This window comes from Perna viridis, chromosome 7 (genome assembly GCF_037379345.1).
Source record: "Perna viridis isolate PV_CMFRI_1.1 ecotype Kerala chromosome 7, ASM3737934v1, whole genome shotgun sequence".
Lineage (NCBI taxonomy): Eukaryota > Metazoa > Mollusca > Bivalvia > Mytilida > Mytilidae > Perna > Perna viridis.
The window spans coordinates 40471095-40615273 of NC_142451.1; the positions used below are offsets into that span (position 1 = coordinate 40471095).

The window sequence follows — 144179 nt, forward strand, 5'->3', positions numbered from 1 at the left end:
ACCGTATAAACATCGGGTTTTTGTATGCATGTTACAGCTAAACCTCCATCCTCCAAATCTGGGTTTTGAGTCCACCATCGCTCCCTCAAACCCTTGACATCACTCATTCATATTCAGCGGGCATTGTCCACCCAATTCCGATTGGTTGCTTCTCCGATTGCGAAGCACCAATGAAAATCGATTTAACATAAAATGTCTGTGGAAAGGTAAACAATAATACGAGGTAATGGACGATCCGATATAGTAACTGAAAGTTATGTGATGTCACAAATGACGCAATATGAGCAAAATGATAACTGTAGATTCTGTTTAGAGTCTTTACTGAAAAAAATGTGTAGCCATTTCGTAAGTTATATCGAAGAGTTTCTATTACGAGTGATTTGATTGGATTTCATTGATTAAATTTAAGTAACTCACTAGATGGCGCTGAACGATACCCGCTATATATGAATGAGTGATGTCAGGGGTTTGAGGGATCGAGTGTGGACTCAAAACCCTGACTTGGGAGGACGCAAAACCTCGCGCACAGATAATAGCCTTTGTTGATTTACGCATCACAATTGACATGTATAAACAGTAAAAAATAATTCGTTTGTTTTTTTTTCTACTTCTCTCTCCCTGCAGACACGACGAACACACAATTAAACCAAATTGGCTTGATTTAATGTAAACAGAAACGAAGTACATGTGAAATATTTATTTCATCATACAACAAGTCACACTATGTGACAATAAATACAATAGAGTAATGCTGACATTAACACGAAATATTCAAAACTATATGATAGTCAGAGACACAGATTCTGTCCAACATTAATAAAGATAGGAAAAAGACAATAATAAAATTGTGAAAAATCTTGCAAAATTGTAAACATTACAAAAGTCTGAATAAAAATTTAAACAATATTACAAAGAAGTAGCAGTACAGGCCACCCTCGTTAAAATTCGGCCTGTCTTGACAAGTCTCGCTTCGCCTCAATCTGGGATGGTCTATTGTAAAAAAGAAAAAACCGACCCAATAGTTGTTTTAGATCTAACGGATTGGCTATTACTTTTTAGTACAAGTTAACCTCGTAAACGTACGTGATACGTCGTTTAGAACTTTTTGACAACCTTTCAAAACATCACCATTTATGACACATGCATGCTTTCCAACACCTCCTTCGTACCTGGAGTAGTCCTTAAACCACCTTTGGGACTAGATAACAAAATGAGGACTTATACCCCGCATTACTCTGAAGTAAAGTAAGAATAGCTAAATTTAGTGGTTTTACATGTTGTATGGTGGACTCAACCCCCAAAACCCCTCTTGTTGGAAAATTTTGATAATCAATTTGTGCAAAATTTGGCAAATCGTAGCCCGGACCTCCTTTTTTCTGGATTGAATTTTTAGATCCGCCCATGAGTTTTAGCACTGTCTTCCTCCCACCACCCCGATTTAGGTTCACTGAGCATCATTACCCTGGATGCACCGGTATTGATCGATTTACGATAAAAAAAATCTGCCTTTTCTCACAAATAAAACACTAAATAACAATTAAAAATAGCAATCGGAACTACTCAGCCTTTCTAGTTACACAAAAAGGGAGTTCCGATGGTTAAATGTAGTAAACTATTAATAAAATTTACATGGGAGATAATTTGCGACGAACGAATAGTGGAAAACAACCTAATCTGATTATAATTGTATTAAAAATGATCTGAAACCATACTTTAAAATTTAGCTTTATCTTATAATTAGAGACGCCCCTCTATGGCCGATGGTTCTTAGATCAAATTGCAGCTTTACAAAAAAAAAGCATCGCATGTTTAACGCATTCTGCGAAGTATGAAGAGCAGATATAGGTTACCTGAATTTTGCCAAAAATGCATACAATCTAGTAACTCCAATACACACTTTAAAGTGACATGCACAATATGAGAACTCATGTGTGTATAAGAGGTCAGACATATCTATACCAAATATTAAATTAAATTTTCTGAACCTTGCATATATTTACTCGAGATAACCTCGTTTATAACTGGGAATGAGTTTATAAAGGAACTCTCGTTCTTGAAGTTGATAAGACTATCTAATGTCCTTTCAAGCTGAATTGTCCGTAGAGCGGCTAATTGTCCCATTAGAGTGCTGAACCTCCCTTTAGAATGGCGAGTTAGGTGCTGAAGATATTGCACAAGTTTGAGTTGAATTTCCTCTATTTTACTAGTATCCTCAAGATGACATCTATCTATAAAAGAAGTTTTAATATATTTTTAAAAATACACATAAGCAACTGAGTGAATGAATATAGGAAAAGATCGACGGATTCGGAAGAAGAAATAAAATTCACTTATCAACCTAATATGCAGAGAGTTTTAGCTACTAACGATTTTGCATCAAAGTTTGAACAAAGTTTCTTTATCTGTGGCAACATCCCTTCAGCACCTACGTATGGAGTTTTCATATCACAACCCGTACGTTATGTCAGAGCTTCCCGTAACGCACACTTTTTGTATCGCGCCACCCTTTTTTACAATAAGGCTTCTGGAACAGGGTTATGTTGCTACAAGATTGAAGTCATCACTACAGAAGTTTTATGGTCGTCATCATGAACTCGTGGATCGTTGCGGTGTATTCGTCTGCACCACGAAAACTGATTTGTTCAACGTGTCATAGTTTTTCTTTCTTTTTTCGTCTACCCAGGACTTGACTTTTTATGAGCATTTCGACGGATGTTTCTAAAGAAAAGCAGAAGACGCTTAACCTACCGGTGCACCTGGTCCATTCTCCCAGTTTTTAGTGGAGTCCGAGTTGCTCATTTACTTTTGTTACTTTGTATGCATTATTTTAGTTAATTTTTGTTGTGTTTGTCTGTTTTCCATATCTGATGTTTGTCCCTGCATTACATTCTTTTGATTTCCGCTTGAATCTTGGTTCCCTTGATTACTCTTTCTAGCTAATTGTCCAGTTAACTACCCAGGACATTTCGCCAGGTAATGGTCATTCAATCAAGTGAAAACCAACTCTGTTACCTGAAGTTAACTATATTACTTGCTGTAAAACTAGGGTCAATTATGTATAGATGGCACGATTTTTAAACTTGTAAAGTCACCAATTTCAACAAAATTTTAAGCCTTTACCTCTATAATTATGAAAGATACAGAAAAATGTTGCCCTTCTTCCTCTGCATGTTGAGCTCTCCTAATAGGTGTAATTGTTCTGGAAAAGCAAATTAAGGAAACCATCCCTATTTCATAACCCTTAAAATCTAAATTTGGTTGAACTTCTATAAGGACTCATTTTAAGCCAGGCAAATATTCCACATATGGAGTATTTGAATGTTTTGTCAAATATGTAAAAGTTGCCAAGCGGCTAAGTTATAACATGGTCTTATTTAGAGATTTGTTGCTTTTGACTTGCACAGTATATCACATTTCTCCCTTTCATTGTTTATTATTCTGTAATATTTTGTCATTTATTTTTAAACCTCCTTGATTAAGAAATTCAGTTTCCCTGGTTGATAGCTAAAGCCTAAAATGTCTTATAAACTGTTCATTTTGGTTTTTTTCCTTTTTTTCCTTTTTATGAATGTTAAACTCTTCTACCATAACAACAAAGAACATGAAATAGAACTTCTTGACTTCTTGAATTTGTACTTTTAAAGGCGTTTCATTTTTACCTGATATAGAACACTGATAATATTCTGTACTTAGTATTAAGAGGTATATAATATATATAACTATAGCATTTCCGTCTTTAAGTCAGACAATAGACCCTTTTGTGCTAATTGTGGGATAGTCGATAAGAATGCGAAGTGCATGCTCAATATTCATTTCCGCGAGGAAACTCTTTTGTTCTCCCAAAGCGAAAAAAAGTGTGGGGGGGGGCTATTCCATTGGTTAAAAATAGTTTACCTGTAAACAACACCTGAATGGCTCTGAGCAAAGAAATCTCTTCTGCAGTGACGTGAATTTCCTGCATTTTCTTGACGAACCTCATGACATTTTCTCCAACTTCATGGTCGATAAGTTTATGAGTAAACAGTTTATCTATTGGTAAATTGAACATTCCAAGCATGACTTTCATTTCCAGATTGAATAAACAAACATCGCCAATAAATCCGAACTCAATGAAACTAGCTGAAACAATAAGTAAAAATAACAATAAAAACTTTCTCAAATCCCAGAAAAAAAGAAAATGGAAAGCTAGGGAAACACACTTTATATGCAAACATAGCTGAAACATACAGAGCAACAAATTGAAACTGAATGGCGAAACCAACAAGAAGAGAGAAAACAAAAATTAAAGGAACAAAAATACAAAACCAAATCAGTAAAAAAACAAATACTAAATTATGGAACGCCTAAACTGTCTGATGAGATACACATTTGTTTACGTGTTGTCAACTTTATATTACTTGCTGTCGTTTTATAATTACAAAACGACAAAATGTAAAGATGTTCCTACATAACGTAAATACAAAATGACCACATGTAATTATAAAACCACAGCAAGTAATAAAAAATTGACAACACGTAAACAAATGTGTATCTCATCAGACAGTTTAGACGTTCCATAGATGAGATGCACATTTGTTTACGAGTTGTCAATTTTTTATTACTTGCTGTGGTTTTATAATTACATGTGGTCATTTTGTATTTACGTTATGTAGGAACATCTTTACCTTATGTCGTTTTGTCTTTACGTTCTGCCATTTCGTCTTTACGTTCTGTAATTTTGTCTTTACGTTCTGTCGTTTTGTGATTACGTTATGTCAACATATATTTACATTATGTGGATTTATCTTTACGTGCAGTGGTTTCCTTATAACGTGAGGTCGTTTCATCTTTACGTTGTGTCGATCTCTAAATACTTTATGTGCAGTGATTTCTTCTTCACGTGATGTGGTTTCTTCTTTACGTGATATGGACAAAAAATTCATGATGACGAGTGACCCCGGAACTTTTCGATCCAGTGTAAACTTCAAATCAGTCCGTAAAAGGCAAAATAGACGTCACAACGCCGATTAGAAAATGATGAACGAAATACACTTGGGTAGTCTATCCAGTCACCCTAGAGTGTTTATTCTATTGTAAAAAAATAGCTTATTTGTTATTTTCGTTCAATATTATCAAAATTGATACACCTGGGACTCTGTTGATGACTTGTGGCAATTTTCGTGGTCAGAATATATTTTTTTTAATTCCAAAAACATGGGAATTTCGAGTGCCGCGAAAATTTACATAAATTCGACTCTACAAGTTATTGCGTGACTATATTTAATTTTCTACATTAATAAACCACCAAAACTAATTTTCAAGAAAGAATTTAAAAAAAAATGTTAAAAATATTACCCCTACCCCTAGAAAACTGGTCTTAGTATCAAACGTAATTTTCATTCACAGCATACCGACACTGTTAAACTCATATTATAGGCATTCATAATTAAGATAATGATTTACTCGACATATCTGATCAATTCAAAACAGTACTTTTTTGTATTTTTGGCTACTTTTTATACCTCGTTTAGGCAAAAATTATTTTTAGCTCACCTGTCCCAAGACCATGTGAACTATTGCCATCACTTGGCGTCCGTCGCCGTTAACAATTATACAAAACTCGTCTCCTCTGAAACGACTTAACCAATTAGAACCAAACTAGGTATGAATGTTTCTTGTGGTATCCTCCATAGAACTGAAATGGGGATTTTTGTTTCGTCGAAAAACATGGCCGCCGTTACTAATAATAGTACATAGGGGTCAGACAATAGTTTTTTGCATATATCTCCAAAACCGTTAAGTTTTTCCAAATTCTTTTTATTGCTAAAATGATCCTTATCATAAGACTTCTAAAGTATCCAGGGAGAAAAAGTTGTCAGACGTTTCCTTGTTAGAGTTATTGCACTTGAAAGGTGAAAAATGATTATTTTTTTTTACAGATTTTAGGCAATATCTTGAAAACTATGATAGATAGAACAAACTTTAAATTGTTGAAATGATCCTTATGACACGACCTACAAAAATGGTGGGGATCAAATTTGTTGGATGACTTCTTGTTAAATTGCCCATGAAAGACAAAAAATATGTTTTTAGCAGTTTTCAGCCATTATTTTGAAAACTACAATAGATGGAATGAAACTTTCAATTGATAAAAGGATCCTTCTGATAAGTCCTACCAAAGTGTTCACTGAGTCAAAATTGTTGGACAGCTCCTTGTTAGAGTTGTTGTCCTTGAAAAAAAATTAAAATAAATATCTAGGTGAGCTATTTAGGGTCCTTGGAGCATCTTGTTTACGCTTTTTTTATACTTCTAACTTCTTTTTTTCTGCCAAACGAAATAATTCACATACGTATGTATCAATATGCTGCCAAATGTCTCAGCTTTACAATGATACCAAGAAAGTTGCGGTAACACTTGGATTTTGTATCAAAATGAATACAATGGAACTCTGTCTCATAGAAATCGCTTAAATTGACATATTTTTCAATGTCAAAACCCCTAGAGTATTTATTCTTCAGTAAAAAATGGCTTACTAGTATTTGTTATTTATGTTCGGGATATTCACAACTGATACTTCTTGGATTCTGTTGGTGACTTGTGGCGATTTTCGTAGTCAGAATTTATAAAACCAAAACACAAAATAATAATAATAATAAAAAATGCAAAAATAGGAATTTCAATATTCCCGTAAAAAATCGCATAACTTCGACTCTACAAGATATTACTCGACTAAAACGTCTCAAATTTTGAATCATTCGATAGAAATTAAATTTTCTGAATTAATAAACCACCATTAGGTGATTTTCAAGAAAGATTTTTTTAAAATGTTTTAAATTTAACCCCTTCCCCGAAAAAACTGGTCTCAGTATCAAGCATAATTCTCATCCACAGCATACCGACACTGTGAAACTCATATTTTAGGCATTCATAATTTAAAAGATAATTATTTGCCAAAAATATCTTAACAATTCAGGCGTGTGATTTTTATAGGGTTACAATTACTATAAAATCGTAAAAAGTAGAATTTACAGAATTTCAGAATTTCTTCTATACCACCCTTTATTATCTTTTTATAGAATACCGTAGTTTAAACAAGCTTTTGTGTGAAACAGTAGATTTGTATAGTGTCTAAGCTTTCAAATCGGCCAGGTAATTAATATTTGAAATTTTCCAAGTAAAGTTGGTGCAAAAATTACCACCCCTACCCATGAAAAAAAAAACCTCAACATGAACAAAAATGTTGATTTTTAACATATAAACGGCGTACACTGGGCATGTTGCGGGCGATTGCTTTCATTATCGATGCATCCAACACATTTGCTAATTTCAAGCGCGTAGGCGACAATAATGTGTTTTTTTCATAAAAAGGAAAAATTCATAAATTCAAACGCCTGAATTGATATGTTGAGTAAATCATTATCTTAATTATGAATGCCTAAAATATGAGTTTCACAGTGTCGGTATGCTGTGAATGAAAATTATGTTTGATACTGGGACCAATTTTCTAGGGGTAGGGGTAATATTTTTAATTTTTTTTTTGAAAATTCTTTCTTGAAATTTAGTTTTGGTGGTTATTAATGTAGAAAATTAATTTTAGTCAGGCAATAACTTGTAGAGTCGAATTTATGTAAATTTTCGCGGGAGTCGAAATTCCCATGTTTTTGAAATTAAAAAAATATATTCTGACTACGAAAATCGCCACAAGTCATCAACAGAGTCCCAGGTGTATCAATTGTGATAATACTGAACGAAAATAACAAATAAGCTATTTTTTTAAAACAGAATAAACACTCTAGGGTGACTGGATAGACTACCCAAGTGTATTTCGTTCATCATTTTTCTAATCGGCGTTGTGACGTCTATTTTGCCTTTTACGGACTGATTTGAAGTTTACACCGGATCGAAAAGTTCCGGGGTCACTCGTCATCATGAAATTTTTGTCCACATCACGTAAAGAAGAAATCACTGCATGTAAAGAAAAGAAAATGCACATAAAGTATTTAGAGATCGACATAACGTAAAGATGAAACGCCTCACGTTATAAGGAAACCACTGCACGTAAAGATAAATCCACATAATGTAAATATATGTTGACATAACGTAATCACAAAACGACAGAACGTAAAGACGAAATGGCAGAACGTAAAGACAAAACGACATAATGAAAAGATGTTCCTACAAAACATAAATACAAAATGACCACATGTAATTATAAAACCACAGCAAGTAATAAAAAATTGACAACTCGTAAACAAATGTGTATCTCATCTATGGAACGCCTAAACTGTCTGATGAGATACACATTTGTTTACGTGTTGTCAATTTTTGATTACATGCTGTGGTTTTATAATTACATGTGGTCATTTTGTATTTAAAACGACAGCAAGCAGTATAAAGTTGACAACACGTAAACAAATGTGTATCTCATCAGACAGTTTATGCGTTCCATACTCTTCAGACAGTTTATGCGTTCCATACTCATCAGACAGTTTAGGCGTTCCATACTAAATGATATAGTTAATATTTATAAAACCGTTGCTTATGTAGAGTGCATTATCATGACAAAATTTACTGTTCAAGGAAGAGTGTTTATATTAACTGAAACGCAGATAATGTCGAGGCGAATGGGTTGTTATTTTGGAGGCAATACCACTTCCAACGGGCAGGCATTATTATCGATAATGCACTCTACACATTCATTATTAATATGCTTTGGATATAGAACTACATTCCCGGACTTTCCGTTTTGGCTAAAGCAAATGCAATTGGTGTAGAATCAGTTTCAATAAACAGTGGCATATCCAGAGGGGGTTCGCACCCTCCTTTCATTGAAAAAATTGTCAATTTTATGTGTAAAATTGACAAAAATTAGCAATTTCCTAGAAACCCCATTATTCTGAGGAACCTTGGCTGTCATCCCTCCTTTTCAAAGTATCTGGATCAAGCCCTGATAAATATCTTTCTTTCTAATTCACCATAAGAAGTCAATCCTATCATCTTTTCAACAAATTAGTGGTGAATGAGAGACCGATAAGCGGCTATGATAAACCGTTCCTGGGCAGATTGTTCTTTTTTAAATTTTTTAAAGGCCATATACTTCCACTTTTGAAAAGATAACTTGAAACAATTGCAGGGGTTCAAATTAATGGTAGTCCCAGGTTCGTGACCCTCAATTTCCTTAAGTAAACCATCAAAATGTTATTCGGAAACGTCCTGGACCTTCAACTCTTGAAAGTAAAATTATACGCCTGAATTGTTGAATTGCAGTATTCTTAAGCAATCTTAACATTATATATAAATATATGTAATCTCTCGACACATGTGAGATGTTTAAATACGGAGGGACGGAAAGGTGACCCCCCCCCCTTTTTAAGGTTGTAAAACTCTTTATAGATGTACAAGAACATTATCTACCTTTCAAAAGCTCGGACTGATCCGACAGAAGTAAATCCTTAAATCCTGGAATACATTTCACAAATTCCACTAGAAATCGTATAATTTTGTCCATTCCAATAGTAAATATTTCCAGAAGGGCTCTTTTCTCTTCTTCTGGTGTGGTTGCCATAACGACCTCAGAGGATACACATTTTGGTAGATGACCCGGAGATTTTTCGTCAGGCACGAGTATACATTGGTAGTTCTAAAACACAGATATGGATTTTATTGGGGACAAAAAAAAGTTTATATAGATAAAACCTAGGGTTATGATCTTATCCTGATATTTCACATTTATCTCATTACCTTTATAATAATGACCCATTGCTAATAGCCTAGATTTTTGCACGTGCCTTTTATATCCTAAATACAATAAAACAGGACAGTTGCACTCTGTGAAAAAAAATCCCCAAACACAAAAGAAAAAAAATCGAACAATCTCTTATTATCAGTCATTAGGTACCTAAAATTCGTTTGAAACATAAATAAAAAATGTTCCCATAAATCTTTGATTCGTGTGTCGCATACTTTAGACATTTAGATATTTATGTAATTTTGTCAAGTGTTCAACACTCTAAGGGATCTATAATGTTATTATTTATATTTTTTATTCACTTTTACCTCATTTATGCAAACGAAAACGAAGTACGGCTCTAATGTAAGGTTCATGTGTGTTTCGCGAGAGACGCTTGTGAAGGCTGACTGGTGGGTTTCAGGTGCAAGCTTCATATTGCACAATCGATGTTGCGTGTTCGACTTCCATTTATATGAAAGAAGTCAGTTCCAAACGATCATTGGAGCATTTAAAATACATCTCTATGGCTCTATTTTTTTTTCAATTTAAAACAAGTATTTTCTGACGGAGGCCATTTAATGGATGATCGTCATTTTTGGATTTTAATATGACATATACAACGGAAGCGGTTTTAAATCAAGCATCAAGTCCTAGCTTGTTATACGCCTCCTATAATATTTTCTGTTTTCTTGATTTTACTGTAATATATCTAATTCAACACTATTGCTGAATTTTTAGAAAGTTGCATAAAATTGTTAGGACAGCTCATTAGGATATGTCAGAAAATTAAACTGCATGACTCGCGTGGACTGATCACATCTACTTACATAAATTTCTTTTTGCGTTTCGTGGAATATTTCATAATTGAGAAATCTTTCCCGAAAACCTGGCATGTGTTTTTCTTGTACTTCGATCAATCTTCCAATCAAAGCATTCGTTTCGTAGTCGTCAATGTTTAGTTGGTCAGGTGGCTCCATCTTACAGTACATTTCAGGTAGTCCCTTTATCTCCTTTGTGTATTCAGCTTTTCGAGCGTGGGTGTAACGTCCTTGCTTTATTGCTGTAACGAAGAAAATATGGTTTCTCTCTTAATTTTCTAACCACAAGTATGACAAAAAAGTATGGTCTCACTTTTGATTTTCTGACTACAAGTATGACAAAAATGTATGGTCTCACTCTTAGCTTTTTAATCACAAGGATGACGACAAATTGTATTCTTATTTTTGGTATTCTAAGTTTGACAATCAAAGCTATACGATTGTATTTTGTGTATACATGTGGTCCTAAGAAAGCCGTACTGATTTTAAATGACCACGATTAGAGTATACTACCTTGTTTAGACATCCCAACATCTATACATCTCTGAAATCTACAGAACGAACACATGTTTCTCTCCTTTTCTATAGGACATTTCTCATCTTTTTCGCACTTGAACGGAAGTTCCATTCCTTTGCTAAGTTTCTGCATTGTTCTCCTATAAAACCCCTGCAATATGAAATATTTTATGATATGATTTAATTGGAAAATGAAATTTTACATAATTTAAGTGTCATGTCAGTCTCTGTGAGAAACAGGCAGTGGGTGAAACATGGTATGAAAAAACCCATTATTTTGAAAGTGTAATTTTTACTATTTACACCATCAGAATTAAGGGAAATAGACAAAATTTTCCATATCATGCTGGACCATTGAGTTGCAATTTCATTGAAATGTACTGAAAATAAACATTTCAAGGGCAGATAACTCTGTCAAAAACCTCATTTTCTAACGTTCAATTGAAATATTTCTGAGCAAAGCCACTGATACAGAGATCAATGAGAATAATGGTCTTTTCAAATAGATAAATCATTCTTGAATGATATAACATTGTCAAATCGGTGGGTTTTTGACATGCATGTTTCTAATTTTTCCCATTTTTTCTGATTCTTACAAATACTAACATTTAAATTTGACTTTTCAATAGCCTATAATTGGTTGGCTCTCTTTGGACAAACAAAGGTTATTTTGTATAAACTAATTTGGTTAACTAATTAACTAAAGCGACGATAATACAGTACTTTAAGATTCAGTTGGGGAATATTCAAAAGAGACTTAAATTGACTTATATGGTGCTATACACGTTTTTAAGTAAGACTGCATGCAGTTTCTATTAATAATAATATAGAACAGTTTTGCTTTTGAAAATACGTTTTCATGCTATTACAATGCAAGAAAGCACACTAATGACTTGTACAAGAGTAATCAAGGGAACCAAGGTTATAGCGGTAATCAAGAGAATGTAATCCAGGGACAAAGACCAGACATGGAAAACAGACATACACAACAAAGAACATAAAGTAACTAAAATCATACATACAAAGTAACAAAAGTAAATGAGCAACTCGGACTCCACTAAAAACTGGGAGCATGGACCAGGTGCACCGGTAGGGTAAGCGTCCTCTGCTTTTCTAGAAACACCCGTCGAGTTGCTCATACAAGAACGTTATGAAAAATGTTTGAAGTCACACCACATATGCCATATTCTTTGTGCATAATGAAATGTGGAGAGTTAAACATTGTTTCTCTAGGTATACATATATTAATATCTGTTTTAAAATAGTACACAAAGGAAGAGAGTCCAGAAAAAGGGGCATCATGTCTGTTACTGATAAAATTTACCACCAAAATGCATGAAATCAAGTTTCCAACAAAAAGGGGGTGGTTAAATCCCTGGCATCTTCTGGATATCTCGACACAATCAGCTAAACCATTCTGATATTTTTGGGTTGCCTTGAATCTTGTGAACGGTATTAGCGAAAATTGCTGAGTATTTCCAGCTGCAAGGGAAGTTGCACCCTTAGACAAAGGCGTGCACATTTTTAACATCATTTTACAAGAACCTTGAATTTTAAAAGGCTAACATAAGCAATTTGCGAAATTATTTAGGCTTCATTTTCGGTTTTTAGTTAAACCGTTACAGTTGAACTATATGATGAATGAGCTGTATTGTGTGATCCCACACATTTGTACAAATGTACTTGAGTAAATATTTAAGAGAGATGTTTCAAAAAATAAAATATGACGGACGGACGAAAGTACGCACGAACGGACATATGTCGTCGGACTTTTGTGTTATTTAGTATCAACTAGTCTAAAATTGGTAACAGCTGCTGAAGTGTTTGTGGAAAAGGCGTTAATATCACACTTTAATCTCACGTTGAGCTATGGTAGCTTAAACAGCTGTTCTAAATCATTTTATTGACAAAAACAAAAACAAAAAAGCACACACACACAAACAAATAACCACAAAGACAGGTACAGGATTTCAGTTTCACCCCGACGGTGCAACAGATATCTTTTATTTCAATGTACAAAAGACTTTAATTCCACAGTATTTTTGGATAAGTTTGTGTTATTTGTTGGTTCCGTTGGAACATCTGATAACACATTCACAAATTATTAGGTATGGATTTAATCCGTCTATTTTTAGAGTAATAATAGCCCCCCAAAAAGCAACACAGACCTTTTGGGCTAATGAAAATCTGGAAAAAAAACCAAGTCTGCAATACTTTCCTGACTCAGTTTTAAAAAAATCTTGTTCTATGGCAGTATCTGAAGATGTACACGTTCCCCATTTTACAGCACTGATAAATTTTTGGCACGCATTCCAAGTAATAATTACTAGTATGACCACTCTACAATGTCTGTTCGTAGGCAGCTAGTGAAATAGAAAACTCCAGGAGATAGTGTTGATCCATCTAGTCGTGATTGACATTATATTCCAATATTTGAATGTATAATTCCAGGTAGAAAATAGAAAATTTTAGTGATGGTCATTCAATAAAGGAAAGACCAATCTAGCCCCTGAAAACTTCTATTTTACTCACTATAAAATAGTTAATAAATATCTACTATCATATTATCTCAGTTTTCTTTGTGTATCAATTTTACCTAAATTTACTTTTTTAAAAGCTAACCTTGCAAGCTTCACAAGTATTGACACCATAGTGGAAACCAGATGCTTTCTTCTTGCAGATCCTACATGGAGGCAGGTAGGTTGAAGTTCTGCTCCTCGGCTTTTGTTCTGTGTATACGTCGTCTGGATAACAGAGGGTGGTTGAGTCCACCTCTAGTGACATCGCCGAGTCCATAGATATTGGATCAATAGAATCAATCATAGCGAAATCATGTGAGCGTTTCAACCTAAAAAAAAATAAAGTTCAGAACCATCCTCTAAATTGTCTTATCTTTCATAGGAAATGACATACATTTTATAGCTCTTGAAGCTCACTTTTTTAATGAGATGCCTTTTAATTTTGATAAGTCGAAAGCGAACTCTGGAAAAAAAACCAAGAAAACCTATGCAAACCAGCCATCATCTGAGGTCGCAGCAATTTGACGCTTCTGTAAACTGTTAACAAAAATAAAGCAAACAAACAACAGGGCTCCAGTCCAGAAGATTCGTCTTTGTTGTAATGACTGCATATGCAGTATTTAGTGCCTGCTAACTGTCATGATTTAAGTACTATATACACTGTTTGTACCCTGTATGTACCCAGTACATGTGTACACCGTTTTTGTATGCACCCTCGATGTACCCAGTATATACCTGGTTGTAACCCTGTATGAACCAAAGGTGTATCCTTTATGTATACCCAGTGTGTATCATATATGTACTCAGTGTGTACCCTGTATGTACCAAGTGTGTATCACGTATGTATCCGGTCTGTATCTTTATGTCTTCAGTGTGTACCATGAATGTACCTTGTGTCTACTCAGTGTTTTTAAAACCGCACAAATAAATCAAAAACGAATTTCAAAATTGTCGAACTAAGTTAAACCCGAACAAAATAATTTTAAATTTGAAATGAAAGTCTAGCAAAGTGATTTCAAAGAGTAATCAAGGGAACCAAGATTTTAGCGGAAATCGAATGTAATCCAGGGATAAAGACCAGACATGGAAAACAGAAACACACAACAAAGAACATAAAGTAACTAAAATGATACATACAAATTAACAAAAGTAAATGAGCAACTCGGACTGAACTAAAAACTTGGGAGTATGGACCAGGTGCACTGGAAGGGTAAGCGTCCTCTGTTTTTCTAGAAATACCCGCCGAGTTGCTCATAAAAGGTTAAGTTAAGAATAGACGAAAAGAAGAAAGAAAAATTATACCACGTTGAACAAATCAGTTTTCATGGTGCAGATGGATACACCCTAACGATCCACGAGTTCATGATGACGACCATAAAACTTCTGTAGTAATGACTTCAATCTTGTAGCAACTTAACTCTTTTCCAGAAACCTAATTGTAAGAAGTCTAGCGCAATACAAAAAGTCTACGTAGTTACAGCAAGCTCTGGCATAATGTGTGAGTTGTGATATGAAAATTCTATACGCAGGTGCTGAAGGGATGTTGCCGCAGATGAAAGGAAAGTTGACAATTCAGAATGAGAAGTCATCACGTTTGTCGTTACGTTTGGTCAATAGTTTTCCTTTACCATCGACCTCTAAGTGTAGGTCAAGATATGAGGCTGACTTCACAGTGTCTGTAGTATCCTTTATATCAAGTTTTTTTGGGGTAAATGCGATGTATCGAATCCCCGAAACTAGGATTGCTTCACGATAATACGTCATCTATATAGCAGAAACTGAGATTAAAGGATCTAGTTAAACGATTTTCTTTCCTTCGGATCTGATCAGCTATGAAGTCAGTATCATAAGAGTGAAGGAATAGGTTAACAAGTAGAGGAGCACAATTCGTTTCCATTGGTATGTCGACCGCTTGTTGAAAAACGCGTCCACCACGCTGGACGAACATGTTATCGATTAAAAAATTCAGCATTTTGAAGACATTTTCTTCTTTATATTTGGAAGGTTTTAACTTTGTGTTACATATCAATTGATGAAATACAATGGAAACTGACTATAATGCGACAATCAGACACGAATTTATAACACAGAACACTATCTAATAATACTTATTAATCTACTATCTTGTGAATATCTTCTGTACTGTTTTGACAACTGATTTAACCAGTTTTGCCCCGTAGAAATTTCATGCTGCCTGTTTGCAATTTAATTACCCGAAATAATTAATCGTAATGGAAGAAGGAGGTTTGCCCGCTATAAAACTTGGTTTAACCCACCATTTCAGTTGGAAATGCTTGTACTAAATTAGGACCATTGCTGTAGTTTCCAACTTCCTGGTTTCCCTAGATATTACAATATCACTGCTATACGGACTTTCTTTTCTGACTATTCCCCTTGACTATCGCCCAGAGTTTATCAGTTCACTAGTTTTGTCAATACCCTTCATTTAAAGAAAGTGATATATGATTTTGCCACTGACTTAGTCTGTGATAAATGAACGGAATCGAACAGATATAAACGGAGGCAAATATGGAAATGTTGAAGACTTGTAATCCAATCTGCTCTTTCTTGGCACTGTTGTAAGGGATTATCAGCATTTTAATTATCCCCTGCTTCAGCTCAAGATGATCAATATATATCGGAAGATGGTATGAGAATAGTCAAAACATGAGTCTAAAATAGACTAATATCATATCTGCACAATAGTACATAACAGTACTAAGTAGATGATCGAAACTGAAACCTATGGTAGTTAAAAAATTAGGACTCCCTTATCGCCTTTCAACCAGTATTCCCATGGCTTTACTTCCGGGTCATGAGAAGATGTTCTTATTCCTCATACAGCTGAGGTTGATTTCAGTTTACATTTCAAAGTTAAACCTTTAAAATTGCAGCGTCATTTTAAGCAAAAAAAAAAAAACTATTACTCAGCAAAAAACATGATTGCAACGTTGATTCAACAGTATGTGCCTACTGGGTTTCTCCCACAACACGTTCCGTTTAAAGAAAGTGCGTACTAATTATCTGATCAAGACAAATCAGTTATGGGTATCACTAGAATGCTTTTGTACAATACCAATTTAAAAACGCCAACGATTTCATTGAGAACAGAGTAAACCAGTAACCTAAAACCTAGACTATGACACAATCGCTTGGTTTTTAATCCAAATATTTACCCAGATTTAAAGTTTCGTGAGATAGTAGGTATAAAAATAACTCGCGTTCTAAATTTTGACATACATGTATATTGTGAAATGTTTAGAGTTAAAACAAAGATCAATAATGTCATTTTTATAATTATCATATATCTGAAATCTATTTAGTGTCAAATTTAAGAATGATACACATACAGTTTAATTGGGAAACAGACGGGTCGAAAGAGAACTGTGTGTGTTTAACACAAAAAAGGTGCCAAGTCGAACCAACCAGCGTTTTTGTAAAATAAATCTAGTAATGGCTATCTGTTTACAAATACAACCCATTATGAAAAATTCGTTTCTTTCTGTGTTATATCTCAGTGTAGACCAATAATTTGTTTTCAGTTTGAAAAGAATAGTGATTTTTTTGTTCAATTCTAAAACACAATAATAACAATTTTGAACATTAAGTCTGATCATACACAAATCCCTTCGGCTAATTATTGGAAGTACAGGGACGGACCCAGACACTGGGATTCACCAGAAAAGGCAGATGCTAGGACACTATGCACCATATTTTGTCAATTTTACACATGAAAATGACATTTTTTTCAATGAAAAGGGTGCGTGCCAACCGCCCGCACCCTTCACCTTGATCACCCATTGAGGTACATCTCACCCCTTTGATAAATTCATTCGTTACTGAACTATTGCAGTATCGAAACAAATACAACTGTTTTAAATTTGAACTTGAAAACTGTAAAGGTTTTATGTTATTTGTCCGATTTTCGAGTTTTGGGTTGTCGTGTATTCGCTATTTTCGGTCTAGTAATCAATTTAATTTTTCTCCTTGTATTCAATCTTCGTTGTCTTTTTAAATAAACAAAATTGCATGGTTGAAGTAAAGCCGGTCTATCTTGCAATGAAATCTTTATGAAAGCCGATTGTATTTAACAGCATGGTTTAGTGCTTTTTTAAAAGAGTATGTCTGGTGTCATACTTGATTTCCACATGGCGTTTGATATATCGGTCTGGCAAAAAGCATGCTGATATGTTCTATTAAAAATGCATGCTTTACAAATACAAAACATGTAAAAATAAAAAAAAACATTCCGCGCAAACTGTTTTTCCCATGTTATCAAATGAGCATGTAACTACAGTATATTCTAAAAGGCGCTTACCTGTAAAAACGCTATGTTCGTTATAATCAATGGACTATATGATTTTATCCATATGTAGGTCAAATTGTCGTAATGCAAGTTTCTACGTACGAACTGTTTGTTTAAATTATTATCACCGAGTTGAGTATGGTAATAGATCCTTGAAAACGCTGGTTTATTCGGCTTTCTCTGCGCTACTGTGGTGTAGACTTGTTTTGGCTTCACTGACCAATAAAACTCTAGACTGAACATTTCTTATCGAAAAGTAACATATTCGCACATTTCAAGAGATTCGTATTTTGTCGATTATTACATTTCGTTCAGTGAAAATAATTCGTACTTAACTCACTTTTCCATTTAAACAAGACCGTACAGAACAAAACATTTAGGACATCGAATATTTGAAATCCTGATTAATAATCGATAAAAAGCTATGGTCAAGTTTTAGTTGAAAAAGGTATTTACATAATTTTAATAGTACATTAATTCTTACTAATGTAAAGGTCAACATATATCACACACGTGGACGACATGTTTGTATAACAGCCCAATTTACACGAAGTAGCTAAACACAACAATCTTCATAAACATATTCTTAATTTTTGCTATCAATTTGAGGAAACGCAGAAAGTCGACGAAACAAACCAAATTATTAGGAAAAAAAATAAAAATTAAACATTATAAGCTTGTCTGAATTTCTCGACTCATATTTGCAAAATAAGAAAGTTTACCATCCAAAAAGATAATATAAAGTTTTGTGGACTGCGTTAATTAGGGTCGTTAGCAACATAATACAAAACACCTATTGCTTTACACGAATAACTCGACATGCGTTAAAAAGAAACACTGTCGGCACGGTTTCATAAATAACTTCAACCTGTCAAATCACCTAAAATTGAAAAACTCTATACGAGCAGCATCTCAATTTGAGATTTTTTTATGAAACCAAAGCTAATGCCCAGTGTTATGTATATAAAAAAATTACTCAAATCCTTCCTCAACTAATATTTAGACCAATCAAATCACTTGAAAATGAACATTTGAGGAAAAACCATAGACCTGTAATTAGTTTAATTATTGGTCTCTGGAAAAACTCAAGGATTTGAGGCAGATCTCAATTTTAGATTTTTTATGAAACCCCGGCTAGATCTGTTAGGAGGGACTCCTTCCCTATACTTTTGTTTAGATGGTCTAAGTTCGAATTGGTTTTAGTCGCAATCGCGACGTCATTCATCTCGGTATTTTCTATCTTTGGCTACTGGTGTAATACTAAACACATCAAAATGATGACAGTTTTGAGTCTCAGCAGACCATAACATCCCCCCTGCAGGGCTCGCTGTGATTTGTTCAGTCTCGATTTAAACTGTTAACCGAGGTATTTTCGCAACAGTTTTTGCTTTTTCAATTTTGAAGTAAGAACTAAAACAAAAATAAGTAATTATTTTCTCCGAAAAAGATTATAAAATGACTTAAGAAACGATTGCAAAATTAAAATTGTTCGAAAACCGATTGATCGCAGAAACTGCAAAAATTTCTGGTTATATATCTGTACCTATTATTTATTTTTTTCCAGACCACGTGGTGTAACAATAAAAGACTCATAATAACCCAAAAGCCTGTAACACACATTCAGACAACATGGATTTTTCTACTAAACACATGATGAAAGAAAATCCACTATGCTTAATCTGCTGACAAAACTGATATAAAAAGTGTTTTTTAGCACACAAATCCTTGGTTTTTCACACTTAGGCTGTGACAGCGCTGGTCCAGTTCACGTCCCAGGGTATACCATTATGTGTAAGTTTTTGTAAAAAAAATCAGGCTAAATGAAAAAAAAATGAAACAACACAGAAACATGCATGTCAAAAACCCATCGATCAGACAGTATATTTTACTCAATGGCGCTTTCTTTATTTGAAAAGACCATTATTTGATCTCTGCATCACCGGATTTGCTCAGAAATTTTCCAATGGAATTTTAGAAAAATGAGGTTTTTGATAGAGTTATCTACCTTTGAAATATTTATTTTCATTGCATTTCAATGAATGAAAAATCATATATTTTTTCATTGATCCTATGAATGATACTAATACTAAAATTAAACCTTAAAAAACTGAGTTTTTTTCACACCATGTTTTATTCACAGCCTGATACAGTGTGTATGGTTTTAGTTACTTTGTGTTCTTCGTTGTGTATATCTGTTTTCCATGTCTGGTCTTTTTCCCTGGATTGCATTCTTTTGCAGTCTATAAAGAATACTACAGACCTACACTTAGAAATCGATGGTAAAGGAAAACCATTGACCAAACTTTACGACAAACGTGATGACTTTTCATTCAAAATTGTGAACTTTCCTTTCATCTGTGGCAACATCCCTTCAGCACCTGCGTATAGAGTGTTCATACAACTCATACGTTATGTCAGAGCTTGCCAAAATTGTTTGTTTGTTTGTTGGGGTTTAACGTCCGAGCAGCAATATTGCAGCTATAATCAGACGATGAATATGAAATGGGTGATAAAATGAACATGGAATGATGATGAAATGAAAAAAGGATGGGACACAAGGATAACAGGGTCGACAAATCTTGATTGCCACTAGAAAAACGGGGGATGGGTAAGGTCGGGCAATTTAGCCTCCTGTGGCGGAGCGCAAAGGTTCCTACTCCTATCGAATACCACAGCAGGGTTCTTTAACGTGCGAGGAACGTGGCATCTTTCCCAACACGGTGCACCACTACGGTTTGCGGTCAGGTTTTCCGTATTATAGCCTGACAACCCAGCATGTAACACGCCAGGGGTACCCCATTCCACCACCTGGGGCACAACACATCCCAGTTGCTCTGTGGGCAGAGCGCCTAGCCCCCCTCTAGGTTCCTGAGCACTATTTAGTCGCCTTTTACGACAAGCTTAGCGCTGCTGCAAACTTATTCTTTAGACACCCGGACCTGCACGGGGCTTTGCCAAAATTACGCAGACTTTTTGTATCGCTCAAGAACTCTAACAAATAGGCTTTTGGAACAGGAATATGTTGCTACAAGATTGAAGTCATACACTACAAAAGTTTATGGTCGTAATCATGAACTCGTGGATCGTTATGGTATATCCATCTGCACCATCAAAACTGATTTATTCAACGGGTCATAGTTTTTCTTCCTTTTTTCGTCTATTCCGGACTTGACTTTTTATGAGCAACTCGGCGGGTATTTATAGAAAAGCAGAGGACGCTTACCCTACTAGTGCTCCTGGTCCATGCTCTAAGTTTTTAGTGGAGCCCGAGTTGCTCAGTTGCTTTTTTTGCTTTGTATGTATGATTTTAGTTACTTTGTATTCTTTGTTGTGTGTGTCTGTTTTCCATGTCTGGTCTTTGTCCTTGGATTACATTCTTTTGATTACCACTATAACCTTGGTTCCCATAATTACTCTTTGATTATCGTTATAACGTTGGTTCCCTTGACTACTCTTCCACACCACTGGGTCGATACCTCTGCCGGTGGATTTTGTCCCCGAGTGTATCATCAACCCAGTAATACAATTTTAGAATTTATGGTTTTAACAAGATGAATGAAAGAAAAACTGGCTCGGACGTCGCCAAGACGGAAAAGGAGTCATGGCCATCGCCACTATACGTCACCTAAGTTACATGATGTCTCAATAGATGGCCTCCTTCCTTTCATACAAAAACCTCTTGGACTTCATCACATTAGAACCAAACTCTATTCTATACCTCTCACTCTATTACACTCCCTTTACAAAATAAGTCTTGATACTCCTGTTTCTGACCCTACCTCGTCATTATCCCGACTTGCTGCCATCAGTTTGGATATTGGTTTCCACATACTCTTTAAACCAGTTTGTGTGAAAAGTCAAGATGAAGAAAAACGATCATTTCTTCCACTATCGTTTGTCAATAAAGGTATAGATGTAATTAATTTGGTTAACATCCACAAAAACGTTACCAACAGAATCCCCCATATTTCAAAGACAAATCCATACCAATTATTTCAAATTCCTATACTTCGCCCATTGCATCCAAAATTTCCAGTAATAAAAGGCTATTGCAGAACCTCGAGATTGAGGACTTCAAGGCTAAACCACCTGACTGTCCTTGCAAAAACTCTCCATTCAAATATGGTCCTCCCGGTCACGTCGTTACGGGAGATTTATCCATCATCGAAAACAAATCTCTGCGTAATATCCTTTCTAAAGGTCCCACATACCGTGAACCACGCTCCATAAATTGGAATTATAACTTTAAAGTTCCTATGGATGCCGTGGAGGACTACGCAAGAAAATGGATAAAACGAGATTAAGAAGACATTAATTCTCTGTCAGAGTGGTTAAATGCCATGAGGTCTTTAATTTTGAAACGAATAGAATTTTAAGTAGGTCAATGAGTGCCAATGCTACATCAGTTTTCAAAGACCCCGATGTAGCAAAAACATTGTCTACTATACATGACAAACATGTTGTCGTACCAGCAGACAAAGCAACATTGTTTATTTCTGCAAAACGTTTTACATCCAATGTTTATTATCAAAGGTTGACGTAGAAAATGAAAGCAGTGATAAGACCTATAATGTTACCACACTCTCCGAAGAGGTTATGGAAAACCATAAATCTGTGCTATCCTCGTTTGGTCTCTCTACCAAGGACGATGATTGTGATTTACCGTCTATATACTGGATTCCTAAACTCCACAAGAATCCATACAAACAACATTCTCACAGCTGTCAAAGAGGGTCTGCAGTCCTACCACAACACTTGTTACCCCAGTAATGGTATTATTTCATTGTGGATCCTGAAAAATTCGGAAGATCTTTTGGAGACTATCAGTTCAAGACTATTATCAGAATACAATACATTAAACGTATGATTATTCAGCACTGTATACTTTTATTCCCCATACTCAGCCAAAATTCCGACTTAAGAACATTACACATCGTTGTTTTCCAAAAAAGATGGTACACCTAAATACAAATATATAGTTCTTGGTAGAGATTCCTCAAGAAATAATTCCAAACCATCTTCCAAATATACAGAAGATGTTTACAAAATTCTGGAATTTTTAATCGATAACATATTTGTCCAGTGTGGTGGACGCGTTTGTCAACAAACGGTCGGAATTCCAATGGGAACAACTCGTGCTCCTCTACTTGCTGACCTATTCCTTCACTCTTATGAGGCTGACATTATAGCTGATCTGATCCGAAAGAAAGAATACCGTTTAGCTAGATCCTTTAATCTCAGTTTCCGCTATATAGATGACGTATCATCTTTAAACAATCCTAATTTTGGGGATTTGATACATCGCATTTACCCCAAAGAACTTGAGATAAAGGATACTACAGACACTATGAAGTCACCCTGATATCTTGACCAACACTTAGAAATTGATGGTAAAGGAAAACTATTGACCAAACTTTACGACAAACGTCATGATTTTTCATTCAGAATTGTCAACTTTCCTTTCATCTGTGGCAACATCCCTTCAGCATCTGCGTTGGAGTGTTCATATCACAACTCATACATTATGCCAGAGCTTGCCGAAACTACGCAGACTTTTTGTATTGCGCTAGAATTCTAACAAATATGCATCTGGAACAGGGTTATATTGCTACAAGATTGAAGTCATCACTGCAGAAGTTTTATGGTCGTCATCATTAACTCATGGATCGTTACGGTGTATCCATCTGCGTCATGAAAACTGAATTGTTCAACGTGTCCTTTCCTCTTTCGTCTACCCCAGACTTGACTTTTTATGAGCAACTCGGCGGGTGTTTCTAGAAAAGCAGAGGACCAGTGCACCTGGTCCATGCTCCCAGTTTTTTTAGTGGAGTCCGAGTTACTCATTTGCTTTTGTTGCTTTTTGTGGATGATTTTAGTTACTTTATGTTCTTTGTTGTGTGTTTCTGTTTTCCATGTCTGGTCTTTGTCCCTTGATTACATTCTTTTGATTGCCGCTATAACCTTGGTTCCTTGATTACTCTTCCAGAGACTGTTAATTATGTCTTAAAAACACCAAATGAATGATTTTTTTCTTCTTATTACAGTAATACACAGGTCAAAATTAACAATTTACAATAGAGTACATGATGTTTATTTAACAGACAATTTCAGTGATAATTAACAAAGATGATAATTAAATACACAATGTAATACTGATTAGAAGTCACATCTCCTCTATATATAATGTTTACATGTCAAATGGCATATCATGGTCATTTCACAGATGAGTCTCAGTGGCAGAATCATAGAAAGGAGGGGGGAGTGGTTATTTCCAGCTATTTTGGGTCAATGTTTACCTCCAAAAAAATGCATGAAATTAACAAAAAAGGAGGGGGTCTCCAATTCTCTGAATCTATCACTCACTAAGTGAACAAAATTAAAATCTTTCAAAGTTAAATTTTTCCAAAAAAGACTGTTTTTCATCCAGATCTATCATCTTTATAAAAGTTTGCCTAGAACTACACGCAGTTGTTCAATAAAATAATAAAATACTGATAAAACAATGTCCTTTGTATCTCTCTATTTCCTTTTCAGCAATTATTTACACATCATTATAAAGATATATAACTATAAACTGAGAAACCTTTTTAATCCAAACTGCTTTGGGACTAATGGAAGGGGTCCAGTTAGATGCTGGGTTCACACAAGTTCATACTGTAAAGATATTTCCTTGAAAAAAACTGGTTTAGACAGCTTTTCAGTTTATTCAGGGCCAATTTCAGTGTATTATATCTGGATACAGGCAGGAGAGAATCCTTGATTTCATGTTTTGTGTGTCAACATAACAAACTGCAGAGCAAAGCATGGCATTATTTTGGCTTAAAATTTGTAAAAAATAAAAAAAGAAGAGATTTCATACAAAATTTTCTTCCAATTTTTTTGTGTAAGGTCTGAACCTGCCACTGGAAGGTATATTTGATCAACACTGGATTTAATTGATACATGTATTATACATATATTACCATTTTGTTGGACAATTTATAGTTTAACCATGTTCAAACTAACAACAGTGAAATATAGCTGAAAACCATAACAAATGACCAAAATATGGCTATTAGGAAAGTACCTTTATAAATGGGTATTGGTTTTGTGGTTCTGTGAAATTTTGAAGTTTTTGTATCAGTGAACAGAAAAGCCTCACTTCCTCGAGAGTTTAACTACATGCTTCATGTGAACAATATAAACCACACAAACCCCATCAGTAAACGAACTTCACTGTATCCATAAATAAGATCATTGTCAGAAATATATATGGCTATGTTATCATACTGAAGTTCAAAGGTCAATGTTAGATAACATTTAATGCCTTGTATATATTTATTATATAGATAGCAGTGTTTTATTGGATGTTCTCAGTGTAATACATTTTGATAATTCACACTGAAATAAATTTGGTAATTTCACTAGTAGACTTTCTCCCGCTAAAATGTCACAAAATGAATATCACTCAACCATTCACAAAATTTAAAATTTGTGTTGAAAAAAGCAATGAATAATGCAGGAAATCTATTTAATAAATAGGATAATCCATTGGTTATTGTGAATAACCAAAATAGGATCACTCTACCAAGAGCACATAAAGACTTAACTCATGTGCGGACAAGTTCCACACACTTGTTAAATCTAGGCATTCTTCAGCACTCATGATCATATTTTGGTTATTCACTCTTTCCAAATAATTGTCCTGTTAATATATATGTGTGTGTGTGTGTGTGTATCAACAGCAATTTCTCCAATTCAGAAAAAAAATAATAAAAAAACAAAAAAATATTTTGTTAAAAAATGAGAATAACATAAAAGAATTTTACAAAAAGTATAAAAATCTATGTCCCTACAGTTATCACAGTGATGTATTGGATAGTTAGGCCAGACTAAAAAAAAAATATAAACTTCCAATCATGACCATACCATTACTAAGAAGATCACCAGATCTGTTCATTTTTTTTTTCAATCTTGGAGTGTAAAAAATCTTATAGGCTTAATTAACATTACATAAAAATAAGAAATAAGAACTAAAAAAATGGGTTCTGTGATTTCGGGTGATTCAACTGGGTATGGGAAACAAGCAATTTTTATCTTGGTCTTGTATGATGTATTTAATGGCAGTTTTAATGTAATGCTTTGGTTGTTTAATAAGAACCATAAATAAATGGCTTAACTGAACCCTTCACAATTAATGCAAAAACAAAATCAGTATTCTGTACTCCTACATTTAACTCCCATGGATGAGTCCTAGACATCTTAAACAAAAAAAAATTAGTCAGGTACTACAATCTCAAACATTTGCAGTTCTGTAAATTGGTAATATCAAAATTGTGACATAAAGTAAAATTTTGTAGTGAATTGAATAGGGAAAACAATGTTTACTTCATATGCAAAACTATGTAATGTAAAAAATATCAATTTAATTGAAAACAACCCAGATATATACCCTGATCATTGAAGACCCCCCCACTAAATAATATGTAAATGATCCACAAACAATTTCTTCCCTATTTGTCATTATTCTAAACATACTACACATAAACATGAAGATACAATGTAATCTTTTACTGACTGTAATGTCACTGCATTTAAGGAATAATATCACTTCTATTAGTTTAGAAAGAAAGTATGGTGAACCCTGCCTAAACCAAACCCTGTATAATCTGAAAACCTGTCTAACCCAATCACTTTCTAAAGTCCAAAAGGGTTCTGTTAAGTCAAGATTTCCCTGTACTGGTATTACAGGCATTACAAAGTAGCAGACAGATAGAGAGGCTGTTGACAAGTTCATTCATCACCTTCAAAACTGATATTCTTTAACTTAAAACTCTACTTCTGCACATTCAGTTATTCATAAGCAGAATTAATTACAAAGAAAAAATGCAATATACGTTTCATGTGTTTAAAACATGTGGATTCATATGTTCAGGACCAATATGGACGTACAAGTTTTTTTGCATATACATATATAAATACACATAACAAACATGTTCTCAAAAATCATAAAGAATATGTAATCTTTTTAAACATAAAATCCTATGGAAAACATAGAACCACTATAGAACTTTTATTTGCAAGTTTTTCCAAAAAAAAAAAAAATCGCCTTAGACCAAAGCATATGCTGTTTACCCTTTTTTTCATATTGTGTTAAACATATTAAAAGTTTTCCCAGTGTTTTCCAAACCATACAGAAAAACTTCAACTTGAAACAGTGAGTACGCCCTTTCAGACTTCAAATGTTCTTGGCTTACTAAGATTCAAAATACATTTCAGCTGAAATAAAGGGACTTTAAAAAGTGTCTAATTTAGACAGATTTTGGGATTATTCAGAGTTTGGTTTAGACAGGTTTCAATGTATTTAAAAAAAAATCTTTAATGTCTCCTACCTGGCTACTTTAAGGAGGTAGACCTAGGGTAAGCGATACTACTCTTACAAATCATTGAAACGTTTGTATTCAATATTTTACATCAAACTTATTGAAGCATCAAAGTGATTTGCACTGATTTCAATCTGTTTCAAATGAAAGCTTGATAGGTTTTGGTGAAATTGAATATGACACAAACATAATGATTTCAAGAGTTATGTCCTTTACCCTAGGTCTACCTCCTTAAGCAACTGTTCTACAGTTTTAGAGTTAATTGGTTAAAGAATTAAAATTAATACATGTAATTAAAATGTAAGAAAATACTAAAGCTTAAATTAGTTTAGAAAATAACATGAGGAATACAACATCAAATAAATTCATATTTCATCTCTGGCAAGCAAATATATTTTACACATATTTTCATATTAGTTTGGATATAACTAAGAAATATAGAGATTATAAATTTGTCTGATTGAAAACAAATGAAACTGTCTAAAAAACAGGTTCCCTTTCATCAGAAATATACAGTTAATGTATTTTTACTTGAAATTAACTTAAAACATAAACGTCATGTAAAAAGTATTATGAGAGTCATATGACCACTTAATTCACATTCATTTCACATGAACTCTCTCACAAATTTATTTTCTCAACTCAGGTGTAATCATCTATATAGTTTTTTTATTATTTGCAAGTACTGGGAAAATATTATTCATAGGTTACAATCGTTAATGGTTTTCATCAAAATATCAATCAATGGATACAGATTCTCAAGCTCCTAACAGCATTCGACATTCAAATTCACTCTAGATGGTGCAGCCAGCCCTCTCAGAAAATGCAAGAATCTTGCAGTCCAAAAGAAGAGTATGTTTTATGCGATGTTATCTGATTGTCAAATGACATTTGATTTGAATAATGTCCAAGAATTTTGAAAGGCTTTTATGCAGTGGTTAGCAAGAGAGAAAACAAAAGTCTGCCGCTGTGTGGAACTTGAAAGATTCTAGAAAAATGTTAAGTTACATACTGAAAAAAAAAGGTTGTAATTCAAAATTTCATTAAAACCAGAAAATTTTAGAAAACCATGAAACTAAGTACTTTCACAATACTTTAAGTTTGGTGTCATCAAATGCTGAATGTTTGTACAAAAAATTATCGCCCGACCTCTAAACAAATATTGAAAAATGACTGAGGAAGCTAAATACATGAGTGTTGATTGCTTCAATGGTCAATGAACTTTAAAATGATTAATTTATAATCATGCAGACTGATACACAACATTTCAGCAGGTATTTACTGGCACATATACGTTCATTGTCATCAGGCCAAAATATATATATATCTGTTTAAGGACACATTGGATGAAAAAAATAGGTAGGTAGGTAAAATCATTTTAATTTTTAAAATATAAACACTCATGGGAGGATTTTATGATTTTAACAGAGCTCAACTAAAAAACATGATAGTTCAGCAGCACTTCCACAAAAATTAGATAAGATGTCCAAGGATAGGCAGGGTAACCTTAAACAGACATATTTCTTTCTTGGCCTTATTATATATATATATTAATGGCTAATAAACACTTTCATAGAGATTGGTGTACCTCCATTGTAAAATAAGGGGAAAAAATATGACAACTGACAATGATCTCTTACTTGGGCATTAAGGAACTATTCGGCAAGAACACCATGAATTGTACTGAATCATACAGGGAAGTATTACAATTCACAATTGTTGTACGCAGTGATTAAAATCAGGACTAATATAGAAGTCACTTCAATTAATGGCAGTGATAGTAAATAACAGATAAAAAAAAAAAAAAAAATATATAAACTTGGACAACGAGATGGGGTGAACAAGATAAATGGCAATCCTTATTTGGGAATGTGATAATTTTTTTAAATGCAAAATAAGTATATCATTATTTTAATCTAAAAAATGCCTCTTCTATCTATTAAAAAAAAAGATAACTTTACACTAATATCCTTTTAGAAAGCTTCCTGACACAATCTTGGCTGTGCATATACTATATCAGAATATATGGGATAAGTGATTGATACTGCAAGCAATATCTGCCTTTTTGTTGCATATGAACAAAACTTCATCAAAATATTATTTTAAAAAGATTTCAAAATAAGAAAATGTCTTAGAATTGGAATAAAAATCTAATCCTCCCAACACATAATGGTAAGAGTTTTAAAATGCTCAGTTCTGGCTACTCAAAGAATGGCATCTTCTCTTAATGTAAAAATCTGACCTTGAACCTGTTATAAAAACTAAACTATGACCTTGCCATTTGACCTAGAACATCAAAAGAGTTTAAGATTTACCTAAGGACAAAGTATGTACAAGGACTGTAAAATATTCTTAGAGAGATCCCAGGGAATTAGACAAGAGCTATACAATATTCCCCGTATACTTCATCAAATACCATCATTTTACAAAAGACATACACCCATCACACAGAAGGTTATACTAAGCCCTATATCAGCACTTTTACTTCGTACATCACAAAGAGGTTTGTCTCAAGCTTAGAGCTTGTCTCTATAATCACAGATATTAGCATGAATTATCTCCCCATTACATGGGGTGCTAGCTCTGTCTCTTAGTCATAATTGACTTGGAATGACCTTGGCAGAGTTCTAGTTTTAATCATCATCATCTTCACGTACATATGCTAAGGGGAAGTAACCAACCTGAAAAAATTTTAGAAGTTGATAAATAATAACCACAGATAAGGTGAAAAAAATATTGTAGAACGTAAATAATTACTTAACTACTTTTGTAAAAATAACAGTTATGTTTTCTAACTGTAATTAAAATTAAAGAAAAAAAAATCATTCAGAACAGAGTAAGGACAATATAAGATAACTCTTACCTTTCCAGTAGCACAGTGCTCTCCCTTCCACCAACCTTTATCACTTCCAGTTTTACTGAGTATTGCAACACGGTCCCCTCGACATAATGAAAGTTGTGACGTAGCATTAGCGGCATAGTCATATACAGCTACAGCATAGCCTAATATTCTAGATGCTGTAATTAAACACAGTAAAAAATCACCACTGTCATTAAAGTCATATAATCATAGTTTCTGAGACAAAGGTAAGGCCATGTTAAAATATTGTCTGTTCAAATTTACCCTACCTATCCTAGCACATTTTATTGATACTTTTTTATGAAATGTTGCTAAATCATCATTTTTTAGGTGAGCACTACGAAGACCAAGAAATCCTCGCATTAGTGTCTATATGATAGTTTAAAAAAGAAGAAAGTGATTCTACCTACCTAATTTTTTTATTCCATGTAACCTTAAACAGATATTTTTTTTCTTGGTCTAACTTGGATGTGCAGTCTGATTCTAGCTTAATGTCTTATATCAATAATTTTATGCAATCCAGGACACGACCAATCAAGGAAAGTACTTTCAAGTCTAATAAAGTAAGAAGCTGAAATGTAGGCACTGTTAATATTGTGGCTATCTTGAAATGTGGCCTGTTGTTCTTTTTTTAGCCGCATGACCAACATGAATTTCCACAATTTTTCTTAGTATATTATGTAGAACTACAGTCAGAAAGTTTTTAAACAGTACAAGGTGTATCTATCATATCTGCCAGCTGATAGCATACTATGAACACCATCTTCACATAACATGAGGCAATACTGTGAAAGTACTTTAATTTGTGGATACCAATAATTATTATTATTATTAGGAAACATATATTGGTGGATTCTTGAATTTGTGGTTTTGAGGGTTTCAGTCTACACATCAATGAAAATCTCCTTTTTGTTGGGAACCAAATCTTGTGGTTTGGCCTACCAACGAAAACCACGAAAATCGGTACCCCACGAACAATAGTACTTTCACAGTATTTAATTTTATTCATATTATTAGTATAAACATACCAGCACCAAATCCTGCCTGACTTTTAAACGGAAATAACAATGTTGTTTTGACACCTGGGAAGCACTCTTTTAAAGAATTCTGTTGATAAAACTCGACTAATTCCTGAAATGAACAAATATAGCATACCGAATATGAAATTTGTTTACTTCTTAAAAATACGTACCATGTAATGGTGAAAAAAGGTGGATGATTTTATGTTTTAAATGACTACATTTTGGACTTTGCTGAAAACTGAACTACTGTGTGAACCTGCATTTCATGGTTCTAAACAAATGTGCTACTTCTTGAAAGGTATCACATAACATCGTCACTTCATGTAAAGGAGTATTCAAAATTGTACTTTCAAAAATAATTCATAGTTTGTTAACTCCTTAATAATAAAGGCAGATAACTTATCTGATCAATAAACTTCTATTCCAATGCAATTAAAATGAACTCTTCCATAAAAATACACTACCATGGTCCAGGGGTGATAATTGAGAATGAAAAATGCTTCACAGGATAATATGATATGGGCATTTTTATTCAAATATGCCAGTACTATCAAGTTTCTAAATATTTATTTCAGTTTCTGATACCAATTAATTTGAAACATGTTAGAAAACACTAGTATTCAAACAAAATTTTAATTTCTCATTGTTGCATTTAAATGTGCATATAAAAACTGGTAACCTACAAATTTTCAGAAACTGTATAGCAAATGCATTTGAATATTACCGGTACTGGTAAATTTTTGTTAAACATTTTGAAAGTCAGAACAGAACAATAGAGTTAAAAATAGGACATTAATGGATACCCAGCCACATAATGGTGAAAAAAGGGGGATGGCAAAATGTTCAAAATGGCCTAACTGGAAAATTACACTTTGGATTTGGCTGAAAATTAAACATTTACCAGTATTTCATTGTATTTAACAACTGTACAAAGTTTAAAAAAAAAATCATTGATCCATTTTCAAGTTATCATCTAGAAATTGTTAGGAATGGACAGACAGACCGACATTTTGTTGGAAGGTAACACATAATACCACACCACTTCATGTGGCAGGATGTAAAAAAAAATGTAACACATAATACCACACCACTTCATGTGGCAGGATGTAAAAAAAAATTGATTCAAATTAATGGTATGGGTACATCTGGCATCATTGTGATAATCTTTGACTTACTGGAACAGACTGAAAGAATTTGGTATCTCCCAGGTAGTAATAGTTTTCATTATTTTTCTCTACTCTAATGTGTCGTACTTGACTGTCATATCTACAAACAATTATATAATATTGAAATCAATTTAACCATAAAACAATTATCTGTGATTGTCATTTTTTATAGTGTAAATGGACTATGAAATTTTACAGAAAGCTGCCATCATTGGGTCAAACACAGAAAACAATGCAATTTTGCAGTAAGACCTGTAAGGTGAAACTTAAACAGTCGTGGATTTTTCTTCAAAGAACATTATAATTTGATTAGTGTTGTGTATTCAAAACTTCGCAATGTAGATTGTTTGACAAAACCCCCAAAAAATCCCCCAAAAAAAACAAATCTCGCCAAATAAGTACAACTATTTTTATAATGTCAAACAATATTATAGGCAACATAGTTAATCCAATCAAATAACTTCTAATATTTTAACATTCAAAAATAAAATGGAAAAATGTGTTAGTGCATCATGAATGCCTTGCAACTGATATAGAAATACCAATGAACTATGACTTATTATCTGTACATACAATGCTTTTATTTATAGCATGACATACCTAGAAGTGATGTATCAACTTACTTTAAGCTAAGTGAGAGCTCACCACGTCTTCCAGGATTTTCACTAACACGGATTAAAAATGTACCATTAACTAAGGGAGACAATCTTCTTACTGCTGTATCCCTGTCCATTGGGCCAACAAACCTAAAACCAATCAAAACAGTTCACTTAATAACAGGTTCAAAATCAGAGGTGTGTATCAAATCACATTTCATCCTGTGCAATTAGTGAAAAAAAATTTTTCATACTGATATAAATATTAAATATATTTATAAATCATATTTAAACAGATAGACCTAGGGTAAAGGACACAACTCTTACAAATCATTGGAACATTTGTATACATTTGACATCAATCATATGTGAGCATCAAAGTAATTTGGACTGATTTCATTCTGTTTCAAATGAAAGCTTGATAGGCTTTGGTGAAATTGATTATGATACAAACATATAATGATTTCAAGAGTTATGTCGCTTACCTTAGAATCTCCTTATAAAGGCATCTTCTTTGTCAGTAGGAAGTAAATAAATAATAACAGTCACAGAAGAAATAATTGAACATCATAACCATTTATCAATGGATATTAATTTTTCAACTGCCAAATTTTAATTGGCAAAATTAATTACATTGTATTTGCATTCTTTTATTTATTTAACCCACTATGGATGTTGCAAAGTTTTACAAAGAATGCTTTTTCTTTTGTTTTTCTGTTTATTACATCATTCTATTTCGATGCTTTCATTCCGAAATGTTCAAAAACCTTTTTTTACTGTGACTTTAAGAGTTAAAACGAATTGGCTTGAAAACCAAATAATATACCCCACAAGGCGTAAGACAAAACTGAAAAGAACCATTGAAAATTTTATTTAAATGTGAGTGCATTTTTATATGATTATTTAAACCAGGGATAGGAAAACACTGACCAAAAAAAAATGAACAGCTTTTTCTTAACACATATTTGGCTATTTCTTAAAAAAAAAACCAAAAAAACATATAAATGCATATAATTTGACACGTCCTTCCTGCAGCATGCTGAAAATAAATATGAACAGTGCATGTCTTTCATGGGGCTTGTTTAAAATGGACATTATGTCTTTCATGTAGCTTGCAAAGAATAGACACATGTCCATCCTCTGGCCCGCTAAGAATGGAGAAATATGTCATTCTTGTGGTCTGCGAAGAATAGACACACATGTCGTTCCCAAGGATTGTCAAGAATGCCCACATATTCCCTCGTGGCATGCTGGGAATGGCCACATGTCCCTCTCAATCATGGCCTGCTGAAAATGGCCCATATGTCCATCCTGTGGCCTGTTGAGAATGGCCACTTGTCCTTCCTGTTGCCTGCCAAGAATGGACACATGTCCCTCCTGTTGCCTGCCAAGAATGGATACATATGTCCATCATGTGACCAAAGGGTTAACAAACCAAAAAAGAAATAAAACAATACAAAACTCAAACCAGATGTTATTATTAAGTTGTTACACCACAACAAAATACATACCATTTATATACATTTAAATGACTGGACATTACATTATCAGTGGGAACATTGACATAGCCCTGTCCAACAGCCGGTGAATGTGGTCGAGGGACAGGCATCACTCCATTGGCTTTATCAGGGAATCTTATTTTCACATCAACATAGGACTCTTTGCGTACAATCTAAAGCAAGAACACAAATTCAAAATCATGCAAATACAATATCAACGTAATTCAACAATGCAACTTTCATCGAACACTTCTTGCACAAATGCAGTTCAAACAATTAGTTACTGAAGTTAGGAGCAGATTAATTATTCTTCTTCATTTATACCCCTTATCCATTCTTTAAGTTTTTGCAGTTGGCAGTAAATTCATTTTACATGTGGATATCAATTTTTGTAGTTTGAAGAAATTTTATATCATTTAAAATATCCAACCCATCAAAGAAATTGTTCAATTTCAAATTACTATAAATTCTGAAATTTTTTGCATCTTTTATTTTCTGGATTCCAGTAACACAAGAATAGGGTAAGTAATACAATTTGCCACAAAAAAAAAGTCATAAACAATCTGCTTTCCAAGTTAACATTTATTTAGCCATTCATTTTTAATTCAAAAGGCAAAGGGTAATGACCATGCACAATACAAACTCTCACAAATAAAACACGTTTTAACATCATGCAAACCTACCAAATACATTTACAGAATCTATGACAATTCTCTATAGCTTTTAATCTGTCTTTAGATAATATACTAAGCCTAAACTGTAGAATGGAGAAAAAAATAAGTATTTGAACAGCTATTCATACTATCCAACTCAGCAGAAAAGCATAGGACGCTTACCATAATGGTGCACCTGGTCCATGCTCCCTGCATTCAGAGGAGTTTGGGTTACTCATTTACTTTTTTCTTTGTACGTTTTGTTTTTTGTTTTTTTTTCACGTTCTTAGTTGTGTGCATCTATTTTCCCTGTCTAGTCTTTATCCTTATAATACATTCTTTTGGTTTCAACTCAAATCTTGGTTTTCTTGATTACTTTACCCATCAATATAATGCAACCTCCCATCTAAATCACTTAACAAAATGGCTTTTATTTTCAGAACAGTAGGAATTTCATAAATTTCTCATTTCAATTAAAAAAATATCCATGTATGATTTCTAAAACCCTTCTTGTGTTGGATCAGGATTGGGAGGTTGTATTATAATGATACAATTAGTACTTTGAAGATGGGAATATCCGGTTTCTTTATAGGTGTAGAACTTATGAAAAAAGTTGAGCAATAAACTTTCATATTTCAAGGGAATTGATTGTGTAAGAACTCTTCTTTTATGTACAAACTAGAAAAATTGTGAGTAAGCTAAAATAAAAAAGAGAATACCCCCCCAACACTTCAAATGGACTTAGTATAGCCCTTAAGTTCAATTATCATCCTTTTGTGTCCTCAACCAGTAATTATATTCATGCATATTTACATACTATGCATAACCTTCCAATAAAATTTTATAAAAATCTCTTGAACAGTTTGGTAAAAATTGGGCTTTAAAGGCTTTAACTTGTACAACCCATATGCTAGATTATCTCTCTTTTGGCTTCCTCTGACAGTTGTTATATTCCTTTATGCACATAAAGATGTGATGCCTAACTTTCCTGCAAATTTTCATTACAATCCCTTGATCAGTATAGGAGGAGTTGAGCTTACAAGGTTTTTACATGTACAACCCTTACAAGAAATGTGGACAGACAAATGGACAGATAGGCACATAGAAGAGGCGATTTCTATATACCCTCTCCCCATTCCACAATAATAAAAAAAATAAAACAACTTTGTTTGCAGGGGGTATATTCATAAATGCAAAAAAGAGCAACAATCTGGTATTGTTTACTTTACTACCCAAATTAAGTGGTACAGCTGGAAATATACCAACTGTTCATTAGCTTAAGCAATATAAACCACCATATGTTATATGACAATCATTAAAACATCAGCAACATTCTATTGATGAAACCAAGTTGTACAATAATAAATCATATTTTATGTAAAGAAGAGCCAGGAAAAAGACCTGCCATGACTTCGACAGGAATTATCTGAGCTATTACATACTGTAAACATGAAAATATTCAGTGTTATTTTTGCAGTTTTGGGTCAAACATTTTCTGTGTGGGTAAATTTAGCAGTCTTAATTTCTTAAATAAAACAAGAAATTTTCGTGAGTGGGGTTATTTTCAGGGATATTGCAGGACAACAAATGAAGCAAAAATAACCTACAGGACTGATCTTCTTCATGAGTGACATGCTGCATACATTACCTTGTGTTCTTCTTTGACTAAATGTTGTGGAAACCATCCTTCGTCATTCCCCATACATCCCTGTAATAATAAAAAAAAAACAATCACTGAAAGTTTGTGGTAAAGGAGTATGGTAGTCAATCAGAAAAGAGTAGACAAGTTAAAACAACAGATCTCACCTGGAATGAAGTGGGGAGACATAATTCTGGACAGGATAAACAATAGATCTCACCTGGAATGGAATGGGAAGACATAATTCTGGACAGGATAAAACCACAGATTTCACCTGGAATGGAACGGGAAGACATAATTCTGGACAGATTAAAACAACAGATATCACCTGGAATGGAGTGGGGGACCATAATTCTGGACAGGATAAAACAACAGAACTCACCTGGAATGGAGTGGGGAGAAATAATAATTCTGGACAGGATAAACAACAGATCTCCCATGGAATGGAGTGGGGAGACATAATTATGGACTTGTTGAAACAACAGATTTCCTTTGGGATGGAGTGGGGAGACATAATTCTGAATAGTATAAGAACAATAGGTCGCCCCTAACTGGAGTGGGGAGACATAATTCTGATCAGTATAAGAATAATAAGTCTCCCCTAACTGGAGTGGGGAGACATTATTCTGAACAGTATAAGAACAATAGGTCTCCCTTACCTGAAGTGGGGAGACGTAATTCTGGTGAGGATAAAAACAACAGTTCTCCAGAGAAAGGAGTGGGAAGACATAATTCTGAACAGGATAAAAACAATACGTCTCCCCTGAAAAAGAAGGGGAAACAAAATTCTGTACAAACTTCTAGACAAAATAGTGTTTACCTTCCACCACTGAGGATCTGAATTATTTAATATTTTAATGACTTGATCTTTTTTAAACAGCAATGATCGCTTTCCAGCAGGAGGTTCTGGACTGCCAATATAATCTACTATTGCTCTGACATGACCTGAAATACAAAGATACTGTATGACAAACTGCCTCAAAATACACTGAAATTGTGTCGCCAGTTACTATGATAGATATTCAACCATAAAAAAAATTAATTAAAAAAAATTATTATATATTATGATAATTAATCCAACTGAATCTATTATTATTCTGCATTATGAATATATGTGTTAAAAATAATGTAAATACATATATACTTTAATAAAACAACTTTAAAATAAAGAAATTGAATTGTATTGAAACAATACAAAATGAAAGTTATAAGTGCTTTTAATCTAGAATTGTGCAGTGCATGCAATACACAAGATTAGGAATACAAGGCCACATCAAATTAATTGTTTGCCCTGACCCACCCTTTTTTTAAAATGCATCACTGGGAGCAGCTTGACACAACCTCAGAGGTTAAACCTTAAGTACTTTGGGAATATCAAGCTCTGTATTTTGACTATGAAAATATGTTCAACAGAGAGGGATAAGTTTCTAAATAGAATGAAGTATCTTAAAATATGTAATTTGTCTGAAAAAAAGCGAGCATTTTTTGAAAAGGTTGAGAAATCGCTTAATTTGGCCCAAAATCCTATAAATCATGCAATCCTATAAATGAATTAAAACCTTTCTTTTGTGGTTTGAATACTTTGAGATCCATTCATGTTTACTAACATATTTTTTTAGGAAACAAGGCAAATATCAGTTCCAGGCCTTTATAGGCCCCTTATTCTTTCATATGACCCCTAATCAATCCAAACCTGACCTTTGGGTAATCATAGACCCCTTATTCTTTCATATGACCCATAATCCATCCAAACCTGACCTTTGGGTAATCATAGACCCCTTCTTCTTTCATATGACCCATAATCAATCAAAACCTGACCTTTGGGTAATCATAGACCCCTTCTTCTTTCATATGACCCCTAATCAATCCAAACCTGACCTTAGGGTAATCATAGACCCCTTCTTCTTTCATATGACCCCTAATCAATCAAAACCTGACCTTTGGGTAATCATAGACCCCTTATTCTTTCATGTAACCCCTAATCAATCCAAACCTGACCTTTGGGTAATTAAACTTGTCAAAGTTTTTTGATATCCATAGAATAATAAAATGCAAATGTGAAGTCCTTAATTCCTAAACAGTTAGGACTACTACCCTAAAAGTCAACACCGATCTTTTTTTTTTTACAGAACCTTGACATAAAGTATCATCAAGATCAATGAAGTCATATTTTAGTTACTGCAAAAAATTGAAGCATCTATTGACAACAATGGCAACAAAACCATCATGCCATTATATCACTAATCATATTCCTGACCTTCAAAGTGAGGTAAGGTAAACACTCAATTAATTTCATATGACCTAACCAAAAATTATAGATTCAAACTTCAATGCTGTGCTATTTCACAGCTTAAACTTATTTCCTAACATGTAAACCCTGAAATCACCCTAGCACTACTGCATACAAACACCGAATTATGATTATAAGTCACAGACAAAGGAAAAGGATTCCAAAACCTCAATTACAAACATATGGCTATTGTCAATGGAACTGACAAGGGATTTTGGTTGGGAAAGCTTTGGACAGGGGAGTGTAACTTGCTTTTCTTCCTACAACAGCTGGAACAACTGTGTTTCCCTGAAAAGGTGTTTTTATATAAGTAGACAAAATGCTACTACTGTTCATTCTTCAATTCAATACCATCTACATGTAGTGAAACAATCACCAGTGGCATGGTGATATAAATGCTTTATAATTGATACCACAGGTAGTCACTTTTGGTTTGGTATAAGGCAACAGCCAGTGGAAAATAGACAAAAATGCTTGATGTATAAGCCATAGTACCAGTAAATACCATTTCATGAATTTGAAATACTAGTAGAACAAATTTCTACCATCAGTAATTAAAAAGACTTTAAAATTTGTGTGCAAATCAAAATGGTAAACACTAAGTAATGCCAAGCATTTTCTATGGCATATTTTATACATGTAAAAATTTTAGACAAAATTTTATTTTTTTCAAATGAGTGAGACAAAGTACCTGAAACTTCAATAAATGTTTTATAATGTTTTGTAAAAACAAGGAAAATAGGCAAGCAAGATATTCTAAGTAGGTACTCTATTTCTTATATGTTGAGTGCTATGGAGGAGAAACCATGGCAACCAATTTTAAAGTCTTAAGTTGATTGAACTAGGATCAAACTATAGATCTCCTACAATCAGGGTAAAGCATGCTACCACATGACTTTCCCTAATTAAACAATACAATAACAATACATTGAGCTGCAAAGATCATCCATTACACCACAAACAGAATGATGCTCAATTAGGGAATATAGCCTCAATAATAGACCTGATTGTACAAGCCCAATAAATAAGTGGAAATAGACATTAGAAGTAAAAATTCATGATAATTTCTGCTTTTAAAGTAAAATAAAATCTAGTCTGTATCAATCTATAAGTGTTATTCCATCACAGATAATTAATCACATAGTAAGTAGTTGTGGACCCATAGTTCCTTTTGGTCATTTTTTTAGTTGTTGCCTTTTTAATAATATGCCAATCATATGACCAACTATGGTTCCACTGTTATATATATGTAGTAAGCTATGCTAGAAGATAATGCCAAAAAAAAAATTTTCAATTCCTGCTATCAGCAAGATAAAAATAGGGTAGGTAGGTAAGTAGGTAGGTAGGGAAATCATTTTATTTTTCATGGGGAAACAATCTAGACTTAGTCAGTGCTTGAGCCAAAATGGCCATAAAATGTTTAAGGTAGGCAAAAAAAACAAGGGTAGGTAGGGTAGCAGGAAACAGACATATTATTTTTTTGGCCTTAGCAAAAACCAAGCCTATAAAAAAACCTACAGGAAATTAAAAAATCGTTTCACTGCAATTACTTATATGCTACTTTTCACTGATGCTAATATTTTCACTTTCAGGTAACTATATGTACATGTATAACAGGAAAAAATAAACGTCTAAACTAAGTTTAAATTATGTCATGAATAAATACCTATGAAAAAGACTAAAATCAATGACTATTGGATCTTTCCTTGGAAAATGTATTTGTTAAACTTCACTGATTTTTTTTTAAATTCTGAATTGCAAGTTCCAAATTGAAAAAAAGCAGGAGTGTTGGCAGTTAAACAAAGTGTATGTATATAGAGTAAGAAGTAGTGAAAATGTTTTATTTGCTAAATTTTAGTAAAGGTTTCACAAAAGTAATTGACAGATTTGAATAATCTAAAATATTCAAAGCTTGAAGCAGCAAAATAGTGGTATAAGAGCAGCTTTGCAATTTAAACTGAAAGCACGGCACCATAACTTACTAATTTTAGCAGAACCTTCTGATTTAGGTCCTAAAAATCATAAATTTACAATATTTTACCAATCTCCAGCAAGGCCTATCAGCAGTGGTATAGTATTTCAAAAAATGTTCAATGTGTACATTAATCACAAGTATTTAAACCCAATCATTTTTTTTTACAATGACTGGATTACCTTAATTAATGTTACACAGGGACTTTTTGTGAAATTGACCACTAAGACAACTAGCAATGTGACAATACCAAAAATTACAACAGTATACAGACATATATAGCAAGCCAAAGTGGACAAAAAATGAGTATTTTCTAAAATTAAAAAATTATTTTTCTAATATTACAAATTCATTTTCTAATACACATGTATTACAAATTCATTTTCTAATATTACAAATTATAATTCTTATATCACAAAACACTTTTCTAATATTAAAAAAATCATTTTTAATATTAGAAATTGATTTTCTAATATTAGAATATGCATTTGTTGTGTTCAATTACGATTTTTTAATATTAGAAAATCATTTTTTAATATTAAAAAATGTGACTGATTTTGCAATATTGCAAAGTGATTTTGTAATATTACAAATTCAATATTCTAATATCAAAAAATCTTTTCTATTAAAAAAAATGATTTTGTAATATTAAAAATTCATTTTCTAATATTACAAAATATTGATTTTTGTCCACTTTGGCTTGCCATAGACATGTAGCTAAAAAAAAATCAACTCTGAAACTGCAAAAAAGCAAACAACATATACACTGACGGTGTACTACATGTACATGTATATGAACAGTCAAAATACATGTACATTGACTGTATGTTTCTAAGTGGTGTAGAGTCACTGTGCAAACAAAACTGACAGTGACTTTGTATTTAGTTTCATTATTCTTAGTCTTTATGTCCTTAAGAAATTCACTGTTGCAAATTGTTTATTTGTTTTTTCAGCTATAAAAATAAGTTCTTTGATAAAAAAAAATTGTGTTGAGTTTTAAGAGCATAATAGTGAACTGACCAATAATTGTAATACAGCAGAGTTCATTTATAACGCATCTCAGGGGACTGTCTTAGTTACTTCGTTATATGTATTGTTCGTTATAGCAGAAACTTTAGGATTATCTCCCCTTTTGCTTTTTTTAAAAGTCCTATTATTGCTTAAGACATAGCAACACTGATGCGTTTTTTTTCTAGCAGTAAATTAAATAATTGTTTTGTAATATGTATTTGTTATAAATGATGAATAAAAAAGAAAACAATTGTTTTTGTTGCTGTTGTAGCTCGTATATTTTCTTTTTTATCATGGGGCGCCCGTGCAACACTGCCAAACAAAGATAAGCATTACATGATTAAACCATTACATAGTATCAATCTCAGTTGCCTTTCTCTTTGTAATTTTGTGAAGAGTTTTAAACATCAAACCTAATTGAGTTTGCAGTATTTTACACAGCATATTTGGCCGCTTGAAGCATGAAAAACTATTGTTTGATGGAACTACTAACAAACGTAATCATAAAATCAAAAATGATAAAAGTTCACAATCTAGGATGTTCTTACGCTAAATTTTTCAATGGCTTGTGTGTCATTATTTGATTGATATTTTAATGAGTAATAAAACAAAAATACAGGTAAGATTAGCCAATCTTCTAACTGTGTGTTTATCAACCGTGAAATTATTGATTAATCAATTACCGCGAGTATCAGAAAACTGGTGTCCGATATTTGCATAACAATTATCTTGACCCTTCGTTTTATCCAGGCAAACTACAGAAATAAATCTGTCGCCAGGCCGTAAGAAATACTTCGTTATATCCCTGATTTCGCTTTTATGAATTCCGTTATATCAATGACGAAATGCATTCGTTTTAAAACGCTGGGACTGGGAAATATGTTCAAATTATTTATAAACCTGAATTTGTTATAAGCCTGTACGTTATAAGCGAACACTACTGTATAACAGACTGCAATGAGTGAAAATGCTCACATGATTCTTGCTTTTTACAATGTTCTGCTAATAAACCTTGTTTGTACAGTTATTTTTATGTTAAACCAATTTGCAACAGTTCTTTTACATTTCCATGACGTTCTACCAGTAAGCCTTGTCTATACATTGGTTTCATGTAATATCAGTTCAACATTGTTGCACCAGATTTCAACCATGTTTCGTCATTCTTTTCTTAAACGTTGCAAATATTTCTGTTAAAATCAGCTGAATAAAAATGTATAGTTGCATCTATTGTCCTGCTATATATACCCCCACTAGTACAACAATTCAAAGAAACAGGAAGTTAATAGCAGACATGAACCAAAATTGCTTACAACATACATGTATGCCCCATCTATATAGAATAAGTATTACATTTACAACCAATGCATTCATTGGGAGTAAGGATACTTGTGACAAAATTTGGACGGGCATGGGACAAGGTGATTCCAATATACCATCCACTGGTTAAGCGGGGATATAATTTTTATACCATCTTAACTTCTCTAGCAAAATGTGGATCAGTTGTAAAAAAAAAAAAACGTGTTTTGTGCACCATTAAACAATTTGCCTTTGACGTTACGTATATTAAGCTTAACTAATAGCCCCATGTCAAGCCAAGTGGTAACCTATTAAAGTATCACTTGGTTTTCTCATCACATTGCTATTGTTTTAAAATGAATTCATAAATATTTATTGTAACAAAATATAAACTACTTCAAGCTACATTTTTAGGTCTTCCAAAACATTAAACAACTGTAACTCCAGAATCTTTTCTATTATTTTGAGTTATAATTACATTTTGGATTTATAACTAGCAATATTCACATTTTCCAGGTGCATAAAAAGTAAAGGAATATAGTTTTCAATAAACCAAATAAATTATCTTCATCTTAACATCATCAAAATGTCTATATTTAAAGGCAATCTTAAAAGCTATCCATTAAACAACAATGAATGAAGCTTCCGTTTAAAAAACATTTAATTACACTTCCATTTAAACAACACTAAATAAAGCTTCTGTTTAAACAACATAAAACTTAAATAAAATTATGCAAAAAAAAACCAAAAAAAAAAAAACTAACTTACCAACTCGAGGGGGAACTGGAGGCACTGAAATATAAAACACACTATGTTTAGTGACTAATATACATCTTTATTATATAAATAGCAGTGTGTTATTGAATATTCCATGTGTAATAAATTTTGATAATTCATACTGTGGTATAAATTCAGTAATTTCACTCTCGGACTTTCTCCCACCAAAACCTAACAACTTTGATATCAATCCGCCAATCAAAGAATTTAAAATTCATGTTGAAAATATCGATAAATTATGAAGAAAATCTATATAATAAATAAGATAATCAACTGGTTATCGTGAACAACCAAAAAATGAGAATATTCTTAACTTCAAAGGTAACACCAATCAAAAACATTGGAATAAGATGTCAGAAAAAGTTGAGCAAATTCTCAAATTCTCAGACTTAAGTAAATTCTTATTGCACAAGGGCCAGAATGCCCTATCCCTATGCATAACTGAATGATGTCAAAATATTATGGTTTAATGTCCTATGGCAGATATTTCATGTGTTTTTGGACGAGAACTACTGATCAATCAAAAAAAATTTAATGTGACACTGTATAAATATTCAGTTACTATCATTACGATAAATGTGATGGAATTGAAATCTCAATTGTACCAACCTCAGTGTATAAATATGCATTTCAGAAATTTTAACAAAACTAATACTCAGTAAAGCAAACATCTTCAATCTAATTGGGGTTTGAAACGACAAAACAAATACACATAATAAATTACTGAACTTACAGTTTACACTACTCTATTTATTAATATAACCACCATAATCCTTATTTGTGAAAAAAAAAAGTGAAGATCCAACAGGGCCTAATCTAGGAGAAATATGCAAAAATTTATCCTTGTTTGTGCTCATTTCTTCAATTTGTCTTTAAAAGGGAGAGGTTTTGTAATAGACTACATGGACAAAGATGACAATATTCTTCCTTTTCAAAGAGAGATTACTTAAATTTCGCATAGTCATCAATGACTAAATTAGGCCCTGATCTGAACATTTCCAGTGTAGCAACTACAATAAGTTAGAGAGAGGGAGTACATAAAATATAAAGTATGTAAAAAATTGAAAAAAATTGAAAGCAGGAACATGCTTAAGTCTGTCACCTGATTGTGTAGAAGAACTTACACTATTCATGCAATGGTCTTGTTAATAAAATGTTCTACATGATGTAGCTTGATACAACTGCCATGGACTAACCCACAACAGTTGGGGCACATATGGATAAAAATTTAAGATTTTTACAGCTTTGCAATATATGTTTGACAAGGCATTGGTTTCAGATACACTGTGAAAGTGGTCAAACACCTTACAAATTTGGATTGGAAATTTACTTATATATGTGACCAAAATATCAAAAATCTTAATACAGTTAGATCCCAAGAAATTTCAATTTATATGTGAAATTTTGCATTATTCAGGAATATAGTGAATAAATTACACTAGCTAGTTTCAATTCGACTGAGTAAAATGATTTCATAATTTCCTCTGGTTGATTGAACCCCTATTTGAATACCAACAATACATTTAACTTTGATAAAAATAGACAGTTAAACTTTAAGAATTAATTTGATTTTGCCACACAAAATTATTTCTAAAGAACAACACAATACAAGAGACCCCCTTCCCAAGAATAATGAAACCAAACTACATATGATGCCAAATAAAAATTAAATATACTTTTATAAAGCAAATCAAGCATCAAGCAAAGTGAAGGATTAAAGGGAAGTAAGTATTAAAGGGAGGTAAATGAAGACTTACTATGTCCACCTGAAAAAAAAATGGGAAAATGTATATAGACACAATTCATGCAATGACTGCAGACACCATGGATAGAATTTTTGCAGGGTATGTTAATTAATTGTCTAAGATTTTGCAAGGAATTAAAACTTTGAACAAGTAAAAGTTCAGACAATCTGATGTGTGTCATGCACTTCGAAAATGATAAAGGCAAGATGCTATGTCAATTATTAGTTTTTTAAGTAAAAAAAAGCATGAGTAAACTGTAAAATAGTTGATTTTATGGATATTTGAAATGCTCTTAAGCATGGGCATTCAATAAATGCTAAATAAACCTTAAATTATTCAAAGTTTTTATCTTCTATCTCCAATACATAACATATAGAATGTGAAAATAATAAAATCATAGAATGTAGCAATACTTTTTTTTCCCCGACACTTTTCATTTCCAAACATTACCAACATTATTTTACAGTTCTTGTTAGAAACTTTGAATGATTTATCACTGCAAATATTAACCAATCATTACCACATACGAAGAAGTTGCAGGGGATGCTGGCATAATTAAACAATGTCTGCACTCAATTAACAACTAAATTTTAGCAAACACGAAACATTCAAAACAAATCCTCATTCCTAAGTACATGCATTTTTTACCTAGATTTGCCTTTTTATATTTTGGTTGTAAAAATCATTTCAAATGCTTACCTCCTTTGTTTAGTGTTGGGGATTTCCCTATACATTCTTTGTGCACAGCCTGTTTAGACTCTGTAAAAAGAAATAAGCATACATTACACTATAATGAACATTTGTTTAATAAAATGAAACCTAAATAACATTAAATTGATATAAAGGAATTTTAAAAAATGGCAGGTTAGGCAGGTTTATGGATTTTTCAGGGTTCAGTGAATATGGAATAATTTAAAACAATTTATTTTTTATATGGACTTAATCACAGTCCACCTAAGCCCATTAAGGATATTAATACATTTGTATTGGACAGTTAACGCCCAATCTATATAAAGCCATTGCCAAATTTGAAATCAATCCACTCATAGAGAACCGAGATAAAAGTGATGAATTTCCGAAGCCCCAAAATGACAAATAAGGCAATACCAATTATACTCCACTCGTTGAATGATGGTAAAAAATGAAACCCCTCTTCCTCTGTATGTAGTATATACATACAGTCAAACCTCGGTAGCTCGAACTCCAAGGGACCATTGAAATGTGTTCGAGTTATCAGGAGTTCGAGAAATTGAAGTTCGAGTTCGACTTTATCGTTAGAAATTGCTTACTTCTTCCAAAGTTGTGTTATTTCGTGAATCTTTTCCATTCACTTTCGGAAGATATGTTGATTTGTGGACATTAAATATGCTGTATTTTCTTTCAAAAACGTCCAGAGTGCGAGTTCATTGGTCAATAATTTGTTTTCATTCAATTTTCTTTCATGGTTTCATATACTGACTTCAGAACATTCTCGAACTTCAATCAGTTTTATCAAAACTACCTAATTAGTGATGACTTTAATATTACCTGTAATTAACTAAAATGACACTGATTAATGATAGGGTTTCAGTTTTTCACCTTTTATTACCCAAGCTGACAAAATGGCTTACGAGTTCGAGCTAGTGAGGTTTATTCTCTGAGATTTATTACCGAACGGACTGACCAGTCGGAGTTTTCGAGAAATCGAGGTTCGAGAAATCCAAGGTTATTTATATTGATTATATAGGAGAAAATTTTGGTACTTTGAATTGTGTTCAAGAAATCCAAGTTCGACTGTATATATATATATACATATGAGAGAAGAAACATGGCCATTTCCAAAGTACAACCTATCGCTATTACTATACCTAAGTTAGAGCTTGGAATTCTATAAATTGCTTACCTTCACATAAATAACCCTGGAAGAATACACCTCTGAAATAAATATGTAGAAAAAATATTGCTCTTAATTTTATCAGTAAGTCAACATGTATACAGATTACCAACAATCTATTTGCTGTGCATAGAAAAAAGTTAACATCTTCTGGTGTATCAAATACCAATACATCATACCTTGAAAAATTAAGAGTCCAACACCACTGAAAATACAAGACAGAGAAATCTCAGACACCCAAGGGTCCACTGAGTTATGGAACATTGAAATCTTACTTGAAGATGTCTGAGATTTTCTAGTCTTGAGTAGTCAGTGTTTCATTATTGTTCTCATTTTGAAATTAGCTTTATGATTAATACACTCTTTAAAAATGCCAAAATTCCATTCTTCGTGCATTTAAAGGACATCATAAAATGTTTAATTGTGACAAAAAAACATGGCATTTTTTATTTAATCTCAACCATGAAGGGAGAGATGACGAATTCTCACATGGTTCAAAATAGAAATATCCTAGACTCAAAAGAAAGAAAGAAATTTATCAAAGACATGTCATATTGTTTGATTATCAAAATTGGCATTGATGGAAAACTAAGAAATACTCTGCCATGTAATGGTGGAAGAAGATGGCAAATTGTTCAAAATAGCCTGACTCAAAAACTACATTTTGGAACTTGTTGAAAACTAATCTTAACCAGTGTTTTATCATACTAAACAACATTGCAAGGTTTTGAAAAAAAAAAAATACTGACCTGTTCTCAAGATATCATCTGGATACTGTTGGAGAACAGATATACAGATAGACAGATGGATGGACACACAACTTTTCAGAGGCTATCATATAACATCTCGCAACTTGTGACGAGGTATAGATATTACTATATTTTACCTTAATAGTTTCCCACAGACATGGCACTCTGTAGGTGTATCAAACGTGAACATCTTAAAATTAGCACCACTAGGAGCAGGAGGCTGAGTATTGTCTCTGTAGAAAAAATTACAAATCGTTATATATCAATGTGTGTACTCATAATGTCATTACTGTGAAAGTCGTCTAAACCAAACACTGAAGAAACCTGTCTCCTGTCTATACCAGACACTTTTTTAAGTCCCTTTACATCAATTTAAATGTACTTTGAACCTTGGTAATCCAAACACCTGTCTAAACTGAACCAATTTCAAAGTCCACAACAGGTTTGGTTTAAACACATTTCACATTTAAAATAATAACAGTTATTGATGGTTATAAATACCCAAATGCCAATGAAAATGAAGGATATCAAAAAATAGAAATCCATGAGCAAAAACACATATAAGATCATATAAACAAACAAGGAGAGATAACAAGAAAAACAAAAAATATGGAAAAAACAGACAAGAAGCTGAAACCCCACCACAAAAAACAGGGGTGAACTCCTGTACTCCAGAAAGGGTATAATCCTGCTAAAGACTTAACCCAGGACCTCAAGTATGTATGGTGAGCATGCTGCCAAAAGACCACCAAGTCAGCAACAAAAGGGGAATATCTGGCTTAGTTCTAATAAGAGACTTACAAAGCTAGTTTGATTGCCTCTATCCATTTGATTCTCATATCATCTGTTTTGGCATAAAATGTGTAGGCGATCATCTCATCTTTTTTACCAAGGATAAAACCACTGTTCCACTGAAATATATACCATTAATACCATAAAATATATGTATTAACACTAGAAAAATTATTTCACACAATATTCACATTAATTTTCCTTAAGTTAATACTAAGTGAATTTGACATGAAAATCACATTAATTTCAGGTGAAATTCATGTGAATTTTATTTTAAAAATATCAGCCTGTGTAAGAAATCTAATTATCACAATTCTACAAGTATTTTTTTTTTTCATATGCTAGTTTAGACAAAAAGTGTTAAATAACTTAGGTATCAATCTATGTAAAATTCAGGAACTGCCAATGGTAGAGGTGATAGAAGGTCCAGAAAAAAACTATTCAAACAAACCATTATTTTTTGGTCTGCTGTGATAGTACTATTGTTCGTTGGATACCAATTTTTGTGGTTTTCGTGGATAGGCCAAATCACGAAATTTCGTTCTCAACAAAAAGGAGATTTCCATTGATGTGTATACTGAGAACCTCAAAACCACAAATTCAGAAATCACGAACTTATGTTTCCCCCAAAATCCATGAAATTTGGTATCCACAAATAACGATTGATTGATTGCTGGGGTTTAACGCCTGGGCAGCAATATTTCAGCAATATTCAGGCAATGAACATGAAATGGATGATAAAATGAACATGAAATGATGATAAATGAAAAATGGAATGGGACACAATGGTAATGTGGTCGGCAAATTTTGATTGCCACTGGTAATAAGGAGAGGTGGTTTGGGTCGGGCAATTTAGCCTCCTGTGGCGTAGTCCAATGGTTCCTACTTTGATAGAATACCACAGCAAGGTTCTTAGACATGCGAGGAACATGGCATCTTTCCTGACACGATGCACTACTGTGGCTTGCATTCTGGTTTTCCATATGGCTTGACGACCCCAGCATGTAACATGCCAGGGATACCCCATTCAGCCACCTGGGACACACAATGCTGATGCAGGCCTATTCTTCTGACAGCTAGATCCACAAGGTGCTCCATGAATAAATGTACTTTCACAGTATATATACCACATTTTTACATAACTTAAGTCCTCATCTGTACTTTGCAGAAAACCCTACTTTCATTTTCCATTTAATCAAACAAATCAAGAACAATAACTCTTACATAGTGTAAAATTCATATACAATCTATACAACTACATAACAAACTTGGTTATGAGGTCTGCTACAGTTTCAAAATAAAAAATGAAAGTGAAATTTGATGGTTTTTGGCATGGATATATCATCTCCTGCCTGATATTTACACAGACTGCTATGTACTTAATAGTGTGAAGTAACCTTCATAACAACACCCATTTTAATATCTGCAATCATCCCTGAACTTCTTTTGCTAACAGTTGTGCACTCTTATCTTAAAACGACTTCCACTGAAGTTAAACATACATTTCCTTTTTTCTGTGCCTCTTTTGCCTGGGGGAAATCTTCAACTTTAAATGCAGCTAAGATTATGGCCTCTTTAAAATTGTAGGTTTCACCCTGAAAATGAAGAAGAAAACAAACTCCTTATCTTAAGTAGAATGTACTTCCTTCTAAATAAACCCTTTCATATATTTCAATGTCAAAATTTTGACAATGAAGAAGACCCTACATATTATTATTTATAAAAGCATTAACTTTTCTTAGCACCATTTATTCCAGAAAGGGTTAGATCTAATTTTTCTAATCTATGTTTAAATTTTCAATTAGCTAAGGTAAAATTTGTCCCACTTTAAAAAAATATATGATTTTGAACAATATTAATTTTTCTGTAATAGAAAACATAAAAACCTGAAAGCAATAAACATTTTCTGTTACATAAGTATAAATACACTACATCTCATACAACTTTTGCCTTTTCCACTCGTCCTCAGTGGATGCATTTCCATCTATTTTTAGAAATTACACTGTTTCATAAGGCTAGATAAGTGTTCTAAATGTTAAAATAATTAACAAAACAAAAATTTTGTGAATTGAAAAGTTGTTTCATATGTCATCTTCCACAGTTTAAAGAGAAAATTGCAAATTTCGTGTGAGCTATAGTGTAATATAACAGGGGAAACAACACTTATTCTACATTTCAGGTCTCGCCAAATTCAAAATTAACCATGACTCAGGACCAATCTTAAATATGGATATTAAAATGAAGAAAATATATATTTTCAGTAGTTATAATATCTGAAATAGACTATAATAATAAGCTTATACTTGGTTTGAAAATGAAGTGCTCGCAATAAAAAAGTGAGTTAAAAGTTCCAATAGAAGTTAAAAAATAGCTTTTTTCACAACTTTCAGCAAATAAAACAACAGGGCTTTCAGGGTAGTGGAAATAGTAAACAGTAATTATATTGGTTGCTTGATCCTGAGTAAATGACATGGTATAACTTACAGGAGTCAGATTTTTTTATGTGAACAATAAAAGCAAAATAAGATCTAGCAGCTATGCAACAGCAAAGGACAGGAGGAAAACAGAATTTTCATGAGTATAACCCCTTCAATACCAAATAATATGCGAAAGGCAAGGCTTACCACCAGTCACCAGTGGTTAGAGCCTTAATTAAGTAATATAATTAACTTCAGGTAATCCAGTTGGTCTTCTCTTCATTGAATGACCATTACCTGATGAGTGGTCCTCTCTTGATTGAAGACCAATACCCGTCCTCTCTTGATTCAAGACCAATACCCGATGAGTTGTCTTAGGTAATTAAATTGACAATAAAAAAAAAAAAACAAATTAGGACTCCTATCATTTCATAGGTGTTTTAATCTAAGTTTGACAGAAAGTTTAGCTCTCTTTGTCATTTGTCCAGTCAACTACCTCAGGAAGTTCATCAGGTCATTTTCATTAAGTGAAGGGAAAACCAACTCTATTTCCGTAAGTTAACTGTATAAGATGCTGCAATTTCATTTAGAAATAAAAGAACTACTATGCAGTATATTTTAAAGTTAAAAACCCTTAGTGAGCGAGGTCACATACCCAACATATTCAAATGAATGAAAAAATAACAATTTACAGATTTAAAATTAGCAGGAACCATCCAAACAAACTTAAAACTCTTAAATTGTTTTACCTAAATGTACTGAAAGGGTAATACTCCATGTGACAGACCCGCTAGTGCTACAATGTGCAACAAAATCTATAAACAGAGAGAGTAAGGATAGACAACAATACATGACCCTTGACCTTCTTGTAGCTATATTTAGATCACATTCGCTACATCATTCACCCTATATTTTACACTGACCATGATAATGATGTCTTTTATGAAAGATGATGTGAGGAAATTTCATCGGAATATGTGCATTCCATGGGTACTTATGTGAGTTTTAATTATGAAAGTTGTAATTCTATATTGATGTAATATCATAATATTGTGAATGTGATTATATCATTTCATATATTATAGTAAGCAGAAATGCAAATAGAAATATTTTCTTCTAACTCTGACTATTAATTTAAAAGCATGTATGGATCGCTAATGGAACAATTAAATTGCCAGTTATTAAAAATTTGAAAGGGAAAAACATATATTGGTAATAAAATCTTTTAAAATAAATTTACCAGTTAAGAAGTACCCTTGATATCTAAAAGGGAAGTAATAAAAATTTCAAAAGGGTTATAATTCATCCCAAATTAACCACAAAAGAAATTTTTATAGCCTAAAACTATATGCATGTAAGAGAGAAAATAAAAAACAAAAACAAACAAAAAAAACCCAAATATCTCTCCCCCCAAATATTCCTCATATCTAAAAGCATAATATAATTCATGGCTTCCCTTGTTGTCTGTATTGTATAAACTTAAAGAAGAAGAAAAAAACATAAAATGATGGGCTGTCACATAAAATGCATGATGTGATATATTAAAGCTTGTACAATGCATTGAGTCCACCATTCCATAGGGTGTGTCTTACCGAGAAAAATTTATCCACAGTCTATAGTGCAAAAAAATATACATAAGTTAATGATATGATATAATGATTGAACTCTGACCCAATAAAACTGACAATAATTCTCAAATCTGGAAAACCAAGAAAATATCGGCAAGGTCTAGAACTTTTTTTTTTAATTTTAAAATCACACATTGGTGTGAAAATTAAGATAAAATATTACAGAATTACCATTTTTTGAAGATCAAAAGCACTAATAAGTAATAATATCTCTGACCACCACTTAGACCCACTTCTCCATTCAAATTAGATTACTAAGATTCATGTAAACTTAAAGATTAGAATTTTACATGCAGCTTGATTTGCAATGATTCCAGATTGCCCCATCAAATTACATTGAAGGAAATCCAAAATTGAGAATTCTGAAATTTTATGTGTCCGAGTGTGATATGTATGAAAGTGGTCTAGGTACTAAGACCTTCTACAGATGAGTATTGTTTTGGATGATGTGTAAGTCTACCCAAAATAAACATCTAACACAATGACCACTCTGTAATACAACGAGGATGCTACAACTGAAACACCATATTTAAAGTATACAAAAGTACAAAAATATGGCATTGTTGAACGGTTGACAAGAATTAAATAAGAAAAAAGTTCAACACTACAAATCACGAATATATACAGATCTGTCACAGTTCACACACCACACAATACAGAAACATTGTGAAGAGTATATATGTCTTCAATCAAACTGAGACCTGATCTCTATTAAGTCGACTTTTCTACATGTTGTGAGAGAATTCCAATAAAATAAATTCACTTTGGGGTCATCTGCAACTTGTCCTTAATCCTGATTATACAAATTACTGTAAAACTACTGTTTTTCTTGTGTACCAATATTCGAAATTTCTTATACAATGTTTTAAATTTTCCCTATTTTGTGAGGTTCTTTGTCAGTGAATTTCAGCACAACCTTTTAACCTTTCAACATACATTTTACAGTTTTAATGGTTTCACCATTGCATAAATACCCTGAAACATTAGTATACCAAGAATTTCCCCTAGTTATTCAACATTATTTGATACAAAGATACCAATCACATATACAGTAAATTTTGATATGCTGTATGAGTGTTTCAAGGAGTAACCTCTCATCATTAGCATTAGAATCAAATATGAAGGAAGATCTAACTTCAAAAATTTTAAATTGTATACAAGAAGTACCTGAAACCAAAATTATTGAAATAAGAAGCCAAGTCCATCACCAAGAGGTTTTACTATGTGCAACACAAGGAAAGGAGCATAAAACGAGATTAATTCTTATTCAGATGGAATGCAGCTGAATATTAACAGGTAATTTGTTCTATTCTTATTCATACCTTATTAACAATTAAATTATCTTAAGACCTTTCACATGGAAACATTCAAGGCAGTCATATCTTAATCCCTAGTGAGTTTTGTTAGATTACTCATCAAACATATTAGAAAAGCAGACACAATACAAGATCAGTCTATCAACCGACTGAAAAATTGTCTTCAGTAGAAGAGGCAAAGCAAGATTAAATGTGAGACTTATACAAAGTATATACTGGATTAATATTACAACTCCAGGTCTCCATAATTTTGTTGGTTATTCAGTCAAAGAGTGAATGCACGGCAGTTTCTATTGTGCAGTTAGAAAAATAATTCTTTGTTATACCAAGACTACCATTGATCTGAGATATTCTTTGGTTCTGCAGAAAATTTGATATGGAATACAATTTGATTACAATGTAAACTTTCTACTGTAAAAGTGTCAAAGAACAATAAAGAAAACAGTGCTATACAATTACATTACCACAGAATTTTTTACGGTCATAAAATGACTAAACTGTTAACAAAATTCTGCACAGCAAAAATGCCACATATGATCATCATATGAAGAGTAACAATTAACATATGATTTTCATATGAATCAAGTGTGATAAGAATAACATATATTTCAGCTTACACACGTTAATCATGTTTTTCCCCCTAATTCATATGAAAATAATGTTAGCAAGCCAATATTTTCACATGATAATCATATAAATATCATACAAAATGAGCAACATACAATTATCATAAGTGAAACTTTTGGCTACAGAGCCAAAGAATATCACTTCCTGGACTTAGTGACAGGACTTCTACCTAAATAGTATGACAAACCTGGTGATGCTGTAGCTATATATAGATACAGAAAATAGCGGCAATATAGCATCATACAAATTATACTGACAACTTATATAAATAGATAATGAATAAATGTCAGGAAGAAAACAATCCACAACATCCTTGCTGTTGTAGATCACCTGATTGTATTATATGATATTCATGTTTATAAGCTCAGTCTATTGATTACATTTGTTTGGTTTTCATTTTCAGCACAATTGAAATAAGCAACAGTATGATCAAATTTTGGGAATGATAAAATGGTATCTAATAATATGTACCCTTCAAAAATTGTATGACATACAGAGCTAAACTGGCACCTTATTTTCATCTTAAACAATTACCACATTGATTAAGACTATCATACAATAATTACACACAAAAGATTAAGCATTATCATACTAGATCAAAGCATGCTGAAAAAAAGACACACAACAGATTCACTGTAGTGTAAATCATACATTTAAAAAAATTAAGTCACAAAAGTGAAAGTAGCCTTTATCTCTACAACTTACAATAGATTCAAAGGTGAAAATGTGGAGCAAGAAAATCAGTAACTTATACTGAAAGAAAAATCCTATAACTATCACAGAACTAGATGCAGTCTAAACTTATACTTATCACAATTTAAACAAACTAAGTCACAAAAGTGAAAGTAGCCTTTATCTCTAAAACTTACCCTTGATTTGCACATTAACATGACTTTGTCAAACAGGAATATATATCTACAAGTAAATCAGAATAAATTTGTAACAAGAGGCTCCCAGGAGCCTGAATCGCTCAACTGGTTAAATTTTTGCCTTTGAAGGGCAATAACTCTAACAAGGAGTTGTCAAATAATTTCGACTCCATTTGATTCATTGCAGACTTTTGTAAGCCTTATAATAAGGATCATTTCAGCAATTGCAAGCTATTGGCTTAACCTAACAGAGATGTATGCAAAAATTGGCTGTCTGACCCCATTGTTCTGTTTTTAGAAACTGCAGCCATGTTCTTTCAGCGATCAAAAATCGGTCATTTTGTTAAGGATACCCTATAAAAACAAAAATGTCAACTTTCATTGAATTTTGCAGAATAGTTTCTGAGGAGAAGATTTTTTAAAGTAATAACATCAAGAACAGCAAAAAACATCCAAAAAGGACAATAACACTAACATGGGTCAACAGATTTGCACCAAAATTTAACCACAGATAGATCTCATCATGCTGAATACTTTTACACAATGTCAGAATTTGGTTAAACCTAACTGTTTTGGAGATATATGCAAAAATCTGATGTCTGACCCAATGTTCCATTTTTGATAACAGCAGCCATGTTTTTTAACCGATCAAAAATCCAACAATCACTTTGTTAAGGATACCATATAAAACATATATGCCAACTTTCATTGAATTCTGTAGTATAGTTTCTGAGGAGAGAATTTTTCAAAGTAATAACATCAAAAACAGCAAAAAAACATTCAAAAAAGACAATAACTCCAACATGGGTCAACAGATTTTCACTAAATTTTGACCACAGATATTTAATACTTTTACCCATGTCAGAATTTGGTTAAACCTAACTGTTTGGAGATATATGCAAAAAACTGCTGTCTGACCCATAAGTTCTATTTTTAGTAACAATGGCCATGTTTTTTAACAGATCAAAAATCCAAACGGTCATTTTGTGCAGGATACTCTAAGGAACAACCACCTTAAGTTTCATCCAAATCCATTCAGTAGTTGCAGAGGAGATGATGTTTGAAGAAGTTGTTAAAGATGACGATGATGACGACAGACACCACGTGATGGCAATAGCTCACCTAGCCTATGGGCAGGTGAGCTAAAAATGGTTTCAATTAAATTACAATTAAGTGTAAGTATTGGTAAGAATCAGGCAAAATGGGAAAAATCAGAAACATGCATGTCAAAATTCCACCAATCTGACAATGTAATATCACTCAAGGATACTTTCTCTATTTGAAAAGACCATTATCTGATCTCTGCATCACTGGCTTTGCTCAGAAATTTTTCAATAGAATCTGAGAAAAATGTGGTTTTTGACAGGGTTATCTGCCCCTGAAATGTTCATTTTCAGTGCATTTCAATGAAATTGTAACTCAATGGTCCAGCATGACATGGAAAATCTGGTCTGTTTTCCTTGATTCTGATGGTGTAAATAGTCAAATTATGCTATCAAAATGATGGGTTTTTTTTTCATACCATGTTTCACCTACTGCCTGATTCTTACAGGGACTGACACTAAGATATCAAAGTGCAATAAAATCAACATGAACAAGGTAAGTTTCACTCCCTAACCTGAAGGTGATGTACTCAGTTTTTCAGTTTTACCTAAATGATGTGTGTTTGATCTAGTGTTCCTTTCAAAATTGTCAGATCATGTCATTTTCTTTCCTAATTACTTTAACAATATTATTTACAAATGGGTAAAAGAAAACAAGTTAGGAAGGTAACTATTAAAAGTTTCTAAACCAAATGTTCTATACATGCTGGAAATAAGTTTTAAAATTTCAGTCCAGAAGCGCCAAAATGGAAATTTTTGTTTTGATCATGAGGAACTTTTCTCTAAACTTTCAGTAGCATTGCAAAACCTATTACTCCCTCCTTTGTTTTTAGTTGTTTAGTTCATAAAGGATACAAAAGTAATTTGATTAACAATGAAAACATATACTAACCTGACTCTAGTTTTATTGTCTACATGGTTTTTGACTTTCAATTCTCCATCCTTTTGTAATCTTCCATAATCTTTTAAGGTTGTATTCGGTGGCTTGTAAAAGTTAAAAATTAAAGCTATATGTAGCAGGCAGATAAACAGACAGGTTTCGATCATTATCTGATTAACTTAATGGCATGTAGCAAATCAGCACAGGCTATCAGAATTAAACATAACCAAATACATTGTAAAAGAGTTAAGTGGTACAAAGGAGAAAGTTCGGTAAGGACCCCTTTTGGCCTAATGATTTGGGCATTTTTTAAAAATTTGATTAAAGCTGATTTCTAGATAGTAGTAGTATAGTAAAATGGCCACAAACAGAGAATATAAGATGTTTTTGACAAGATTTATGACGATATTCCAGAAATGACAGTATGCATTTATGTAACTTTTACAAAAACCTTTCAATTTTAACATTTCTGCAATTCTTAAGATGGTTTTTGTGTGGAACAGAAGTGGCAACACATCTGTTGACTCAAGATAGTTTTACATGAGTTGTAACTGACAATTATACACAAAATATATGAAGCACAAGAGTCAACACGCATGTGGCCATTGTTAAAAGAGTGAAAAACTTTGTAACAGATTTTCCTAATCTCAGCCAAGTTTGAAAGGCATATATGACTGTATTATTATCATAAATCAATCAAATCAACTATAAAACACATTAAAGTACAGGAGAAACAAAATAAAATTTTCTTCATGTAGACTTTGTTTTTAAGGCCAAATTGTGCCCTTACCGAACCAACTTCTTTTCACAACTAGATAAATGAATTTGCATGTTCACTTAATACAATTTTTCTTGTGTGGTACTTAAGGCTGTGATGACTGAAAATAGAAAAAAGAACGTACAGGCTATAGCACTTACCATTTGAAGATCACCAATACTGTTTTGAATTTCATTAATTAACTGTAATGTCTCATTGTCACGCTTCACTTCATTTACATATAAAGAGAGATCCTGAAATTAAATACGTGTTTGGCATTATTCAAGATTTTAAACAATAATTTATTCGAACTCAGTTTAGTTTTTGTCATAAGCAAGTGTCTAATCCCTTTTGCATTGGGAAACTGTCAAAATTCAACATTTGTACAACTTATGTCTTGCAGATTTACCCTCTGAACTATATATGAGGTTTATTCCACTGTAATGTACGTGAGAATCTATTCCACTGTAATGTATGTGAGAATTTATTCCACTGTAATGTATGTGAAAATTTATTCCAATATGAAAGACCTAAGGAATAAACACTGAAATGAAAATGAGTTTGTTTGTTTGTTTGTTGGGGTTTAACATCCGAGCAGCAATATTTCAGCTATATTCAGACGAGAAATGAAAATGAGAAGTTAAGGTTAGATTTACTATAATAAAATAGTAACTTTGGAACAAGTAGTTTTCATAGTTGGTGAAAGTTGAATATTGCAAAACATGAACTTCAACACGAGCCTCTGCAAATTTCATGAGTTATAAAGACCCTTTTCTCTATAAATCCTCTGGAATTTTGGCTGTTTGACATGCAGAATCTGCAATGGCAGAACATAAAGATTGTCTGTATATAACATCACCAGCTGTTAAGGGAGAACAATTTAAGAAACATTACAACAATGCTTCTGACAAATTATGTTTCATAATCACATGACAATCAATCACAATTAGCCAATTTTTCATATCGCTAGTTCATATCACTCCCCCCCCCCCCACCACCTCCTGATGTGTTATCGCAAAATATCTAGCTGTCCATTAAGTAGATAAAACAACCAAATCATAGAAAATTGTTACAAACACAAACGCTCTATTAATATACTAAGAACATACTTTAATTCATGGATACCAGTTTTTGTGGATTAGGGAAGAAACTCAAGTTCGTGGATTCTTAATTTTGTGCTTTTGAAGATTTCAGTACACACATCCATGGGAATCTACTATTCTTTGGGAACAAAATTTCATGGTTTGGCCTACCCATGAAAACCACAAAAACTGGTACCCTAAGAACAATAGTACTTTCACAGTATATGTATATGATGTACAGGTAAACTCATTCATTAATAATTGAACATGAAGTTGCATAACAAGCAGGTATACCCCCACTTGTACAAAAAGTTGATATCACACAGCCTCCAAAATCACTTACAACTGATAAAACAACAAATCAAATTGGAAATCAATCCATCAATTGAGAGCAAAGATTTTTGTGATGAAAATTTTCTCAAACATTCTATATGAAAGTGAAAAGTGGCAAAGTCCTACTCAAACAGGAAGTTGGACAGCACCCATGTATAAGCCACTTCCTTACAATATATGTTGCATATATATAAAAACATACACCTAATTTGAAATAAATCCATCCATAGGGAGCCTAGATAATTGCGTCAAAATTAGGAGGTACGGATGGACAAGGTGATTCCAATATACCATCCACTCATTTTTCAGGAAGTAGAACTAAAACAAAGATTCATCCTTGAAAAAATGAGAATTTTTTCTGAAATAATTTTCAATGGTCATAAGTCACATTAAAAGGCAGGCAGAAAGCTGCATTGTTCGAATTTCAAGCCAGATGGGACAATGATTTACATCAGATATAGGTAACTTTCTTCTATGAAAACTTAAAAAGCTGTAAAACTGACACCTCCAATGACAAGCTTACCATCATAGCTTCCAAAGCTCTCTCCAATTTGTTTTTTTCATCTGATCCTTTGTCTGTGCTTTTGATTAACTCCTACAAAAATTGAAAAAAAAAAGGATTTTTTTGCATTCAATAAAATCATCGTGTTTTCATAACAATATAACCATTCAGACTGAATTCAGGTTACTGAGAACCTGATCTTGACATCTAACAGATCTAAGGCATGAATAATCATCAACAAATTGTTTTAAGGAGTAATCAAGGGAACCAAAATTCTAGCGGAAATCAGAAGAATGTAATCCAGGGACAAAGACCAGACATAGAAAACAGACAAACACAACAAAGAACGTAAAGTAACTAAAATAATACATACAAAGTAACAACAGTAAATGAGCAACTCAGACTCCACTAAAAACTGGGAGCATGGACCAGGTGCAACAGTAGGGTAAGCATCCTCTGCTTTTCTAGAAACATCTGCCGAGTTGCTAAAAAAAAGTCTGGGGTAGAGGAAAGAGGAAAGGAAAACTATGACATGTTGAACAAATCGGTTTTGAAATAATCTGAAAACAGCCTAAATTGCTCACCAGACTCATTCCCAATGCTAAGGAACAATCATATCAATTTTCATTAAATTCTATCCAGTAGTTTCTGAGGAGTCATTTTTTAAAGTAATAACATTAAAAATAGCAAAAAACTGTCAAAAAGAGCAGTAACTCCAACATGGCTTTACAGAATAGCATCAAAATTTAACCATTATATTGAACATTTCAATCCCATCAGAATTTGGCTAAACCTAACGATTCTGGAGATATATGAGAAAAATTTCTGTCTGATCCCAATGTTCTATTTTTTAGTTTGTTGATTGATAAAAAATCCCCACATCAGTTCTATGCAGAACACCCTAAAGAACATTCATACCAAGTTTGGATTTAATTGGTCAAGTAGTTTCAGTGGAGAAGCTTGGTAAAAAGTTAATGATGACAGACGCCAAGGGATGGCAATAGTTCCCTTTGGGTATGGTGAGCTAAAAAAACTGCTGATTTCTTATATCTTCAATAAAATAGGCAATCAAACAATTTTAATAACTTACCCGTAATAGTAAATGATATTTAAGTACTCTTTGCATTGGTACATGTAGGAGATCACGTAATCTGAACTTTCCTTCATTAGCTCGTTTTTCACATGCCTGCAAAAAGAATTCAACGCATCATGACAGGTTCAACCTATGAATAATTGTACAGTGAGACAAGAAATCGTAGGTGCCTTTTTCAGATAGCTTATTCAAGAGTAACCAAGGGATTTTGGGGGTTGTGACTGGAACTAATTAAGAATTAAGACCCAAAACAAGATTTACTTATTTTCTAAGGAAAAATTTGTGTAGAAGTAGTATAAAGGGCTTAAAAGGATTCCAAGAAACATTTTCTTAAAATATGGATGAATTTATATTTCTTCTTTCAGAACCGCAAAAAAAAAATGGCCTGACTTTTGCTGTTTTAATTTCATCAATTCTGCAATGTATTAAAGATAAACAGTATTCACACTGATATTCTGGTCAATTTAAGGACAACAGCCACATATACACAATAGTTGATTTAAACTGTTGTATATGAGTGGACCATATCAAGTGAATCTCAGGTGTTTGTTTATTTTTGCACTCTCAGCAGAATTAAAAAAAATAACCCTGAAAAAGTCGTCAGTTTTTGATATAATTTTACATAAACTTGATATAACTTTTTCATATCTAGGAGTTGCTATACCTTTAAATATTTCAAGATACACAGATTTGTCAGTAGTCATAGTCATAGGGAAATAAGTGGTGAAATTGAGGCCATATTTGTCGAAAGGTAATGATGAACCTTTAGAAGAGGTTCTTACATTTGATACATAATGGTACTGTAAATGATTTACGAGAGGTTTAAGAGCATTTTCTTGGTACTCTTAGAACGCAAGTACATATCTCTTTAAATTATCTTCAGAACACTCTTAATTCAAACTTACAGTAAGGTTCAAGTTACCGGTCTCTGTACAAAAAAATGTTTACAAATGATTTACTGTAAAAGTACTTTAATTCGTGGATACCAATGTTCCTTGATTAGGAAATAAATACAAGTTTGTGGATTCTTGAATTCATGGTCTTGAAGTTTTCAGTTAACACATCAATGGGAATCTACTACGTTGGGAACCAAATTTCGTTGTTTTACCTACCCACAAAACCCAGAATAATAGTACTTTCACAGTACTACCGGCACAGACAAAGTGAAATTGGCACACATCTTATTTTTGAACAGTCCTTGAAGATGTCAACCAGACTTCATTAAAAGTGCTTTATTGTAACTTACAAATTTCAAGAGGTAAAACTCAAATTCATCAAAAATCAAATGTGCCATGCACTTTAGCACATTTTTGCACTGTAATAATAAATAACTGTCAGATTGAAAGTTGTCTTCTAATTTAAATAATAACAAATGGTCATGAAACTGTGACAGAAAGATGAATGCATAGTATATAATCTAAAATAGTAAAACAATATCTCTAATTTCAAAGAAGAAAAACCAAATATCAAGAAATTTGCTATAATATAAAGACTGAATTTACCCAAATTACATTATAACTTCAATGTATGATGGATTTTGTCACATGAGCATTTTTTTAAAAAAAATCATAGCCAATAACTATCACTAAAATATGACCAACCTCAATCTGTTGTCTAATTGCATCAGATCTTTTGAGGACTTCATCTATTTTTTCCTGTGCTTTGGGTAGATTTGAACAATAATCTCCATAAATCAACATCTTTTTCTTGTATTTACAGAAAACATCATCAAGTCTAGGGGTTCCTAATAAAATGGCATTTTGAATCTCTTTCTGAAACTGTTCATGTATCTTTGTCAATTTCTGAAAAAGCAGAGAAACCTGTCTAAACCGAACACTGAATAATCAGATAACACATCTAAACCAGCCATTACACAAATGTACAAGATTTTGTGTAGCATCTTTTTGCTAGACATAGACAAAGTTCACAGGAAACTCTCTTTTGTCAAGTGTCGTGAGAGTTTTTTTAGGAAAAGGAAACATAAATATCTGTAAACTGTTACCATATAGATATTTCCTACCTGTCACTATTATTCAATTCCTGATAATGACTGTAGGAGCATATGCATCTAACAGATATGGAAGTGTAATGTAGTGTTGCTAATGCAATGGCATACCGAATATGATTTACCTAGCACAAGTAATTAATATTTAACTAAACTAATCAGAAAACTTAACACTGAAATCTTAATGAGAAATTTCTCAGTCAGTGGACTGTGACTCAGATCTGTTTATACTATTTGATGGCAATCCATATTTTTCACTGTATTCTATGGAAAGGATCCATAAAATCCTGAACTTTCTAAAATTTTAACATAGGTACTATGCAGATATCCACAATCCGTAGAGCATAATTTACAGGCAAAATTTGTTGAAAATATGGAAAATCTGTATCAGCAAACACCTCTGTGTGACTGCAGGAGTATACACATAAAATAGATACAGAATTGTGATGCTATCACCTCACTGTCATTTACATTTTGAGCGAAAATCTCTTATTTCATCATATTAAAAGTATTTACCTCTATATGATTAAATATAATAGTTCTATCATCCTGTGGTATAACATCCCTCAGTGGTTTTATAAAATGCTGGAAATAGTAAATAAATTAGCATAAAATTCATCTCAAAACCAAAAGATTTACCTGCGAAAACAAAAATACATTGTAATTCACTAAATTTCTCTCACATAAATAAATTATCTCCCTTTAAATTAAGTCCAGGTTGCTATTATAGCACAAACTATGGTATTTTTTCAGGAGAAGGAGTTGCAGTGATTTTCCTAGTGTGTTGGGGATGGGGCCCAGAGCCCATGTAATAGGGAAAAAGAGCATGAATATTGCTAATTGGGAAATAATTTATATACATGGAGGAAAGATTTCTATACTGTATTTAGTAAAAAAAACTAATTTAAATTCTTGAGGAGGACCATGGTATTGTAATAAAGTCCATAAGGAGATCTCTGGATGACTTATTTGATACATATGAGTGGAAAGAGGATTCTGTACATTTCACAAATCTACATTATTCAAGTAATGATTGGGAATTTCACTACTAAAATTTGGCAATTTAGAGCCAAATTTGGACCCAAAATACAGGATGGAAAATTATCAAATTGTCTTGATTAAATAACAATCATTTGATTAACCTCAGAAAACAAAGTTTGTGAAGACTGGTTTCAGATTCTCGGCTTCATGTCATCTACCTCCACCATATCTGCTACTGAACCAAAATATCTGACATTAAAATTTCTACAAATGTTGGGCATATTATAAACCAAACAAATAGTATCTAGAATTGTTGGTATTGCATATCAAGCCACACATATTTTTGTTCAAAGATAAAACACAATCCAGCACAGCTCTGCTTGATTCATGTTTTATTTCTGATGCAGAAGATTCTGAACTCAGAACAAATATGGCTGATGGAGGTATAAACCCTTTTACCTTTCATCACAAACCAGATGCAAGCCTAAGAACATCACATTGTCAACAATGCTTACAGGGGCATAACCAGAAATTAATATAAGAGAGGATCAATCCCAAATTTAAAAAAGGGTGAGTGTTCTAGGTCAGTATTTGCTCATTTTTGCACAAATCTAACAAAATTTTCAAACAAATCTGGGTATGGGGTTCGACCCCCTGGCCTTGCCACTGGCTTCAAATAGCAATAGGGGTCATTTTGAAACTTTAAAAATTTCTATGCATATTACCACATATATATGTAGGCAAAGCTATAACATCTATATAATTTATAGTACGTAAATAGTCATTTTGACAATTTTGCCTCATTCTATTTTTATTTTCAGTTTAAAAAGGGAATATATTCAGAAGATAATTACATATAATTTTGTTCCTGTGTTATAAGTGATATCAAAATGTTAAATATTATTGTTATTGCTGAGCGGAGGAAGACCCATAACTCTTTCTACCAATTAGCCAGTACCTGAACCATCATCTGTAGTGCATCAACATAGTTCTTCTCTGTGTCATATAATTCTTTGATACAGAAGTCTCTCTTGGTGGTAGGGGGAGGTAATTCTGATACCTGATGAAAGAAATTATCAAATTTCGCACTTTTAAAGTTAATTTGCTACTTAAACACTTTATCATGTCTTCATTCCTTAAACTATGAGTAAAAATTTTAAGATTCAATTGAATTATTAGCTAAAAGTCCTGAAATTTAAATATTTTCCTTAATCCATTTTTTATTCAATTTAAATAAAAACCTACTTTCACAATGCAACTATTTCCAACAATTAAAAAAATCATTTTTTTAAGAATAAAAATACTTTTATTAAGGTCATTCAAATCTAACTTCTTGGTTCTCTGGTTTCCATTTTCAATGATAACCAATGATCTTGGAGGTAAGGATGCATTTCTTTCAACCTTTTAATTCCCCACAAGAAAGTGATTTGGGAGCTTATTTTCCATAATTCATAAAAAAGAATTGTCTTGATTTTATTTAAAGGGCAATAAGAATGAGATTAGTAATGGCTTGAGAACCACAAAAATTAATTTTGAATGGCCTTAACCTTAGATCTTCCATATGTAAAATATATCATCAAATAGCAAATATCACAATATTTAATGCAAGCTCTACTCTTACTCTGGATTCTCTGTGTTTTCTTCTTGAACAAAGATCCTCATATATTTCTTCATCATCTTCTTGATAAACTTTATCATATATTTCTTCATTGTCATCCAAATCGTTTTCACTACACAAAAACAAACATGCAGAAAACATAAAACACACTAACACACAAATAAGATAACATATTACACCTATACATACAACTAAAATTTCTATAAGAACGTGCCATGAAATTAGCAAATGCATGAACATGGAAAATTTAATGGATACAGTCCAAAAATATGGCAAAAACAGGTTTCTTTGGTTAAATATGATAGAAAAGATTAAAGATCAATAAGTATCTAATTGCAATGAAGAGCATACATTTTTCATAATAATACCATTTTCTCTTTCGGTTTGATATTTTTAGCTCCAAGCTACCATCTTTGTATTAAAAAAATAAGACAGAATATATTGCCACATCATATTGAATAAAATAGAGAAAAAAAATATCTCAGGTTTAAAAGGCCTAGAATGTAAAATAGAATTTCTTACTCATCTTCCGAGCTACATGTCCCATTTGTATATACATGTACTTTGTTTATCTGGTCCACACATGTATGTCAAACAAAATATTTCAAATAAATGAATTAAATGATATTGAAGTTCTTTTAAAAATGCAGTGGAATTATGGGGAATGTTCTATATAATGTTGAGTTGCAAAGATTCAGGTGATATTGGCTTTGCCCTATGCTATTTACGGATACAAAAATCATTTAATTATATAAAGCCATCAAAACACATGGATATAAATTACAAAATGATATCAATGGTAAAACAAAATGAAGTACCATGCTCATGCATTTTCAGCTACATATAACATAAACAGAATTTCACACTATACATTTGAAAGTCAAAGCTACTTTAAATCTGTACAATTCCAAGATTTGTTTATAATTTTGACAACAAATACCATAATCACAACGAAGTTGTCCAGGGAAACTTGTGATTATCAAGTAGCTTTGATTTCCGTAACAACAAAAATATCTGGTATCTCATGTCATGCTAAAAATAAATTTCAAGTCAGCTGTGGGTGTCACATGACAAACTACTGTCATGCCTTGTACAACATTGAAGTCACATGGGTATCACATGTCCAATACCTGTGAACCAGAAGAACGTTTGATTGAACAAAGATCATCATATATCTTTTCTTCCTTGTCTCCATGCTGAAATTCTGCCTCATCAGGCATATCATGATCCCTAGAAGGAGCAAATTAAAGCATAGAAAAGACCCAGTAAAACCGCTGTAGATTCCCCCTGTACTTTTCAGTCAAACAAATATAATGCCATTGATTTTCAAATTAATAAAAATACATATATGTACCAACATAATCAGAATGTGATCCTGTCTGCAAAATACACATTTAAGCCAAAGTCTTCCTGACTGAATGTAGAGAAACAGACTTACGGACAAAAACATCTTTATGTTCAAAACACCCAACCCAACTAGCAGGATATCTAATTATGAAAATATGGAAGTAACTACCAATCATAAAAAACGTACTGTAATTTTTAGTGCATTAAGAAAATGGATAAATTGAATATGCAAAATACATGGTGTACAGGGGTTGAATTCATTCATGGTTCATTCTTACATTTTGCGATAGATATCTATTATACAGCTTAAACATCCAAACAAACTTTATTTTCATTTAAGTTGGTATAGCAACTGGAAATAGTCAGACCCTGCGAATTCTTTACCTTTCAGTTTAACGCCTATGATAAATTTGTTAAAACTTACATGGCCATTTCTGGCAGGCGACCATAGATATCCTCTTCATCTTCTGTAAAACGTCTGGAAGATTGTCTGTGACTAGGGGCATCAGTGGGAAACCCTCTGAAAAATGTATTGGCAATGTATGAACAAAAACACATAATATTTTAACCATAGATAGAGTTTTGATAAAAAAAGATTTAGATACTCACATTACCATCTTCACTGAATTTTTAAATTGCTGTCCAAACCGCTCACTTAGTACCTTAATTTATAGATTTTTAATTGCAAGGTTCACATATTCAGGTTATATATATATTTGACAGTAACATAAGAATTGATTTAAACAGCATTGTATAAGAATATTTGTCTTCAACAATCTTAATTTAACAGAGGCAAACTAGAAATCATTGAGCAGGAATTCATCTCTGTGGGCCCCGCCATGGCAATTAAGCCATATTTATGAATTTGATTTAGGTGATCAACTCATATGCTGAATATCAAAAGCCCATTTCAAAAGACAAAAAAGTTACAGCCTGGACAATGGTTTGTCATGGAAAAAACAGGAATTTGACCAGGAGGTCAAAGTTCAAGGTCAAGGCCAATATTCATCTCTTTAAGTGTTCTACCCACATGCAAAATATCAAAGCCTACATCGAGAGCCCAGACAAGATTGGTAACACAGACGGACAACGCACGAACAGACAGAAAGTGTGATCACTATAGGGCCCTATAGATACCCTAATAACTATATACTGACTGCTGAAATGTTTACAGTAACATCAGTTTGAGACAGTTCAATACAAGATTGATGGCACGAAAAAAAAAAATCACCTGCTTAAATCAACTCATAAAACAACATTTAGCTGTCTGTGGAAATTAAATGATATAAGAGCACTGAAATTTGAGCAAGCTACATGTCAAATTGTCCATCAATTGAGATCTTCTTGTATTATAGCTGTCTTAATGACTTATGACTAAAGTGCATGTACTTGTTATATAGGCAACTATAACTCATTATGTACACTTTACTTTTATAATACAGTAAAACCTATCTTAACCAAACCCCTTGTTGGACATAAGTATTAGTCTCTAAAAATCAGACAGAAAGTGATTCATGCATGTCAAAAAACCCACGGAATTCACTTTTATTTTTAATCAGAATCAGTTTCAGACCACATAATCAGCTTTTGGTCTTTCATTTGGGTGTTGCCCTTTTGAAATAAAATTTACATAGACTGTACATGAAATTAGCACTTTGCAAGAGTTATCATTCTTGATTTTGTTCAATTTGTTTGATTTTTGTGGGAGATAAATGTATGATTTTCTGAAAAATAAAGATCTAAATATGGAAAGGACAACTGTTAGGTAAAAGATAGCATATGTAGATTGAACAAGCATTGTTTGTTTGGTGGGTTTTCCTTCACTGTGAATCACTTTAAAATAGACGGTGTCTAAATTTTATATGGACTGGTAATTAAAAATTTAGACAGATGCATGGTTTACCAAGATACAAAGTGCAACTGAACAGCCATAACAGACTTTAAAATGTCTGGTTTTAGACAGGTTTTGGGATTATTCAGAGTTCATTTAAAACAGGTTTCACTGTATTGAAGACAGTTTTTACAGTGAATATCAAATCTAACTGCATAGCTACTAAAATTATGGTAAGGTTCATAATATAAGTAGTTACAACAACTTACTGTATTTTGGTATTTCTCTGTACTAGATCTGTCTTTGATAACTTTGACAAAGTATGTAAAACCTTTAAAAAAAATTATGAAAATTATCTACCATCATGCAATTACACAGTATACCGAGAAATTATTGTCAATGCGGCCTTTTTTATCAATTCACAATGGTTCAAGTTATGAAAAGGAACACTACAAAAATGTTGCCAAAGACCATGAATGACGCTGCCACTCTGAAAAATCAAACAATTGGTAAACAGGAAGTACATGTAGGTATTTAATCAAAGTTGAAGTCTCACTTATCAAGCTCCAGTTGCAAACCAAACAATTTAAAATCACCCCTATGAGTAATTTCCAAGTATTTACATTACACAAGCATTTTCTGTTTTAACCATGCATAAAATTGCACTAATCACAGTATTCCTAGTGTTAAAATATGTGAATCTTCCATTAAAAAAATATTGATGATACTAATTTAGCTAAATGGTCAGGGAGAAAACTGTAGGAATGGTCTTGCTTCTTCCATAGAGAAAAAAATATATAAATGCATATAAGGCTCTCCATCTGTAGCATAATATGGGCTTAATAATAAGACAACACTTCAAAAACTCCTTGTTTTATTTGTCTAACATGAAAAATAGCCACCAATATATTTCTTTCAAAATGAAGATTTTGAAATTCAAAATAACTTATCCAACTTCCTAAGTGTTGGTTTGTGTTATTTTTCATGCAAACCGACATACAATTACAATAGTTAAGGTAATGAAAAGATATGATATGCAAGAAAAATAAAATTTCCACATTTTTGCCTTGAAAGGTCCAAATAAAATAATGTTCGTTTCCTGCTACATTACATATCTATTTTTTACCTTACCCTACACATTTTATGGCAAATTTTGGCTCATGCACAATTGAAGTCTAAATTGTTTCCTATTTTCTTAATGTAAATATTAAAAAAAAAATTAAAATGATCTTACTACCTCCATGTGCATACTGCAGCTTTTTCTTGCTGTTAGCAGGAAACAAGACTAGTTTTTTGTTTGGCCTCATACTTAACCAACTCTAATTGTACATAAACAATGTACTTGATAATGACATTGAATTATCTTAATGCTTATTAAAATTAATCAAAGAATAAAAGTATCTGGTTACATTTTGAAAGGATCAGCTAAAGTTCTAAACAATGCAGTACACTCAAAAGTTTTTTGTAAGACTCTGTGACCTTACCTAAAATGTAATACGGTTGCGAGTCAGGGGTATGTAATTTTTATTTTCTGTATACATGAAAATATAGAAAAGCAAAATTGCCAGTATGGATTCAAAAGTGCACTGGAAAGGAAATGAAATAAATGCTGAAAATTTATTTCACCTACATGTACATGTTTCACAGAATAAAACTAGAAATACTGTGAACAATATCACAAAGAGTATATGCCTGATTCAAATGGAGTTAAATGTTAAATTATCTCCTTTTGGGGTCTCCAAAAAGTAATTACATTTTCTTAAAAGAGTCAATTTCCTGCTACCCTACTGATATTTTCCCCCTACCTTTAACAATTGAAGGTCATCTGGCTTGAACACTGTAAAAATCTAGATTGTTGCCACATTAACTGAATGTAAAATATTTTTTAAAAAATAAAATAATTTCCTCACCTACCTACCCTATATACACTATTTAAACTTGCAGGTACCAAGAAACAAGACTATTATTTTATTTTGCCTAATCCACACCTACATATGATGAACTACTTCAGCAACTTCTAATAAAATTTCTTTCAAATCTCTTTTGCAGATTAGGAGCAGTTGCTCTTACAAGGTTTTACTTGTAAGACACTTATGCTGGATTATCCTCTAACAGTAGTTATATTCCTTCTAGCACACCTACATATCATATGATATGATGCCTAACTTTCATACAAAATTAAATCAAATATCTTTTAGTGGTTAAGGAAGAGTTGCACTTACAAGAACAGGGGTTGCATTTCAGAATTTTTTCCAACTAGATTAATTTAGCAAGTACTGAAAATTTACACTTGCTAAATTTAAGCTTTTTGGGTTACTTCTGGACTTTCCCTTCATTACATACATGTACATGTATAGAATTCCACCATCAAATTTTAGCAAGTGGAAATAATTTCTACTAGCAAAATTGAATTTCAACTTGCATTTAGCAAGTATTTCCCCTTAAATTCGATCACTGAAGAAATGTGGACAGATGGAAAGAAAGACAAGCTGATTCATATGCATCCACCTAACTTTGTTTGCAGGAATATAAAAAGCTAAACTAATTTTTCAAAACTAATTAAATTTAATCTGACATGGTATAAGGTATATCAATATCTACATGTATCCTGTCTTTTGAACATTTGAACCAAAAAGGGAAACACTTTATTGATTACATGTTATGACATGTATCTTGGTATTCATTACTATTCATGGTACAATTTCAAGTTATCCAGGAAGTAAAAATACATTTACCTTCCATCAATAGATAACCTGTTAGTGTTTTCACAATACCAGGTTTAACTATGATCATTTTAATTTTTTTATTCAAAGCAGGAAATACAAGTTTTGTGACTTAGTAAAGTTTAAAATGCATCAATATTGTACACAATTATTTCGCCCAAGGTCAATAAACATGTAGTACTATGATATGCGATACTGAAATTTACAAAATGTATAGCACTGTGCTCTCAAAAACCAAATGGGATATAAAAAGGAAATCAGAGGTTCATATTTCAAGAGTTAAAGGGCCTGGATTTTTTTAGCATCCTAAATAAAAAGTCCATCAGAACAAAGTGAAAGGTCCACAATAAGGGTAAACATAAAGTATCTTGAGTCCAAGTCCTATGAAATTTCAATGATCCTGTATCAAAAATTGAGGGTTCAGGACCTTTGACAAGTGCTAATTTGAATTCCTAACTAATTAGTAATATGTACGTTAGTGTTCACTTTAAGATTTACAGATAGCCTTCTGGTAACTCCTGAATTTCAATTATAAGCATCGTGCATCTAAAAATTAAAGCATCACATTTGTAATGGACCCTACAGGAAGTTCTTTTTACGATAGCATCCTGGTAAAAAATAGAGCATCAGGACAATGTGATGCTACATGTATATGGCCCTGAGCAGATCACTGTATGTTTTAATATGGCTATGCAAAATTGTGATCATTTTTGGAGTAAGATATACAATGTACATTTGTAGATCAACCAATTACAACCAATAATTGGTCAATTACCATTAATCAATAGAAATAAATAATCATTAGATAATTTAAACCAAATGGACAATACTTTAAATGTTTCACAGGATGCAGCTTAATATAACAGCAGATTGAACTCTGAAAAGTGGTGCAAGTACGTGTATGATCATTACTGTCTTAATTCAAGTCAAATGCATACACAAATTTTCACAGAAAACCAAGTGTTTATGAACAAGATTGATGACATGGATAACAAACAACAGCACAATACCATTATAGGACTGTCACCACAATTTTTGTGGCTGTATAAAAATGCAGACAAACATCTCTGAATTTGAATTGTGATTAAGTTACATTTGACAAAGCAGAGTTTTATGGCAAAGAACTAATTCAGCATGTTCAAAAAACCAAAAAAACTCAATTTTTGTTGAAGTCAAACTGTTTGATTACAGACCCTTTTGACTTTTACTAAAGGTCTGGACTCTAGGTGGACAGTTTGAAAATAGGCTTCAAAAGACTTCATATCAAATCCCACTGAAATTAGTCAAGAGTATATCATCCGTTAAATGTAATTAGCTGTTTTTTTCCCCTATAACCCCTAACACATGAACTGATGAATCATCAACTACCCCCTTCAAAAAAAAAAACAGTCTTAAATCTCCTAAGATGGTGAGGTACCTAAAGTTAAAGTTTCATTCAGAACAATTTACTACAATGTATTTGCTTTCACTTAAATTTTTGCCAAAAAAATTAAATGATGATAGGGAACTACTTTTGGGGTTTTATTGTGAATATGGTTAAAAAATTGAGGCATCTTTTACAAACATCTATGAAAAAAGACCTGACCTGAAAGTCTAGAAATTATTTTCAGTTGCCCTTATTTACGCACCTTCCTAAAGTCTTTCACATCAAACAGATCAGGAGGATCAAACAAATCTTGGTCTTTCAGTCCAAATGTGTATTTACATGTCGACAGGAAAGTCCTAATGTTCTTCAGACATAAAAACTGAAAAGCAGAAAAAGTTATTAATGTAGTACAGTGTGTTACATGAAAAAGTTTCTTCACTACAAGTGTACACACACATTGTATATATTATGGCTTATGCAGATCTAGCTTTATGAGTACCAATTAGGAAGTGAAAATTGACAAAATCAGAAGTCATAATACATCAGCAGGATTTGAAACTTGCCAATGGCCCTTAAATTTGGTGTGGGCTACTATAATTTCTACGTGATTGTACATATTTGGCTACCAAAATCCAAGAAGTGGGCTACTAAGCAAAAATTTTAGATTAAATCATGTCAATGTATAATGTACATGTACATTCATGTAATAAAAAAAAAATATGATGATTTAATCCTGAATTTCATTCTGATGAAAATAAGTTTGTACATATACATATACATGCATATACAGAGCTGCATGTGTTTGCATAGTTAAGACTTTCGAACTAAATACAATAGTATTACAGTTAAAGGATTTTATATCTAAAATGCCTAATTTAAGTTGAAATATAGTTCTTTCATGTGCTTAGCTCCATATGTGATAATACATGTGTAGATTATTTTTACTGACAAAATATGGTCTACTAAACCATGACCTTGTTTTGTTAACTTTAAAAATATCTGATGATTCTGCACATGCTCCAATAAATTGTATGGAGGCATGAATAACAGAATAATTTTAATTGTTCATTTTTTTTCAAATTAAAGATCAATGTATTCTGACTATTTTTACAATCACTTTTAATTAATAGTTAAAGGAAAACATCTTCATCAGTTGATTCTTTTCTTAGTATATTAGAAATATTTCTATGAATCGAGCCTAATTTTACTTTCATTACAACCGATGTGACTCTGCACCAAAATATAGGACTCAAAGACTGTACATTTGTACTTGTAAGACTTCTCTTTTTATCCGGAAAACACTGTGTAATAAATAACTATACACTCTCTCAAACAGTCCATTGTTTAATAAAAAGCAAAATATTGTATAACAAATAATTAAATAAGGACTCACAGTCAGTAGGACTTGAACAGTGGAATAAATATAATGCCAAAACACAATTAGAAAGCTACAGAGTCTGAAGCAGGAAGTGAAACGTCAAAAATAAAAATCCACTTGGCTTGGTTCCAGAAATCTTTATGTGATTTCAATAAAATAAAATAATCTCAGTCATGAATAAAAACCATGAGTACTGACCACAGTTAAACGAGTTATTAGTTTAGCAGTAATCGTTATTGTTTAAGTTCAAATTCAAAACAAACCTGAGAAAGTTGAGGTCTTGGACTGAAGTCCTTCAAATCGACTGCATTTGCACTCAAGTTGTTCAACAAATGGCATATCAATACCCCATCTCTAAGAGCTTGTGCTAAGTCGAATGCAGCAGCATCAGGCCATGTGGCTTTGTGATCATCTGGTAAAATGCGACAACGAACTAGCCAGTTCGCACACTGTCTCCAATCATCCGCCATTTTGTCTTCAGAATTAGTTGACCCGGAACTTAACCTTAAATTCATTAATTATCTAGATGACACATGCTTACTTTTTAAGAAAAATCTGTCTTATTTAATGGCTACTTTAAACCAATTTTATTTCATTTGTCATTATGCGAAAAAAATTTAATTTCATATCACAGATACGAAAACAATCTAAATAGCTTTACCTTTTATGTATCCTACTGTAACTTTCTGTTTCCAAAGCTGCAAATTCTTCCTGTTTCACTTCAATTTTTGACTTTTAGACATACACATTGAGGTAACGTTTGTTTTAGACAAAATACTCTATAGTGTTTCCAGTTTTTAAGTTAAATATTTTAAAGGTACGTCTAAGCGATAACAATAGCCCAAAATTAAATACACCACATGATTCATGAATCATTGAAAGTGAAGAGAACAAGCCATTTCTTGTGGTGTCTTCATATTCCCATGTGGAGCATAAAATTTCCCGAAAGTAATGGATTTATACCAATTTCATAAGATTTTTTGTCTACCCCAATGTTGCACTTGGTCCTTCCCATTTTTTTGGTGGGTTGCTCCATTTATTTTGAAGTTTTGTTTCCTTGGGGATGTTATTTCGATTATGGTTATTGTACATGTATGTTTAACTTTGTTGCGTGTGTCTGTTTTCTTTGTCTGGTCACTGTTCTTTGGTTGTGATCTTTTTTTATTACAATTCTAGTCCTGGTTTTCCAATGTCACGACTGTACATGTAAACTGACATTTTTCATCCTGGTGGGTTTTTTTGTCGCTTTGACATATTCACCATGTCCATTCTCTTGATATGATAATCATTCATGTTATAACCAAATTTTTCAACTGAATATTTGGTGTTCATCATCCATGAAGAAATACATAGAAAAGAATTTAGCAAAGTAATTAATAAAAAAAAAGATGTCTCAAAAGGACTAAATATATGTTGCTTATATGCTAAAATGTTTTTATATTCTAGTTACAATTTTCAATTCTGTCCCTTTCCAAAAAGTAAAATAATGTCTGCCTGCTACCTAATCTAATTGGATTTGAACCTTTGAATTTTTCCCAGTTGTAGATCTTACAATATCACTATGTGAATGGGAAATATTATAGACTACAAACCATATGATTGTCAACGAAAAGTCTTGTGGTACATCATATACATGTACCTAGCTCACCTTGAGTACAGGAGGTTATGGATATACTCCTGACTGAATCATACCAAAAACTTAAAATTTGGTAGTTACCACCCGTCTTCCAAGTGCATGGCACATGAAGATGGAGTGATGACTGGTTGACTCAAAATCAGATTAATGTGTCCATATGGGGTGACATGCCTACCAATGTGGGCTGTAACTTCTGTGACCTAACAAATATTAAAAATCTGGAGCAGTGTGTCTAGTTTAAAGCAGGGTCTGCCTGCTTGTAAATACCTTCTTGTAAAATTACAATCAATCAATCTCTCAAATACTAAATGATAATTGTTAAATTCAATTTGAGAAGAGGTTAAGGAAAATGGGAAAAATAATATATTCAAGTTAACCCTGACAAAACCTAACCCCAGTAGAATGTTGAACTATAGCAAGGAGTATACGTGTAGTTAACTTAAGAGAATAGAGTTGATCTTCCATTGTTTATTGACAATCACCTGATGAACTTTCGTAGGAAATTAACTGGACAATTGACAAAGTGATTTATTATGAAAGTACTATTGTTTGTGGGTTACTAATTTTTGTGGCTTTCATGGGAAGGCTAATCCACAAAATTTGGTGAAAAGAAGATTTCCATTGATATGTATACTGAAAACCTCAAAACCATGAATTCAAGAATCCTTGAACTTGTGTTTCTTCACTATGCCATGAAAATTGGTATTCACGAATTAAAGTACTATCACATTAAATACATTAAAGTACGTATGATTAAAAGGTTAAATCTCCATGATAGTTGTTCTGTTAACAACTTTAAAAAAAAAGATTTCATTTGGTACATGTTGTAAATACATGTAGTCATTCAATCAGGTGAGGACCAGTTCTATCCCCAAAGTTAATTGTGTTGCTTACTGTAACATATTAAAAAAATGGTCCTATCATTTTGGCAGGCTTAAAATATTTAAAAAAATATGAAGCTCCAGGCTTGAATATACCTTTTTTTTATTTAACTTCCTCCATGTGTATTTCAAGTATTTTAGATTATTTCAGTTCAATTTGAAATTTCCTGCCACATCTATCATTGATAACAGGAAATTTTTGTTAGGTTATCTACTTGTTCATGTTGATTTTAACATTCCATTGACAAAAAAAATCAGACCTCTGCTTTTAACTAGCTGTGTAGTAGATAACTAATATAGTGTTCAATAACTTCCTGAATCACTGTGATGCAGCTCTTTTTGAAGTTCATTGATCAAAATAGGTTGTGAAGTGCTAGAATTTATTGATACCTTTGTACCATACCTGTTAACCTTTGGAAGAAATCATGTGGGAGATTCTCCCCTACTGACACTGTCTCGTGTGAGTTTTTTTCGTAGACGCAAATTTCTTATGTAAAAATTTAATTACATGTATTTGGTATTTCTCACAGAAAATAGAGCAGTTTTAATAAAAAAAAAACTTCCCACAAATCTTACATTTTGTGTGGGAGATTCTAAATTTTAGTTGATTTTGTGGGAGGATTAACAGGTATGTTAATATGTTTACAGTCAAACCTTTGATAGCAACCACCTATATTCATCAATAACCATGTCTTAAACATATGGAAAAACTATGATTCCTATGGAGGTAAAGACAATCTGTCTCTGTATATGACCCTGAGTTTTCTCTTCCTTGCAAGGTCCCGTTAAGACCGGCTTGATTGTACATCTGTGCATGAATGTACACTTGGTTGTGTCCTTATTGTATGACTTATGATGAACCCTGGTTGACTCAACCCTGTTTGGTAAGAATTGGGATTGATATTACATATGATGAGGACATAACTTTTTGTACATGTATGTTTAAACTGGAGCAGGTATGGTAGTTAGTTGCTAATAGTCCTTTGTTCATTTGTTTGACATATAATTAGTTTCTATATTACTGTTTTAATGGGAGACCCCAACCTTTTTGAACTGTTTTTAGGCATTTTTAATTTTGCAATATTTTTTAACAGTGGCAAGATTTAAAAGGGGGATGGTTGTACTTTAACCCTGCTGCATTTTTTGTGCTTGTAACAAGTCAGGAATTTCTGGCCTCTGTACTGTATGTGTCATTTCATTTTTACTTTCAGTTTACTGTTGCTGGGGTATTCAGGGGTAACTATTTAGCTGTACCTGTCTAAAATGTTATTTTGGGGACAGCTGCAGCCTGCTCTTTAGTGTGAGGGTTTCCTCATTGTTCATTGAAGACCCATGGGTGGCCTGGAGCAGACATTTTTCATCCTGGTGGGGTTGTTGTCTCTTTGACATGTTCACAATATCCATTCTTGTTATACATGTACTCAATAGTACATGTTTCGCATGATGTAATACACAACATAGTGTTTCTGGTAGTTATTGTCTGAGTATTCATTTCATATACTTGGTTACAGGTAGATCATCTATTAATTTTATTATACCTTGGTAATTTCAGTTTTATTATTCCATTAATTTATTCCTTAATTAAGGAGTGAATGGTATATTGGAATCACCTTGTCTGTCCTATCAAAATTTTACTATAGGAGTTGGTGTATACCCAGCATGGCAACACATACATGTACAATGTCATCATTATTTACATTCTGTCCTCATTGCCAGGCTTATCTGATGATCCTAGCCCCAACCAAATTGTTGCATCCTACAATTTAAGCAGGGTTTGAAGTTGTGGAAAATTTAAGAAAAAAAAAGCAAAAAATACATTTTTTTCAACAAAAACAAAAAACAAGTTGCAGGATGCAAAGTAATTGAAAATACCGAAGTACAAATGTTATATCAATCACATTGTCTGTTCATCTGTCACATTTTCTGTAATAGATTTCTCAGCTTCAATGGCTTTTGTATGATTTGTTCAGTGTCTCTCCTTTCAAGATTCCTCACTTAACTTCTTCATGTTTAATGTACAACTTACATGTAGTAATTTTTTAAGATGATGCATTTTGGAAATTTTCCACTTCTTTGGAGAAAATACTTGGATATTTGGTATGATGCTTTTGCATGATGACTTGTACTGTGTCTCCCCCTTTTCAAGTTCATTGCATATCTTCTTCCTGTTTATCATAAGACTAATTTTCCAGAAATAGTTAAACGGGAGTATTTTTAGCAAGAAGAAGTGTGAAACCTTCCTAAACCAAACCTTTTTTTTAAAATTGGCATGGTTTTAACAAGTATTTAGTTTACCAAAGTTCAACATACATTTAAATTTGTTCTCCTCAGACAGATTTTCTAATTATTCAGGGTTTGGTTTAGTCAGGTTTCACTGTACTGATAAAATCATGTCAATTTACAAGTCATTATGTTTACAGATGAATTACTTACATGTATTTGCTTACTCTCTGATATGAACATTTTGACATTTAACGCATGCACATTTTCTTTTTGTGTTGTAGGTGAAGAGGGGATGATAAGGTTGTATCAATGAGTAAGGCCAAGTCGTATTACGACTCTCCCTACTACATTAATCAAAGATACGAAGATACATCATTGATTATATTTCAACAACAGCAGAGGAAAAAGAGAGACTCTCAAATCGGCTTACATAAACGACGTAGCGTAACAGAATCCTCTGCCTCTGGTGGCCATGTTGATTTTGGTCACTATGGAAACACAGGTGTGGTTGCTAAGAAAAAGACCATTCAAAATTTGAAAACTGATACCAATCCCGTCCAATCAACTGTATGTAGTATTGTTTGATGTAAAATCTTTGCTTGCTGTAAATATTCGTGCTTTTGTATCCTGGAAATATTCATAAACATTGTGGTATATTTTTGATATTATAAGCTTTGCTGTACTGAACTTGACATATCAGTTTTAGGAATGGAGCTACATCCATATTTAGAAGCAGACACCATTCCAAATCATGATCTCTGGTATGTTTTGTCCACTGTTGGAGATTGCCCTTCAATTCGTGTTGGTCATACTTGTACATACATGAAAGGAAAATCAGAAAGTGATAATGGAAAGTTATATGTTATTGGTGGGGCTAACCCCAGTGGAGCTTTCTGTGATACTTTCATTCTTGATTTGAATACATGTCAGTGGGATATAGTTGATTTGCCAGGCTTTAGAGCTCGCTATGAACATGCTGCTTTTATTCCTCCAAGTTCTCATGATAAAATTTTTATATTCGGTGGTGCTGATAACACAGGCAATATGAATGATATACAAATTTTGGACACCTCCAAAAATACTTGGACAACTGCCAAGGTTTCTGGTACACCCCCAACTCCCAGAACATTCCACACAAATTCTTTGGTTGGGGACAAATTCATTGTATACAGTGGAGGACATACTCAAGCAGAACCTGTTCAGGATAGACAAGTGCATTTTTTTGATACAGTGACTATGACATGGTCAACCAGAGTTATAAAAGGAGATGCACCCAAACCTCGTCATGGTCATGTAATGGTGCCGGTTGGAGAAAACCTTCTTTATTTACATGGAGGAATGGCAAGGTCATCATTTTTTGATGATTTCCATTGCTTTGACCTTACAAAAAATTCATGGTCCCACATTAAGAATAAGAAAGTGTATCCTCCTGCTAGAGCTGGACATAGTGGAACCTCCGTGGGAGGTATGCTGTTTATTTGTGGTGGAATGAACAGAGATGGGGCACTAGATGATATGTATAGATTTGATACAAGTAAGTGACTTAGAAAATAATGAAACTGTATTATTTTTTTTCACTGTTGCTAGTTTTCATGGATTCTGTTAAATGAACACATTTGCAGGTATTAACTTTTTATGATATGAATAATAAAATAATAATTGTTTCATAGTGTGTGAAGTCAAATTTGTGGTTTTTAGGGGGTTGTTTTTATTGCGTATTTGTCCATCATGGAAAAGAGAAATATTTATTCACTGTGAACATCATTATATATTACCTGTTATGTTTTACATACATGTAGAAGTATTTACACTTGTGAATGCCATTGAAGAAAATAATATATATTCCCATTGTTTATGTACTGAATTCTCCTTCAACTTAAAGATAAATGATGTCACAATTTAAAATTACATTGTTTCATTGACATCAAAAGGATATTCGGAAACAACTTTGGGGTCATTTAGAGCAAAATGACAAGTGTGAATTCATATATTGAAGTCATAATACACAACAAAATCTGACTTGCAACTAACATGAAAACAAAAAATATTTTCGTCTGCAGTAAGAAAAAGAAGAGGGACCAATAGTACTGAAGAGTATTATGAACTCTGCATTATAGAATTTAATATGCTTGCTAGAAGCTTACAACATGATTTTGATAGTGATAATTACAAGGTAATTTTAAAAGTGCAATTCATCCCCAAGTATATACTTGTTTTATAATGATGATTGAATGATTTTAATGTTTACCTTTATTTTTCAACAGCCTGTAAAACTTGGTGTAAGATAGAGTTGGCAGGCCCAGCACCAGCTTGTCGTTTAGACTTTGGCATGTGTTCAGTAGAACTTAGCAGAGATGTTCCTCCGTCGAGTAGTGAGAATGGGGATATCTTAGAAACATCCCGCCATGCTCAAGACATGTTAGAACTTGCCATGAAACCAGGTAGTGCTAGTTCTAGAAGCAGTAGTAATGTAGGAAGTGCCAACTCAAGGGATAGGCAGTTACTTGGAAGTGATAACTCAAGATCTGGTAGTCGGCAAGTTGGTAGTGCAGGGTCAAGAGAAAGCTTTCATGAATATAATTATGGTTGGTATCATGGTTGAATGGACTGTTGTAGCTATATAATGTTTCTTTTTTATAAAGTTTTTTCTCCTGTTTTAGCTTATGTTTTTTTTTTTTGTTTTGGTTCGTATAAGTCTATTTAAAAAAAAAAGAATTAAAATAATATTATGTGGAATTATATGCGTATTTTCTTTCTACTTGTATAGAAAATAGTATAATGTATCATATTACCCAATATGAAGAACACCGAAAAATAGAACCCCCATATATTTTTAATGGTGAGAATTTTGATCTCTTTGATTTCAGTATATGCTAATGCCTAAAGTAAACATAAAGCTAATGGGCCAAATATTTATTATCAGTATGCTAACTGCATTAAATAAATATATGCAATTACAACAATCAACAAAAGGAGAGATAACCCCCTAAGTTGGACATATTAAGATGTTCAGCAATAACATTTAAAACACCTGTAACAGCCACCCATTAAATAATACTACTAGGGTTAGAAAGGGTTGGCCCCAACCTGGTTTGAGGGCAAGCAAAATTTGTGTTATGTTTGGCTGCCATTTATATCAAGTCATTTCAATATGGTATAGACTATTACCAAAATCAGTTTTATACCTACAAATGTTTGTTATTGTTGTACCTGTGTCTACATTAAACCTTTAATTAATATCTTGTGTTATTTATAGTATGTACAAAATACATAAAAAACTTGAATCAGAAATACAAAACAGTAATGCAAATAAAAACAATGTCATAAAACATTTTCTTCAAATTTGTGTCTTTTTTACTACTAGAGAGCTCCAGTACAGGCAATGATATCCAGACCTTAGAGGAAGGAGATAACCTCTCAGATGAGGAGGAAACACCAAGAGCAGAGGGTGCCTCCTCAAGTGTATTCCAAGAGTTCATAAAACCAAAACATACAATGAAAATGGTCCTAATACATGGAGGGATGGACACAGAAGGAGAAATATTTGATGACACTCTAGTTTATCTGGTAGAATGAACTGTATCTGTTTGAATGAATGTCACACAGCTGATTTTTTTGAAAGTCCCTTTTTTTTTTTAACTTAAAAAGAATAGAATTGAGTTATAGGACAAAATGAGTGATGTTGGCTCTTAGTAGTCACGAAAATTAACCCTATATTCACACGCTTTGTATACTAACACAACGAACTGGTGTGATACAATAAACACAGAGCTGTTTTGGGAAACACAATGAATATAGCACTATAGAGGTAATGTTTATCAGATCATGGAGTTTGATATGCCCAGGATCCATTATGTCTCTATTCTAACAAGACATGCTTCAAAGCTCTTTAGACCACAGCTGTGGTAAAAAATGTGATAAACACATGACCAACATTTTGTGCAACTCATAGCTGTGTCTATTAAAAAATATGAAGAAACTAGTGCTATTAGAATTTGTAAAAAATCACGGAAACTCCATTTCAACATTGTTTTACCACAGGCTGGCCATTTATGTCGTTATTAAAAACCATGTGATATAAATAGCCAGCCTGTTGTAAAACATTGATAAAATAGAGTTTCGATGATTTATTTCTTTATTATCATTGACTCCGTAGTGCCTTGTTCATTGTGTAGTCCCAAACAGCTCCACATTCATTGTGTCGCTCTGGTTCGTTGTGTTGGATATCCAGCATGATTAAATAGATGGAGATGAAATTTATCAAATAAGGGCTGAATTCAATTTGAAATTTGTAAAATTCTAAAATTATTGTGGTATAGTTCAGCACTTGTATAAACCAAACCTGAATTGTGTATGAGAATAAATTACAAACCTATAAAACAATTAAGCTTCATTTAAAACAAGTGAATTTTGCAAATAAATTAGAATTTAAAACTGCTAAAATGGTAATGGTAAATTATTTCTGAATTTCCAGAATCATAATTAGACTTGATATAACACCAATATGAACATCTGTTACTGTAAACTGATGTTTAACATTATCAATTCAAATTTCTTATTATTTATTTTCGCTACTTACAATCTATCTAGTGGTAAAGGGATCTACATGGGGCAATATATTTTTGTGAATTTTTTTCTGCTTGCCAAATCAGAAAGAATAAATTGCATAAAAATAAGTAAGAGATGTTATAAATATATATTGTGAGAGTTTGTAGACTGATGTAAGCTTTCAAGTTCCAGGTACAATAATGTACATTGTGTTTTTCCTTGCATGTGTTCAATGATTATAGTGGACAATAGTGTACAATGAAAGTTGAATACTCGTAATGTCATATCATTCCAAAACAAAGCAGCTTGGCTACAATGAACTTTGACCTCATTTTTGTTTTTGTTTTTGTTTTTTTTTGCTATGATTTTATCTTTGCCTTTTATCTTAGCATTTAGATGAGAGTGTTAGTACTTTTTGTTTGTGAATGTGTGAGGCGATTTGAAATTTTCGGTTTATTTATAACAATTTTTTTAGCCAAGATCAAATGAAAGATCTTTTTGTTTGGTGTTAAAATAAAAAGAAGTTAGGCTCTGTCTGAAGGAAAAAAAATCAATCAGAATCATTTCTTCAAGATAAGATTTTTACCTACCAGTATTTCTTTCTACTAACAATAGAAGGAATTATTTGATACTGTTTATTAAATTTTTAAGTTGAAATATTTCTAAAGTGATTAATAAGAAGGAGTTAGTAATTGTAGATATTGGCTTTGTTTAGTATCCAATACTTTTTGCACTATGTAGCTATTAAAATAATTCAGTTATAATGCAGTGCATAGGATAAATATGTATCATTTTAAGTACCATTCTATGTAAGAATCAGGCAATGGGTGGCACATCATTGCTGTCTGTGACATAGATATTTTTTACCACCATTTAACAGTAGACTAGTGCGTTTCAACTAAATTTGACCTATCAATATCTTAAAAAGACAAACGTTACAAACACTGATGACTATTTTTGGAAGTTATGAGGTATAAATACTTGGACTATACAATAAAATCTCTGTATTTGTTTTTTTTTTTCATGTGCCATCTCTCGCACACATTTTGCCCGATTTGTAGATAGAAAGACACTTAAAAATGAATGAACTGCTTGATTGTTTGTCTCATGTTTGTGTTACACATTGTTGTATTGTCAAATGACTTACAGACTTTTAGTGGTAGCTGTGAACATGTGCTTACTTGAATTTGTGTGGTAAGCCTGTTAGGAACAGCTTGTAGTAATCAAAAGACCTTTTCAGTGTAGATTTTTTACTCTATTTTTTTTTTTTTTTTGTTCCATATCGTATTAATAGTTTTTCTTTTACTATACATCAATCAAAACCTATTATGTTCTTTTGTTTTATATCATGCCAACAAAAATTGCTTCAACAAGATCTTAAATTGTCCTGTTTCTTGTAAGGCTAAAATAAAAATATGTGTGTTTACTGTAAAATTTGAATTTCCAGAAATTTTGTCCCGGATCTGTAACCCAACAAAATATTATTGTACAAAATGGTGATCTCGGGTGGTTCAAAAAATCAATAATAAAATCAACCATATTTTTAGCAGGTGACAGTAAACATACATATTTTATTTTTTGGCCTAACCTTGACTGCCTTATGGACTCCATGATGAAAAAATATAATCTGCCCCAAAATATGTCCTCATTGAAAGAAATGCATGTACCAGTATCAATTTACTAATTTCATATCTGTTAACCTTTTGAATGCTCAGAGAGGGAGATCTCCTTCTTTTCAGCTTTTGGAAGAGGGAGAATTAGCATGACAAACTTTTTTGCAGAAAAGGATAATTTTGCTAGAAATGGAAGTAAAAAGATGAGACAAAGATATAAAATCTTTGATAATCTTGTTAATCTACTAAGGATTTCTAATCAAAATCTGAGTAATTAGTACAACAAAAGGATTAATTATTTGTTATTTCTCAATGAATATTATGTTACATTTACATTACATTCCAGTGGCGGATCCATAAAAAATTTGGGGATGGTCCTAAATGAATGTCATTTTCCGAGAAATGCTTTGTATGCTGGTCATGTGCACAGACCATGTGCAATTATTAAAGACACCTGTAATAGATTGTCTAGTCACTCTAAGAGCTGTAATTTTACGAAGGTAGACATATGAGGCCAACATATCCTTCTGATCAAAAACACTGAGGGACCCTATACGTAGAAACAAGTGATACAAATTTATTTATTTATTTATGGTTTGGAATGAAAAAGTTCTGAAGAAGCAAGGATTGTTAAAGTCTACTTTAGACACCCCCGGTAAAAATTGGTATTTCTGCTCATTGTTGAGTTAAGGTTTGCTAGCCAAAGTACCAGCACCATATTTAGCAGTGGTTGTTCAGATGGTTTTGACAGTCAAATACTAGGTAAACCATATTGATCTCTATGCTGCCAATTTGACACCTCGGGATCAAGTATTACTATGAAAGATTAATTAAATAATTACGACTGCACTATGAGAAAATAACACCATGAAAAAATGAGGTTCGACAAGGGGGTGATCTAGTGCAGTGTTGGACCACCCCCTGGATCTCCCACTGTATTCATATAAATTTTATAAGCCATTTAGAACACATTTTATGTAACATTTCTGCTAAGTGGGAGATTTTGGGGACACAAATTTGTGAAAGAGGGAGATTAGTGTCTCCCATGTGGAAGACTTTCTCAAAGACAGAGATTGACCCTAAATGAGGGAGGGTTAAAAGTATGTTTGATTTTGGAAAGAAAACGCCAGCTGAATCAGAGAATTATTATACCCCCACTCAATGTGTGGAAGGTATATTGGAATCACCTTGACTGTCCATTATTACGTCAGTCTGTTCGTCCAAATATTTGTTGCTATTATCTTGGCTGCAGATTCATGGATTTCAAATTTGATGTTTGGCTTCATATGGATAGAGCATATATTGTAAGTAATTTTGGTTAGTTTTTGTTCTCAACTTTCTGTAAAAGTGGGTATGCATAGCATGACAATTTGTGCAACTTCATGGTTTGTACAGTTGCAAATCATAGAGTACGGTTTTAGGGTTGGGCCCCCCTTTTTTTATTAAAAAAAAGTTTATTTTGTACCAAATTGGGGCAAAAATGAGCAAATGATAGCTTGGAATCTCCATTTTTATGAATTTCTCAATTTGCTCCTGTTCTAAAGGCCTAATTTTGGATTCAAAAGAGTTAAAATACAAAAATCTATTTAGTGCATAGTTTTCTATCATCAGTCTTCAAAGTGAACACCATTTCTATCCTCTCTTTGTTCAGAACTTTCTATTGAATCATCCAGTGAATCGCTGTGATACGAGTCTTCTGATTCATACTGAGGCTCTTCATCACATCCTGTAAATGCTATCAAACTCTCTGGGTTTGATTTAAGACTTTTGATCATTCGCTTTAGCTCATCTTTGGTAAATTTTAATGCATTTGTATCTGATTCCATTAGAATGTTTTGTTTTTGCAGAAAAAAGTTTGGAAAAAAGTTTGCTTGTAGCTGCTTTTGTATTGTCTTCAGTACCCCTATCAACCAGTCTTGTCTCAGATGGAGTTTTCCAAGACTTTGTCTGTACTGAAAAAATATGGCATGATTTATTACTCGGTTCGTAATTGTATGAAGACAAAACACATGTGCTTCCTTTAAAGCATTTATAAGAATTATCAGATCCTCAAATGTTTTGTTAGGTCTCAAATTGTTGAGAAAAGCAAATGCTCTATCTTCAATTTGCCCTATGTGAACACCCCAAGTAATTTCAATACTTGGACTACAACGCCTTTCCCTTGACCACCTTTCCAGTCTGGCCTCTAAAAACAGAATTTCATCCCCTGACTTAATTTCATTTTGAATGCCATGTAAAAACTTTGATTGGTCCTCATTATGGGGTCTCCTGCTAGGAATTGGTGCTATTAAGTTAACTTGTCTTGGAACTTCATTCAGTGGAATACAAGGGACAAGGTTTATCTTGTAGTTTTCTTGTGGGTCTAGTCCAATTATATGGGTCCAAACTGTTCCATCACTGGCCAAGCTGGTCTCTAGATAGGCATATTGCTGTGTTCTTTTGTTTTCTACCTCCATACTCTCACAGGCTTTGGATAATCCTTGAAAACAGTACAGTGAAAGTTATGTTTAAGCTAGATATATGCATCTTTATGATACATTATGCTGGGAAGTTAGTAAAGATAGGCTGATTGTAACCCAAATGTTAAAGTAAAAGACATAAAAATTACATAATTTGTTATATCAAGAATGAAGAAGAAACAAATTTTGGCCTCAAGGTAAGGTTAAAGTTCACCAGCTGTCTCCCTACTTAACTCAGTATCAAAAACCTAATCTTATAAAAAAAAAAAAAACAAACAAAAACAAAAAAAAACCAAATATTTTACAAGTGGGACATAATTTGTCCCATAAACCGTAAACCAACTGTTACAAACGGACAGACTGACTGGTCATTTGTATAACCACTTGAGGTATTGGTTTCTTAAAAGTTTTACGTCCACTATAGTTGCTATATGCTATTATTGTTTATTTTCACGACCTTGGCCGTTATGATGCTGGTTTTATCTGATTTACTTAACAACTAAGCTACGGTAATCATTGCTTCGGGTCTTTTTACAAATGGCAGACTGTCGATAACAATGGTTATTTGCTGCATTTATCTGACTTAAGAATGTTAGTACAGTTGTACTACATATTGGTAAATAGGCAACAAATCTAGTAGCCGTCATTTTGTTGTTAATGATGTTATGTGTGATCGCTGAGGGAGATGTCCCGTTGATTTTTATTGAGATAAATATATATCCAATTAAAACAAGTACTATCTTTGAAAAAAAGATAGCCGACGCAGTAAAATTTTGTTCTTTTTTACTTCTAAGTTTCTACATTTCTTTCAAGAAAATAACACATCGCACGCAATTTTTAAGATTCCAATTAAGTTTTCTTCGAACGCAATTCCAAAATTTCGATACAGATTCTTCGAACGCAATTCCAAAATTTCGATACAGATTCTTCGAACGCCACTAAGTTATCAGTATTTGGCCAATCTGGGAAACGAATTGCGATCAGGTGACTTTGTGTTTCCATATAAGAGCGTCCTTGAGGTTAAAGGGTAAAAAGCGAAGCTATACCGACTGCGTCGGAAAAAGAACCAAAACTGAATAAAAATCAGTATCTGACTGGCGTTAGCTATTTACATTTAGCGAAAAATAGGTAAACAGGCAACGAATCTAGTAGCTGTCAAGCTAATTGTTAATGATGTTATGGGTGATCGCTGAGGGAGATGTCCCGTTGATTTTTTTAGATGAATATATATCCAATTGAAAAGAGAACCAAATCTGAAAAAAAATCAGTATCTGACTGGCGTACGCTTAAATTTTTTTTACAAAACGAAAAATTCGGGCCAAGAAAATATCCGGGATAACTTGAACAATATCTACCCACCGTACCCACATTTAAGTATGGTTACAGCCTGTAATGTTTTAAATTTCGACTGGATTTTAAAATAACATATTTTAACTTTTACAGTATCCAAATCTAAATTGCGATCTTAGCAAAACATATGACTCACCTTTGTTAAACCAACATAATACAAACTCTGGTCTAAGGTAGCCATCGGAATCCATACAGTACCCCCAGTCGTTGACTACATTCAGCTTCTCTTCTTTAGTCAGCTTGTCATTTACTTGGACTAGTATTCTATGAGCTGGCAGGTCTCCTAAAGACCTATACACAATCTGCAGTAAATAAGCTTTCGTACCTATAGTTGCCGTGCCGATGAGGCTAAATACTAGTAAAAGAGCTTATATATGTACACCCAATGAACGATGCACTTAGTAAAAAAAAACAATACTTATCTCAAATATGAAAGAAATTGCATCTTTAATATGTATAACTAATACAAAGTCATAGGAGCGAAACTAATTCTACACAGACGGACGTACAGACATGCAGTCGTTGAGTTGCATTTCCATTGCTCGGCAATCGAGAGATGTGATATACATGTACTATAATAAACATACACAAATCTTAGCGCTTGTCTATCTATTAAGCGGAATATGCAGAACTTTAGATCGATCGTTGCATCACCGAATGATTCTAACAAAAGTGTCGCGAAAAAGAAAAGAAAACCGAGCTAATCAGAGTCATGTAATGCTTTGAATTGGAATGGAAACTATGTCATACCTTACAAAAAAAAAAACTTGTCTTAAGCTTACCCGAAAGGAGTTCATCCGAACTGGTTTTCGTAAAGGCACCAAACCTACGTAGACATTTTTATCAACAGCTCTGAAATCGACTATTTCAGGAGTCTCTTCTGTATTCCTGACGTACTTCGGGTATAACCATTCACTATCAAAAGCGGCTTCAATAATATTAGTAGCCAGATATAAGGCGGATTTATATGCTTTTTCTTTGATCTGGGTCACAGATGCTCTTTTATCCTTTAGAACTTTTTGAATGTAGTCATCTAGTTGGGGTTCAGGACTTTTTGATCGGTTGTTTCCGTCAATGTCCGACAGATCAAAATCTTCTTCTAACCAGGACATGGTATCTGGCGGTTTCCGGTAGCTGTACTTCGGGGTAAGGTAGCCACTGCTCCTTACATGACTGTAGTTAGGACGACTTACAGGTGCTGACTTTTGAACAAAAGAATAAATATTGCTTTATTATGTTTCTTTTTACATGGTAAACTTAAATCTTATGAGACTTATTATGTTTTCTTGTAACAACCATTTATAATTTTTGATCAAATCGTTACTTATGCCTTTACTCCAAAGATTGAAAACCGGAATTTTCATATGACTATCCACTACAAGTGGAAAGTATGTGTCTACCACGCACATTACTCTTCCCATTCTCTTATCGCTAATGCAGTTTGTTTTGCTTGGATTATAACCAACTAATAAAGTAAACTAATAGGTAACAACTGCGCGGAGCTCATAGATAACTGTTTTTGTGGATTGACGTCTTCGTTATCATAGATTATCAAAATAAGCTTTATATGAAAGAAGAAAGTATCACTATGTCTTTATGAAAGAAAAATGATAATCTTACCGGCACTTCATTGGAATCCTAGCTTAATCAACACTTCTAAACGACTTTCGATTTTCAGTTACGTAAATCAATCATTCAGTTTGCTTAAAACATATTCAATAGTGTAAAGATCAAACACTTACCATTTTAATAATATGGACCTAAATTCTAATCAATTTGTTCATTAATATACGGTCTAGAAGTAAAGAAATAAACATGTTAGAATGGAAGACTCATAAGGATAGGGTATCTAAGATCACTGGGTCATATAATATGAAAACAATACCCTAAATTAGTGCCAGAATGAACAAGACGGGTAATACGATATAATTAAAAACAATTAGAGGTAAACATTTACAAACTGAGCACATTATTGTCTACACAAGTCGATTGTAGGTTGTGATTTAAAGAACTTTAGGTCTGGTATTCGGTAAAATGTTAATGTGGTCGTAAGGGGTGGGTTTTAAATCAGTTCCATCTTGATTTAGGGTTTATGGTCCACTGCATGGCCGAATATGTTAAAAAGTCAAATTATCAGAATCAATGGGGGGGGGGGGGGGGCGGGACGTACACACTCCAAACATAATCTTGTTAAGTCATAGGTAAGGCAGTGTAAAAAACAGCGGACCCCAAAATTTTCAAGGTTGGGGGAGGGGGGACTTAGGGTCAAATTTTGTGTTTAAATATGCATCAAATTCAATAATGTTGATAATACAATGCTCAATAACAAATATGCTTATTCGTGTCATTTTTCTGTGAACCGTGTTACTTTCTGAGTATTTTCAATGGTTTCACATAAAAAAATATCACAATTAGAAAATTTTGAAAATGCTCTCATTGATTCGTCTCTTGGAGTATGTGCCCCATTTGACTTCAAATCCTGCCAATATCTCTATTTTCACATCAAATTTCGGACTTACAATCAATTTTAAGAAATTTGATAACAGGTGTTTCTCAATTCAAAATCCAGTGACAATTCGTGCAATATTTAAACTTTAAAGATGAACAGAAGGAACGCAGCATAATACGACCGCAACATGTTGAACTCCGTTCATTTAGGGCAAGTGTGGACACAATATGTGTTTGGCACACTTAAGCATATGGTCTTACACTTCAGTATAAACACGACAACTGGTTTGGATACCATAAAGCATAAAATTTGAATTTAAGGGTTCTAATCAAGAACCTTTGCCTTCGATCCCGTAAGAAATGTAAATCTGCCAAAAGAATGTAAGCAGGAATTTTCATAAGGAATCCAATGATCAGACCAAAATAAAAAAAAGTTGGGTGTGGTCCAATTTTGTACCTCTTTAACTCCAAAGCAGTTAAAAATATGTCTACCATGATAAACTTTTAAAAGAGAATTCCAAAGGAACACATTGACATCTGAATCATCAAAATAAGATTACCAATAAATTTTTTCGAACAATCATAATGAAAACACCTATTTTCAAAAAGGGATCGAAACCCTAAAGATACAGAACCAGTACCGTGTCCCTAGGAACATTGCGCAGACGACGACAGGATGATACCAATTAACATCTGCAAATTGTTTTGCAATTGTATAAAAAAAAAAATGAATCTGAACTTCTCATTAATATGCACAATCATCGTTTGTAGTTTTAATTTGCTATATTCTTTTTCATGAGATTCAGCTCAGAAGTTTTAAAGGAAAATAAAAAAGTGAAATTGCACGCATTTTCATGCTACGCATACCGCCACTCGTACAGGAAGCCGATATCCGAGAGTAACAACAATCCTTAACAATATACGGCCAATTTATATGAAGCCACACACCAAATTTGAAATCAATCCACCCGTAAAGTCAAACAATACAGGAAGTTGATATCAGACGGCACACAAAATTTCTGACGACATCTGGGCTAACTATATAAAGCCAAACATCAAATTCAAAATTAATCCTTCCATTGGGAGCCGAGATTTTGTGATAAAAATTTTCCCTATCATTCCATATAGTGAAAATGGCAAAGTCCAATGAAACAGGAAGTTGATATTAGACATCACACAATTTGTCACTGTATATATATATTACTATTAAGGTTGAATGGCAACAGGTGTAATTATTATTATGTCTTCCCATCCCCAGATGGGGGAAATTACTTAAGTGTGAATTCTTGTTCTCCTCATATAAAAGATTGTCCAGGCCATAATATTTTCGTCATATTTTGTATGTAGGTAATATGGAGACATGGTGCCTACAAAAGTTTGTGCCCTTCGACCTTAAGGGCAAATAAATGATAGTTTAAGCCTATTACTTGACCGATTTTAACTTCTTTATCTTTTGACACAAGCTTTTCATATTTGGCATGTCAATGGGACATATGAAGATGTGTAGCCTATCAAATTTGGTGACCTTTGACCTTGACTATTAACCTCAAGGTTAAATAATTGATTTTTTAAGCCAATTTCTTCTCTGGGTCATAACTTTTTCATCTTTTATAGGCTTTAGTGGTTTGAATGTAGGTAGATCATATGAAGACCATGTGTCCCATACTCAGTGACTTTGACCTTTGACCTCAAGGTAAAGTAATGATTTTAACCCAATTTCTCTGGCCCATAACTTTATCATAATTTTACAAAAGCTTTTCATATTTTGTATGTAGGAAGGTCATATTTGGACAATATGTCACATCCCAAAGTTGGTTGTCTTTAACCTTGACGTTTGACCTCAAGGTTTCATTTTTCCATGCAGCAACTTTTCATTTGCCTCAGGCTTTTAATATCTGGTTTTGGGGTATATTATGATGGGTATGTGTGTTGCTTCCCAGTTTTATGAATTTTGACATTGACCTTTTGTGTGAATGTCAATTGATAAAAATTAGATTTTCTGTAATTGGGTGCATCTATGAAAAATAGAACGAGAGACATAAGATTTAGTGTGCTAAAACAGTTCTTCCTAGTTGATGTATCAAATTCAGTTCTCGAAGTATAACATTCTGTATTTTTTTCCTAATTGTATTTATCTCAGCTCTTAACAATCTTTAACTTTGTCATTCTCTAACACTTTACATTTAGATTTTTTCTAATCAAGACTCAAAATCTGTAATGCCTCACTACAGTGAAATCCAAAGAAATCACAAAGAATCCATAGAGGAGAATATCGTGAGTGCCTTGAAGTTTTGTATTCACATGACACAAGGCAGACATCTGATGAAGTAAAAAAAAGTGCAAATTATAACAAATAATAAAATTCAAGTTTGCAATTATTTAAATCAGAAGTATGTTTCATATCTATATGAAATGACCATAAGCTTGTGAAGTCATTGAAAGAATACTTCTTGAACCTACAAAAATTTTGGATAAGACAATATGAATCCCACATCTGTATATTTACACCTCGATCACAAATGGCTATTACTAACATTGATGAAGAAAAAAACTGAAACAACAAGCTACTAAAAAACAACTTTTACTATTTTTTTCTTATGTTGGCTGGTATAAAGTAATAAATGTATTTCATGATTTTGTACTCCTTAGCACATAAGTCTCAGATCAAATTATGAAGAATCATGACTAGTGTTTATCGCTTGTTGTTACTATGTCCTAATCCACGTGACGGAACTTTGTAGTTTGATGCCGCCTGGTATTGCAGGTTGTAGGCCAATGGATGGATCTTAAATCCATACAATCTAAAAATAATAAACAGAAACTTGGTGATAAACAATGCATTTTTAATTACATTTTTTACAGTACTTAAAAATTAATAAAACTGTGAGCAACTGTGAACAAAGGTGACTAGGTGATACTCCCTGCTCAAATATACAAAAACAATTTATTTACAATATGCTGGAATTTTTTATCAACAACATATTTGTCCAATTATGTGGACGCATATTTCAACAAACAGGCGGCATTCTAATGGGAACAAATTGTGCTCCTCTACTTGCTGACCTATTTCTTCAGTCTTGAGAGGCTGACTTTATAGCTGATCCGATCAGAAAGTAAGATCAATGTTTAGTTAGATCCTTTAACCTCAGTTTCTGCTATATACATGATATAATATTGTTAAACAATCCTAGTTTTGGGGATTTGATTCAACGCATCTACCCCAAAGAACTTGAGAAAAAGGATACTACAGACACTTTGAAGTCAGCCTCATATATTGATCTACATTTAGAGATTGATGGTAAAGGAAAACGATTGACCAAACTTTACAACAAACGTGATGACTTTTCTTTCAGAATTGTCAACTTTCCTTGCATCTGTAGAAACATCCCTTCTGATCCTGCATATTGAGTTTTCATATCACAACTCATACATTATGCTACAGCTTGCAGTAACTACACAGATTTCTTGTACCCTGCCAGACTTCTTACAATTTTGCTTCTGGAACAGGGTTATGTTACTACAAGATATAAGTCATCACCACAGAAAATTTATGGTCGTCATCATGAACTCATGGATTGTTCAGTGTATCCATGTGCGTCATGAAAACTGATCTGTTCAATGTGTCATAGTTTTCCTTTCCTCTTCTGCTTTCCCCGGACTTGACTTTTTATGAGTAACTCGACGAGTGTTTCTACCGGTGCACCTGGTCAATGCTCCCAATTTTTAGTGGTCTGAGTTGCTCATTTAATTTTGTTACTTTGTATGATTTTAGTTACTTTATGTTCTTTGTTGTGTGTGTCTGTTTTCCATGTCTGGTATTTGTCCTTGGATTACATTCTTCTGATTTCCACTAGAACCTTGGTTCCCTTGATTACATTTATTAAACCCTATAAGTCATTCAGATGAAAAACAATATAAGAAATGCACAATGGCAGCATTTGTGAAAGTTTCATCTAATCCTATTTGTCAGTTTCAGAGGAGTTGCAGACTTCGGACAGATTAAAAGACAGCATGATCATTATATGCCTTCTATTTTGCAGAGGGTGTAATAATAATGCAGTAATGATTATTTGAGGATTTATATTAGCCATAATGAATGTTTGGTTAAAAAGTTAATCAATATTTAACTTATTTTTTGCTACGATTTTATCAAATTCTTTTAAGAATATAAAATATTTCTACTTTAGTATATAAAGGTTGACTCCTATCCAACTAAACTAATTTTGGCACTAATGATTTGGATTGACAAAATAACCTACACAGCCTAATGTGCCACACATGAAAATCATATGGTTTTCAACATGGCAATCACATGAAATGAGGGTCATATAAATATCATATGTTTTTTTAGGCCAAAATTGACATATGAGAATCATAATCATATGACTATCATATGTAAATTATCATATGATTGTCATATGATTACTTTATGATTATCATATGTGGCACATTTGGCTGTGTATGTCCAAAAATAGTAATTTAACTTGCTTTGCTACTGACAAGCTGAACAACAGTTTGACTGATTCATTGGCCTATGGCAGAAATATCATGTATTTCAGGCTGAGAACATCTGATCAATAGAACAGACCCTGCTTTGTACTATAAGCAACCTACAGGTAGGCCTGTTGCAACCATCAGACACATTATTGACTCCATGCCAACAATTTGTCACTTCATGTAAAGGCTGCATGCTTTATGGAGAAGAAGTGACTACTTATTTTTAAGTATTTGGATAGTAATTGAATTCATGACATCATGTGCTCTAGGCAAGAATGCTGTTCTAAAATAGTAACTTCTTACTTTGGTACAAACTGATTGGCTGGACGTTTTGGTCTGTATTCTGGATGAACCATAAACAGCATGTGGGGGAACCCAGTTCCGAAATAGGAACCATCTGTATGATGGTGCCGTGATGATTTTGGAGTATATACATCTTGACATTTTGGACAATACAGTTTTACCATGGCTTCTCCAGGTACATCGGATAAGCCTGTGAAAACAGAGAATAAATTCATAGACTGAAACAAACAATTTTAAGACCAACCAAAAAAAAAAAAAAAAAAATTGGGGGGATCTAAAGCCCTCCTCCCTCTCTTCTGTGGGTGCCTCATTACTTATTGTTATTATTGTACAAACAAGCAATCAGTAGCCAACTTGTCCCCTGCCACTGAGGGTGCCTCATTACTTATTGTTATTATTGTACAAACAAGCAATTTGTAGCCAACTTGTCCCCTGCCACCACAAACAAAGTTTGAAGTGCAAAAGTCCCATAACTTCAGTAAAATTTATCAAAATCAAATCGGTGGTGCAATATGAATCAACTACATATAGTGACTAACAATATCCTTCAGGTCGTTTCCAAGGAGTTTTGTCCACAAGTGTGACAGGATGGAAGGACAGACACATCTATGGACAATCATATTTCTACATCCTCTTCCGCATTGTGGCGAAGGACAATGAAATGCACCTTACTAACCATTTATCCTGGCTGTACAACGTAAAAAGCACCTTCATAAACTTTTGGTGGAATAAAAGGGTAAAAACGAATCTCCCTCCCTCCCTGGTTTTCATTTTAAACAAATGGCCTGAGAATCAAGATGTCAATTTTAAATGACCTCTTGTAAACCTTTTCAAAAAGCTTTTCTTTTTTTAATGAAAACAAAAATGCCTATTTGTTTTCATGGTTCCAGAATTGAACAATTCATCCTTTTGCTTGTACATTGTATAAATTTTTGCTATTTCAAAAACATATGTTTCAACAATTACCTGTGAACAACTGTGTGTGTCAGACCATTGTACACACTCATATCAGGACAAAATGCTATAAATTTTATGACAAAATAAAAATCCAGTGTCATATTGAATGTTTCTTGACTAAATTTGGTGTCCTACAAATTTAGTGGATACTATTGTGGATATTATTAATTCATTACAAGTTTATTTTTGTTTTCTCAAGATTTATAATATCTGATCTTGAGGTATCAGAAATTGAGGGCCCAGGTCCTAGCATCACTGCTAATTTGAACTCCTGCAGGAATTTCACAACTAATGATGACTAGCAGAGGCTGATCAAGAGATTATCAAAAGAGGAGCTTCTTTGTCGTGGTTCAGTGATTTCCTATATAATCAACTCAATTTTTCTGATAAGGATTGGGGCTTGGTACCCCTTGGTTCACCTATGACGATGTATCTGTACAATGTATTGACTTACCTATTGGTAACATTGGCACATTCTCACAGTAAACTCTTGGACAGTAACCAAAATCACCTTGTTGCCATTTTTCAATCTGAAAGAAAATTTGTCTTCTCAAATAAAAGCCGTGTTGTTGTAATCATTTTTATGTAACCTTTTGTCAACATTCTTTATGATGTAAATGTTTCCAGGATGTCTCATTTGCCAGTGGCAGAATCAGAAAGAGATTTGATGGGTGGTTTTCAAGTGAAGTTCAACGTTACCTTCAATTTGTCCCATTTGTTTCACCCCCAAATCCATACAAAAGTCGAGTTCCAACTGATGCTGTGGTTAGTGTCAGCATGGTGAATGAGAGTCTTTGAGCTCTATGACCACGTAGATGCAAGTTTTGAATATTAAACTTTCACATTTAACAAAAGAAGACAGAATTTCACTATTAACAACTTCTGCACTGTTTGACAAAGTAATACATGATGCCATCATTAAAATTATCACACAAAGACAGTAAAGCATCCCTTTTCTAAAAACTTTATGTTTTTTTCCCTTTTCTGTATTTCCAGATATATTTTATAAGTGGCCATGTGCATGGACCATGTGTAATTATCAGTTACTGTGTTTTTTTTTATAATGACATTATCTGATCAGAATAAGAAGCAGAAACTGCAAAAGCAGTAACTTTGAGGATTTAATATTTGAGTCCAGCATCTCTTTCTCACAAATTGCAAGAATACTGACATGTTCTCTTGTGCCCCATACCTAGGATAATCAAAAAATTGAAAATTCATATCTGGGACGGAATGAAATTATTTTCTAGAAGCAAGGATTTTATAGTAGGTAAAAGTTGGCATTTCTGTTAATCACCAAGTTGCAGTTTACATGCAAAATTATTTCGAATTCAGAAACAGCTACAGACCACAAAACATGTCTTCAATAGAGCATCATTCTGTTGTTGCTTATTTGAGATAAAAAATATTTTGTGTATAAAAATGGCATCTTTTCAAGAGTTATCATTCTTGATTTGGTCTGATTTGTTTGATTTTCAATGGGTGATAAATGAACGATTTTATCAAAAATACAGATCTAATGTTACATAAAATATAGTATAAGTAGGCTGAAAAAAGGTGCCATTTTTTCTTGTGGCTTTTCTACACCATGAATCACCTCTATCATATTTTATACAGAAAGGTACTTAAAAATAATTTATATCTTTTTTTACAATTTTTATTATCAACTCTTAATAATAATATCACTCCAGAGTTACAGCAATCATTACTATTACTTACTACAAGCATTCAACCATTTGAGCAATACCTCTGTTTAGATATATCTAGTATGGATTAACTTGTACAATATTTCTGACCATTACTCACCATCTGATCGATGCCTCTGTTTGTCATGATATATCTAGCATGGATTAACTAGTACAATATTTCTGACCATTACTCACCATCTGAGCGATGCCTCTGTTTGTCATGATATATCTAGCATGGATTAACTAGTACAATATTTCTGACCATTACTCACCATCTGAGCGATGCCTCTGTTTGTCATGATATATCTAGCATGGATTAACTAGTACAATATTTCTGACCATTACTCACCATCTGAGCGATGCCTCTGTTTGTCATGATATATCTAGCATGGATTAACTAGTACAATATATCTGACCATTACTCACCATCTGAGCGATGCCTCTGTTTGTCATGATATATCTAGCATGGATTAACTAGTACAATATATCTGACCATTACTCACCATCTGAGCGATGCCTCTGTTTGTCATGATATATCTAGCATGGATTAACTAGTACAATATTTCTGACCATTACTCACCATCTGAGCGATGCCTCTGTTTGTCATGATATATCTAGCATGGATTAACTAGTACAATATTTCTGACCATTACTCACCATCTGAGCGATGCCTCTGTTTGTCATGATATATCTAGCATGGATTAACCCGTACAACATTTCTGCAGCTTGTTCTATTAAATCACTTTGATTGGGATTGTCTTCAAGTTCATCATCTACAGGTGAAAGCAAAATTTTACACATTTACCAACCAGTCTATTAGTTATAAAATTAGCATTAATGACAATACTATGTTATGGTCATATCTCCAATTTGAACCAAATAATGCTGTTACAAGTAGCTTGCATCTAGCAAATCAAATCTAAGCAAGTTATATCCTACCTGGTTATGTCATTGAGGATTACCAAGAGTTGATTGGTAGAAAGGTCAGAAAGTTCACCCCTTAATCATTAAAAAATGAAAGTTAATATTAATTTAAGCCGCATTTAAAAATCCGAAATTGATACACCTGACCCGGATTTAAATACAAAATTTCTCTAGCCATATTAATTTCTACTTACTTTTGATTGCTGAGTGTGACCAATAGCATAAATGATGTATTTTATAAATGCTACACAAAAAAAGTGCCATTGAAACAGAACATGCATTAAGGAGGTAGACCTAGGGTAAGGAACACAACTCTAAAAAATCATTGGAACGTTTGTATTCAGCATTTTACATCAATCTCATGTAAGCATCAAAGTAACTTGGACTGATTTCATTCTGTTTCAAACAAACCTTTGAGAGGCTTTGGTGAAATTGAATATAATACATACATATCACTGATTTCATGAGTTAAGTCCCTTACCCCAAGTCTAACCCATTAAACAACAGTACTGGATATCTCATTTGAAGTTGTAATTGTAAAATCAGACATGGTTTTATGGAGCCAACCAAAAAAGTGGAAATTGCTGAAATTGGACGTAAATATTCGGTGAAAAAACAAACTGTAACGATAAATTCCGAATTTGAAAAAGCAGAAGAAAATTATGTCTGTTAAGTTGACCATATTATATGAAGATTGTATTGTGATATCATTACTGTTACCATATACATGTATTTTACATACAGACAACTTTATGTGAAAGTGACTGCAGGTACTAAGAAGAAAATAAAATGTACTGGATAAGGCTTTAATATATACATGTATATACCTGGTTCAAGATCTAAAATCATATCAAGAGCTTGTCTGTAGTGTGGAACCTGCTCATTAAGTCCAGTCAGATTGAACTTGTCCTGTATATAATCTTCATCTACCTGTAAAAAGAACAAATTGCACAGTTTGAATTAGTATTAAGGAGGTAGACCTAGGGTACGGGACACATCTCTTACAAATCATTGGAACATTTGTATTCAGCATGTTACCCTAGGTCTACTTCCTTAAATTCAACAAGTTCATTCAGTATGTATGGAAACTAAAAACGAATACAAATTGCAAGTAATTTAGATAGACCTGGCTTTGGCTTGTTCAAATTATGCACCTTTTAGACCTTACAGGTAAATGTATTTAAAACCATCAGCAGTAAATTAGAATAATTTTGCTTTTAGTAAACTTAGCTGCCATGGCTACAAAAATGTTACATGTAGATTGAAATTGAATTTCCAAACCATGGGGAACTGAACGCAAACAGTTCATTAAAATAATTTGCTGTTATAGGTAAAAAATAGTTATGACGAAAACTATTTGGTTAAAAATTTACTTTCCTTTTCTTACCTCACAGAAAAACTCATTTCCTCTTAGACCACAAAACCATGAAATCCATGACACTTCTTCGGAGCTACTCATCTTTTACTGAAATTCATAAGATGTTAAAATGCCTTAACAAACATATGAAGTATGTGCAATACATTTAAACCTGTCTAAACTGAACACTGGATAAACTGGTAACCTGTTTAAACCAAACAGCTGTCCCTTCAAACCAATTTAAATACTTTTTTTAACCTACATGTATGTAAATCAAACATCTGCCTTTCCCAAAGAAATCACAGTCAAAAAATTAACCTTAAGGAGGCAGACCTAGGATAAGGGGCATAGCTCTTGAAATCAGTGGTATGTTTGTATTATATTCAATTTCACCAAAGCCTAACAAGCTTTCATTTGAAGCAGAATGAAATCAGTCCAAGTTATTTTGATAACATGACATGACATTGATGTAAAATGCTGAATACAAACGTTCCAATGATTTGTAAGAGCTGTGTCCCTTACCCTAGGTCTACCACCTTAAGGGGTTAAGTTTAGACATGTTTTGCTGTATATTTTTCCCTTTAAAAATAGATTTTGATTTAGATTTGGTTTTAAGATCATGTTTGCAGACTTGCAATACATTTTGCTTAACCCCTGAAACATGGGAGAGTAAGGCACAAGTATATGTAGTAGACTAGAAATTTCCTTGAGACTCCATGAATTACATTCACATCATTTGTTGTTCCTCATTATAGTGATTTTTTTTTATCTAATCATTATGCACAGCACAGGCTACTTAAGAAAACCATGAAAAAACTGACTTCTATTTCAGAAACAACAATAGGGACAGGTGGGGAGGGGTCAGGGAGAAGTGAAGAAAAGTTTATTGTATGTATAGCCACCATTCAAAAACTTTTTTTTAATTAAACATAATATATGATATTACATACATGTACATTTTTACCTGCAATAAGCAAGTGTTTCTTTAGATGTTAATTTTCTTTTATGGAGATAAATATTACTTTTTCTTTAAGCCATGGTTTCAAGTACATACAAATTGATACAAAATGTGAAATCTGCACCTGTAACAACTTTTTCCCATACCCAAATACTATATAGTAGATTTCATCATAAGGGTGCAACACAACTCAAATCTTGGACAACTCAGACCAGGACCACTCGAACTGATAAAAAAGACAGCTCAGGCTGTCAAAAAAAAAATAAAGAGCTTTGTTGAATGCAGCAATCCAACTCTGTTAACTTATAGCAGTGTGGACACAATATTAGTTCTTGACACACTTAATATATAGGTACTACATGTACAAGATTTTTCCAGAATTATGAAAGCTCCGCTCTATTCACTTTCAGTGAGAAAATGGGGACCATCTTCATGGTATATATTTTTAATAGTATTTGCACATTTCATAAGAAATTCCAGTATCATCTGTTATTTACATCACTTTGTAACGACCTTCAATAAAACTCATAAGTACATTGCATATGAATAAAGCACAATATTTTTTTCGCACTATCATGCTGGCATGTTTCCAGACAATCTTAATAGCATACCTGAGATTTAATTCAAATAGAAACTCACCAGCCTTTTAAAATCATCAAAAATAGAAATCCTCATATATTCTTATACTTAATTAGGGACAGATATTCTCAGCTACATCGACACAGAGGCCGCCAAATAATTTCCAAGGCAAAAATTAGTTCCCACGTTATGCTAAAAATAACAGCCCAGTATTAATTTACAATATTGGACATGCAGTATTGGCAGAAAATGCATCCTTTGCAGGATAAATGTCTCTTTTTTTTTTTTTTTTACAATTTTCACGTTATATTTGTCAATCTTTAATACCACATGCTAATGTCTCAACCGCTGTTATATTGTGCCGACGGCTTGGAATAAAGCTGGACAAATCAATTGGTATTGATTTCGGCGATTGGATTAAGAATTTTCACATGTCCTCTGGACTCCCTTGTGATTTTCTGGGGTCCCAAATGAATTTTGGAGGTCAGTGACCTGGGAGCTCGGATACTAAAGTCCATATTGTGGGCGAAGATCAATGTGATTAACTTGACCGTGCTGGGTGATTTTTCATCCAGGTCAGTGTTTCTCTGTACATAATTAACAACTGGAATAAACATGTCCCTGCTGGGTGGGTGTAACACTCACATTTCACTGTGAAAAAATCCAACAAACACCATGTTTCACCGACTAACACGGATTTAAAGCTCCAACTCGAGTGTTAGAGGAACACAAGTCGCTGAGTGTAGTGTAGATATAAACTGCCATAACATGCACCTGTTTTACAATGTACATGCATATTGGCTTTCAAATAAGTTATATTTCGTATTGGTCTCTGAGGAGTTCATTGATAGCATAAATGATATTTACAAGATCATAAATATTGCCAATATGCAACTACAAAATATAGTGACACTGGGGTAGTGACCAAATTTCCCACATTTGGTTTACACTCAAGTCTGATGAACAAAAATGAATAATAAATAACTTATTAGTCATTTTGATACAAAATTGACAAGTAGTAAAGGAATTTTAACCAGCATTTGAACTTCATATGCATTCAGGGGTCACCATTTACTTCATGTGCATGATTAGTATATTTGGTGAACAAGCTGATTGTTTACACAAAATCTAACACCTGCTGAGAGTTGTAATTAGCATCAGGTAATAAAATTGTCACTCTCGCCACTTGAACCAATGTTTGGCTTATAGCTCTTAATGTTTTTTTTCTGTACTTTTCAAAGATTTCAGGTGACAAAATGAGACTGGATTATTTTTGTCATTCTGATTAGTCTTTTGTCAATGACATGATAAGTAGAAGTAAAATTACTGTCATCTTTAGTTCTAGGTTTTCTCTCGCAGAATAATAACTTGTAGACGAATACTCCTACAACGTAAGAGGTTGGAATTCCGTTCCTCTATACCCCAACCTTTACTTCTGAGTGCCATATTGCATAACGCTCATTCTGACATTCTTTGAAATTGGCAGAATTATAGCAAATTACTTATCATTTAAAACGTTTTATACAGTTTCTTTACCATAACACAGGAGAAGGGGACTAAACTGAATAAAAACAAATGACCTATTCATGAGAAAATCCAGCAATCCTGGAAATCCTTTTTCAGTGTGTAATTCCAGTTGATAAAATTACAGATTTCAAAATTTGTGAAACAAACATATCAAATTAACCAACGAATTGCCTATACCAACTTTAAGTTCATTTTGTCAAAAATATATTGTATTCCATAAAATTAGTGACCTAATTCAAAATTGCAGGTCATTTTGACAACTGTCTTCATTACATATGTTTTCTAGGTATTTAACAAATACATAGGATTTTTATCGTTCGATTTCTGGTAGGTTCAACTTCTTTTATGTGAATAAAAGACCTTAAGTATTTTAAAACACACGTTTAGCTAATTAACATTTGCGGTGGATTTCAACATGTCAGATGCTAGATGTTATGATGGCCCCAAATCAGAAAATAGCTTGCCAGACAACCTCTAGCATTGCTTGAATAGTAGATGAATGAACTTATTTGTTGGTTTGGTTATAACTTCTTCATTACATGTGAAACCTGCAGCCTATAAACTAAACTTGGCCTTCCTTATGTTTAAATATTTCAAAATATCAGATTTAATTTCTAGGGCTACACAACTTGACTTGAGGTGTATTTAGGAGAGTTCAAGTACGTGGTTTTTATATGATTGTTGACGGTTCGCATTCAGTAATAGAGGAAGCTATTTTATCTAATTATACAGGCCGACGGGGATCTAATATTAGAACAGTGGTAACTTTAAGATGTTACCCTTAAACCAGAAAAGGTAAAAATTCTGAGACTCCAAGGACCGAGTCGAAATACGACGTAAAACATAAAGGGTAAAATAACCTGTCTACCAGCCAAATCTCTTCACCTTTCCACTTCCGGTAGTCTTTTGTTCTGCAGTGACGAATATTAAAAAAAACACACAAAATATCATTGAGTATTATTCTATTCATAATGGAAAGAATGAAACAAAATAAAACAAAGATAATGAGCTGCACAGGGAGTCATACTTTTTTTCTGATGGAACATTTATTCTGTGCTGAGCAGATGTGCATGTGGTCCAACCGAAGACCGAAATGGCGGGAACAATATATAGCTATTAGTTTTATTTTTACAAAGCCACACATTAGGTAATGATTTATCATTTTCATCAAATCCAAGCTAGAAAATATAGTGGTCAGTATTTTTGTTCCATTTTTATTAAAACGTAACGGACCTGGGTCACCCAAATGTGTAACTGGTTACTCAGTTAATTTACAACAATACAATGCATTAAAACAAGGATTAAGAAAAAAAAACCAAACAAACAAACAAAAAACAAAACAAAAACTATAAAAACAGTAAAATCATTTTGTTTTGTAATATTGTAATGTAGCAGTGACTTTCTCTCACAGCAGTTGGATAACTAGAACTCACTTGGTTAACTCTCCTTACTACTCCTACAACGTAAGTGGTTGGAATTCCGTTCCTCCATACCCCAACCTCTTATATTGCATAACGCTCGTTCCGCCATTCCTCGAAATTGGCTGAATTACAGTAAACTATTTTCCATTTAAAAGGTTTTATACAGTTTCTTGACAATTACATGGGAGAAGGTGACTAAACTAAAGAAAAATCAATGACCTACCTGATGAGAAAATCCAGCAATCCTGGAATTCCTTTGTAAAAGCAGTTAAAAGGAACTTCATATTTGGTTTTTAGCCTTTTGAGTGTGTAATTCCGGTTGATAAAATTATGGATTTTAAAATTTGGGAAACGAACATATCAAATTAACCAACGAATTGCCTTTACCAACTTTAAGTTCATTTTGTCAAAAATATATTGTATTCCATAAAATTAGTGACCTAATTCAAAATTGCAGGTCATTTTGACAACCGTCTTCATTACATATGTTTTTCTAGGTATTAAACAAATACATAGGATTTTTATCGTTCAATTTCTGGTAGGTTCAACTTCTTGTATGTGAATAAAAGACCTTAAGTATTTTAAAACACACGTTTAGCTAATTAACATTTGCGGTGGATTTCAACATGTCAGATGCTAGATGTTATGATGGCACCAAGTCAGAAAATAGCTTGCCAGACAACCTCTGGCATTGCTGGAGTACTCTCCTTACTAGCTTACAGTGCCAGAGCTAGTACTGTTGTGAATCATGTATTGAAATCTACACGGCGACACTTGCCTCACCTCAAGACTCATATTCTTTATATCCACCACCAAATGGTGACTTACTTGTACTTACCACTGTCACTATTTGTGTGGGAGCCCAAAAGTATCCAAATTTTTAAAGGCAAATTATTAAAAACAATTTTTAATCCATGATTCAAGTAAGTAGTGAATCAGATTTGTTTTGCTATAAAGTAACCTGAAACGAACAATTTGATTAATTTGAAGGCCACTGAAATGTTTTGTTTTTTGTTTTGGTGCTGAGGACTATTTCATGTGAAAACCTACATAGACATTTACAAATGTTAGAAGGTACACATACAGATGCATACGATAACCCTTGGCTACCACTGTACACTTACTATTCTTTAATATACCATCAAGTTTTTTCAGTTAGTGTTTAATGCAAGATGCATTCTGCAACTGTATCAGACAGGAATCATAGAGAAGAATTTGTGTGCGTGTTCATTTAGAGTATGTATTCCCCATGCAGTTTTTGGTGGTTGTAAAAAAAGTGTCTTTTAGTGCAATCATTATGTTTCAGAGCTGTTTGGTCAGACATTTCTGGTACATGCCATTGACACATTTATTCTCCAAATGCTGTAATGTCGAAGTTATGCTTTTAATGGACACTTGATTTTCAGAAATGCTGTACCAAATACATGTATCTGTTTAGGGAAATTTGTATGTGTTCTGTAGTAAACAGTGACTCTCCCCATGTTTATTGTTTTGATTAGGCACGTTGCTTACTGAATTGCTCGTAAGATAACTTTTAAATATAAGATAGCACATCTATGAAACCAGTTCCTTTCTTTATTAAATCTTAAGGTTCTAGAAACAGAGGACGCTTACCCTACCAGTGCACCTGGTCCATGCTCCCAGTTTTTAGTGGAGTCTGAGTTGCTAATTTACTTTTGTTACTTTATATGTATTATTTTAGTTACTTTATGTTCTCTGTCATGTTTGTCTGTTTTCCATGTCTGGTCTTTGTCCCTGGATTAAAGTCTTTTGATTTTTGCTAGGATCTTTGTTCCCTTAATTACTCTTTGTTTCCAAGTATGGTACTGCTTTTCTAATTCATGGGTATGATTTCACATGTTTTTAGTATTTAAAGCTATCTTCAGTCATTATTTACATGTAGAAACTTTTTACTCTTTGGTTTCTCCAATTATGCTTTACTGCTGTGACATTTGGGGAAATGAATTACTTCTAAAGAATACATCAAATCACCTTGAAAAATTCCATACTAAATTTATTAAAGAACTACTTTGAGTTAACTGTAAATCTTGCAACTATGCTTGTCATGCAGAGCTATGTAGATTGCCCCTGCCATGTAAAATTAATTTTTCAATCTTTGGATTTCTAAATCACATTCATTCCAGTAATACTCTTTTATACCAAAATCTTTATATTACAAAGGATTCAAACACTTGGACAACTAATACCAAAAGGTCACTAGATACCTTGGGCTTTGGCTATTTAATGAATAACCCAAGTGCACTAAAAATAAAGTTACCAATGATTAAACAAAGAATATCAGGTCAATATTTACAAGAACAAAAGTCATACATGTATATCAGTAATTTTTCAAAATGATCTTTTTATAGGAAACTTAATAGGTCTGGAACTAGACCAAATTATATAGATGATTTGTCTAAACTGGCTGCGAGATCCATGATATCCAAAAAAAAAAAAGAATTAGCTCTCATCAGCTTATGATTGAGAGAGGAAGACACCTCATTATTCCAAAAGACAATAGAATATGCCCCGTATGCCATATTAACATTGATGACGAATAACATTTCTTATTTGAGTGTGATCTATACAACACACTAAGAGATGAACTAAAACTGAAAATTTCTTTTTGATATGAAAACTTTGATACGTTTAATATTATAAAAAACTAAGTATATTGTTTAACAGTAAAAATCCTAAATTACTGAGGTTGTCTTCCAATTTCATATCAGATTGCATGGAAAAAAGAAAAAGTCTTATCAATTGATATATAAATTGTATTTTCATAACCGTTTATAACTTCAATTCAGTAAGCTACATTTGTAACTACTATACATTATATACATGTATAACACATGTTCAATATGTTCATTTCATGTAATTTTAAGATTGGCCAAAACCACTTACTGTAATTGTGTTAGAGCTAAATGAAATATTTGTATTTGTATTTGTACTGTGTTCTTCCGTGAGAGAGACCCTGTTTTGTTGACATTTTGAATCATAATACATGTGAGGCGAGAGTAGGCAGAGCTTGTTGCTTTTCAAACAGAACAGAGCAGAAGCAATTTTTTTAAACCAGGAATCTAACAGAATATTTCACAATTCTGCTGAAAAATTATGTGTCCACTACCTTTCCGTTCCAAAAGTAACAAGCTCCACCTACTCTCGCCTCACATGTACAATGCATTAGGATTCAAAATGTCAACAAAACATGATCTTATATGGAAAATGATCAAAACTTCAATAAAAAATGTAATTTTTGTAGCAAATATTGTATCAGGAAAATGATTCTGGAATTGAATTAGGTAGGTGTGACATGCACAATTTCAACTTGAAAGTCGTAACAAGTGGTTGAAGGGCAGTTCTTTGCGGTACCGCTGAATCACCAACTTTTTGTATGGTACATTGTTCTGACCCCATCCCAACATATTAATATCCAATTAAAAAAGGGAAGGGTTGCAGGGTCAGAGGAAATTCAGACTGGGCCCCTATATACTCAAGTAATATACTTTCAGGTTGATACATAATTGAAAATGGCAGAACGTCCAGAAGATTTGAATCTACCAAATGCTGTTGTTACCAGAATTATAAAAGATGCTGTAAGTAATAATTTAAATCTTAGGGACTCCTAGTAGAATTTAGTGTTGCAGCTTAAATGTTAAAAAGATAATTTATTTGTAATACTTGTAGTCTTGTGCCACATTCTGGACTTTCTTGTTTACTGTATTCATTGAAGTTATTTCCTTTCTTTTTCATTGTGTGGTCTCTAAAGAATTAAATGTATACATGTATCTGATTTTTGTTTATTAAATACTATGAACAGTGTTAAGCAGTAAATGTTTAAGTTCAAATGTTCAATCTGAAACAATAAGACGTTCAAATTTAGCTATTCACTATAGCCTATAACCACTACAGAAGTTGATTGACTGTCAGTCTGAAACAATAAGACACATTCAAATTTAGCTATTCTAGTTTAAATTTGGACAAGTTCATCTTCAGGAAAATTGGTGTCCACATGATAACCAGATAGACAAGCTCTCTGAGAGGAAACACCTACATGTACAGTAGAAAATGTCCTCTCACTTGCTACAGAAGTAGCCTGAACTGCAAGAGACATATTTTTAACAATTTTTGATGTCGGAGGGAATTTTGCTTCTTTAGCTTTCAGCCATAAAAGAGGATCAGAGATAATTTTAGTATTTCGTTGGTTTCTGTATGTGTTGAATTTGGGCATCAACACTTTCAAATCAGGATAGAATCTTTGTTCCCTTGATTACTTTTTTCCAGGTTTGGTAATAAAAATGTCCTTTCCATTCATGTCCAGGAAGCCAAAATGTTTCCATACTGCTGATCGGAATGACGAAAGAGGGTCAACTAACTTTTGTCGATCCTGTAATCCCCCTTTAGCTTTGACAACTTCAGCGGTATCCAATGGAACAGCCATTGTTTCCTTAACGACGAAACAAATTTAAAATGTTAATTTCCAGAACTTCCTGGATAAAACCTGACCCAAAATATGAATCTAAAGTACAGAAAATCGAACTGGACAGAAAAAAATCACAGTTTACCGAATCTTCGATGAATCGTTTCACCTCTGACCGTCAACCAAAATTTTAATTTCTCCACTCTTCACAGTTAATTCATGCTCTTCACTTGGACTCCACCGCAATAAAAACTAGGATACAATTCCTCCATTTCTATACTTTTCAATATTTATATCTGTCCATTACATTTTTTGTTATTAAAGTGCTAGAACCATGAAATAAACATAATGTTTCATCTGTTACCAAACTAGATGAAGAAAACATCCAAGCATCGAAAAATTGAAAGACCCCCTGGAGAAGATATGGAGGAAAATACAACCACAAACACAACCACTCCCACATCAATAACCGCAACTATACAGGAGAAAAATCTTGCCTTTTTTTAGGACATTATGGAAACTAAATAATAAATTAGAAGTCAAAACCACCTAGAATACCTCACAAGATGTAAAGACATTGATACAGTTCCTAAAACCCTATGATGTAACATCAAACCGCAGGTCCCAGACACCAACTCGTGTTTTTTTTTTTAATTAAATGGGAAAGAGCTTAAATCAAATTTGGTCAAGAATTAGTCAACCTTTTAAAAGAATACTGGTTTGAAAGACGTAACACAATTAAAGAACAGATAACAGAAATGGAAAAAAGAACCTCATCAAACTGCCCTCTGAGGAAGAAATGAACCACATCCAGCAACTCATGCTGAGTTTCAATTGACAAAGAAATAAAAAATATGGCCACAAGAAAATCACAATAATTCCTCACATATATATTCATGATATGGCCACACTCTCGCGAGGCGCCACATGCCTTCAAAATAAGCCTGAAACTGTACCATTAATCAATCCAATTCACCCTGGAAACAAGCGACACTGAAATTAATTTTCTCGACACGATTATAAAAATTGACAGTGGCAACCTCATCACAAGCCTGTACACTAACACAACATAACTTCAACTACAGATTAAGTACAATTAGTTGAAAATCTAAAGAAATATTCAGACTAATCGGTTTAGTAGACTATAGTGAACAGAATTACTCAACCACTGAAAATCCAAGAAGATACTCAGACTATGCCCAATTAGAACATTACAGGGACAATACGCCATTAATCCCTAGCTCAGATGAAAGTATTGCCACTATATGCGTCATTGAACCTGAAGCTCCAAAGGAATGCAGCACCAACACCATCTATGGAATATTCAAAACCACATGATAACTCTTGTTTAATTATTTTATTCTTATTATGAACAGTAATTTACATACATTTGTACATTTCATTCCAATTTCAATCTCAGCCAGTCTATAATGTCACAGTAAATAAACTGTAAACATTGTACTTCAATGAACTAAATTTGTATAAATGTCCTGACAATTCCACAGTAAGTGGTGAAACATATCGACATAATAAAATAATTTCCTTGCAGTAACTATGATGTTGTCTTTTTATTGTTTATAGATGTACCTTGGTATAAAAACATGATTAGTTAACTACAGACAATCTTTGAAATGATGACTCCACTGCAGGGAATGGAGACACTGCGACTCCACTCATAATATCTCCATTGTGGAATGTGGAGAAATTAAGTGTTGACAGGAGTGATGTAGTTCAGTTTATGTAAATTAATATGTATATAAAGACCGCCTGTCTTATTTGACCAGAAATTTGCTCTCTGGGATAAGCTTGGGAATTTAAAGCTGGTAGCTTGTGATCTGTTAAACAAAATTTTACCTAAAAGTTTGGTAGCCCATCTTAAAGTCAAGTAGTCATAGATTATAAAAGCATTAATGGGTAAAAAACAAGTACATGTATATATGTGGTATACACTATTACGCATACATGTAGCTGTTAATGTTACCCTACCATTGCACATGGTCCATGCTCCTAGTTTTTAGTGGAGTTGGGAGTTGCTCATTTACTTATGTTTTTTTTGTACATCATGTACACATGTTATTTTGTGTTCTTTGTTGTGTGTATCTATTTCCCTTGTCTATCCTTGGATTATGTTCTTATTTATCAGTTTAAATTTTGGTTACCTTGATTTCCCTTGGCAGATCCTTTGTAGATCTAAGAACTTTGACATTAAATTATGCTCTATGGATTGCCAATCTTTATGTAGTACCTGTGTTAAAGGTCTCAAATTCAGGGATTTGCAAATCATTTTCATAATACATGTATCTGAAGTAGCATAAACAGGTGTTAAGAAAAAATAGAAAATAACACAGCACTATAATGACATAAGTAATTTTATGCATGAGGCTATAAAAAGTGGAAAAATGTTGTGCTAAATTTGTATATTATTATCAAAGCATTTAAGTAAGCGTGCTGTTATTGTACAGACATGATTTTGGCTTTTTAGCGGAATTCCGCAATTTCAAATCTGGATTTTACTGTTACGATTCTTTTTTACTGTATATTCATTTCCGATTCTGCCAATTTCCACTTTGTTTGTAGACCTCGTAAAGTCATCTCTGATTGTAGATTTAGTGCAACAAAGAATTAAAAAAGAAAGAATGTTTATGGAATAAAAAAAAGACCATCATTTTTTATAAGCTCACCTGGCCAAAGGCCAAGTGAGCGTATGCCATCACTGGGCGTCTGTCGTCGTCGTCATTGTGGACAAATTTTAAAAAATCTTCTCTCTGAAACTACTGGACTGACAGGTTTTAAACTGGCATGATTGTTCCTTAGGGTGTCCTGCACAAAATGATCATTGGGATTTTTGATCCATGAAAAAACATGGCCGCTGTTACTAAAAATAGAACATGGGAGACAGAAGGCAGATTTCAAAAACCGTTGCCTTTAGCAAATTTCTGCTTAGTAGTAATGTTCAGCATCATGAGACGGACCTATGCCACGATTTTCAAAACGATTGTTCAACTGATGTAGGAGTTACGGCCCCTGAAACAGTTTTTTTTTGCATTTTTCACATGTGCATCTTTGAAAATATTCCTCTCAAAATCCATAGCACAGAATTCAATGTAAATTGGAATTTATTTTCCTTAGGATATCCCACGCAAAATGACTTTTGGGATTGTTGATTCATGAAAAAACATGGCTGCTGTTACTAAAAATAGAACGTAGGAGTTAGATGGCAGTTTTTTGCAAATAACTCGTTGCCTTTAGCAAATTTCTTTATGGGTAATATTGTTCAGCATCATGAGATGGACCTATGCCAAAATTTTCAAAACGATTGGTCAACTGATGTAGGAGTTACGGCCCCTGAAACAGTTTTTTTTTGCATTTTTCGCATGTGCCACTTTGAAAATCTTCTTAAAATCCATAGCACAGAATTCAATGAAAGTTGGCATTTATGCTCTTTAGGGTATCCCACACCTAATGAATGTTGGTATCGTTGATTCATGAAAAAACATGGCTGCCATTACTAAAAATAGAACATAGGGGTCAGATGGGAGTTTCTGGAAATAACTCAAAAACTGTTGCCTTTAGCAAATTTCTGGCAAGGGTAATAAGGGTAAAATTATTACGCATCATGAGAAATTGACCAAAACCATTCATTGACTAATGTAGGAGTTACGACCCCGGAAACAAGTTTTTTTGTTGTTTTTTTTTTTTTGCATATACAACTTTGAAAATCTTCTCTGAAACCATTTAAGATCATTGAATGAAAATAAGCATAATAGTTCTTAAGTGTATTGTGCTCAAAATGACTTAATTTTAATCCATGAATAGATATGGCTGCCTATACTAAAAATGGAACTTAGGGGTCATAAGAGGGGTCAAAAATTGTTGCCTTTAGCAAAATTCTGGTTCAGGTCATGAAAATGCTATGAAAAGCATTTCTTGCATTTGACAATTTAGTTGATTTTAACTTAGCCTGTCTCATTCCTCAAGTTTTTCAAATAAGCAAATGGTTAACCAGGTGAGCGATTCAGGCTCTCTTGAGCCTCTAGTTTGAACTGTTTGATGCATGCACAATCCTGCCAAAAGACATATGTTAAGGACTTAAAAAATAAATTGTGAAAAATATGTGTAAAAATATCATGGTAAACATTCTTTCCAATTGGTTTCTTGATTGGAAGACATATGTACATATATTTCATATGATTTCAGAAAGATATACTTTTAAATGTTTTTACAATAAAAAAAAATATATATATTTTAAAACCTGAGTCTGATGAGGTACACAGTGTACACTTATGCAATATTTTCTATGTATCTTCAAGCTCCATGCAACCCGTGCAGGTCAATCAATCAATCAAGCACCACACAGTGGCAGACGTTCGTTTCCTCTCTTAATAACCACTGCAGACAGACCTTTAAAAATTCTGTGTTATTCAAATCCTACATCATTTTGACAATGGGAGAACATAGTGGAAAATCATTTACTTTTTCCCAGCTTTGCAAGATTCTTGCATTTTCTGAGAGGGCTGGCTTCTATAGTGAATTTCGAACGTCAGACGCTATTCAAAGCCGCAATTTTATACCCTCACTCAATATGTGGTTGGTATATTAGAATCAGACATTATGTCCATAAATTTTTTGGTGACAAAAATTTTGGCTCCCACAGGACAGATTGGTTTCAAATTTGGTATAATATATGGCTTTATATTATTTAGATAGTTCACACATTGTATGCAGTTTGATTACTGTCTGATATCAACCTCCTGTTATGGAGACTTTTCCATTTTTCACTGTAATGAATAATATAGAAATTTTAGTCACAAAAACCTAACTTTCTAGTGGGATTTATTGATTTCAAATTTGTTATTCTTCTCTGTTTCACTGTTACTTTTTTTTTCCTTCAGATTCCAGAAGGTGTAAATATTTCAAAAGAAGCTCGTCTAGCTATATCTAAAGCAGCCAGTGTGTTTGTGTTGTATGCAACATCATGGTACGTATGTACACGTCTTGTATATCATTTTGCTGACCTGATTAAATTATATAAGGTTTTTTTATGGGGTTTCTGACAGATTACCTGTGTATTTTAATTTTTTGTTATGTTTTGCCCTTGTCAGTGTTCTCGAAAGTCTTTTTGCCCATAGTTTCTTTTCCTCATCATCCCCCTTTTTATTGGCATAATTTTTGTCTTTCTATATATATGTGTGTGTGTGTGTGTGTGTGTGTGTGTGTGTGTGTGTGTGTGTGTGTGTGTGTGTGTGTGTGTGTGTGTGTGTGTGTGTCTGAGGCTGTCTTGTATACTTTGAATGGTCCTTAAATTTGTTAGGTAACAATTTTCTTGGGTTGTCACATTCATTGGTTCATTGATTTTCTTCTTTGACTCCAATGCATGGATAGACTTACTGATGATCTGTGTCTTTCAATCACTGTAACATGTAGTGGATGCATCATCTCTAAAATGACTTACAGGATTCTGTTCATATTTTGATTGATTTATTGTAATGATGTTTAAATGTACACACATGATGTACTATACTGCTGTTTTGATACAGTAATTTTATTGGACTCACTCATTAACTTAGAGTAGACTATAATCAATGTTTCTCAATCAGTCATGTGGTACTCATTAATTGTAATTGTAATCAGTTTCAAATCTGAATAACAGAGCCTGTGGATGTACCTAGAGTAGGCTATTATCAATGTTTCTCAAATCTGAATAACAGAGCCTGTGGATGTACCTAGAGTAGGCTATTATCAATGTTTCTCAAATCTGAATAACAGAGCCTGTGGATGTACCTTGAGTAGGCTATTATCAATGTTTCTCAAATCTGAATAACAGAGCCTGTGGATGTACCTAGAGTAGGCTATTATCAATGTTTCTCAAATCTGAATAACAGAGCCTGTGGATGTACCTAGAGTAGGCTATTATCAATGTTTCTCAAATCTGAATAACAGAGCCTGTGGATGTACCTAGAGTAGGCTATTATCAATGTTTCTCAAATCTGAATAACAGAGCCTGTGGATGTACCTTGAGTAGGCTATTATCAATGTTTCTCAAATCTGAATAACAGAGCCTGTGGATGTACCTAGAGTAGGCTATTATCAATGTTTCTCAAATCTCAATAAGAGAGCCTGTGGATGTATCTCCTTTTAAACTGCTTGGCACACATAAAGTCTCAATAACCACTTCAGAGTCTTCCAAAATTTTCCTTAATTTAGATGTTAAAAAAGTAGTTTTCAAAGTTTCACTGTGAATTCCCAGGACAAATGACATCTTAAAAATGCATACCATTGTAAAGCTGGAAAAATAAGGCTTACAAAGTCAGTATGCTAATGGTACAATGATTGTAGAAGTTTTTCACTTTAATAACTAATACTGAAAATCCACATTTTTAGGTCACCTGGCCAAAGGCCATGTGAGCTATTGCCATCACTTGGCGTCCGTTGTCATTGTTGTTAACAATTATACAAAAGTCTTCTCCTCTGAAACTACATGACGGATTAGAACCAAACTTGGTGTAAATGTTCCTTGGGGTATCCTGCATAGAACTGATGTGGGGATTTTTGATTAGGTTTAAGCCAAATTTGTATACCAAAGTCTTTGTTAAGTCCGTGCACGGTTATTGTTGATTTAGTGCATTAAAAATTATTTAAAAAAAAAACTACTTAAGCATGAAAAATTACAATTTTGATTCAAAGCAGCCAATTTTTAGCTCACCTTGCCAAAGGCCAGGTGAGCTATTGTCATCACTTGGCTTCCATTGTTGGTGTCCGTGGTCCGTTGTCATTAACCCTTTTTCAGAACTATTCTCCTCTGACACTACTTGACCAATTAAGACCAATCTTGGTATGAATGTTCCTTGGGTTATTTTGCATAAAACTGATATGGAGATTTTTGATTTGTCGAAAAAAAATGTCTGCCGTTACTAAAGATAGAACGTAAGGGTCAGACAGAAGTTTTTCGCATATATCTCCAAAACAGTAAGGTTTAACCAAATTCTGACATGGATAAAAGTGTTCAGCATGATGAGATCTATCTGTGGTCAAATTTTCATTGTAATATGTTAAGCCATGTGGGAGTTATTGCCTTTTTTCGATGTTTTTTGCTATTTTTGATGTTATTTCTTTCAAAAATCTTATCTTCTCCTCTGGCACTACATGGCCAATTAGAACCCAAACTTGGTATGAATGTTCCTTGGGAAATTTCATAGAACTGATGTGGGGATTTTTGATCTGTGGAAAAACATTGCTGCTGTTACTAAAAATAGAACAAAGGGGTCAGTCAGTCAGATGTTTTTCTCATATATATCTCCAAAACTGTTAGGTTTAGCCAAATTCTTTCAGTTGCTGAAATGATCTTTATTGTAAGGCCCAAAAAAGTCTCCATGGGATCATTTTATACAGTTTTCAGCCAATATCTTGAAAGCTTTGATGGATAGAATGAAACTTTCAGATTAAAAAATAAATAAAATAAATGTATATAATTTCCATTTTCAGTGCAAATAATCTTGCTTTGAAAGGCAAGAGAAAGACAATATCAGCCAATGATGTGGTCAACTCAATGGATGACATGGAATTTGAACAGTTTATTGAACCACTTAAACAGGTTTTAGAAGGTATAGTATCAAAATAAGGTTAATTAATGTCTTTCTAGGACGTCAAGAAAAAATTTTTGTTGATTTTTGGGGTTCATCACTTCCATGGAAGTATCTGTAGAGAAAAGCTACTAAGAAAGTTATGATAAATCAGTGGTATTGTTGTCTTTAAAAAACTACCCCATCCTCCTTTGATTGGGAAAATATGCATCATTTTTTAAAACTGGATTATTTAGGATGAATGTACAAAAATTTTAGTTAGTAGTTAAAAGAGGATAACATGTCATAAATGATTAATTAGTGTGATTTTAAGGAGAAACCCCACATGTAGCTAACAATGGGGAAATAATTGATTTTATTTGGAATAATTTTTAGCCATTATTTTTCACAAATTGGGACACTTTCATTAAGGGAAACAGCCTTATTTCACAGGTAATTTAAGGCAGATATCACTGTAAATTACAGCAAGTAATATAGCTAACTTTAGGGAATAGATTATGTCTTCCCTTGATTGAATGGTCCTCACTGAATGATGTGATGAATACATGTAGTTAATTGGACAAATAACAGATATTTAAACTTTGTGTGATATATATAAAAAAGTACTTTAAGGAGGTAGACCTAGGGTTAGGGACACAACTCTTAAAAATCATTTGAACGTTTGTATGCAGCATTTTACATCCATATTAAGTAAGCATCTAATTAACTTGGATTGATTTTTTTCTGCTTCAAACAAAAGTTTGAGAGGCTTTGGTAAAATTGAATATGATTTCACTGATTTCAAGTCATGTCCCTTACCCTAGGTCGACCACCTTAATTTAAGTTTGATAGAAGGTTTAAATCTCTGTCAGTAGTCCAGTTAATTACCTGAGGCAGTTCACCAGGGGAGCGTAATTGGAAAGACCAACTGATTTCCTGCAGTCAACTATATTGTGTAAATAAATTTATTATGTTCAATATTCAAAATGCTTTTTCTAGAAATTTCTTCTTTCAGTCTTAAGTTTTCTTGAGGTTTTATTCTTATTACTTTTTACTTAAGGAGGTAGACCTAGGTAAGGAACATAACTCTTGAAATCAGTGATTTGTTTGTTTCATATTTAATTTCACCAAAGCCTATCAAGCTTTTATTTGAAACCGAATAAAATCAGTGTAAGTTACATTGATGCTTACATGACATTGATGTAAAATGCTGAATACAAATGTTCCAATGATTTGTAAGAGTTACATGTATATCCCTTACCCAAGGTCTACTTCCTTAAATGAAGCAATATTAGTTTGATGACTTGCATAATCTCAGTTTTGCAAAATCTTTCATTCCAGATACATGTATAACATAAGTTGAATTTGAGAAAAAAAATCATCTCATTATAAGTTGAATTTGAGAAAGAAAAAAAAGGATGTATCAAAAATTTTTCTGAAATTTTACAGAATACAGAAAAGAACAGAAATCAAAGAAGGATGCAGCATCAGAAAGGAAGAAGAAGGCCAAGGAAGATGAAGAGAAAGTGGCAGCAGAATCAGAAGGAGAAGAACAGGCTGAGCCTATGGAGGAAGAAGATACACCTGTTGGCAGTGTAGTGACAATCTCAGATGAAGACAGTTAATCTGTTTCACAATTACCCCCTCCCCCATTGGCAGTCTGGTGATGATCTCTATTGACAAGATATAATTTATTGTGGTTTAAAAGTCACTTTTTTTAGTAACTGCTACCATTGTGGTTCTTGAACATTTCATGCGAGGGAAACAACCCGTACACCAGACTGACTGGTGGGCTGTTTTATGTGTGGAATCATAAGATCAAGTGAAGTTTTTCTTTAACTCATTTAGTACATGTATACCCAAATGAATTGAAAAAAATAATGAAGAGTCCAATAATTTTAGTTTATACTAAAAATATTTAATGTTCTGCCTTTCTTAAATGAGGTAGTGAACCAGTCTGTTCGGTTTGTGAGTTATTTACTTTTATATAAAATGTCTAAAAACCATTAGTTGGAAAAAAAGGATTGGTGACATCACTATTATAATTTTTGATGATTGATGTTATTTTGTATCCTACAGTGTTTGTCTAATCCAACATCTTCTTTAATGCATATTGAAAAAATGTTGATGGAAAAAGATTCTTTTTACAATAATACCTATATAGTCTAATATCAATGTTTCAGTTTGTTAACATGGAAACTTTCTACACAGTTATATTTCTTCTATTTTTGTTACAAGATGTCTAACAATATTTTAAGACTGATGGTAAGAATCAAACATGAACCTAAGCCTAGGCTCAAAGCAGGTTTAATTGAAAAAATCATTAAATTAAATTTGGATTCACTGTTTACAATAACATACAACCAGACATTTTGCTTATAAAGAAATTCGTCCAAAAAAAAAAAGAATTGTCAGATTAGAAAACTCTAAGTATAGCTGGTACATTTTTATCATCATCATTATTATTTCATGTAACTTTTGTGTTTTGTGAAAATATCTGCACATTAAAAGATATGCCTAATGATCATCAAGTATAGCAAAACTATTTTGATGATATTTTCATATATTTATGACTTTGAAAGGCCTGTATCATGTTTTCAGTTTGAACTGTAGTATTTTCCACTGTTTCTAATTTTATTAAGAGTACTGGAGCAGGTAAAGAAAAAATCTTTTTCAAATGTATTTGCATCGTTGGAAAACCACGGCTGATTCCGACAATGATGTAATGTTCAAGGTAGATTACCCACATTACATTTATTTTGAAATATGTATGTATGTGCATTGCAAACAATACAAGCCATTTTTTATATTGTACATGTAGGTTTCTTATTTTAAGCCTAGCACCGCATTATCTTGTCAGCAGTTCTATCTGTTTTCAAGATTTAAAGGTCCTCGACTTATCTCAGTTTCAGATCAATGGTCTATTTGAGGAAAAGCAAAAGTCTTCCATAAAGTGTCAATGACATGGGTTGAAGGTCATGGACCAAGGGCATATAAAATTTCATTGGTCTTGGGTCACAAATTGAGGGCTCTTCATCTTGGACTTATACTAATTAGAAATCTTAGTCATAGGTTGTTAAATCTGAAATGTACTTTATTGGTTTGTATTAATAATTGGGTTGTATATTGGTATGGCGCTGTTGTCGTCGTCCGTGTCATTTTCGTTTGTAGACACTTGGTTATTAGTTGGTTTATCATTATGAAATTATATACCTAAATTTCAAAGCACAAAAGAAAGGTTTGTATTGAATTTGGGGGATTATGGCCCCAATTGTTTTAGAATTAGGGACCAAAAAAGGGCAAAACAAGCATTTCATAGAATTTAACTGTATAGCTCTAATAAAAGCATGGGAATGTCTATGATATTGTTCCACAATATTCAACACCACAATAGTTCAGACTTCCGATTGATTTTTGGGGTAAAGAACTTTCAGAAATTGGGGCCAAGAAGTAGACCAGAAACATGCATTTTCTTGGTGTTTGGACAATATTAACTTGACTATTAGTGAATGAATCTTTTTGATTATTAGAAGGTGCCATACCACAAAATGAAGATTGGGATTGATTTTTGGGGTTGTGACTGGAGCCAAGAATTAGGGGACAGAAACAAACATTTTTTTCCTGATTTCTTGGCCATAGCTTGATTATTTCTGGTCTGAATTTGAATTTTTGTTCGTTAAATCTTTATGAAAGTTCTTGCCTGTGTTTTTCAAGCAAATTTTGGAATGAATAGCTTTTAAATTATAAGGAGCCACGCCCAATAAATCATCTTTTTATTTTTGGTGTGATTTTGAAGATTTTTTAAAAATTAGATTCCACATGAAAATTCCTGACTGAATTTTCAATCAGATTTCAGATATTTCTTCCGTTTTTCCAGTTATAAGACATTAAAGGGGACTAATATTGTGTCCACACTTGCTTCAAGTGAACAGAGTTTAACTGGCTGTGTTTGCATCATGCTGTTTTCTGTGAAGCTTGTTATTTATTCCTCTAATGAAAGTGTCTATTTATTCTCATATCTCTGTAAGCACAAGTACCCCTAAACCACTCTACAATGGATTTTAGTCAATTTTTATAGAAAGGTTAGGTGTCATGAAGATAGGCATGAAGAAAATTCATTCTTGACAGCTGTCTGCTAAGGTAGAATATCTAACTTCAGAAAACCTTAGTAATTCAACTCCTCGTAAACTGCTCAGTGGGTTTTGATGAAGGTTGAACTTCATATGTATGTGATAGATGTGCAAAAAGGAAGATAATTATTGTTCGATGCCTTCAAAGGGAGATAGTACAACTTAAGGGTTTAACATGTTAAAAACCTTGTGTAAAAGTCCTAGACAGATCATTGGATTAAGATTAAGTTTTGTAGGAAGATTTTGCATCACATGTAGATGTAGCAATGAAGGTAACTGCATGGGCTTCTTTTATCCACCTTAAATAGCAGTCTTAATAAAAATCAGACAGAAGGAGATTCATGCACGTCAAAACCTAATGAACTGACATTTCTTGTTCAAAAACAATTATTGATCACATATTCAGTCTTAGTTTTTCATTTGGTTGTTGAATTTAATGAGAGTTTTATGTATAAATATGTATGATTTTCTCAAAAATGCAGATCTGAATATAGAAATGATTATCATTCTGTAAAAATATAGCATATGTAGACTGAAAAAGCAGTTTGTTTGCTGGGTTTTTCTACACCATGAATTACTTTACCATTGACAGTGTCTGAATTTTTTTTGTGGACTGGTACTTAAATCCACTTGAAATAAGGATTTTCTTGAGAGATTGATGACAGTTTTCTAGTAAGATACATTATTACCATGATTTTGTCTTTAGTGAACAAGAGGCTCCCAGGAGCCTGAATCGCTCGTGGTTGAATTTTGCCTTTCAAGGGCAATAAATTAAACAAGAAGTCCAACAATTTTGACTCAAGAAAACTTCGATAGGACTTATCATAAGGATCATTTCGGTAAATGAAAGTCTAAATCTATCATAGTTTTCAAGACATTGGCTGAAAACTTAAAAAAAAACCCTGTCATTTTCCCCAGTCAAGGGCAATAACTCTTATAAAGCATCTGACAAATTTTATGCCTGAAGACTTGTAGTCCTAAAAATAAGGATCATTTCAGCTATTGAAAGAATTCACCGAAACCTAACCGTTATGGAGATATATGTGAAAAACTACTGTCTGACCCCTATGTTCTATTTTTAGTAACAGTGGCCATGTTTTTCGACGGATAAAAAAAAAACCCACTTCAATTCTATGCAGGATACCCCAAGGAACACTTATACTGAGTTTTGTTTCAATTTGGAAAATAGTGTCAGAGGAGAAGATTTTTGGAAGAAATAACATTAAAAATAGCAAAAAACTTTAAAAAAGGACAATAACTCCAACATGGCTTAATAGATTCAAATGAAAATTTGACGCAGATAGATATCATCATGCTGAACACTTTTACCCTTTCAGAATGGGCTAAACCTAACCGTTTTGGAGATATATGTGAAAAACTATTGTCTGACCCCTATATTCTATTTTTAGTAACGGCAGCCATGCTTTTGACGGATCAAAAATTCCCCACATCAGTTTTATGCAGGATACCCCAAGGAACATTCATACCAAGTTTGGTTCCAACTGGTCAAGTAGTGTCAGAGGAGATTTTTGAAAGAAATAACATTAAAAATAGCCCAAAAAAAAAAAAAAAAAAACCTCGAAAAAGGGCAATAACTCCAACGTGGCTGAACAGATTAAAATGAAAATTTGACCGCTGATAGATCTCATTATGCTGAACACTTATACCCCTGTAACCGTTTTGGAGATAAATTTGAGAAACTACTGTCTGACCCCTATGTTCAATTTTTAGTAACCGAGGCCATTTTTTTTCGACGGATCAAAAATACAATTTGAAAAATTGTTAACGAAGACGGACGCCAAGTGGTGGCAACAGCTCACATGGCCTTCGGCCAGGTTAGCTAATAAAAAACGACATTTTTGTGTTGGGTTCTTGTAAGGGTTTCCAACTAAGGTGGGTTACGTTCCTTTGAAAAACTTGCTAAAATGGTTTGCATTTCGTAAAAATGAAAAACAACTGTTAAGAGGAAGAATTTTCTGCCTTGGGATGAGGTCCTTCTGTACCTATACACCCAGCTGTATGACATTATGGGAAACCTTAAAATATCTGTTGTCGTATATATTTATTTTACAATATTTACATATTTTAATACATGAACTAGCTATGATAAATGCATAAGATAAAACAAAAAACACACATTTTGGAGCTGGAGTACAAATCTTGAGAGATGTGTCTTTAAATAATGTCATTTTCCCAAGTGCCTAACAAATAGGCAATTAATTTTGGGCAGCTAATGAAACATACAAACTAATTCTTCTGTTATCTAAAATTAAATTTGGATTTACAGACATAGTTTACAGTATTTCAGTCAGAACCGTCAGTGCATCTTCATTAAGATCTACTTAGGAACTGGTCGACCACATCCGAGCCAAGCTGGGGCCTTGTCTTTTCTGTATTCTGTCCTTCTGTAGGAGTTGTTGAACTTGAAATACCTGTAATAAAATCATAATGAAGAATTTTGTACAATTAAAAAAATTAAACCTCTCTTAACTATAAAAAAATGGAACAGGTACATTTTGCTGCATGGATAAATATGGATATATGAAAAAGTAACACAGTCCTCTAAAAATGTAACATCTACCGTCAGCATTGCATTTAAACGGGTTGCACATGAAGTCCATCACAAATAACATCCCTACAAATATACATTGCTTTTTTTTAAATTGCACATTTATATTGTTTTTAACTTTAATTCTCATCAGCGGATTCCAAGACCCTATTCATACTGGAAAATTATGGTTCACTTAGGATCACGGTAGTAGATTCCATACTAGGCCAGTCAACATCGCCTCTTAATTTCTAGATACACGACTGACTTATCTGGTAACAACCGTTCATACTTACTTTAATCCCTTAAAGAAGTAGGTATAGCCATCATTTATGCTCACAGCAGCCTCTATATTATTTGGTATACCATTCCAGAAGCTACTGATAGCTTTAGGGTATCCAGAGGGTGGTCGGGTGTAGGACTCGTGCCAAATACTGAATTTATCATCCTGTGTCATAAAAAGTAGTGGTGATTTAATACACTTACAAATTGGTTTAATTTTCCCATGTAGAAATGCATTGTAATCTTCGTGCTATTTTCAGAAAAGGGAAGTGTTCCAAAAAGTCAAAAAATACTACTTATATTAACTACTAATTAAACCCTTAATGTACTGTTAGGTTATTAATATAACGAGAATGGGTATGGTGTACATGTCAAAGAGACAAAAAAAAAAAAACATGAAACAAAAAAAAAAAAAAACAAACAAACAAACAAACAAACAAACAAACAAACCCATCGGGATGAAAATGTCGGACCAATCCGTAATATTAAGTACAGTGATTTTGAAACATGACACTGAAAACAAGGAAATTAACCCTTTAATTTATAAACCCTGTTACCTTTACAAATTGACAGTTGTCCTATAATATAAAACTTCGAAGTTTTGGGACAGTTTATATTTGGACTTTTAAAATTATGCTCAACAACATCATGACGTTATTTACCATCTGGCACGACTGAATTTCCTATTTTAAAAAATCGAGTTCTTATAGAACAACCAGAACTATAGAAACTTACACTAAAGACATAGATATTACTCATGTAGACGACAGCAGCATCTATCTTCTGGAAGAATGGGTCGCTGATACGTTTTGGAAAGCCAGAATCTAGACGCCATCTTGTGTAACGGAACAATTTGTTACCTGAATAAGAAATATTTAAAAAAAATCAAAATGCAAGAAAGGAAAGACATGAACAAAAACGAACTAACATAAAACAAGTAAAAAACCAAAAGAAAACAACACACAAACAAAAAACAAACACCAGAACTGGTATAATTATCCATGATCATTATGGAGAGAATAACCAGATGACACTTTCGGCATTTGAGATTTTTTTATGAAGTTCTAAAAGTAATCAAGGGAACCAAGATTCAATAAAGGAAAAATATGACACGTTGAACAAATCAGTTTTCATGGTGCAGATGGATACACCGTAACGATCCACGAGTCCACGATGACGAACATGGGTGCGGGGGGAGGGGGTAGATGCGATGTATCAAATCCCCGAAGATTGTTTAACAATACGTCATTTATATAACGGAAACTGAGATTAAAGGATCTAGCGAAACAATATTCTCTCTTTCGGATCAGATCAGCTATAAAGTCAGCCTCATAAGAGTGAAAGAATAGGTAGAGGAACACAATTTGTTTCCATTGGAATGCCAACCGTTTGTTGAAAAACGCGTCCACCGCATTGGACAGATATGTTGTCGATAAAAAATTTTGGAAACATCTTCTGTATATTTGGAAAATGATTTGGAATTATATTTTACGAGTATGAGGAATCTCTACCAAGACCTATATATTTGTATCTAGGTGTACCATCATTTCTGAAGAAACGACGATGTATAATGTTTTTGAGTCGGGATTTTAACTGAGTATGGGGAATAGAATAGATGTATACAGTGTTGAACAATCATAGGAATTAATGCTATTGTATTTTGATAATAATCTTGAATTGAGGGTCTCCAAAAGATCTTTCGAATTTTTTAGGATCCACATTGAAATAATACCACTACGGGAGTAACAAGACTTAATGTTACGGTAAGACTGGAGACAGTCTTTTTTTGTTACTGCTATATAGAGTGTTCTTATGTCTCAGCTTGGCAAAATCTTATTCTGAATTAATATTAAAAATACCCACCTTTGAATATATATAGTCTTCTATAGGTGTCCATGACGGCAGCACCAGTATTGATTGGTACTCTGGGAGTCAGAACTTTCCTTGAGACTCTAGTAAAACTTTTCTCTATTCCATTATTATCGTTGTCTAATTTGTATATTTTTCTATATCTAAGTGGATAGACTCTACGGTCTTCAACTGTAAGAGCAAGATAGAAATTTCAGAGGGTAGGTTGTGCAAATGTCGAAATAGCCACAATATAACTATATCAAGACATTGAGGGATTTATCTCCAGAAATATATTTCTTAGCATATTGAACTCGTCCATATTTCTTGTCGAACTAATTTCTTATCGTTGCTGAAGACCCATGGGTGGCCTTGAGCTGACATTTTTTTTTTATCCCGGTGGGGTTGTTTTTCTCCGACATGTTCACAACATCCATTCCCCTTATAATTATAATGAAAAAAGGTTTTGTTCTTAAACATGTAACACTCTTATTCATAATTAACTTTGGGAATGGTTTGTACAAAATGGAGGAAACGTGATTAAAGCAGCGTACAGGCTCAAATATCCTGGATAAAAAAGAAAAAAAAATAATGGAACCAAGGAAAAAATGCATATCAACAAATCTTACGATCTAAACATATTAATAACTACCATTCAGTAACATACCATTATAAAATATAGAATCAAATTTCAAGTTGCATATTTCAGGTTTAGGTGTGGACGGTCTTCTTGTTGTTCCACTTGGGGGTCTTGTTGTCCTTGAGGGCGGCCGTCTAGAACCTATAATGTGTTTCAAATAATTGAAAAAAACGTTTTTTAAATGAGGTATCAAATATTCCATGCAAAAACGCCGATATAAATAGGCTAAGTGGTCATGCTAACAAGTACAAACAATATGTACCCCGCTGTCGCAAAAAAAGTTTGAGTGCAAAATTGTCATAACTCCTGTAAAATTTGCTGAGTGAAAATAGCGGTGCAATTATCGACAAATGGTGACTAACAATGCAAGAAGTTTTCTACAAAATCCGTCTAGCGGTTTCAGAGGAGTGGCATCCACAAGTTTGACCGGACGGAATGACACTGGTATTTCTTGATAGGTAGATCCGCATAGCGGCGGGTGATAATTATTATATTTTTTGCAATATCATATACTTTTACTAAAGTAGTGGAGAAACGCAGTGACGGGTAAATGCAAATGATAACGGCCCCTAGTACTAGTATCATATGAAATAGAGCGCTTTCTTAGATTCCAGATTTGTGGTACATGGTAAGTAGATAATTGAAATCTTTCGGTTAATATATTTTATAGATGATATTTAAAAAAAGAAATTAGAGATTCTTTTCCTTTATATAGAGGATACTTCTAGGTAAAAGATAGGATGCAGACTTCACGGATACTCCTAGTTTATGCCGCTTTTCTATACGTTTGATATTTCACGTCTTTTGATAGATGTTCGGGCTTTAAATATCGCTCTGACCCTAACATAACTTTATGCAAACAGTTATTTACTTAAAGCATTGTTTATAATTCTTAACTTTGGATGCACACAAAATAAAACATACCATAAAGTGTCTGAATTCTACGGATGTCATCATTATTCAGTCCATAGTTGGGATCGTAGCCTTGATAATAGGGTGCCATTAGTGCTTTAGAGTCAGATGAATGACCAAGGCCAAGGGCGTGCCCAAACTCGTGCGCAGCTACAATCTCCAAGTTTGTTCCCGTTTTTGTTCCTAGAGTCCACTGTTCATCATCGTCGAAATGAGTATCACCCGAAATATCATGTGTTCCAGGGAAGAAGGCATGCGCAAGAGTTCTTCCTAATTGGGATAATTAAGCATATATGTTAATATACATCTTAAAGTTGTACGTTCCTGTAACTTTAGTTGATAAAAACGTGATATTCGCACTCCTCAAACTGCAGTCAATGAAAGCATACATTGTGTTTTGAAATTAAGCGATATTGCACTGTACATTGTAACCGAAAAAGCAACAAACTTTTTTTCGGGAACTTAATACCCCAAATCGTCAATACATAAGTTATGAGATTTTTCCTTTTGACTTTTGCCATTTCTAGTACATTTGATCAACTTGAAACGTTAAATACTGTTGATTTTTCGTCTCTTTAATTTTCTCATGCATAATGCGATCCTTACCTCTGCCATCAAACGGACTTCCATCATAGTGGTTCCCTCTGGCATAAGAGATGAGAATGTCGGCATCTCCACTGCTGACTTCTCTAATATCCAGCGGGGTCACATCTGTCCATTTCTTAAAGGCATTGATGTAAGATCGTCTATAATATAGACAGATCATTTTTTTTATTAAACAGCGATAAAAATCAGGCGTTCATTGCTAATATAACACAATGTACACTTTTTACTACATACTTTGAGGACGCTTACCCTGCCGTTGCACCTGGTCATAGTTTTCCTTTCCTCGTTTGTCTACCCCGGACTTGACTTTTTATGAGCAACTCGGCGGGTGTTTCTAGAAAAGCAGAGGACGCTTATTCTACCGGTGCGCCTGGTCCATGCTCCCACTTTTTAGTGGAGTCCGAGTTGCTCATTTGCTTTTGTTACTTTGTATGTATGATTTTGGTTACTTTATGTTCTTTGTTGTGTGTGTCTGTTTTCCACGTCTGGTCTTTGTCCCTGAATTGCATTCTTTTGATTACCGCTATAGCCTTGGTTCCCTTATTACTCTTTGAATTCCCAATTTCAGATGTGTAGCACCAAAATTTTTAGATGGAATATAATATATCCCCAATTTTCGATTGCTTTATTATTGTTTATCTTTACTCTGATTAAATTTACGCCCCCTTTTAACGATTTTTGAAACTCTATTATCCAATCTTAATTATACGAACGGAGAGTTAGCGACCTCCTATACATATTCATGAGCTGAAAAATGAACGGCTCAAAGTCTTCCTGTCGGAAAGATAGAATTAACACAGACCAAAAGTATGTGTTTTAGGAAGTCCCACATATTCTCGTTGGCCGAGAAATCGGTGAAATGATAACATAACGGTGCATTATCAAAGTCAAATATTATTTGAGTGCAAGTAGCTTCGTTCCTCATAGGCAATAAAATCCTATCTGAAATTGAACTGTCTTTGTATGTTAACAGGGACAGTACGGACCATACCACTTTTAAATTGTCAGATTTTACAAATACCCTTCTCCTTTACTCGACCCTCTAACGACCGTTCAAAAACACAATAATTTTCCGTTTATTCATTTGTGTTAACTATGAATTTCAGAATTTTTCTTGACTTTCAGATTTTTCTACATATTGACTATCTCACATCTATTTATATGACATACCTCTGAGATGTTGATCCTAATTGTCGGGTATATCCCATAATTTTCCAGCTAACTTTGTTGTTTTGCCATTTATAGACTGTAGAATTAAATTACATAGAAAAAAAGCCTTACAAAAATGTTGATAACATCTCCAATATGCATGCTTTCAGAAAATTACAGTTTAAACAATTCTCTATATAGATAGGCCCCAATGTATTTTGTCCATGCCTCAATGTTTGTTTGTATAATCCAAAATGCTCATTATGAGTTTAAGTTTAAGTTTTTCTAATCATATTTTTGTCTTTATATTTACAGTATGAAATTTCTCAACTGTTTTTCAACAGTTTAGAAACTATTATTAGGCTATCCAGGTCATGCTACATAATGCAGTATTCGGTTTCAAGGGGAGAATTATCCGTTTTATTTCTTTATATCAAAACTACATGTTGTTAAATATATTTCACAATTTCTGCACCCCTCCAAAAAAAAAAAAACAAAACAAAACAAAACAACAAAAACAAAAAACAAAAAACAAAAACAAAACACTAGTTTATACCATATAATTATAGCCTCTATATGGATTCCATTTTCATATTCAGCAATTTAGCCTTGATAAAATATACGATTTATTCACCATTTCCAAGTGGTTTTAACTGTACACTTTTAGGATCTTTATTTAGTTCCCCTGGCCTTTCACTTGGTCTAAGTACATCTTTTACACCACATCTAGGCGCTTTCATTTTGGCTACTGTATCTTTATTTAGCTCTCCAGTAACTGGAAGACCTGTCATAGTCTGGAATTCTCTACAATGTAAGTTACAGCTTACGACTCGTAGTTATCATGTTTTAATTTTTCCCAACATAAATAACGCAAGTGGTTGATCCGATTTCCGTACTTTCGTACTGTAACTATGTCAGAAAATAGTCGACCAGTCAGGCTCTATCATCGCTAGAGCAGTATCCAACGCAATAATGTGTTCGTGAGTCCCTTATTCCATGCTGCCAGTTTTCCTGTCAGAATCCTGCTATTGGACCATTGCAAATCATGTCATCACCATGTACTTTGGTTTTCCCGGTAATAAGCCCCCAACTTAATGGAAAATAAAAAAGCCACAACGCAAACCTAAGCATAAAGAGAGACAATTTGACAAGAAATGGGACACAAGGCCTTTTTATACCAACAACTTCATTGGTGATAGGTAAGAATATTTTGTTTTCGGTAAATTGGCTTCAGCATGGTAATCATGTTCTGTACCCAATATGAAAAGACATTGAACAACGCCACCTTGAGTTATGATCAATTGAAAAGAAAAAAAAACTAGAGTCAAAATGTACTTGATAAGCATAAAATTCTAAAGTGAAATAACACTTAAATGCACTCAAACTATTTAAAGTAAAATGGACGACACGACCTAACGAAACTTTTTCTTTTCAATTAACCATTCAAAGAAACATCAAATGTAAGTTTTACTATGATCTAACAAAACTATAAGTGCACTCATAAGCATGACAAGACATTACTAGATTAAATATATATAATGAAGTGACGTTTCCTGATTTTATACACAACATCAGGAGGATTATCCTTCATTTAAATTCTGAGCTATTTCATTTGCATAGTTTTAATATATATTTGATACAAACACAATCCATTATACGAAGCGGATAATTTTAGACCTTAGGACATGCTGTTTGGTTTAATTTATCCCCTCTCGGTGCGAAAAATTGTTCTATAACTAAAGTTATTATTCATTATAATTGTAGAAAATTTGTGTCGGATGAAAATGCTGTTTTTGTACAACTCTTCTAATGGCAACATTCAATAAATATGACAAAATCATCTTTGAATATGTAGAGCAAAACGAGGGAATGCAACGATACAATATTTAAAAAAGATTACAAAGAAAACAAAAAAAAGGGTATATGAGAGGTTTAGTAGCATACATAATTAAAAGAAGAGAAAAGGACAATTAAAAACGTGGATGACTTTTTAGAATATTTTATACATACGATTCAAATGAACGAATTGAAAGCATTACAATGTTATAGGCATTGATGATACTTTTAAATACATATGTGAAATCCATTTTTAAAACATGAATCTCTTGTTTTGAATATTAAGTTTTAAAAGTAAACAACATATTAAAAATATTTCAAATGCTTTCGAAAAATCTTTATCAGGGGCGGGTCCAGGTGAGGGCGTAAAAACAAATCCCCAAAAAACTATCGTAATCTGCTTTATATTGTATTGGATATGGCAATTAATCATATTCTTTCATTAAACATATCGAAATCTGCTTTCCTTTTATACTGATACTCGGAAATACGCCCCCTTCATAAAATCCTGACCCCGACCCTGTTTATAATGATACAAACCTCAATTGACGAAGATTAAGGATCTAGATAGAAAACAAGGTTTAAAACAACATATAGAAATCGTAAGTAAATACTAAACACCTACTATCTTCATAAAAAGACAGCCGACGCAGTAAAATTTTGTTCTTTTTAATTATAATTTTCTCTTATTAAGTTCCCTTGATTACTCTTTCTACATTTCATTCAGGAGATAAGACATGGCACGCAATTTCGATACATTTTTTTTTCAAACGCCACTAAGTTATCAGTGTTTGGCCAATCGGGAAACAGAATTGCGGTCAGGTGACTTGCGTGTCCATGGAAGAGCGTTAAAACAGAGGGTAAAAAGTGAAACTATATCGACTACGTCGGAAAAATGCATAACAAATGAGCAGTTTAGAATACTCTATAATGGCACGCGCTGACCTACCTGATTGCTCTTTCTCTGTCACTAGCATCGTGTCCACCTGTGGTGTCTCCAAGCTCATCCATATATCCAAATTCTTCTAAGAAACTCTGTAACAAACATTTAAAAAATGTCAAAGAAATACATAAAATGAATACCAAATATGATGAATACTCTTCATTTCAACTGCTTATCCTTTTGCAAAATACCCAAATATTTACTGTAATACATCAGGATCATAAGAGCATTGTGTGATTACATGAGATAGTCTGATGGAAAACATGCTTAAATGTCCTATTAAAGTAACCTGTTTTAAAATAACTGATGCGTTAGATGAATTAAGAGGACAAATAAAAAAATTCTCTTTTTTTTTGGCTACGTAAACGATCTCAGTTAGAAAATATACACTTTTACAGTTAAATATCACTTACATCAACTTGAAACTCTTCTTGTCTTTTTTCTCTTGTTGGTTTACTTGCACATAATGCAATTAAGCATAAAACTAAAACTTCAGTAAAATGCATGGTTGCAGCTGGAAGACCCTTTAGCAGAGTTCGTTTCTCATCGTTCTTGACCTGGAGATTTATCTATCCTACTCCGTTCAAGTAGGGTACAAGATGACAAAGCTTCCGGTAATATCATTTCCACCACGTGTTGCCGGTAATACTCGAAAGCCCCGCAAATAATAAAAATCATAAACAAGGTACTTAAGATGGGTTTGTTCTTTTTTACCAAAAGTGTTAATGTACTTTTTATTACATGAAACTATTTTGATATTCGTCAGTGAACATGCTTTGCATGTAAAGTTTTACAATGATCATTCGAATGATTTTTAAAAAGTAGTAATCTACACAATACTACATCTTTAAACAAATGCAAATTAATTTATCCTTATCTTTTTTTGTTTTTCGTTTATTATACATTAATATTAAATTATATTATTAAAAATGTTCATGAGCTTGACTTCTGTAAATTTTTATTTCTTATATCTTACAGTTTTTGTTTTTGTTTTTATTTGTCTTTTGTATTTATATTTATATTGTCTGCTCAGTTTAGGGCCCAGAAAATGACCAATCAATAGAAAATTGATATTGCATTTATTTTATTATTTTCCTGCCATCATGTTTTTGTACGGAATAGTCCTATTGACAAGCCAATTATGAAAAAAGTAAAAGTTCCTTTATAACAGTTTATGTCTTCTATATAGCATAATTTCGTTTGATAAATTCAATGCGAACATAGATGAAAAAAAACATACTGACAGATATATAGCTTAAGTCAAGATAGCTACCGAATTGTTTATTTTTTAAGCATTCCAATGAGATGTACCTGGTGAATGGTCCAATCAAGACATAGATATGATTGCTTCCATAAAAAAATGTTTCAAGAAATAGTATTTAGCATAAAAAACATCATTTCTGACTTAATAATACACTTTTGGGCCTATACAAGAATATTTTGACATTTCACCAACATTTAAAACTTAAAAATCAAAAAATTTATTTACTATTACCTTTTTAAAATGGAACTATCAATGTAATCTTATACATGTATTTGTAAACAATTCTTTATATGATAATCATTTGATTTGATTTGTAGCAAGCTTGATGATTGATTGGTTGTTTTTTTTTTAGCCAACAAAGGTATGTTGTATAACTTGCTTTGGTATTGTGATGTCATTTTCGTCGATTGGTCCGCATTCCGCAATTGGAATGCAAGCAAAGTCTTCATACTTGAATAAGGATCTACTGATAATTAAAACAAGAGGAATGTTTCTAATATTTGAATATGTTACTCTAAATTTCATGTTCAAAAATAAGAAACATTCCTTAAGGAATTATTACTGATTTTCATGTTGAATTAATATCAATGAAATCTCAATAATTATTTTAATAAGCGATGACCGATATAACATACAAATAAAAGTCCAAATGTATGTACACCGAGAGAAAGGCATACAGGTAGCGGTAATACAAACAAACCATATTCGGAAGCAAGTCATAATTATTGTTGTTATCAGCTTTGTTTATACATCCGATTGATGTGAAGTGTAATCTCCTGTATCAGACAAAATGAAATTGTACTTCGAGTAAGTATACACTATTGAAATGATGTAGCTTTATTGTACTTACCTAAAAATGGGGATTTCATGTTTAATCTTTCACGGGATTCATTTGCAAAGTTGAAAAATGAATATATCAAAATCAAGGAATGCGATTTTATGTCCTCGTGATTTGTTACTTTGTATGTATTTTGTTTGGTTATTTTATGTTTATTGTGTGTGTCTGTTTTCCATGTCTGCTCTTTGTTCCTGGATTGGTCACATTCTTTTGATTTCCGCAAAAATCTTGGTTTTTTTACGACTCATTAAAAACATTTGAGAATGAATCGTCAAAGTTACTTAAGAATCTTTTCCGATCTTCAATGTATTCACTAGAAAAAACATTTTGACACCAGACTCGATAAGAAAAGCAAAAAGTCACAAAAGCATAAAAACAATTATTCCAAAACAAAACAAAACAAAACAAAACAAAACAAACAAGAAAACGGGAGAAAAAAAAACAAAAAACCGAACAAAACAGCAACTAAAACAAACAATACCACCCAAAAACAAAACAAATAGATAATGTTCCCCCCCAAAAAAAGTAGAAAGCCAAGAGAAGATCAAAGACTGAAGTCTTCAAAGTCGTTAATCATCAAATATTCTATGCCACTGATTTTGGCTTGCTTTCAACATCCAGGAGAATTCAATGCTCTACTATACTTTACTCCCTATCAATCAATGATTGTCTCATTTTCACCATTAACTCTGGTGTAAATATATGTAGATTTTAAGTCGATTTAAAGAAGACTATGCAATAATATATATTCATGTTCTTTTCCATTTCACATCTTCTGACAACGTACATTTGTACATTACTAGCAAAATAAGTCTATTCCTTTTTGGAAAACTATTAGAGCTTGTGTTGTAATGTTTTATATGCACCGACTTTAAATTTAGCTTTTGAACTTTTAACTTTGTTGTTAAAGGCAACAGTTCGTCTATCGGCTAAGATCGGCAAATTTTGAGTAATGGTATGAACTCAAGCAAAGTCGCGATGTGCTCTAAAATCGGGTGACTTCGTAATCGTGACGACCCAATGTTTCTCGATCAAAACAACTCGGTGTTTCTCAGCAATATTACAGAAAGTTCAATGCTAATTGTTCATTTCATCTTTTAATGTAAACTTCCCGCTCTTATACAAATCAAAACACATGTAGAACGCATGTCTATAATATTTAATACATGTATGTACATATTGATCTAGTACGAAGCTCGAAATAACGGTGTTGTAGCACCTATCTGCAACATAATGTGGTGTAGTAATATATAAATATGCAAATCATATACGAATGTACAGTACTGAAATTACGAGTGCGAGATGTGGCTAACAATATTACCGACTTAAAAAGCAACAAAATAGTTACGATTGGACAAACAAACAAAATAAAATATCCAGACGAACTAATAAATTAAACTTAGCAGATTATATTTAAAGCAAGTTACTTTTTTCTTTATTTTTTATGTGAATTGTTACTCGGTCCCATTAAATAAATCTACCTAAATCTTGACTTTGTAATTCTGTAGTGTTTTACCCGTTTCAATTACGGTGAAAACAGGTCTACTAGCCGTTTAACTCGTCCTTTCGTCCGTCCATCTGTCATGCTTAGGAGATACCTACTTTATAAAAAAGACATCTGTAACATAAAAAGTATTATACCAATACTATTCAAACTTTGTACAGCTTTATAAACATACTGCAGAAGCTTACCACCTATAAAGTAAACATCTGCAATTTGAATAATTTTCACTACATGTTTACGCATAATGCAATGAGCCACTGTTTTAAGTAGCACTCCAGCCAAGAATCATTTAAAATGTGATACATGGTTGGAAAGCCTACATATTTTTATTTTTGATATTTTGTTTAAAATGCTTAAGTACTCAGAAAATAATATGTAAATTTTCATATAACCCTTGTTCATATAAGATATAAATTATACAGAATGTACAGTAGAATTCAAGGGAGATAAAATGCAATAAAAAGCAGTGGATTTTCAACATGGGTTATCTCCTAAGGGCAGATGAATGAATAATTATACATTTCATCATATACACATATTAAGAAACATTTAAAATAGCAAAAATAAAAAAGTTAGCCTTTTTTTGGGGGGATGCATCACATATTACAGAATTTGCTTGATTCTTGTAGACAGTACTTACTTTTCGAAATAGGCAACTCAAAAAGTATCGAACCAATATTTTCAAACTTTGCGCAGTATTTATACACATATTGAAGATGTACAACTCTCATTACATGTATTTAATCTGAATTTTCACCTAAGGAATGTTTTATCAGCAGCATATGCAATCATTATTAAATAACTTTATGAAATATCTTACAGCTGCAAATTATAGCTTTTAAAATTTTCTTTCTCATTAAATAGATGACGGTGATGCAGGTCCAAACATGGGCCTTGTTTAATTAAAGAAAACGAAAGTGGGATATTTTTTTTTATTTTTTGTTTGATATTTGTCTTTCACTTAATTGTGTCAGTCAAATATTTATCCAGAAGTCTGTACATTGCGAACATTATCTCGTTTAATTTAAGAGAGTGTGTGGAAATTATAAAGTGAAATTATGCGTCTTGTGAACTGTGAATGAATGTTTAATAAATTTCGCACCAATCTCCTCCAGAGACCTATACTCGCTTTCTGATTTTCTATTACTACGTATTACTCCGTTTGTTTATAAGTTCTTCACAGGAGATTAGTATTGCATTTATAGTAAGTCAGTAAGAGCCTTGTATGATTTAGATGATCTAAAGTTACTGGCAGTATTGGCCATTGAGCGATTAGTAACCTTGAACTTTGATGCCAATTTAACAAGTTTCTGTAACTGCGTTTTCGTACTGCTTGATTTACAGAAGTTGTCAAATGCGCTAATAAGTTTGTCCTTTTCATCAATTTGTAAATCATTGAGATCATTAATTGTATGAAGCTGTTGCACTTGAGAATTAAACTCTTCCTGTTCTTTGATGAACTCTCTAACTCGTTCATGAAGAGATGCTTTCTTTCCTTCCGAATCAACATCGTTTTCAAACCTGACAGATTTTTGTCTTGTTAACCTCGGTCGGGCCGATGATGAACTTGCAGCACTTAGTCTTGAGGCGGTTGAAACGAGATCAGAGTTTGCCCTTCTAAGTGTTGGTTTTACCGGGCGAGCCTTTTCTGTTTCAACAACTACAGGTGGTAACTCGTCACTCCTTGGGGAGGGCAACTCTGTGATATAAAATTTGTCTATCTGTTTTCTAGTCGAGTTTTGACGTGACACGATATTCAGTTCCGGTAAAGTAGTGCCAACGGGGTCTGTTTTTGTAATTTCCTTCCTTTCCGGTAAAGGTTCGGATTTTACGCGTTCTTGGCATTCCATGATTTCATCACGAAGTTTGTTAAGAGCGATAGAAAATGATCTTCTGTTCAGGATTTCACGTTTCATATCGACTGGAAAACCATCTAAAAATCGCTTTGCCTTCAATACATACAACTCGGTTGCTCTTTGACCAATATGATGCTTTTCTAGCTGTAAATGTTTAAGAACAGAGTTTTTATTCAATTCATATCTTGTCACTCGCTTATCACATTTGTTTCCAAGAGAGCGATGCTGTTTAGAAAGCAAGTCAGTTCTTCTTGGTGCCATTATTACTTCTATGTTTATACTGTGGTCCTGCCATGACAAATCACGCGTTTTTAGCAAGCATAATGACATGATGTCGAGACGACCCTGAAAGAAATATTTTAATTAATTTACATATTTTGAATATACGATACAAAGACGAATCAAAGAAATTACTAAGCAAAAGCAACAATGCAAAATACGGAAACAAAAAAGCACACACACACACATCAATAAAAAAAATCAAAACAAAGCAAAAAATTAACGCGACTTCCCAAAAACAAACCTGGCGAGGAACCATTAGCTCATGAACCAGGTGCACAGTGAACGTCACACATTTTTAGTAATATAACATATCGTTCAAAACGACTCTTGCGCAGTATAACAAAACATTTTAATTTAATACTACAATCGAGACAATTTCGTAATTCTTTTTTGTTTATTTGTTTTTTGTGTTTTGCTTTTTTTAATTTGGCCAGTATTCCCAGCTAAGTGTCAGCGAATTCATTTAATTGTCTGCAGGCTTGCTGTTCTTCAAAATTTGCATATACTTTTTTATGTATCAATTTATGTCTGAGTACTTCCGTTTCGATCTTCGTATTTGGAAGGATATATATTCAGCCAGAATCATTGCTTTTTGATCTTCCAGTTTTTTACTTTTATTGCCTATCCCTCATTATAAGTCCGTTTTTTGACAAATTATAGTATATCACCCCAAATCTGCCCACGTGTATACAAGATAGCAAAAGGACGCTGTGATGGACTTTGATAATTCATGTTGTACTGTTGTCATCATATTATTAGAAATGTCAGTACCGAAGGTTTCAGGGATGAGAAATCCTAGCACAAATCAACACCATAGGGACTTATCGGTAAGCAACAATACGTAAATAATATACATTGAAAATAGAAGGGGTCCGGACGTTAGAAAGCTTTACTGTTTAAGTTTTGGTGATTTCGTGTAATTTTTGTCAAAAAGTGGTCGATAATTGCCCAGAATCTCCCTTATTTCCTGGACCCCTTTCCAAAATCTCTAGAATTTGTTAGATAATTATGTTACTGCTTTATTAAGTTTACTAAATCTCGTTTTTTTTCCAAACATGAATATGTTAAACTAAACTTAACTAAACTAAATCCACGTCCATGTTTGTTGAACTTATAGAAAATTATTATGAAAATTATAAAAACTCGAGGCTCAATAATACTACACTAATAAAAATGATCGGCACCATACAAATTAACTTTTCATGGAAATTCATCTGCGTGATCTAGTACATGTATATCATTAGTTTAAATTTACAAAATTATAGAATTGATATTTACCTTCAAGTGTCTATTCGCCTATTTAAAATAAGAAAATGTAGCGATGAATTTTTTGAAGTTCATAGATTTAAAGTCCTAAGCGACACATTAGAAAGTTGACCTATATAAATCAATCCCTCATAAGGTTTAACCCCGTCTTAATAATAAGTAAGGATTATACCAACATTTTCAATTAGATATTCATTATTATTATAAATTTATTAAATCTTTAATAATAAGGTCCCGAGTACATTCGATACGATTATAAATATAGATGTAAGCTACTTTAATTTAGATTTAAGTAAAAGTCTGCACACGAGTGACGCTGGCAATATTTCAATGGGGAATTTTAAACCATCCACCTTCACCACAGAAAGTACTATTAAGATACAGTGAAACTTGTCTAAACCAAGCCCCCCTTTAGAGGTAAAAGTTTGGATCAGTTTGTACAGCTGTTTGGTTTACCAAAAATTAAAAATACACTTAATTTGATATAAAAGGACTTTGAAATTGTCTGGTTTAGACAGGTTTTCGGACAATCCAGGATTTGGTTAATACATATTTACTGTAAATGTATATTTTTATGAAAGTAAAGCAACAAAAAAGATCTGGGCAAGAGAAAGATGTAATTAATTACCCTCGTCACGTTCATAATTTTTACTACCAAACTCAATGAAACCCATTTCAGTTCTTATTGATAAATAGCTATTTGTCGGATGCAAGGATTGTCTTTTATATGTATCTTCAGACTGTACTACATGGTTAGTTTCCTCTTGGACATTTTTCATACATTTTACCTCTCTACAGTATTGTGGTTGATAAGTTTCCGGGTTAAGACTATGTGAATAATAGAGACGTGAAAAGTACCAACATATATAAGGTACACAAGAATTAAATACAAATAAAATGATAAATAAAACATGATAATACACCAGATGTCAACCTAGGCTAAAAATCAACTGACCTTTTAAATGTCGAAACCAAAGACAAAATGCCTGACATAAAGACAACATTGTCAGTCTTAAAAAAGTATGAGCATTAATGCTTGTATGTATAGCCAGACCGTTATTAAATTTGAAGCTTATGTGAAAACAGTTCTCGGTGATTTTATTGAATGATCTTTATTTTGACCTGCTAATTTTACTTATAATGACGTTTTCAAGAAGTGGCATCGTTCAAATTAAAACAAAAATCGAAACTGACTTCACACCATCTTTCTATTTCAATTTTTCCAAAAAGTAAATTTCACAAAAGAGATTTACATTATCAGATAATTTTGTTAAGCCAAGCCAGAAAGCTAAACTATGTATGTTCAGTTTTCGAATCATTTCATATATTACTTATCGAAATTTGCAGTGTACCAAATTATGACATTCATAAAACACCAAGGCTTTATTCCAGGTATTGCGCATGATAGAACTTGGTGCTGGATTTGGCTTCCCATTTCGATACTTTTGGATATAAGAACTTCTTGTATACAGTTTATTTAGGGATTCAAATCTTGCTTGATATTTGATTTTAATGTCGCTGATGAGAAGTTATTCCTAAAACACGGGTTCAGCATACCAAAATTTGCAATATTTTGTATTAATAACAACTGGGGCGATGCCACTGATGGTGGACCAAAGGTCACGGAGAGTATTCACCGAACCAGTTTTCAGATTTGTCTGACCTCGAATCAATTCATATATAAATAATGTCGAAATTTGTAGTTTTAAAAATTTTAAATGCAATTAACAAGGCTTAATTCCTTGTATTGCACATGGTAGCACTTCTTCGTGTTATATTTATCAGACTATTTCGATACTTTTAGAAGAGAGAACTTCATTTATACAAATTATTTTGGGAATTTGATCTTTGTTTATATTCGATATTAATGTTGGTGATGATGAGGTTACTCCTTGAAACACGTGTACAATATATCAAAATCTGCAACATTATATGATGGTATTTTTGTATTCATTCAATGGACAAAAAAGAAAATCCTATTTCTGCGAAATTCTGAAACGATATTTTGATGTTAAATATTAATATATTCTAGACATTTCAAGTCTTTCTTTGTATGCGAATTATTAAAACTAAATGTAAGCTTAGCTTATGCATTTATATAAATTATTGTTTATGGAGCCTTGTGGAAAGTTTGGTACGATTCATGTAAGTTACCCTGTATAGCAGTTAAAAAGATGATAAAATGAAAATGCAAATCTCATCATTATGAGTGGATGACATATTGCAATCACTTAGTCCATCCGACTGCCATTCGTCCGTCCAAATTTCGTTGCAGTTATCTCAGCTTCCAATGGATGAATTGATTCAGACTAAGTGCATGGCTTTATATAGATGGGGAATACGCTGTAAGCGATTTGGGGAGCTGTCCAATATATACTTCCGTGGAACTTTGCCATTTTTCACTAAATGGATTGATATAAACAATTAAAAAAAAACTTTTTTTCAATTTAAGTAGCACTCCAGCTAAGAATCAAGCAAATGTGATTCATGGATAAAAAGCCTACATACAGGTATTTTTATTTTCGATATTTTGTTAGACAGTAAACAGAAATTTACATTCAGTTTTTCATAAAAACCGTGTTCTTAAAAGATAAAAATTATATAGAATGCACTGTAGATTTCAAAATTAAGGGAGATAACTCTGTAAATGACACCCAAATACAATAGAATCTATTGGCTTTTCAATGTTGATTATCTCCTAGGAGCAGGTAGATTTGAATGAATAATTACACATTTGATAGTATGGACCAATAAGACAACTTATTTACAAAAATAAAAAAAATATGTAGCCTTTTTGGGGGTGTATAACATTTTTACACTAAAGAAGTTTTATGGTCGTCATCATGAACTCGTTTATCGTGACTGTGTATTCATCTGCACCATGAAAACAGATTTGTTCAACGTGTCATGGTTTTCCTTTCCTCTTTCCCGGACTGGACTTTTTAATGAGCAACTCGGCGGGTGTTTCTAGAAAAACAGAGGACGCTTACCCTACCGGTGCACATGGTCCATGCTCATGGTTTTTAGTGGAGTCCGAGTTGTTCATTTACTTCTGTTACTTTGTATGTATTATTTTGGTTGCATTTTGTTCTTTGTCGTGTTTGTCTGTTTTTCATGTCTGGTCTTTGTCTCTGGATAACATACTTTTGATTTCCGCTAGAATCTTGATTACTCTTTCAGATTTTGCATGATTCTTACAAAGACTACTACTTAATACCAATAATTGGTCATAATGTACATAGTAGTGTATACCCGAATGACTCCTTTGTTTAAGTTTCAATAATTTACATTTGAAAGAAATTCTTAACATTCTGGGTCTTTACGTCCCCATGACGTCACATTATTTTAGTGTAACGCTAAGTTTATTACATTTTTTGTGTGTTGTCTCTTATTATCTTCAGTTTTTTAAGAGTGTAATTGTATATTATTGTGTTGTCTAAATTGTGCATCTTATTTACATTATTTCCATCTGTTTTAATTATGATGTTTCTGAATTGTCCTTCTTTGATTATATTTCGGTATTTGTATGATATTTATGGTAAAACCTTTAATTGCTCAATGTTGTATGTTTTTATTTCGTCTTTGAGTTTTCAATATCCCTTTTTACCGTAGTAATAAGAATTATATTTTCCTTTTGAATATGGAAAAAAAAACACGTTATAATTGAAAACCATGAATAACAATATAATCAAATACTACTAGCTGCGTCAATTTTTTTTCTACATCAGTGAAAACACCAGTGCAAAAGTATGGCACGCGACAGAAACCCAAAAAATCGATAAACTTGGTTTAGTGCCATAGAAAATAAAAGGAGCGTTAAGCGTGTTACTATTCCATCGCGCAATTTTATATTATTTAAAGATTAATGCAGACTAAGACAAACAAAAGATAATGCCATTC

The 144179-nt window shown here is 33.0% G+C and overlaps 8 protein-coding genes across 12 annotated transcripts; 2 read left to right on the forward strand and 6 right to left on the reverse strand.

The window, feature by feature from the left end:
* Positions 1-682: 682 nt before the first annotated feature.
* On the reverse strand, positions 683-18109 carry LOC148612698 (retinoic acid receptor gamma-like). Its single transcript, XM_088594354.1, has 7 exons — positions 17882-18109; positions 13667-13892; positions 11042-11195; positions 10538-10770; positions 9395-9620; positions 3895-4119; positions 683-2228 (listed from the first exon to the last, which is right to left on the reverse strand). Exons 2-7 carry the CDS (start codon positions 13865-13867, stop codon positions 1966-1968), a joined length of 1302 nt encoding a protein of 433 aa, XP_088450480.1. The 5' UTR covers positions 13868-13892; positions 17882-18109; the 3' UTR covers positions 683-1965.
* Positions 18110-23944: 5835 nt separating this feature from the next.
* Positions 23945-75523, reverse strand: LOC148612699 (proto-oncogene vav-like). Of its 5 annotated transcripts, XM_088594355.1 has the most exons (30): positions 75291-75522; positions 73912-74028; positions 69830-69891; positions 68154-68249; positions 66386-66494; positions 65723-65824; positions 64300-64368; positions 63380-63580; positions 61776-61871; positions 60707-60778; positions 58930-59022; positions 58024-58115; positions 56029-56074; positions 55347-55361; positions 53181-53201; positions 50674-50766; positions 49181-49290; positions 48517-48612; positions 47640-47671; positions 46457-46516; positions 44004-44027; positions 40939-40968; positions 37487-37611; positions 36676-36735; positions 34387-34547; positions 32903-33025; positions 32289-32379; positions 31120-31222; positions 30095-30249; positions 23945-29912 (listed from the first exon to the last, which is right to left on the reverse strand). In XM_088594355.1, the coding sequence occupies exons 1-30, from the start codon at positions 75495-75497 to the stop codon at positions 29865-29867; spliced, it is 2709 nt and encodes a 902-aa protein (XP_088450481.1). In that variant the 5' UTR covers positions 75498-75522; the 3' UTR covers positions 23945-29864. The 5 variants fall into 5 exon arrangements, with proteins under 5 accessions (XP_088450481.1, XP_088450484.1, XP_088450482.1 ...); XM_088594358.1 differs by lacking the exon at positions 40939-40968 and having other exon boundaries at positions 75291-75523; XM_088594356.1 differs by lacking the exon at positions 55347-55361.
* A 144-nt stretch (positions 75524-75667) lies between these two features.
* On the forward strand, positions 75668-85641 carry LOC148612700 (uncharacterized). The gene is made up of 4 exons (XM_088594361.1): positions 75668-75780; positions 80049-81301; positions 82032-82352; positions 83132-85641. Exons 2-4 carry the CDS (start codon positions 80476-80478, stop codon positions 83341-83343), a joined length of 1359 nt encoding a protein of 452 aa, XP_088450487.1. The 5' UTR covers positions 75668-75780; positions 80049-80475; the 3' UTR covers positions 83344-85641.
* LOC148612701 (uncharacterized) lies at positions 85323-91744 on the reverse strand. Its single transcript, XM_088594360.1, has 4 exons — positions 91480-91744; positions 90520-90939; positions 89874-90039; positions 85323-88407 (listed from the first exon to the last, which is right to left on the reverse strand). The coding sequence occupies exons 1-4, from the start codon at positions 91480-91482 to the stop codon at positions 87536-87538; spliced, it is 1461 nt and encodes a 486-aa protein (XP_088450486.1). The 5' UTR covers positions 91483-91744; the 3' UTR covers positions 85323-87535.
* Positions 91745-94750: 3006 nt separating this feature from the next.
* On the reverse strand, positions 94751-105883 carry LOC148612702 (casein kinase II subunit beta). Its single transcript, XM_088594363.1, has 7 exons — positions 105836-105883; positions 101942-102019; positions 101382-101484; positions 100288-100403; positions 98397-98472; positions 96986-97175; positions 94751-94986 (listed from the first exon to the last, which is right to left on the reverse strand). The coding sequence occupies exons 2-7, from the start codon at positions 102011-102013 to the stop codon at positions 94878-94880; spliced, it is 666 nt and encodes a 221-aa protein (XP_088450489.1). The 5' UTR covers positions 102014-102019; positions 105836-105883; the 3' UTR covers positions 94751-94877.
* Positions 105884-106016: 133 nt separating this feature from the next.
* On the forward strand, positions 106017-121189 carry LOC148612703 (DNA polymerase epsilon subunit 3-like). The gene is made up of 5 exons (XM_088594364.1): positions 106017-106122; positions 109909-109992; positions 115709-115794; positions 118299-118417; positions 119825-121189. Exons 2-5 carry the CDS (start codon positions 109927-109929, stop codon positions 119998-120000), a joined length of 447 nt encoding a protein of 148 aa, XP_088450490.1. The 5' UTR covers positions 106017-106122; positions 109909-109926; the 3' UTR covers positions 120001-121189.
* A 3361-nt stretch (positions 121190-124550) lies between these two features.
* LOC148612704 (neutrophil collagenase-like) lies at positions 124551-133874 on the reverse strand. The gene is made up of 11 exons (XM_088594362.1): positions 133683-133874; positions 133276-133361; positions 131125-131294; positions 130512-130587; positions 129342-129481; positions 128748-129005; positions 127851-127964; positions 127199-127375; positions 126071-126195; positions 125350-125501; positions 124551-124937 (listed from the first exon to the last, which is right to left on the reverse strand). Exons 1-11 carry the CDS (start codon positions 133773-133775, stop codon positions 124844-124846), a joined length of 1485 nt encoding a protein of 494 aa, XP_088450488.1. The 5' UTR covers positions 133776-133874; the 3' UTR covers positions 124551-124843.
* A 3761-nt stretch (positions 133875-137635) lies between these two features.
* LOC148612705 (uncharacterized) lies at positions 137636-139240 on the reverse strand. Its single transcript, XM_088594365.1, has one exon. It carries the CDS (start codon positions 139059-139061, stop codon positions 138075-138077), a length of 987 nt encoding a protein of 328 aa, XP_088450491.1. The 5' UTR covers positions 139062-139240; the 3' UTR covers positions 137636-138074.
* Between the last annotated feature and the right edge of the window lie 4939 nt (positions 139241-144179).

What these genes read in the sequence shown, in the direction of transcription:
- LOC148612701 (XM_088594360.1), bottom strand. An exon ending in TTCGGATGAACTCCTTTCGG is followed by an intron (nt 90,040 to 90,519) that starts GTAAGCTTAAGA and finishes TATTTACTGCAG; the next exon opens with ATTGTGTATAGGTCTTTAGG. An exon ending in ATTATGTTGGTTTAACAAAG is followed by an intron (nt 88,408 to 89,873) that starts GTGAGTCATATG and finishes ACTGTTTTCAAG; the next exon opens with GATTATCCAAAGCCTGTGAG.
- LOC148612698 (XM_088594354.1), bottom strand. Translation starts at nt 13,867, where the DNA reads ATGATTGATTCTATTGATCCAATATCTATGGACTCGGCGATGTCACTA. An exon ending in ATACTTGTGAAGCTTGCAAG is followed by an intron (nt 11,196 to 13,666) that starts GTTAGCTTTTAA and finishes TTCATATTGCAG; the next exon opens with GGGTTTTATAGGAGAACAAT. An exon ending in TCAGTCCGAGCTTTTGAAAG is followed by an intron (nt 4,120 to 9,394) that starts GTAGATAATGTT and finishes TTATTGTTTCAG; the next exon opens with CTAGTTTCATTGAGTTCGGA.
- LOC148612702 (XM_088594363.1), bottom strand. Translation starts at nt 102,013, where the DNA reads ATGAGTAGCTCCGAAGAAGTGTCATGGATTTCATGGTTTTGTGGTCTA. An exon ending in ACAGAGGCATCGCTCAGATG is followed by an intron (nt 98,473 to 100,287) that starts GTGAGTAATGGT and finishes ATTTTCTTTCAG; the next exon opens with ATTGAAAAATGGCAACAAGG. An exon ending in GCCAATCAGTTTGTACCAAA is followed by an intron (nt 94,987 to 96,985) that starts GTAAGAAGTTAC and finishes TATTATTTTTAG; the next exon opens with ATTGTATGGATTTAAGATCC.
- LOC148612705 (XM_088594365.1), bottom strand. Translation starts at nt 139,061, where the DNA reads ATGTCATTATGCTTGCTAAAAACGCGTGATTTGTCATGGCAGGACCAC.
- LOC148612704 (XM_088594362.1), bottom strand. Translation starts at nt 133,775, where the DNA reads ATGCATTTTACTGAAGTTTTAGTTTTATGCTTAATTGCATTATGTGCA. An exon ending in AAGACTATATATATTCAAAG is followed by an intron (nt 126,196 to 127,198) that starts GTGGGTATTTTT and finishes TTTCTTATTCAG; the next exon opens with GTAACAAATTGTTCCGTTAC. An exon ending in TACTTCTTTAAGGGATTAAA is followed by an intron (nt 124,938 to 125,349) that starts GTAAGTATGAAC and finishes ATTTTATTACAG; the next exon opens with GTATTTCAAGTTCAACAACT.
- LOC148612699 (XM_088594355.1), bottom strand. Translation starts at nt 75,497, where the DNA reads ATGGCGGATGATTGGAGACAGTGTGCGAACTGGCTAGTTCGTTGTCGC. An exon ending in CATTTAAATGTATATAAATG is followed by an intron (nt 33,026 to 34,386) that starts GTATGTATTTTG and finishes GATTGGTTTTAG; the next exon opens with GTTTGTTGGCCCAATGGACA. An exon ending in TCAGGCAGGATTTGGTGCTG is followed by an intron (nt 30,250 to 31,119) that starts GTATGTTTATAC and finishes GTTTAATTACAG; the next exon opens with CATCTAGAATATTAGGCTAT.
- LOC148612703 (XM_088594364.1), top strand. Translation starts at nt 109,927, where the DNA reads ATGGCAGAACGTCCAGAAGATTTGAATCTACCAAATGCTGTTGTTACC. An exon ending in CCAGAATTATAAAAGATGCT is followed by an intron (nt 109,993 to 115,708) that starts GTAAGTAATAAT and finishes TTTTTCCTTCAG; the next exon opens with ATTCCAGAAGGTGTAAATAT. An exon ending in ACTTAAACAGGTTTTAGAAG is followed by an intron (nt 118,418 to 119,824) that starts GTATAGTATCAA and finishes GAAATTTTACAG; the next exon opens with AATACAGAAAAGAACAGAAA.
- LOC148612700 (XM_088594361.1), top strand. Translation starts at nt 80,476, where the DNA reads ATGGAGCTACATCCATATTTAGAAGCAGACACCATTCCAAATCATGAT. An exon ending in TATGTATAGATTTGATACAA is followed by an intron (nt 81,302 to 82,031) that starts GTAAGTGACTTA and finishes ATTTTTCAACAG; the next exon opens with CCTGTAAAACTTGGTGTAAG. An exon ending in CTTTCATGAATATAATTATG is followed by an intron (nt 82,353 to 83,131) that starts GTTGGTATCATG and finishes TTTTACTACTAG; the next exon opens with AGAGCTCCAGTACAGGCAAT.